The sequence below is a fragment of the Stenella coeruleoalba genome, assembly GCF_951394435.1.
Source record: "Stenella coeruleoalba genome assembly, chromosome: 5".
NCBI lineage: Eukaryota > Metazoa > Chordata > Mammalia > Artiodactyla > Delphinidae > Stenella > Stenella coeruleoalba.
The window spans coordinates 104718002-104862180 of record NC_137150.1 but is presented as its reverse complement, the minus strand read 5'-3'; the positions used below and the strand labels follow the sequence as shown (position 1 = coordinate 104862180).

Here is a 144179-nt window from a genome sequence, read left to right as displayed (position 1 = left end):
ATAATTTAAAAAGTCGTAAAGAAATTCAGAACACTAGGCTGAATCAGCTTGTTTAAGATGCAAAACAACAAATCTGAAAAAAATTGAGAAGTATTACACATGGGAGAGAGAACATTTCCATATTTCTAACTGCCATGTGTGTCTATTCAAATCAAACGATGACCTTTCCATGTGTTCTTGTTTATTAATGATGACCCTCACAATACCAGGCAAAACGTTTGCCCTCAGTATATGGTTTTTAAATAAATGAACAGCTTAAAGAAAAAAAAACAGGGGAAAAACCTTCAAAATTTAGGATTATAATGGAAAGAAGCCTGAAGAAATGTAATCTAGATCTGGGTTCTAGTCCTAACTTTGCAGTTATTTATTTTTAGAAACATGTGCAAATTATTTGACACACAATTATTACATCTCTAAATTTACTTAGTGGATTACTAGGTCTCTAAAACTTCCTCCCAACTCTTCATTCTGTCACTAAAACTGTGATTTAGCTTTAAAAAATCAAGCCAATAAAATATCCCAGAAGTTGAGACAAAGAAGTATGGAAAATGGCCAAAAATTAGTAACGGTAAATGATTTGAAAGATTGTGTTTGTTTTTAAGACTGGAACCATCTGAATAAAATTAGATGAAAATGATCCCTTAGGGTCTTAATACATTTAAATAGAAACAACCAATCTAAAATACAAAGAATACAACCTTGAAGAAAAGAAAAAGGTAAATTTCCAAATAGAAGATACTAATATTTAGAAGTTGTTAATTTATACATCCAGTCAAAAAAATGTATTAAATGTGCTCACCATGCCAGGTACCCTGCTAAGGACAGAGGGTATAAGGATAAAGGAGAGAATCTGTTCTCTAGGAAGTACTAGTCTGACAATGAGTTCACAATATATTCTAGAAATATAATTCTAAGGGTTGAAAAAAATGCCACAAAAAAAGAAGTTCAGACAATATAGTGTAGTCCTCAGATTAAAATTTATGTATTTTTTAATCATACAAAATTAAAATATAATTATTATTTTCATCTTGGATTTGTTGGGAAAGTCAAATTAATTGAATTGAATATTAATTTTTAAAAATGACAAGTTAAATGAGAAAATAGGCTAAAACAGGACGTTCTCTTGCATTTGACTTAGCAAATGCATAAGCATTCTAAAACATCTTTAGAGAGACCTACAAGATGGTGAAGGAATAAGACATGGAGATCACCTTCCTCCCCACAAATACATCAGAAATACATCTATATGTGGGACAACTCCTACAGAACACCTACGGAGCGCTGGCAGAAGACCTCAGACTTCCGAAAAAACAAGAAACTCCCCACGTACCTGGGTAGGGCAAAAGAAAAAATAAAAAGCAGAGACAAAAGAATTGGAACGGGACCTGCACCAGTGGGAGGGAGCTGTGAAGGAGGGAAGGTTTCCATACACTAGGAAGCCCCTTCGCGGGCGGAGACTGCGGGTGGCGGAGGGGGAAAGCTTCGGAGCCGCGGAGGAGAGCGCAGCAACAGGGGTGCAGAGGGCAAAGCAGAGAGATTCCCGCACAGAGGATCGCTGCCGACCAGCACTCACCAGCCCGAGAGGCTTGTCTGCTCACCCGCCGGACCGGGCGGGGTCTGGGAGCTGAGGCTCGGACTTCTGAGGTCAGATACCAGGGAGAGGCCTGGGCTTGGCTGCGTGAACACAGCCTGAAGGGGGCTAGTGCGCCACAGCTAGCCAGGAGGGAGTCTGGGAAAAAAGACTGGACCTGCCTAAGAGGCAAGAGACCATTGTTTCATGGTGCGTGAGGAGAGGGGATTCAGAGCACTGCCTAAACAAGCTCCACAGACAGGCGAGAGCCGTGGCTATCAGTGCGGACCCCAGAGACAGGCATGAAACGCTAAGGCTGCTACTGCAGCCACCAAGAAGCCTGTGTGCGAGCACAAGTCACTATCCACACCTCCCCTCCCAGGAGCCTGTGCAGCCAGCCACTGCCAGGGTCCCGTGATCCAGGGACAACTTCCCCAGGAGAACACACGGTGCACAAATCCAAAGCTGAACCCCAGGAGCTGTGGGAACAAAGAAGAGAAAGGGAAATTTCTCCTAGCAGCCTCAGGAAGAGTGGATTAAATCTCCATGATCAATTTGATATACACTGAATACCTGGAGAGACAAAGAATCATACCAAAATATAGGCGGTGGACTTTGGGAGCAACTGTAGACTTGGGGTTTGCTTTCTGCATCTAATTTGTTTCTAGATTTATGTTTATCTTAGTTTAATATTTAGAGTTTATTATCATTGGGAGATTAGTTTACTGATTTGGTTGCTCTCTTCCTCCTTTTTGTTTTTATGTATAGATACATATGTGGTTTTTTTTCCTTTTTCTCTTTTTGTGAGTGTGTAGGTGTATGCTTCTTTGTGTGATTTGGTCTGTATAGCTTTCCTTTTACCATTTGTCCTAGGGTTCTGTCCGTCTGTTTTTTTGTGTTTTTTTTCTTAGTATAGTTTTTAGAGCTTGCTATCATTGGTGGATTTGTTTTTTTGGTTTGGTTGCTCTCTTCTTTCTTTCTTTTTTCTTTTCTTTTTTTTAATTACTCTTAATTTTTTTAATTTTAATAATTATTTTTTTATTTTAATAACTTTTAAATTTAATTTCTTTCTTTCTTTCTCTTTTTCTCCCTTTTCTTCTGAGCTGTGTGGCTGATATGGTCTTGGTGTGCCTTCCGGGTGTCAGGCCTGTGCCTCTAAGGTGGGAGACCCAAGTTCAGGACACTGATCCACAAGAGACATCCCAGCTCCATGTGATAATAGTGAAAGCTCTCCCAGATATGTCCATCTCAATGCTAAGAGTCAGCTGCACTCAATGTCCAGCAAGCTACAGTGCTGGACACCCTATGCCAAAAAACTAGCAAGACAAGAACACAGCCCCATCCATTAGCAGAGAGGCTGCCTAAAATCATAATAAGGCCACAGACACGCCAGAACACACCACTGGATGTGGTCCTGCCAACCAGAAGGACAATATACACCCACATCTCCAGAACACAGGCACTGGTCCCCTCCATCAGGAAGCCTACACTACCCACTGAACCAAGCTTAGCCACTGGGAGCCAACACCAAAAGCAAAGGGAACTACAAACCTGTAGCCTGTGAAAAGGAGACCCCAAACACAGTAAGTTAAGCAAAATGAGAAGATAGAGAAACACACAGCAGATGGAGGAGCAAGGTAAAAACCCACCAGACTAAACAAATGAAGAGGAAATAGACAGTCTACCTGAAAAAGAATTCAGAGTAATGATAGTAAAGATGATCCAAAATCTTGGAAATAGAATGGAGAAAATACAAGAAACATTTAACAAGGACCTAGAAGAACTAAAGAGCAAACAAACAATGATGAACAACACAATAAAAGAAATTTAAAATTATTTAAATGAATCAATAGCAGAATAACTGAGGCAGAAAAATGGATAAGTCACCTGAACATAAAATAGTGGAAATAACTACTGCAGAGCAGAACAAAGAAAAAATAATGAAAAGAATTGAGGACAGTCTTAGAGACTTCTGGGACAACATTAAACACATCAACATTCAAATTATACAGGTTCCAGAAGAAGAAGAGAAAAAAAAAGGGACTGAGAAAGTATTTGATGAGATTATAGTTGAAAACTTCCCTAATATGGGAAAGGAAATAGTCAATCAATTCCAGGGAGCGCAGAGAGTCCCATTCAGGATAAACCAAAGGAGAAACATGCCAAGACACATATTAATCAAACTATCAAAAATTAAATACAAAGAAAAAATATTAAAAGCAGCAGGGGAAAACAACAAATAATATACAAGGGAATCCCTATAAGGTTAAAAGCTGATCTATCAGCAGAAACTCTCCAAGCCAGAAGGGAGTGGCAGGAAATATTTAAAGTGATGAAAGGGAAAAATCTACAACAAAGATTACTCTACCCAGCAAGAATCTCATGCAGATTTGACGGAGAAATCAAAACCTTCACAGACAAGCAAAAGCTAAGAGAATTCAGCACCACCAAATGAGCTTTACAACAAATGCTAAAGGAACTTCTCTAGGCAGGAAACACAAGAGAAGGAAAAGACCTACAAAAGCAAACCCAAAACATTTAAGAAAATGGTAATAGGAACATACATATCGATAATTACCTTAAATGTAAATGGATTAAATGCTCCAACCAAAAGACATGGACTGGCTGAATGGTTACAAAAACAAGACCCTTATATGCTGTCTACAAGACACCTACTTCAGACCTAGGGACACATACAGACTGAAAGTGAGGGGACGGAAAAAGATATCCCATGCAAATGGAAATCAAAAGAAAGCTGGAGTAGCAATTCTCACATCAGATAAAATAGAGTTTAAAATAAAGACTATTACAAGAGGCAAAGAAGTACACTACCTAATGATCAAGGGATCAATCCAAGAAGAAGATATAACAATTGTAAATATTTATGCACCCAAAATAGGAGCACCTCAATACATAAGGCAAATGCTAACAGCCATAAAAGGGGAAATTGACAGTAACACAGTCAGAGTAGGGGACTTTAACACCACACATTCACCAATGGACAAATCATCCAAAATGAAAATAAATAGGGAAACACAAGCTTTAAATGATACATTAAACAAGAGGGACTTAATAGATATTTATTATTATTATTATTTTTAATAATAATATATATATATAATATATTATTAAGGACCTTTCAACCAAAAACAACAGAATACATTTTATTCTCAAGTGCTTATGGAACATTCTCCAGGATAGATCATATCTTGGGTTAAAACTCAAGCCTTGGTAAATTTAAGAAAATTGAAATTGTATCAAGTATCTTTTCTGACCACAACGCTATGAGACTAGATGTCAACTACAGGAAAAAATCTGTAAAAAATACAAACACATGGAGGCTAAGCAATACACTACTTAATAACCAAGAGATCACTGAAGAATTCAAAGAAGAAATCAAAAAATACCTAGAAAAAAATGACAATGAAAACACAACAACCCAAAACCTTGGGATGCACAAAAGCAATTCGAAGAGAGACATTTATGGCAATAAAATCCTACCTGAAGAAACAAGAAACACCTCAAATAAACAACCTAAACTTACACCTAAAGCAATTAGAGAAAATAGAACAAAAAAAAAACCCTCAAAGTTAGCAGAAGAAATCATAAAAAACAGATCAGAAATAAATGAAAAAGAAATGAAGGAAAAAATAGCAAGGATCAATAAAAGTAAAAGCTGGTTCTTTGAGAAGATAAACAAAATTGATAAATCATTAGTCAGACTCATCAAGAAAAAAAGGGAGAAGACTCAAATCAATAGAATTAGAAATGAAAAAGGAGAAGTAACAATTGACACTGCAGAAATACAAAGGATTATGAGAGATTACTACAAGCAACTATATGCCAATAAAATGGACAACCTGGAAGAACTAGACAAATGCTTAGAAAAGTACAACGTTCCAAGACTGAACCAGGAAGAAATAGAAAGTATAAACAGACCAATCACAAGCACTGAAATTGAGACTGTGATTAAAAATCTTCCAACAAACTAAAGCCCAGGACCAGATGGCTTCACAGGGGAATTCTATCAAACATTTAGAGAAGAGCTAAAACCTATCATTCTCAAAATCTTCCAGAATATAGCAGAGGGAGGAACACTCCCAAACTCATTCTATGAGGCCACCATCACCCTGATACCAAAACCAGACTAAGATGTCACAAAGAAAGAAATCTACAGGCCAATATCACTGATGAACTTAGATGCAAAAATCCTCAACAAAATACTAGCAAACAGAATCCAACAGCACATTAAAATGATCATACATCATGATCAAGCGGGGTTTATCCCAGCAATGCCAGGATCCTTCACATACTCAAATCAATCAATGTGATGAACACATATTAACAAATCAAAGGAGAAAAACCATATGATAATCTCAGTAGATGCAGAAAAAGCTTTAGAGAAAAGTCAACACCCATTTATGAGAAAAACCCTCCAGAAAGTAGGCATAGAGGGAACTTACCTCAACATGATAAAGGCCATATATAACAAACCCACAGCCAACATTGTTCTCAATGGTGAAAAACTGAAACCATTTCCACAAAGATCAGGACCGAGACAAGGTTGTCCACTCTCATCACTATTATTCAACATAGTTTTGGAGGTTTTAGCCACAGCAATCAGAGAAGAAAAAGAAATAAAAGGAATCCAAATCAGAAAAGAAGTAAAACTGTCACTGTTTTCAGATGCCATGATACTATACATAGAGAAAGATTCTACTAGAAAGCTACTAGAGCTAATCAATGAATTTGGTAAAGTAGCAGGATACAAAATTAATGCACAGAAATCTCTTGTATTCTTACACACTAACAATAAAAGATCAGAAAGAGAAATTAAAGAAACACTCCCATTTACCATTGCAACAAAAAGAATAAAATACCTAGGAATAAACATACATAAGGAGACAAAAGACCTGTATGCAGAAAACTATAAGACACTGATGAAAGAAATGAAAGATGATACAAACGGAGAAATATACCAAGTTCTTGGATTGGAAGAATCAACATTATGAAAATGACTATACTACCCAAAGCAATCTACAAATTCAATGCAATCCCTATCAAACTACCAATGGCATTTTTCACAGAACCAGAACAAAAAAATTCATAATTTGAATGGAAACACAAAAGACCCCAAATAGCCAAAGCAATCTTGAGAAAGAAATATGGAGCTGGAGAAATCAGGCTCCCTGACTTCAGACTATACTACAAAGCTACAGTAATCAAGACAATATGGTACTAGCACAAAAACAGAAATACAGATCAATGGAACAGGTTAGAAAGCCCAGAGATAAACCCACGCACATATGGTCACCTTATTTTTGATAAAGGAGGCAAGAATATACAATGGAGAAAAGACAGCATCCTCAGTAAGTGGTGCTGGGAAAACTGGACAGCTACATGCAAAAGAATGAAATTAGAACACTCCCTAATACCATACACAAAAATAAACTCAAAATGGATCAAAGGCCTAAATATAAGGCCAAACACTATAAAACTCTTAGAGGGAAATATAGGGAGAACACTCTATGACATAAATCATAGCAAGATCTTTTCAGACCCACCCCCTAGAGAAATGGAAATAAAAACAAAAATAAACAAATGGGACCTAATGAAACTTAAAAGATTTTGCACAGCAAAGGAAACCATAAACAAGACCAAAAGACAACCCTCAGAATGAGAGAAATTATTTGCAAACGAAGCAACTGACAAAGGATTAATCTCCAAAATTTACAAGCAGCTCATGCAGGTCAATATCAAAAAAAAAACAAACAACCCAATCCAAAAATGGTCAGAAGACCTAAATAGACATTTCTCCAAAGGAGATATACAGATTGCCAACAATCACATGAAAGAATGCTCAGCATCACTAATCATTAGAGAAATGCAAATCAAAACTACAGTGAGGTATCACCTCACACCAGTCAGAACGGCCATCATCAAAATATCTACAAACAATAAATGCTGGAGAGGGTGTGGAGAAAAGGGAACCCTCTTGCACTGTTGGTGGGAACGTAAATTGTTACAGCCACTATGGAGAACAGTATGGAGGTTCCTTAAAAAACTAAAAATAGCACTTACATACGACCCAGCAATCCCACTACTGGTTATATACCCAGAGAAAGTCAAAAAGAGTCATGTACCACAATGTTCATTGCAGCTCTATTTACAGTAACCAGGACATGGAAGCAACCTAAGTGTCCATTGACAGATAAATGGATAAAGAAGATGTGGCACATATCTACAATGGAATATTGCTCAACCATAAAAAGACATGAAAATTAGTTATTTGTAGTGAGGTGGATGGACCTAGAGACTGTCATACAGAGTGAAGTAAGTCAGAAAGAGAAAAACAAATAACATATACTAACACATATATATGGAATCTAAAAAAAAAAAAAGAAGGTTCTGAAGAACATAGGGGCAGGACAGGAATAAAGACGCAGATGTAGAGAATGGATTTGAGGACACGGGGAGGGGGAAGGGTAAGCTGGGATGAAGTGAGAACGTGGCATGGACATATATACACTACCAAATACAAAATAGATAGCTAGTGGGAAGTAGCCGCATAGCACCTGGAGATCAGCTCGGTGATTTGTGACCACCTAGAGGGGTGGGAGGGAAACACAAGAGGGAGGAGATATGGGGATATATGTATATGTACAGCTGATTCACTTTGTTATAAATCAGAAACTAACACACCATTGTAAAGCAACTATACTCCAATAAAGATGTTTAAAAAAATAAATCTATAAGTCATTGTCAGTGCTTGGGGTCTAAGAGAAATTTTTGCTCTCCATCAAAACTGTAGTCCCCTGGAATGTTCATAGGTACTATTTATTTATTTATTTATTTATTTATTTATTTATTTATTTATTTCTGAGTTAAAAGCAGAGTCCCTAGTAAGTGATTTGGAAAAATCCTGAATTAAAACTAAATGTTTCTTTCCTGCGGGAACTTTCAACACTTTTCACAAATGTATAGGCACCATTATTCTCCAAGAAGATAATACAATATTCAGTATTGTCTATGCACATTTCACCACAGAATGTCTTTTTTTTCCTGTGAGCCTAGAGATTCGTGGACTACTTTAAATAATATCAGATTAACCATTTGTATAACAGTTCTTTATGGAAATAGCAATCAGGAGATTGGGTTACAAAAGCCCTTCTCACTAGTACTGCCTATTTAGAAGGAGTTCCCTTGTTAAACCATTAACCTGCAGTCTTAGGGTACTCTGATAGAGGAAACTTCTGCCAAGGGAAAAACTTAGAAGAGAAATGGAGCTCAGAGAAGGGAAGTGTTTATAAAGGCCAGATATTTTATGAGAACTTTCAAGTGTCAGATGATTTTCCAAGTTCTGGGGATAAGGAAGCTTAAAAGAGCCAGAGAGAGATTGCTAAGCAAACAATCACAGTACCAGAGTGCAAAGTTAGGATAGTGGTGTTCTGGGAGCATGGAGAAAGAACACTCAAAGTCCTCTTAGGAGCTGTCAGAGAAGGATAAGGGAGAAAGGCATTTTTACCTGAATCTTGAAAATTGAGCTGCTGTTAATTAAGTTCATAGGTGGTGACACACATTCCAGGAGTGGTAATAAGCAGGACAAAAGCATGGAACTTTGAAACGATGCATTGGTTGCTTGGGAAAGAAAATGATTTGGTAGACTGCAGGTAGGGTAAGTCATGGAGCTGGAACAGTAACAGGGATCAGATTAGAAGAGCCTTGTGATATGAGCAAAATAATTTTTGAAAGATTTTAAGCAGGGGAGTGACATAAGAAGACAGGTCTTTGAGAAAAGGCTCCTGGGAACTCTGTGAAAATGAGAATGGGAGAGTGTGAGAATGTGGCAGCAATCACAGTTAGAGGCAACACAACAAGTTGTGAGAAAACCTGAGGATTTAGATTTATGCTAAACAGAAGAGAAGGTGGAGAGGACAAAGTTGGGAGCTGTTTAAAGATATTTAGAAGGTTACGACAGGACTTGGTGACATGTTGGCTGCAGATGCCTAGAATGAAGGAAGGATTAAAGATAACAGCTTTGTCATGGGAACTGGGACCCTAATAGAGTGTTTTTCTTCCAAAAAGATCTGATGCCATTGCATAGTCCCAATACAAAAGTGAGAAAACTGCACAGTCTTCAGGATAAATAACATATTTGTGGTATTTTCATTCTTATGCCTGTTTGTTCAGATTATAAAAATAAAACAAGCTTACATTAAAATATTTTAAAAATATAATTGCTATAATATTTGAGAATATTTCCTTTCAGGCTTCTTTTCTAAGCATATGGAGAGGGGCAGTGAGTGAGGGTGCATATTTATGACTGTGTGTGGTGGACATCCAGTTTTTATACCATGTGCAGCCTGCATTTCTATTTAATACTCTATCATGAACATCTCCCTATTTGTCTTAGTCTGTTTGGGCTACTATAACAAAAATACCATAGAGTGGGTGGCTTAAATAACAAACATTTATTTCTCCCAGTTTTGGAGGCTGGGAGTCTGAGATCAAGGTGTCTGCATAATCTGTCTAGTAAGAGCTTGCTTCCTGGTTCATAGACAGCCACCTTCTCCTGTCTTCACATGGTGGATGGGATGAGGGAACTCATGGGGGGGGGTTCTTGTATAATGGCACTAATCTCATTGAAGAGGGCTCCACCCTCATAACCTAATCATCTCCTAAAGTCCCCCACCTCTTAATATCATCAATTTGGGGTTTAGGATTTTAGCCTATGAATTTTGGGAGACACAGCATTAAGTCCATAACACCATCATTAGAAATTATTCCTCAGCACCATTAATGTGTTTTTTAATGATATTAAAAAACTATATTAAATTCTGCTTTATAAGTGTCTTACAATTAATTTAATCTTTCCCTCTTTTTTGATATTTAAGTTGTTTCTTTATCTTTTTTTTCATTTAGAAGTTAGTGCCTTGATAAATACTTTTTCACCTAAGTGTTTTTAGATTCTTCTAATAATTTACTTGTCATAGATTCCAAAAGGTGGAATTATTTTGTCAGATGGTATAAACATTTCCAATATTTTATGGATATTGAAAATTGTATTTCAGAAAACTTGAAACATCATGTTACTTATTTAATTAACCATTAACCATATGACTTTTATTTAGTGTATTTAACCTATCCCCAAATTCTATTTTCCAGATATTATACAATTATTTTGATTCTACTGGTTTTAAGTTTTAAAAAGAGTAGCTAGATACTGTATAATTGCTAATCATAGTTCCTTAGAAAATGTATTTTCTTTTTCCTAATATAAACCACATAATTCCTTTATAAATTTAGATTTTTCTAAATTAAAAATGGAAAAATTGATCAAAAACAAAGTTATTTGTCTCTTCTATGTTTAATATATGTTTCTGCTAAAATCAATATTGCCCATGGTAGAAAATTTGGAAAATATGCTAATATCTACAGGAAAAAAATTACTTACAACACTACCATCCAAAAAGAACCATCTCTAATGTGTGTTCCACAATGGTACCTTCGGGATTTTTTTGTTCTCAGATCTGACCCAAGTTTAACAAACGTTTGTTGAATAATGAATAACTTTTAGCTTAACTTTTAATATTTTACATAGATATTTACAATAACTAACATTTATTGATCAATGTACCAACCTTCATTCTAAATGCTACATACAACGCCTCATTTAATACAACAACCCTATTTCGTAGGAACCAGTATAGTGCTCAAATGGTAAATGTAGAGTCTGCGTTTTAAACAGATTAAGTTGCCTGTAAAATGTCACATAATAGCCAACAGTTTAACCTGTGGCAGGGCTTGCTTCTAACCATTACACAAGCCTGCCCCCTTGACAGGCAGATAAACCACAGTCATTTTATTAGGGTTTATTATTTTAACACTGCTATTGTTTGTAAATCATTTCTTAAATCCCTGAATGTTTGATTCCCTGGATTTAGTAGCTTTTTAAAAAAAATTTCCATTTGTTGGGTAATTCCAATATTTTACTACTTTAATATTGTGATTTTTATCATTGCAATTAATATTTAGTCTGCTTTCTGAATACTACTTGAGCTTTGATTGTTATCAGTGGAAGTACTAGATCAAGGAAATGATTATTTTTAAGTACTTTACACTCAGAAAGGTTGTTGATGTGCTCATTACAACAATACATGCAGCCCTCAATCTTTTTAGTCACCATATCCTTTTAGATTCTTAAAACTTATTGAGGACCCCAGAGAGCTTTCATTTATGTGAGTCAGAGCTATCTATATTTACCATATTAAAAATTAAAACTAGAAAAAACTGTAAACAACAAAGCACACATTCCATTAGTTATCAGAGTGATGACTCATCACACACTAAGTAACCTGTAGAAAACTCTCCAGTACACTTGTGAGAGAATGAGCGTGAAAGGGCAAGTGATGTCATGGTGTTATTATGAAAATGCTTTGATCATGTGGTTTTTGTAAGTTCTTGGGGATTCCTAGGGGTCCGTGGATCACTTTTTGATAACCACGGCACTATATCATACTTAGTATTTTAATTTACCATTTTAAAAATCTTTTCATTTTGATGGGCAAAGAACAATATATCATCCTGGTATTAACCTGCATTTACTTGGATCATTGTTATTTGCGCCTCACCTTTTATGATCTTCCCTCCTCATGTTGATTTCTTTCCTTGTTTTTCATTTTCACTTTCACTTTCACTTTGAATCGGAATTGTCCAATTCAAAATCTCTTTACATTTTCCCTTGAAATGTAGACAATAACTCAAATTAGGTTTTCATTTTCTTTCTAGCACGCTGAAGCAAATTTATCTTACTTGTGGTTGACTGTTCTGGCAGACCTTAAGCTCATAAGTCCTCAGAATAAGTCCCCCTGACTTGAATAAGTCCCCCTGACTTCATACAGGCTGCAGCTGATCTGTGTGTGCCCTGCAGACCCTTCCAGAAAAAAGAGACCTCTGTCTTGAAACATCAATAACCTGTTTAACTTCTCCATGTTTGTTATACATAATCTCCCTTAAAATTTACCCAGCAGTAAACTTCTCACTTTTTCCTCCTCATTCTGTTGTCACAGGTGCAAAGACAGGAGAAAAGTCATAGGAAAAGAAACAGAAAAGACACTCACAGCTCCACCCACTGCTATTGTGCCACCAAATTTGCTTCTTACTGCTTCACCCATATGAGTCTTCAAACACTTGTTGACAGAATACCTGATATTCTTTAATACCAACTCTTTTGCTATTTATTTTTATTCTTGACTTTAAAAATAATTAATTTCTAAATGATGCCTATACTAATATTTCTAACTATCATCTGTCTACATATTCTGCTTTAACATATAAAATTTGGATTCATTTTAATAGAATATTGCAGAAATAATATTGTTTCAGCTGAAATTGTATTGTCTTGTCTGAATATTAATCATATGTCCTTCTATTGAACATAACTTCCCATGTTTAAAAAAGCTAATTTAATTTTTCCACAATATGGTTGAGTTTATCTCAAAAAAAATCCCTTGCAGCATTTATGTTTACAGAAATTATGTCCTGTCAAAATATCTTATAATGGCAGCATTAAATATTGCCCTAAGGAAAAATACAGTTAAAAGTTGACTGAGAAATAATATCTTGGTGCTATGCCACATTAGAATAATTTTTTATTTCCTGGAGATAATAGTTTATGGCTATAATTTGAAAGAGAATCTATATTTGCCCACAAAGTAGAATATTTAAATGGGAAAGTTAAGGAATCATGATGCATTGCTAAATTATGAACTCGACTGCCACCTCCATGCATTTCTACTCATAAAAGCCCCCTTTCCACTTTGGACTAAATGAAGTGGTTAATAGTTTGGGCAGAGTACTTAGCTTCTGAAAATAGCCTGCAGATAAAGGATGACATTGGTGATAAATATAATATACAACTGACAATTTACATACAGTGCTTGTGCCTACAGTAGTACATGATAATTAGCAAGCACACCTGGCGACTCTATGTATCCTCCCCTCCATCTGTTGCTTCACTTTGAGTTTTAGGCAACTAGAATACTGAGTATTAGGAGTGTTTTTCAATGCTGTGAAATTTAGTTTTAATGCATATATATTATATAATTCAGTACATAAGTAATATTATTGACTCAAGTACTCAAGAACTTTTCTATATCTGGCATTGGATAGGTTACATGTCAGATATTTGAAAGACATTTCCAGCCTTCATCTGTATATCTAGCATTCCTTTCGATCTTTAAGGATGGCAAAATCAACTCTGGGCATTGTGAAAGCAAGATCATACAAAAGATTACATAGAATAGCTGAAAATAGCCCATACCAGGGAAATGATCTCAATGGCTTAAGAAAAGAAATATTGTCTCTTTTCTGGGATATGAGACCAAACATTTAATCACATCAATGTGATAAACTCAGAAAGCAAAATTATGTTATAGAATAGTCATTAAAATATGGATGATAAGAATCAGACTTCCTGGCTTAAAATCCATATTCTGCTGCTTACTAACCATTTAAACTTGGTCAAGTTTCTTTACCTCTCTTTGTCTTAATTTTTCTCTTTGGCTCAATGTTTAGATTTGTAAAATGAACATAATAATTGTATATGTAGTGTTGTTATGAAGATTAAAGGAGCTAATATTCATAGACACTTATAACAGTAACTGCCATAGAGTAAATCATGTAAGTGGCTGTTAAATGAATAAAAAGAAATAAACACACTATGCTTCTCTTAACTTGCTCATTTTAGCCCTGAAACTGTGAAAGATGCCCAAAGATTTGCTTGTACTAATCAATCACGAAATTCTTATTGCTCTCATATTATTCTCTTAAAAATTATTTTAGTAAATGTTAATAATATCATGCCAGAATGGATTCAGTTGACTTCTATCTGCATTTTATCATGAATAAAATATAATGTTTTCACTCGAAAGATAGGATATCTATTTTCATACTGACCATTGCTCTTTGGCAGTGTTCCAAATGAGACATGTTAATTAGTATAATAACAAACTGTGCTTAATTAGTCAATGTACCCCTACATTTTTTTAAATCTCAGACAGTCTTGTATCGCATGTGAATATTTTTAATTGAACAAGAGACCATAACTAAAACCCTGGAGGTATAGATTAGATAATTAGTCACAGTTTGCTCTTTGCTGATCCCAATAGAAATTAGCTGAATCTAAACCACTAATGATCGACACTATAATATGAGAGTAAATAGTGGTCCTATTACTCTTTATTTGCTGATATAGTCCTTTTAAAAATGTTTAAAAGTAAGTTTTTTTAATATCTTTGTCTGAATATCTTTAATTTTAGGATGGACGATTTTACCACATAGTTGTAATTAGCGGTAAAATAGTAATGCAACATGGACAAAAAATTGCTCAACTCCCTCCTATTTTTGGTATAAGTTCTAAAATATAAGGCAAACAGTGAAGGAAACTATCTTTTGTTTCCTTTCCTGCTTTTAAAAGCTTAATATCATTAATATTCTTTAATATTCAAATAATCTTTCTAATATCATAAAGTTAGAAAATAATACCCTATTTAATCTACGTTATATCTGTATAATTTATAATAAATATAAATAAAACACAAAATTCTACAGTTGTAGACAAAGTCTAGCTGTTTTGTTGGCTCGTATAACTGTCATTTAAATACCTGCAGTCAAACCTTAGTAAATTTCTCAAAAAGTGGGAGATTTGAGCAAATTAAGCTTCTCAATAATTTATTAAGAATAGCTCCTGTCCCAGTTAGCTTTTGCTATGTTACAAAGCACCCATAAAAGACAGTGGTTTAAAACACCCACCATTTATCATTTTTCACGAGTCTACAGGTTGGCTGGGTGGTCCAGCTGATCTGGGTCAGACTTGACTGATCTTAATGACTGGGTACTGGCCGTCTGGACTAGCCTAGCATACATGTCTGGATGTTGATCAGGTGACATCTGGGGACAACAAGGATGACTGGACCATTCTCTCATCACATAGCAGTTTAGCCTAGGCTTGTTCACATGACAGTAAAGAGTGAGAAAGGGAAGAAGTACACAAGGTCTCCTGAAGCTTGGATTCAGAACCAGTACATCACTCTGCCAAATTCTGTTGGCCACAGCAAGTTACAAGGTCAGCCCAGATTCAAGGAATGGAGGAATAACTCCATCTCTTAAAGGGAGTAGCTGCAAAGAACTATGGTCATTTCTGCAATTCACCACAGACACTCGGGGTAATTTAGTAATAAATCATATTTTTTTCTTTAACTGAGCTGAGGCCCGATCTAAGTACAATGTTCACATCATGAGCCCTGTAATTAACAAACTGAAGTTTGTTTCCAATTTTTTTTTTTTTTTTTTTTTTTTTGCCTCTGAGGAGGTCTCTATATAATATTAACAAGGAGATGGGAAGCATGAAAAAAACAGCTAGTCCATTTGGCCTCAGAAAGCCCTGAATATTTTAGCCATGGTTCAACTAAACTATTTGATGGTTGATTCACAAGAAAACATTTCCAGGCTAAAGCTTCTTGATCTCATGTCAACAAGTCAAATTCCTACCCTTTCTTTACTTTAAATTAGCTGAATGGGAGTAGCCAATACAATGGTGAACAAAGTTGTATTCATTTAAAAATACTTATTCTATCAAACCCCAGTTGAATTGGCCTCCCTAACTTCAGCATAATAGTGTAATATAAAGTTAGTATTTCAGCTATGCACCTATGATATTGTTAACTGAAAACGTATCTGTAACAATCTGAAGTTTGTGTTTTTCTGTTCCAAGCACCACAGTCCTGCCTGGGGTTTGCAATGGAGGCCACCTGATTCCTGTTTCTTTGTGAAAAAGTCTTCCAACCTGGATCCTGCTAAAGGCGGCAGAAAGGATTAGTGAAGAAGAATTTACATGATATATGTAACGTTAGCACAGATTACACGCACACGTGCGTAAACATGTATCTGTCTTTGCTGCATAACTGACAGGATCTTTGACACCGTTTTTCACCCATGTTTTTCCCCCTCCCATACGTCCCATCTCAATTAATGGCATCACTTTCTGTTTTGTTACTTAAGGCAGAAATGGAAATCCTTCTTGACGTCTCCTCTCATTTATTCCCTGTCTATAATGAATAATCAAGTCATACAGATTCGAATTCCTTGATACCTCTGCCATCTGACTCCACCTCACCATTCTTCACAGCGACTGTGTAACTTCAAGCCTCACTGAGTCTTACTTAGGTTCCTGCAACTGTGTCCTGACACATCTCCTTAAAATCAGTCTCCTTTCCTCCCACACATTGCCTGCTCTGCTGCTGAAGTGAACTCCCTAAACATAATTCTATTTATGTCATTCACCTACCTAAAGTCATACAGTGACAATTCATGGCCTTAAGGATAAAAGCCAAACCCACATATGCATGGAAAAAGATTTTAAAGCACAACTCCTTCTGTATTTAACTAAGTTCTTACTACAAGGTCTAAAACAACGCAACAGGTACTATGTGCGGCCACATTCCAAAAAGGAGGTGGTGCACTTTCTAGATGGAGTGATTGAGAGAGTGGCAACATCTGATTTGCAACCCTCCACCTATCACCCACTTCTCGGCTGAAGTTGCAGGGAAATTTTAAAGTGGTTTAACAGACACCTCCCTCCACACTCAGATACACACACACATATGCACGTGCACTCCCAAGCACTGGGTGAGGGAAAGGTGGTTCTTTCCTCTTGACCTAAGCTGAGTGGCAGAGTCTTTAAGAGAAACACTTGGCCACTGAAATTTGCTAGGTACAGAAGCCGGTACCGGAACCATATCTGAAAAAGTCCAGAGAGCATGGACTGGACGGCACCATAAAGAGGCTACGATGGGAGCAAACTTAATTAAAGGCAGAAGAAAGGGATCTGTTCCTCCTTGACTTGTGGTCAAGAGGTGCTCTGTGTTCAGGCTGAAGCCCTTTTAAATGTTACATAGATGACTGCCTGGTGGATCAGGGACCCCAACAGAGGGATGGCCCTCTGCGTGTCCAGGGTCCTGAAGGAGCAATCATAAGTAGAATGGACTGTTCGAGGCCAGCATTTCCCACATTAAAGGTACTGTAATCAGAGGCCCCCAGCAAGGCATGTACCCAGGGATAATCAGGGAGTATCAGTATGAGCAAACATTCCCAGGCATCGTCACTAGATGACACCTGTGCCTGTCAGTACGCTCTTTTCTATTTCTTACACCTTCCCAATTCTAGTCATTAACCCTGCAGTGGGCCAGAGTAGCCCAGGGATGAATCAGGAAAACAAGGTGCTCCTTGCCCTAGATAAGCAAGGTGATCCTTATGAGACAGAGCAAGGTGATCCTTACTCTGGACAAACTCTCCTCACCTTTGGCAAAGAAACTGGAGTTGGTATTGTGAAAAGTGGGAATGGGAGATAGAGGCGGATTTGGGGATCAGGTAAAGATAACACAACAATTTTCCCTTATGCAAACTTTCTTTCCCAGGAACTGACTTTAAACTTTTCTACAGAATGTATTTATATACAATATCCAAAGACATACAAAAACTTGATGACATACCTTTGCAGCATTTAGTTTCTTCTTTATAGAACTAACCTCTTCTTAGCCACAGATACACTATGTATTTGAACAGATAATATAAAATGCCTTAATGTGTCTCTCAGAAAGGGAAAGAAAACGTCAAAACCTCAAAAGTTTCCTCAATGGTAAAAAATAAATGTTCATAAAACTTAATGAACTCTCTGGTTAAAGGAATTTAAGAAGCTGGGGAGGGGCTTCCCTGGTGGCGCAGTGGTAGAAAGTCCGCCTGCCGATGCAGGGGACACGGGTTCGTACCCCGGTCCAGGAGTATCCCACATGCCGCGGAAAGGCTGGGCCCGTGAGTCATGGCCGCTGAGCCTGGGCATCCGGAGCCTGTGCTCTGCAACGGAAGAGGCCACAACATTGAGAGGCCCACGTATTGCAAAAAAAAAAAAAAAAGAACCTGGGGAAATATTCTCTGATAACCCGTTGGCAATATTTTAATTATAATGCCGTCCCCCTCCCCAGGCAATGAGTCCAATCTATTATAATATGAGCAACCATCTATTTACTACAACACATTAAGAAATCCAAATATCTGGAACAGGTCATATCTCATTTGCTATTGCTGATTAAAACAAATAATGGAGTAAGATGGCTTTCCATCTCTTTCTTTTTTTTTTTTTAATCACCATTGTGCTTGTGTCCAAGATTGTTTTGAAAATAGACTAATACTTTAGTACTTGAATAAACATAATTTTCTAAATTGTATTAATCATATGATACTTAGTTTGAGAAATGTTCTTTTGAGTATTTTTCTTAGTGGTGATTTAGAAACTCTTACTTATCAGTACTTTATGTATTTTGTTGAGTATTTCAAAGAGAACATTTCCACACAGGTCATTAGAGTGTGTCAAAATATCACTTCTTGAGTCATGGAAAAGTGAAATCCCCTCTATTCACTCTCTTAGATCATTTCGTAATCATTTGCATGAATTACCTCTAGCTCCTTTTTTTTCTCTGTGAATTACAGAAATGGTACTTAAAAGATGGCCTAGAGCATGCCACTGGATTCTCAGCTAAATGATAAACAATGGGTAGATCTGAGCCCATCCTGGACTTGTCACTCCGTGCCCCATGTTAGAAGACAGACCACCTTTCTCCTTCTCACTCACACCACAGTTGTCAGCTCTTTTCTGTGAGTTTAAGGATTTCTCAGACTCCTGTTGGTATATCATTAGTTCCACTTTTCATACAAAACAAAATCTTGAAAAGACAGATTATCTATGCGTATAAGAAATGATTTTCCCTGAAGGGCATTTTCTTTCTCTTTATCCAGTGTATTTTTAAATGTCTCAAGTGATGAGGCTGGCTGTTCAACCAAGTTCAAGAGCACACTTTTATTCAGCACATTATCTATCATTGTGAATTCAAACCTGCTGTTCCTCTCTGCTGATAATCTATCATCTAACAAGAGCAAGGGTGGCTTTAAACCACAGGAGCAAAGAGCAGCCTTGGACTTGCCTTACAAGGAGATTTATACATTGAACTCTACACACAAAACCCAGATTCAATACAATATTTCCTTGCTCAAGTTTTCCACAATGCTCCATGCCTTCTACCCTTTTTGGAAACTTAGAGAGCTACTACAGAGAATTAACCAAATATTAAAAAAAGTAGAAGAATGAACGAATGAATCTAAAATGTATACCTAGTCTCTCAAAATTAATTTTCAGGATATTATTTTTTAATTTAATTTTTATTTTGTATTGGAGCATAGTTGATTTACCATGTTGTGTTTGTTTCAGGTGTACAGCAGAGTGATTCAGTTATACATATATATCCATTCTTTTTCAGATTCTTTTTCCATATATGTTACTACAGAATATTGAGTAGAGTTCCCTGTGCTATATAGTAGGTCCTTGTTGATTATCTATTATATATATATAGTAGTGTGTATATGTTAATCCAAAACTGCTAATATTATTATTTTTAATGGGACATAAATCATTATTTTCTGCACATAAATAAAAAACAGAAGGCATGTCCTACTGAAGGACTCTCTCTCCTGAATGTCCTTATTTTTCCTTCATTATGCTATCTATGTTCCCAGGATAGCAACATTAATTTGACATGGCTGACTTATGCTACCTACTGTTTCCTGTATAGCACTTTGAGTGCCTGAGGCTGGGTTTTCCTGCTTTGGGGATAGGGTGCAGAAAGACATTTCTAACTCTACTCTAGTATGAGAAGCAATTAAGCTACAAGTTGTTTAGCTGTAAGCAGTTAACCTCACAAACCTAATAAATTATTTGATTATATGGAATGTTTAGAACTTTGACCCCTTTTGGTAAACATGCATGAAATTGCAAAACTTGTATTATTTTCTTGGCTTTGGTCACTTAATTAATTTAACATTGCCCCTCTTATTCCATGCTTTGGGATGTACAAATAGCAAACAGGATAGATGCATATGCTCTTTCATTGCCAAATCATTTGGTTTATATTGTCTTTGCCACTGCTATTATCACTGGTTCAGCTGAAGATTGCACCACTTTATTTCTGCATTTAAGAGAAAGCAGCCTTTGTTATTTTGGTCCCCTCTACTCAATTAAAAACACACAAACAGGCATAAAACCCTTCATGGACACTAATAAACCCAAAATAGTCTGTAATTAATTTCAAATTCACTGCTAGTTTCAAAAATTAGCTAACGCTGCAAATTGCACTGACCATGATCAGGCCCTTAATAACAAGGCCTATTGTGTGAAATGTGCAAGTCAGCAGAAACACAAATGAAAGCCTGCCGGCTTCAAACCCATGAGAACAAACAGAGCAAGCTGAAATCTGAATTTTCCAAAAAACTTCAGACCACTATACCTCACACCAGATCAATTAATAAATCACTTCAACGTGTCCTTTCTTTTGTGAATACTCATTTTTGTGAGGTCAACCCAAAAGAAGTATGAGAGCAAAATTCCACCTTTTTTTCTAAAACCTCAAAAATAATATACCGGGAAGTCTTAGGTCATCTAAGGGGCTCATGACAGGTAAGTATATAACTGACCTTTATCTTTATTATGAGAATTAATTTGAAAATATGCAAAATTATAGAAGTTTGAACTGTTATTTAATCTATCACAAAGAAAGATAAAGTGTTGGATTATTATTTACAGCTGAACAATTCTCTAACCCTGTTTTCAATTTAAGCATTCCTGAGATTTTTTCACTTTTAAAGTGCTCTGACAACTAAATCACAAATTTATTTTCATTTTCACTCTCCTGTATATTATACTCACTGTTTACGTATTTAAGGTAATACAGACTTGTAGTAATCATTTCATATTATTTGTATTTGCTGTTCTTATTTGTTTGCTTTTAAAGCAATGCAACTTTGAGCTATGATTTTTAGAAACAGTCCAAATGTTTCAAATAGCCTACTGAATCACAGTACATCCTCAAGCATCATACTGTACGGGTTTAAATTCCAGTCTCATTATTTGTCAACATGGGGAAATCACTAAATCTATTTAATACTTGAATTTGTCAGTCATATAATAGGGATAACTACGTATTACATAGGAACAAAACTTACAGGGGTAATCTATAGGACTGACTCAAAGAATATAAGAAAAATCTTTTTCTTCTTCCACGATTGCTCTGCTGATGACCAGTTTCCACTGAATTCACCCGCTCACCCTGTCTAGGCCTCCTCGGCAGCTCTGTAACTTACGGCCAATCTTTCTGTTCTTCAGTTCTCATCATTTGCTGCTTCCAGTCTTCTCACTATGAAAGTGCAACAATTTTCCCTCACTGAAACTCTCTCTTGAATGCCCTCTCAATGAAAAATTTATGCAACACTTCCTCCTATCCTTTGAAAAATCTCATTCCAAATTCTTAACGACTTTCCCAGCAAAATAAAAGCAGATGCTCCCCACAAAACTCCAGATACCATATATATGACACCACACACAGCTAATCTCTTATAAACTAAAGATTCATTTTTTTCTCTCCCTTAATTTTTTTTTTTTCTATAGCACATGCTCTGCTTATGAATGTTATACCTACAGTCAATTTTCCAAGCTAATGGAGGCAAGCTGTGGGAGAGATAATTAAGAAGAGTAGATAATCTACTCTGCTATTAGTGCAGGTGTCAGCGAAGAGTCTAGCTTGAGACATCATTGTGAGGGGTGTATGGTGGAGAGAAAGGAGGCTAGTAGTCCCAAGACAGTTATAGAGTGGCAGGGAAAAGACAATAAGGAAGGGTGGGTGATCTAAGCCTGGAAAGGGAAAAGCATTAGGACAGGTGATCACTCATTTATATGAAAGTTGTGGATAATCTGGAATTTAATATTATGTTTAAATGCCTACTTGGAATATGATACTAATTGGTCTAAAGACCTATGTTTGGTTTACACCATGAGCAGTTAATTTCCCCTACCCCATTGTTTATATGTTAAGATGACAGACCCTACCATCAGCCCAGAAGTCAATATCACAAATGTGCCCTTGTGATCAATAAAGGAACTGGAATAACCCAACACCAGCACTGGAAAATCACTTAAATTACATATTATATTGATTATGGGTCATTGCCATTAATTTTGTACATATAAGTCAGAATGTATACCCTAAAATCATAACCAATTGGTCTTTAATTATTTTGTTTTTCAACATTGTTTTAATCAAGTGGTCTGTTTAAATGTGCAAGAATATGTGAGCATCTCTTCACTAATTCAGGAACTATTAGCTAAAGGCCTATTGTATGGTTTCCTGACCTAATAATGCTTATGTAATGGTACGAGTCTGTGTGTTCCAGAAGGCAATGAACTCTTTCCATATTGTAAAGACAAAGTAAGCGTTTCAATACTCCACATATACAATAGAATCAAAATCATCAACCAGTGAAAACTAAAGAAATATTAAAATCTGCATGGGAAAGTAGCCAGAGTAGTTCAGAGTGCTTTCTTTAGTGTCTTAAAAAAACTGATAATAATGGAAATTCCTTGGTGATGTAAGAACTTCTGTCATTTTTTACCTTCAAAGGAAGCCAAGAGTAGCAGATGCAGACCTTTCAATTTGCAGCCATCTTCCCCCCAGCTTATGCTGTGGTGTCCTTTGGGCAGAAACACTCCAGGGTCTCAACTAGTGTGTTTTCCCATGACTGATACTATCCTGCCCTGATAGCTAGGAAGCGATAAAACAACAAGTAAGAAATCATTTTTCATAATTCTTCAGAGTCCAATCTGGCCTCACACCTGCTTCTCTTGCAGTCCTTCATGCTGTGGAAGCTGAGTTTTAGTGGATTCTACAACCTCACAGTAGAATCACTTCACATATTTTTCAGTAGATTAGCCTCTGGAGTATTTCTTTCTTACTCTCAAAGTCTAGTAAAACAAAGTATGGCCTATAAGCATCCTCTCTGAGGAGACATAAATATGAAACAAAATATTAAAACAACCTTGCTTTCCAATATTTCAAACAATTTATATTTTCATTGAATAAACATCCCAATTTTTTTCCCAAACAGTTGAAGGAATCTGGAATATTTACAGAGACATTAAGCGTATAAATTTCCAGCTGATTTGTAAACCAGGAATTATGAAAATTATGAAATTTCTTTGTTAAAAAAAAGCTGAATGTCCAAGAAAATTAAACTGCAACTTGCCATAAAATAATTTCCTCTTTCAAAGAAAAGGATCACTAATATATTAAAGTATTAAAAATTAATATAAGGAGTCCATTTTAATTGGCTTCACTTTTGAGGTTAATAGGTATTAACTTTCATTTTTATAAAATATTTCCATGTTAATGACTCCAAGATCTATTGTTTCAAGGATTTTCCTGAGGCACATGAAGCTAAAGCTGAAAGCAGCTAAGGGTGCTTGAATTCCTTTACAAGCCTATTATAAGCCAATATTCAATCAAAACGATTATTGCTAGCCATTAAAAAATCTACTAAGTATCAAGGGTAATAACTCTTGCATGTTATTACTGGGAATTCCTACAAAGCAAAAGGCTTTTGTATTGCTGTTTGCAAAGACTGCTTGATTTATTTGATGTCCTTGACAAAAAAAATCTGCTGTTCAACCAGAAAAGAAAAAAAAAAAAAAAAAAAAAAGAGTAGTTTTGTCCCCATTATCTCTGAACAAGAAGTATCAGGAAGCTTCAGGCTAGAATTAACATGAGATAGGCTATTACAGTTGTAAGAGCATTTAGCAGCCATCCCTACTGACTTCAGGGTGATAATATACACAGCCCCGTGTAATCTGTCTCTTCTGCTGCTCTTTCTTTGCTTCTCTCCTCCTCTCATTCTTTACTACTATACATGCCTTATTGTAAAGCATAATAAGCAGTAAACAGCAGCATTTTTCTACCAAAGTGACACCACTGGTTGGAGTTTTACCTTCAGCAAAGCCATATAAAGAGTCACTGGTTATATGTAACCATTTTTTTTTTTAAAGCCAAATACAACATTCAAGTATAGGAATATTCTACGACTCATGCTCTAAAGAGTAGGCTATATCTGGTAACCTTTCCACTAGAAAAGTTGTTTTCAAATATTGTTAATTTTCACAGACAGAGAATGAAAATATAGTTAAATCGAAGTTCAAGAAAATAATTGTTTAGAATGCAGTATCATAGTTCATGAAATAAAATGCAGTAGTGTAAATAAGAGGTGAACAATGTTTCTTGATGCCTCAGTATATCCATAATTACTATTGTAAATAATATCATCTACCTGGAACTGAGTATGGTCCAAAGCACATTTAAATCAAGGCAGCCCCTTTCTTGAAACTTACAAGATAGAATGTATGAGAACTGATGTTTGCACATTTTTAGCTCCTGAATTTCTTCAGGTATTTCTAGTTTAATTTCCCTGTTTCCCTAAATTTATATTATCCTCCTTTGAAATTAAAAATGGAAAGCAAGGGGCTTCCCTGGTGGCGCAGTGGTTGAGGGTCTGCCTGCAGATGCGGGGGACACGGGTTCGTGCCCCGATCCTGGAGGATCCCACCTGCCGCGGAGCGGCTGGGCCTGTGAGCCATGGCCGCTGAGCCCGCGCGTCTGGAGCCTGTGCTCCACAACGAGAGAGGCCACAAGAGTGACAGGCCCGCTTACCACAAAAAAAAAAAAAAAAAAAAAAAAAAGCTTAGGCATCACAAAAATCCAACAAATAACAAGCTAGCATAAAGTCAAATTATTTCTATGGAAATTTCTTTTAAGGCAGATGTTTTCAGCCTTGGCACCATTGACATTTAGAGATACATAATTCTTCGTCATGGGAGATCAGTCCATGTACCATAGTATGTTTACCAGCATCTCTGGATTCTAGCCATTAGATTTCATTAGCACCCTCCACACTACACCATGAGTTGTGACAACCAAGAGTGTCTCCTGAGGGGCAAAATCACCCTCAGTGAGAACTACTGCTCTAAGTGCAAGACCTAATCTAAATTTGATAATGTTTAATTGCATCATTAACATTGGAAAAAGGAACTATTGCTGAACTCTCAGTTGCAAAATTTGAAAATGATATACATACCAGCTGTGGCAAGACAAAGCTTGGCTTCATGTACAATTCCTGTACACATTCTGGGAAACTGAAATACCATTATGCATACACAAGAAGCTTAAGGTCCAAATACCATGAACATTTGTAAATACCGTTGTCTTAGTTTTCTCTGGCTGCCATAACAAAATACCATAGACTGGGTGGCTTAAACAACAGAGATGTATTTCCCATAGTTCTGGAGGTTGGAAGTCTGAGAGCAGGGTGCCAGCATGATCTGGTTCTTGTGAGAGATCTTCTCCTGGCTTGCAGATGGCTGCATTCTCACTGGCTGCTCACATGACCTCTTCTTTGTGTGTACAAGGTGAGAGAGAGAGAGAGAGAGCAAGCTCTCTGGTGTCTCTTCTTACAAGGGCACTAATCCCATCACAAGGACCCAATACTCAAGTCCTCACTAAACCTAGCTACCTTGCAAAGGCCTCACCTCCAAACACCATCATACTGGGGGGTATCTGTTTCTCTGTTCCTGGAAGATAAATGCTTGTCAGCTACTTTTTAGTATCTCATACAAACTGAGTGTTCAAATTAGATAAGCATTATTAACACTACTTGACACTTTTATTGGCATAGTTAAATTTGAATTATTCTTGGTCTTGATCTTGTCATCAGTTTGTGTTTTATATATATATATATATATATATATATATATATATATATATAAAAGGGAAAAATAAAGAAGGTACAAATTTATTTACCTCAAAATTACATAAGATCACAAAAACTATATAAAATAGTTTCTTACTATTTACTACAAAACTAATCTATAATGTTAAAAGTTTGAATGTGGTTACTACTGGACAAGGGGAAGGTTTTAGACTGAGGGGTCATGAGGGTAGTTCTGCAGGGTCCCCCTGAGTGAGAGGTGACTGAGAAAGATTCTGGGGTGTCATTTCAAGTTGTACACTTGGATTTGTACAATTTTCCTTTATAATTTATACTGTTACTCAAATGTTTAAAGACTTGTTTTGAACTACATAGAATCTGAGTCACACATTTATTGCTTTTCTGGATTCAAAGATAAGTAAGACGGCCTCAATCCTCAACTGGATCAAAGTCTAAAGAAAGATTCAGACCTATAAACAGATTGCACAATACAATGTGATAAATGATAAATGACATACATGAGCAGAGTTGTTTGAGATCAGGAGGTAATTAACTCTGCCTGGGGAAATCAGGAAAGATTTTGTGATAAGTAGTCTTTGAACTGGTCGGGATGCATGATAAGAGCCCATCTTGCTTACATATAAAGTAAGTTAATTTTGAAGAAAATGTATAAATAGAGGTTAGCTAATGGGATAAGGATTTCAGTGTTCAGATAGTAGAAGGTCTGTTTTAGAGAGTGATGAGAGGAAAAAGGATCACTTTTCAGGAAATCAAAAGTTAGGCATAGGAATCTCTGTGTTTTTGTTAGAGCTGTATTCATGAGAATTACTTTTCTCTGTCAAGACAAATACCGTATGCTAACACATATATATGGAATTTAAGAAAAAAAAATGTCATGAAGAACCTAGGGGTAAGACAGGAATAAAGACACAGACCTACTAGAGAATGGACTTGAGGATATGGGGAGGGAGAAGGGTGAGCTGTGACAAAGCGAGAGAGAGGCATGGACATATATACACTACCAAACGTAAGGTAGATAGCTAGTGGGAAGCAGCCGCATAGCACAGGGAGATCAGCTCGGTGCTTTGTGACCACCTAGAGGGGTGGGATAGGGAGTGTGGGAGGGAGGGAGACACAAGCGAGAAGAGATATGGGAACATATGTATATGTATAGCTGATTCACTTTGTTATAAAGCAGAAACTAACACACCATTGTAAAGCAATTATACTCCAATAAAGATGTAAAAAAATAAAAGCTGCTATTGAAAGATATGCTGGAAGAATTACGCAACCAGGAGTAAAATTCAAATTCTTTAAACTCTATTTACTTTACCAGACATGATTTTAACTTGGGGATTTCTCATTCCTCCTACTTCAGCAAAATTCTTTCAAGATGGAACACTAGGACTAGTCAACTCTCAGGGGTGATCCTGAAAGCTTAAACTCTGAAATTCTGGTGTTCTTCTCACAACCACCTATTATTTCATATTTCTCACTGTTTGTCTACACTGCATTTCTGCTTTGACACCAACTAGCAATTCTATAATTAACCACACCCTGCTTAGCAGCTCTGTGCTGATTTCACCCTAGTGGTACTTTCACCGCTTTCCTGAATTCTCTCCCTTTCTCATCTTTCTGCTGCACCCTCAGTAACCAGTCACTATCTATGGATCAATACAAGAACCACCTTCAATTCTCTTCTATTATCAATGCCTTACACACTGGTAATGATGAATCACATGGAAATGTTTATTGGAGTTCACAGAAGTTATAGTTTCTAATTTAAACTGCACCAATAAAGTGCTTACTATTGTAATTCTCTTATTTTCCAGTTCCTTGAGACATTTGTTGTAAATGTTTACTACACTCTTCAAATCCTCAAACATATCCTACGCTGTTAAAAAAAAGATGAGTATCAGTCAATAACTCCATAACTCCACTACGGTACTCAGTTATCTATATATAATGCTACACTTTCTTTTTTCCTTTCCTTCTGTGAGTTCAGATTTGTCCTATTCTCAGAGAGTAAACCTTTGACCCATGAACTAGAAATTTTATTCTTTCCCTCTCTGGGCTCTCATTCCTCTAATTATCCTCTTTCTCTTTTGCATTATTGAAACTCTGTTTTTCTTAACTAATTAAAATAACTCAAGTCGTCTTCAATCTAAAAACAACTCTGCCTCTCACCCCAAACCCCTCAAAAAAAAAAAAAAAAAAACCTTCCTCCTTCATCTTCTTCCTTCCTTTCTTTTGTGGTCAAAAGTCTTGAAACAATACTTTGTACTTACTTTTGTAAACATCCTAAGTTTCTATTTACTCCTTGTCAATGGTATATAAAGTAGTATAAACCTGGCTTTTGCCTTTATAGAAGGCTATAGAAAGCTATATGTCCTTGTGAGTTATGTAACTTTTTTAAGTCTATAAAATTTTAATACCTACTGTGAAAATTTGGTAGGGCAATTACATGTCATAATGTTACATAAGACTTGCACAGTACCCAGCACTTTGTAAGTGCTCCATAAATATTATCTGCCATTACTCTTATTCTTTCATAGTCTTATTATTCCTACTATTGTTCTTCAACTCACTATAATCCACTTTTGCCCATGACCTCATCCCCAGTTATCCTATAGAACTGCTCTTTCTAGACTCACCAATGACCTCCTAATTGTCAAATCCAATGAACTATTTTAAAAGCTTTATCCTGTTTGAGTATTAATATTTGATACCGTTAGATGCTCTTGTCACTTGAAATACTTTCCTTTCTTGATGCTAACATTGTCTGTCTCTCTTTCTTTTTTTTTTTTTTTTTGCGGTGCGCGGGCCTCTCACTGTTGTGGCCTCTCCCGTTGCGGAGCACAGGCTCTGGACGACGCAGGCTCAGCGGCCATGGCTCACGGGTCCAGCCGTTCCACGGCATGTGGGATCTTCCCGGACCGGGGCACGAACCCGTGTCCCCTGCATCGGCAGGCAGACTCTCACCCATTGCGCCACCAGGGAAGCCCCTCAATTCATTCTTTATCTAGTGGCTTTGCACTCCAGTTTACCTGCCACAAAATTACTGTCTCAAAAATCCAATGTTAGCACTACAACGTGAATGTACTTAATACTATGGAACTGTACACTTAAAATGGTAAATTTTATGTCATGTATACTTTACCAAAATAAAAATAAATTTGAAAATAAAATGCATCGGGAATTCCCTGGTGGTCCAGTGGTAAAGAATCCGCCTTCCTATGCAGGGGATGCGGGTTTGATCCCGGGTCGGGGAACTAAGATCCCACATGCTGCGGGGCAACTAAGCCCGCGCCACAACTACTGAGCTCTCGCGCCTCAACTAGAGCCCGCGTGCCAAAAACTACAGAGCCCACGCGCTCCGGACCCCGTCCCATAACTAGAGAGAGAAAACTCGCACTCCACAACCAGAGAGAAATCCGGGCTCCACAACGAAGAGCCCTCGCCTCAACGAAAAGATCCCGTCTGCTGCAACGAAGACCCGACGCAGCCAAAAAAAAACCCAAAAACAAAAAAACCAAATAAATAAATAATAAATACATCTTAAAAAAAATCAAATGCTGGAAAAAAAGTCTTCAGTGATTCCAATTACTACAATCTTCTCACTGCAAACAAAATACTTCAAAATCTGGTTCCAATTTATCCCTCTAAGTTCCTCTGATACTGGTGTTTCTGTCACTCTGACCTTCGCACTATTTGTTGAATATTCTCAGACACTTCACTACCAATGGATCTTTGCATATTTTGTTCCCTCTACTCAAAATGTGTTCCTTTTGTGGTTGAATAAAACTTACCCATGATTTAATCCCTAGTCTCTCTTCTGTTTTCTCAGAATCTCCAAGGCAGAGCCAGTGACTTCTTCATAGTTACTCCAATAATAGCATTTTTTGTAATACTTTAATATAGTGCTTATAGCATTATATTACAGTTATTTACTTCTACTTTTCTCCCCAACTAGACTATGAAGACATTAATCACAAGACTTTTTATCCCTAGTTTTTGTAGAATTCCTAGAACAAAATTGCTACTTATTATGGGTTGCACAAATGGATGAATGAGTGAGAATACGTAGAAAAAGTGACAAATAACATTGTAAAAATCCCTATTATAATCCTTTATTTAATCTAAGATGCCATCAGTTCTCAGGAGTACCATTTTTTTATGTGCAACTGAGAAGGAAAAAATTCTGTCAATTAAAATATGACATGCTTTCCTGAAACTTATGTATTTTTTTTATTTTACACATATTGAAAGAGCTCTTTTAGACTTATTTAGATGTAAAATTTTTTTAAATATAATGTTATGCATGCATTTAAAGAAAAGTATAATAAACTATATCACTTTGGGGAGGACACATAATTTTCTAAGTCTCCATTTCAATTGGTATGGAATTCCTGAAATGTTCACTTTCAGAGCCTACTCTTTTGAATCTCTTTTTTGACTCCTTCATCAATGAGCATTTTTTCATATTAATTATCATCTTCCGTCCTGCTAACTATGTTTTTGATGCATGATTATGTCTTACATCTTCACTATTTTCTTCAAGATTTTCATCTAAGTTCTTGACTGTCATTCGGCAGTTTTTGATATCTGACACTTCAGTAATCTTGCTAGCAGGTGCTAATAGATAGTTTTCTTTCAGAAACAAGGGCTCATGCCCTTTTTAAAATAGTCCTTAAATAGTTAATTGATTGAAAAATCATGAGGTTGCAGTTGTCCACTCATACTGGTAGCAATAACAACTGAGTCATTATAGTTTGGGGCAAGTTTATGTTTAAACTATTTCAGTGCATGTCCACTAAATAAATCAAGAAGTAAAATATTGATACTCATTAGGAAAGGTTCCTAGGTGTCTCTTTCAGAAAACATATGCCCAGTCTAATAGCTGTCATTTTCCAACCATCTGTGTGTGTGTGCAGGTGCATGTGCACATGCATTTATGTATGTGCATGAAAATATAGAGTAGCATTTTTGAGGAGATAGTTTTCAGAAATATTTTGAGGTTAAAATGCAACACGGAGGGAACATTTGGCCGTTGGCAATTATGCAGAGCTTCATGGTGATACATTGCCTTTCTTCATCCAGCCTCATGATCTTCATCTTCTTAGTGCTTTGGTATTTATTGTCTAATTTGGGGACATGTCAAAGAGCTGCAGGATTCACCAGTTTATCCTGTTTGACTCAACTGAATCACATGTTGTAAAAATAATCCTGTGTTACAGTTGCATTGGTCACACTAACTTCTCATTGATTTGAAAGTTCATTCATCTACACTGAGGTACGTGGAAATGTCTCTTTCCTTCAGTTACATTGTCTGGTGTGTAATTGCCAATCTTTTTACAAACATCTCAGTAATAAAAATATGCATGTCTTATGTTCTTGGATTTCATTAAACCTTTTGGTTGTTCTTTGAAAGAAATTATAGAATTGTGTTCATTCCTCCTCTGATGAATATTTGCTTCATTAATATCAAATTCATGTCCCACTGCTCTGTTTCCATGCCTTTCTAAGTACAAAATAACTTATTGTTTCAATGCTGAATCACAGAGTAATCATCTTGATGACATTTTCAGCAATGCACATAACTCAATTTAAGTGACAATATGGATAGCCATGATAGAATTCTCATATGTGCTGGAAATAGGAATTACATTAAGACTTAGCCAGCACTGATTTTAAGTTGCCATCAATCGTTAGAAAAATTATGCCTTATAAACAACAAAATATTGTTGATTCCTAGGGAGTTCAGCAAGGTGACCATTCCAAAACTTCTCTATTTTTTTGTCTACTCACAATTCCACCCATTTACTTCTTTCTCAGTAGAGGACTTTACTTCCTCATCACTTAGAGAATCAAGATGTTATAAGTAAGCTATGTATGTTCTCACTTGTTCACTTTTCCTTAAAGCTCATCCAGCCTCTATTTTTTTTTTCTTAAATCTCAGAGGCAAAGATACTACTTTTCCTTTCTAAAGATAAACCTTCCTTTGATCTTTCCAGCAAATCAGTGGCATAGATAAACACCACAGATGATTTTGATGCAGGTAGTCTTCAGCTCAGTTCGACAAACAATGGTGCTACCATCTTTCATCTCTGTCTCCACAAGGAGCTCTCACGTTGTTATAAATACACTCATTGGGGAATAGAAGTTTCCTGTTCCTTTTGTGCACTTCCTTCCTTTAAGATTGTCAATATTAGTAAAGAAATGTTTACCTCTTAGATGTTACACTGAAAAGAATCCAGATGCTCTAAACTATTCCAAACTCAGAACAGGATGAAACCCCAAAACCAAATTCGTTGCCCTGACTTCAAGGTATATTCTTGACCTTGGTCCTTGGAAGGTGAGGAGATGAGAAGGATGAAAAAGATAAGTTATGAATGATGAAAAAAAAAGTAAAAGTACTCATGGGCACCTATTCAAGGTTGATAGGGCTAGGACTACAGACAGCCATGTACAAAACATGAAGGCATTTCTCACTTTTTCCATAAATATGCTTGGGTCCACCAACTAAAAGAGTTTTCCCGGACCTACACACACACCCCACCAGATGCTGTGAGGTTATATTTCAAGAATCTTGAAAACAATCTACTTCCTTTTATTTAACTCTCAAAATTTTGAAGTGTATTCTTTATTCAATGACTCCACTTTTTTTCTCACAATCATTTGCTCTTTATCTCTAAGCATTTTGACCTTTTGTTCCTAAACTAGTGAAACTGCACTTCTGAAGGTCACCAATGATGATCACAAAATCAAATGGCCTTTTTCTCTGCCCCATACTTTCCATCTACTGTATGTGATTTTCACAGATTTGACTACCCATCCGTGAAATTCTCTTTCCTTCTGACTTTCCTAACACTAAACCACAGATCCTCAACTTATTTATTTGTGTTGTTTATTTTATTTTTCTTGGATGAAGCTCAAATTTCACAAAAGGAAGAAGTTGAGGGAGAAGGGTAAAAAAAAAAAAAAAAAAAAAAAGGTTTGTTGAGAGCAAAATCTTCCCAGAAAGTTATACAAAGAAAGGAACTGGAGACACACAACTTCCACCTCCACATTTCTAAGCTCTGATTTTCTTCCATGGAGGGTAAAGGAGTTAAGACAAAAAAGTGTTTATCAGGCAGCAGAGATAGGAAATGTTCTTTCAAGCATGAAGAGAAGAAAGTCAGCATGTTACCTTTCTCTCATATACCAAAGGATGCTAATTTGCTTTTAATAACATTTAGTAATATACATTTAGTAACATGCTTTTAGAAGTCAGCACCAGGGGTGATTCCTTGGTTCACAATGAATTTTCCTATATTTGCAAATAACCCACTAATAAGCAAAAATCGTGCTTAATGGCCATATGTATACTCTAACCTTTCTATTCTGAGTGTCTCTGAATATCTAGGGGTAAATATCTGCTCTAAATTGGAATATAGATTTGGTATCCTTGGAATTCAAAATTTAGAAGAAAGAAACACAAAGTCTTGCTGGGCATTTTGCCTGTGTCATGTTAATAAGTGCCAATACCTGGAATAAAAAGGCATTTCTTCAACTCCTAACAGTTTCCCTAGTCTCTGTTCTTCAACTAAAGTAGTTCAATCTTTCAATTAAAGATGTAGTTCGATATTAAATACTGCATAGACTTACAGGGAGAATGTACCATTAGCTGATCCCTCATGTAAGAGATGTCAAAACAATGTAGGGTTGGGCTGTGTTTTTCTCTTTTGTTGTTCCTCACAGACTTTGGAATAAAATGCCAAAGTCCAAATCATGCACATTTTGTAGATAAAATTGAGCCATATAAAAATTTTGGTAGGTAAACACTGTTAGAATATATATTTGTTATCGGGTTAAATGTGACTCTCAGAGTTTTATTAGAAAGTTCAACTCACTTGCTTTGTATCTCTTAACCATTTATTTTCCTTATGATCTGGGCTCTGAGAATGGTTATATGTTCAGAGTTACTTTTTATTGTCTATTCTTTACAACACACCTGTGAGTTAGAGAAATATGATTATTCATACCATACAGATGGTGGGACTAAGGTATAATGCCATCTAAAACCTGAATAGCAGAGTCAGAACCAGAATTTATGATTCCCCAAACCTCATGTAGAGCAGGATTTCCTGTGATATCCCTGCCCTCTCTTTATTGTTTGTGAACAAAAGGCTGCATATAATTGTAATCTTTATAAATGCCAGCTACTTTTTCAGAATCGGTTTGGTTCTTTCACTGTGATGGGAACATATTGTTTATTAAAATGTAGATAATGGTTATCAGTAGTACCCAGAGATAAGTTTTAGCTGATTTGGGAAATCATTATCTTCTGTGTTAGGCATAAGTTTAATTCTTTCCTCGTTTGATTTCTGTTTGGAGCATGTTCGTTAAAGCAAGCAGTGATCTCTGGTGGGAGAAATGTGTTGTTGGAAATAACATGGAGCTAAGCATTTAACCCTATGTACCAGGTTTGGAAACCTGTCAGCTTAGTCACCCAAGGCAAATGATGTTTTGTGCCAGAAACATGAAAATTCAGATTAAACTTATTTTACTACTGGTAAAGAAAAGGAGTACATAAGGAGGAAAATAATTTGGACTGATACATTTTTGGCCTTATTTATAAAGCAGCTATACATTAATATTAATAAAAAAGTTTTTTCCCCCTCTAAAAACTAGGTATGGGAAGAAAAGATATTGGCCTAATGTATGTATTTTTCCCATGCCTTTTTTTCTGGGGCCAATTTTGGAGTAACTAAATTAGAACATATAGAATAATATTACAGTTGATTTTCCATAAGGTAGAAATCAAAATACATCTTTGCTGTGCTTATCATCTATATAATACCCAAATTAAGATTTCTTAAAGGGTTTTCAAAGTGTAGTTTACCATCCATGTCATTCAGACTTTTTTTCTGTCAGTTAATGAAGCACAGGGGCTAACCTAATTCATATGATTCCCATCTGTCATCTCTGCAGCAGTGATGAAGCCCAAAATGAAATTCCATTCTTCATTTAATTCCTGTAGCTTGATATTAGTCAGGTAATCAAGCACAACTCCTGGGGTCTTGCTTTTTCAGATGAGGAAACTAAGGTCAAGTGACTTGCCCTGGGTCACACAGCAAGACATCATAAGAACAAGGAAAAGATCCAGCAACCTTGGACTTTCTCAGACGTTAACAAGACCACTGAACCATACTATCTTCTCAGGTAATTGCCTTCTCTGACATCAAGTGGGTCACATTTTATTACCTCTATTTTTTCTTTTGAAACAGAATCGTTTTTTTCTTTCTTCTTTCTCTGCTTATTTGAAACAGGCATTTAGAAATGCTATTCTCTGCTTAGTGTTTCTGGTAATTATCTTCAAGGAAACCAGAATACAAATTTAAAGTACTCATTAGCATGCTGATTAGAAATTTCTCTCAAAGACTCAAAAGGCTGGCAGAGACCCCCAGAGATCATCTGATCCAGCCCCCTGACTTCAGGCATGCTTCCCCTAAACAGTTTCCAGCAGATGGAAAACTATATTTATGACCCTCAAAGGGAGGGTCCCCAACCTCCCTTAGTAACACAACCCTGTGCTTAGATCTGCTTTATTACGTAATGGGTTATGAGCAAAATGCAGAAAAAGAAACTGCCCTCTCTTGTAATGTCAGATATTACTAAAATGACTAAGATTAAGCATAATTTATATTTGTATTCATATAAGTTATCTGACCAACATTTCTGACTTGATTTTGGAAAAGTCTTCCTTGTCATTTGGCATTCTTTTGACATAAAACTTTTTGTTTTATGTCAAACAATATTCTGGAAGAAGCTTCGTAATTTTAAACCATATTCTGGAAGAACCTTCGTAATTTTAATTGAGGTAAAATTTAAAAATTTTAATTTTTATTAAATTAAATAAAATTTAAATAAAATTATTTAATTTAATAAATAAAAGCCTTTTTATTTTTGTGCCTTTTGCTTCTTCTATGAAGAATGTGTCCCACAGAAATACTAGTACTTTCTCCCAATCTCTATTTCACCACCCTAACCTGGATAACCTTACATTGGGTTTGAGGGAACTGTGAGACTTAAGAACTGTTTCTGACGGCTTAGAAATTAAAAGATGAGCTGGGTACCTGTGTACATCCTGACTTGTTCATGGGAATTGCCTACATCACTTTCTAATTTCTTTAGCAGATTGTAGATAGGGCTTCAGAAAATCCCATTTCCATAATCACAATCCCATTTTGGCATCATTCCTTTCAGGGACTGATCGAGCTCAAATTTGACATTTATGCTTCTGATCTAAAATACTTTTGTCTTCATTAAAATCAGAATATACTTATAAAAATATTTACAAGTGCTCTCCTGAATCTCAGTTTTGAATGGCAGAAATAATTTGCTGAAAGAGAAACTTCCTAGCTCAAATGTACCTAAGAGAATGGGGAGCTTATCCAAAGGGCTGGTTTCTCATATTTACACAACCTGTTTCAATGAGCTACATGAATTATATCGTGGGCACTGAAAGTGGTGGGAACATTCTGTTATTTCTTCATAAGCCAAAATGTGTAAATGTATCAACAATGCCTGCAGATTTCTCAGAGACTGCCTTCCAGATTGTCTCTTTATTCTTCTTCTTTTTGCGGTACGCGTGCCTCTCACTGTTGTGGCCTCTCCCGTTGCGGAGCACAGGCTCCGGACGCGCAGGCCCAGCGGCCATGGCTCACGGGTCCAGCCACTCCGCGGCATGTGGGAATTTCCCGGACCGGGGCCCGAACCCGTGTCCCCTGCATCGGCAAGCGGACTCTCGACCACTGCGCCACCAGGGAAGTCCTTACTGCTCCTTTATTAAGACATATCTATAGGACAGGACAAGCATTGTCTTGAGATCTGAGTCATTGGGGTTCCTTGTAGAACTCCCACTGACGAACTGTGAGCTTCAGCAATTCCTTGTTATGGGGTCCTGATATCTATTTGTAAAATGAAGAGCTTGTAATGGATGACTTTTAAGATCCCTCTCACCTCTAAAAGTCTAGCATAAGTGAATGAACAAATGAACAAATAAATGACTGAATAAATTATTGAGCATTCTGATCTAGTTCTACCTAATTTGTCTTTCTTACAATAAAATTGAGTGTCATTACCCCAATATGCATTTTTGAAATGTATTTAAATTATATGCTAAATGTTGATTGAATATTGTTGACTTGATGTAATACATGTTTATTGAAACCTTTTTTGCCAGACATATGTGGAAGATAAAAGGAAAAGGCTGTCAGTCATTTAAATATGTTGATTGTCAACACTATAAATGCAGCTTGAGACCAAAATTAAATATCAATTAAATAAAATTTGATTAAATACACATGCACTATATCCATAAGGAAGAATTTGGAACAAAGTATTAAACCAAGTCCGTTCCAATGAAAAATCCCATGTCAGGATTTGTCCAAATGTCTTTTACTCCCTTTCCTAGAAATCTGCTACAGTTGATGTGAGAAAGCACCAAGAATACTCCCACCAATATATACATATGCTGTGTTGTGCTAGGGGGCACAAATCCTGTCTTGATTTACTCATGTGCAACTCCATTAACACTGTGTGAAATTCAGGGCAAAGTTTAGTTTATTTTTCAAAAAGGATCATGTTTTTACATATTCTAAATAACACACGAACTCCTTTTGACTGTAAAACCAATGATGTGCGGCCATTCACATTTAGGCTACTCATTTAGCTTTTCCTTGACTGAATGTCTGACTTGTTTGACGCATTCTCTATGGCAGATATTTTTAAAAGCAAGATTTGACAAAGAGAAAAATGAGGTGAATTTCTAGAACCCTAAAAGCATGGAGGCAGAAATTATAGGAAAAATTTGAAATTTTAATGCCAAAACATGGTGAACATGCTAAAATATGGGAAAATGTTGCATACATTATTTGGTTTGAAATGGACAAAAAATTATCTATGTGTTTGAGATAATCTCATTTGAATGTTGTCCTTTGTTTAGTCAGATGGAGTAAGTGCTGCCTCTTCTGCACTGAATTTGGAGAAGTTGATAGAGGGGGATCCACGTGTAGATGTTGAGCCCTGACAAGAGATTGGAACCAGGAAGTAAAGGTAAAACAGGAGGTCCTTCTCTAACTTTCCTTGCCCTGAAATCAAACCTTGTATTTCTCTGTGAGCAAATGTGGGAAGTAGCAACCTTAGACAGTCCACACTCTTTGATGTCCTGCCCCCTGAGCACACACAACCTACTCAGTCACAGTCACATGGTAATTGACAAACGGAGTCAGCATCATTGACTATGAACTCACCAAAGGAGTCTGTCCTCACATTTTCTGACTCAACACCTTGTTACCTATATGACTTTGAAAAGCCTTTTTATTTCTCTCAACTTATTAAAAAATAAGAGATTTTTTAACTTTGCCGATGACTCTTTCTGTCCTAAGTTTCTGTCTCTAAAATAATTTTTAATGCTACGTAAGTTGACATGTTATTTTTCCATAGCATTATTAAGTATAAGGCAAGATATAGTGTGTAAGAATATAGTGTGTATATTCTGTACTGTAGCATTATTAAATATAAGGCAGAATGTATTGTGTAAGGTAGTTAGTGAAATAGCAAAACAGCTTATGATCTGCTCAAATTTGAACCTAAGTGAAACAGGAAACAAAAAAGGGGTTATCCACATTAATCCTTGGGTTATTTATTGACTCAGAACCAGGCTGTCTAGATCTATGTTGTTTATGGGGATGGATAATGTTGGCTGCTTTCAGATATATATAAAGCCTCGAAACTGAGTATGTCAAGTTAATACAAATGTACTAAATACACATTATGTGCCTTTGGCATTAAAAATACAGAAACACAGGTAATAGAAGATGCTACTGCATTATTAAGTTTTGACTAAATATTGATATATTTATATTCCAACAGGAAATGATTGAAGCATATGACAAGATAGTCTCTCTGAATCCAAGGAGCTTAGGATGGGATGCTGGTGAGAAGAGACGAACACAAACAAACCTGTAATGGATCCTCCCAATATAATAAATACCAATGTTAGACACATATTCCTATAACAAGTCAACTTCTATAAATATAATAGAATCAAAGACAAGAAAAACAGATTTTTTTTAATTAAGGAGAAGGAAGTTGGCTAATTGGGGGATAAGTAAGGTGTGGTGACTGACAGAGTGAAGGTAACCAGAATCAGAATTATTAAACACAAATCGAAGATTTATATTTTCTCTATTACAGATTAGTGAATTTCAGAGTGAAGTGATTACTCTTGAGGAAACATGGAAAGGTAAGATGTAGGAATATTAACACAGAGACCTAATAACTTATAGTGCTTAATATGTGTTTGGCACTACTCTGAGTATTTACATATATTAGCTCATTTAATTCTTTCAACAGCCATTTGAAGGTAGTACTAATATTATCCCTATTTTACATGTGATGAAATGGACATGGAGAGGTTCAATGACTTGCCCCATGTCTGATAGCTAGAAAGTGTCTGAGCTGGTTATAGACCTGGGCAGTCTATGTCCAAAGTCAGCACTCTCAACCATGATGTTGTATAGCAGCCAAACGAGTAAAAGAGGGTGTCCATTAAAATTATAGGCTATGTCAGCAAAAGACTGGAGAATGGCAAATATTCTGGCTCTCAAAGAGGAAACTATGTTATAAAATACTTCAGAAAACACTCTTAAATAGATTATTAAATTATGTTTTATTAATACTCGAAAAACAAATTGTTGAGCATGTGGAGTGAACGTTGTTTCCTCTGGAATAAATTACGCCAAACTCAACTCATCTTTTTTATCTTTATGGTTGTTATAACTGATAAAATGTGATACAACAGGTATATTGTACCTTGATATCAGCAGAAGTTTTTCTGTCTTAATAAAGATTACAAAAATCTTCAAAATGATCTTAAAAATGAAAATTAAATAAAATCTTGATGATTTTGTATAAATAGATTCATAGATAGCTACAATGCCTCAGAAGTACTTATAAATGAATCAATACACAGATGAATGGATGTCTCTAGTGATGCATGAAAACTTTTGTATTTGGGTTAATATTATCCATAATCCAGAATAGGATGAGTGGACTGAGCAGGAATTTATATTTTTAAAAAATGCTAAAAGTTTTACTTGACTAAAAGTTTGACGCATTTCAAAGAACATGATAGTCAAAAATGGTAATGCAGTCGAAGAGAGTGCTATCAGAAATTCCATGTACAGAACAGGGAGGTAATAGATGGCATAATTTTAGGATCGCATGTAAACAATTATGTTCCATGTGAGTGACTCATGATGAAGGGAAATAATTAGGAGGGCAACATGGATGGTAAAATTTTGAACATATAACGAATGAATAACAGAAGTTCAATCTGTAAAACGTGTGTGTGTGTGTGTGTGTGTGTAGGTACACATTCACATATGTATGTGTGGTCCAGACATAAGTATTGAGATTATGTTGATCTCTTTCTGAGAAACAGATAAGCATCATCAGGATGCTCTGATTCACATTTTAACAGGACCACTCTGTCTCTATATTGTGACAAAAGAAGAGTGAGGTAAGGATGGAAACAGAAAAATAACATAGGTCAGCGGTCGCCAACCTTTTTGGCACCAGGGATCGGTTTTGTGGAAGACAATTTTTCCATGGACGGGGGCGGGTTGGGGGGATGGTTCGGGATCGCGATGGGGGAGCGGCAGATGAAGCTTTGCTTGCTCGCCAGCCGCTCACCTTCTGCTGTATGGCCTGGTTCCTAACAGTCTGTGGACTGGTATCCCAGGGGCTGGGGAACCTTGATATAGATGGTAATGATCTAGAAGAAAGATGAAGGTTACTTGGATTGGGATGATTCAGAATGGTAAAATGCTATCTTTTTTTAAACAACTTTATTGGGGTATAATTGCTTTACAGTGGTGTGTTAGTTTGTGCTCTATAACAAAGTTAATCAGCTATACATTTATCCCCATATCTCCTCTCTCTTGCGTCTCCCTCCCACCCTCCCTATCCCACCCCTCTAGGTGGACACAAAGCACCGAGTTGATGTCCCTGTGCTATGCGGCTGCTTCCCACTAGCTATCTCTTTTACATTTGGTAGTGTATATATGTCCATGCCACTCTCTCACTTCGTCCCAGCTTACCCTTCCCCCTCCGCTTGTCCTCAAGTCCATTCTCTACGTCTTTGTCTTTATTCCTGTCCTGCCCCTAGGTTCTTCAGAACCATTTTTTTTTTCTTTTTAGATTCCATATATATGTGTTAGCATACGGTATTTATTTTTCTCTTTCTGACTTACTTCACTCCGTATGAGTCTCAGGTCCATCCACCTCACTACAAATAACTCAATTTCATTTCTTTTAATGGCTGAGTAGTATTCCATTGTATATATGTGCCACATCTTCTTTATCCATTCATCTGTCAATGGACATGCAGGTTGCTTCCATGTCCTGGCTATTGTAAACAGAGCTGCAGTGAACATTGTGGTACATGACTCTTTTTGAATTATGGTTTTCTCAGGGTATATGTCCAGTAGTGGGATTGCTGGGTCATATGGTAATTCTATTTTTAGTTCTTTTGAGGAACCTCCATAGTGGCTGTATCAATTTACATTCTCACCAACAGTGCAAGAGGGTTCCCTTTTCTTCACACCCTCTCCAGCATAAAATGCTATATTTTTTTGGCTTCCCATATCTTTAAAGGTGAAGCCAATAAGATTTGATGGTATTACCTGTAGGATATGGGACACCATACGCCAAGATATTTGTCCTGAGCTATATTTTATTCATAATAAAATTCCAAAATTTAAAGGAACCTTAGAAACCTTCTAATCAAACCTTTGATTCTTCAAAGGAATTCTTTCTACAATAACCTGCTCCCGCTTGAACACTTCTGTGACAAGGAACTCACTGTCTCACATGGCACCCATCCTATTTTAGAGAAGCTCTGCTTTTAAAAGCTCTTTTTCTTATACCGAGCTAACGTCTGTTCCTCTGTGATGGACAAGTGTGCTATTATGATTTATAAAAAAGAAATATATATTTGGTCTCCCTCCTCATTTCTCACACAAAGCTTCTAATACTCTTGGGAATTCATAAATGATAAGAGCAATAAATGTATGTTGACATTCATAACAAACACCTTTCAAACACACCTGAGTTTATGTTAATAAGGTGATTTTGGAAAGCCTCTAAGGATGGGGGCTGATCATGAAGGGAAATAACCATGTGAATAAAGGGTTGGAACTTCCAGTCTCCTTCCTCCAACCTCTGGAGGGGAGAAAGGGGCTAGAGATTGAGTTCAGTCACCATGGGTCAATGATTTAATCAACCATGCCTATGTAAGGAAGGCTCCATAAAAACCCAAAAGGTCTGGGTTTAGGGAGCTTCCAGGTTGGTGAACCAGAACACATCCACATGCCACTGTGCCTGGGTCCCAAACTCCATGGAGACAAAAGAACCTGCATTCAGGACCTGGCCCTATGTATCTCTTCATCTGGCTGTGGATTCCTTTAATATCCTTTGTAATAAACTGGTAGTCTAGTGAATAAACTGGTTTCCTGAGTTCTGTGAGATAATCTAACAAATTAATTAAACCCAAGGAGGGGGGTCATAGGAACCTCTGATTTACGGATGCTTGGTCAGAAGCACAGGTAACAACCTGGACTTGCGACTGGCACCTGAAGTGAGGATGATCTTTTGGGACTGAGCCCTTATGCTGTGGATCTGATGCTATATCTCTGAGTAGATGGTGTCGGAATTGAGTTGAGTCGTAGGACACCCAGCTGGTGTTGGAGAATGGCTTCGTGTGGGGAAAAAAATCCCACATGTCGGAATTCGTGTCAGAGAGTAACAAGTAAATGATAAAAGATGAAAAACCTGGTAGGAAGGCGGGTAAGAGAAAATGATGGAGGAACTGTATTTGTTTCTTCACACAAAACATGGTATGTGTCATTAGGTATATAACAAATATATTTTTCACTGCCTGAGCAGTTTGGAAGACTATTATTGGGTCATAATGACCATAGGATATTAGTTCATTATTTCTTAATGAGGTTTAAAAAGAATAACATTAAAACATCTTCTCTATCCACTATGCTTATATATATGTCTTGTTGATTCAGTGAGTTTGTATGCGATGATGGTGGTTTTGAACAAATGAAAAACACCATTGTATTCTAATTTATGGTACCTTGGTGTCCTAAGTCTCAGTTATATTTAAGTGTACATGCCCTTCCATAAGGAGTGATCTACAAAATATAAACCAGTAGTTTGGCCAGCAACTAATCAGAATGGATGCCAGTTTGCTTATCAGCTGCATATCAGCCTGCTTCAAACCAGGGGAGAATTAAACTATTTGAGTGCTGAGCTTAAATACTGCATATTTGTATTTTGTCTTTATTGTAATGAGGAAGCCCTGCCTTTAGCTCCTGCTGTGCACTTTTGGAGGGTCTTCCATATGGTTGCTAAGTATTTTGGCATTTTCCCAACTGTTACAATTGGGTCAGTGGGGGGGATTGTGTGGGAGTAATAAAACAAGGGTGACTGCATCAGGGAGGAATACGATCACTAGACACATCACAGTTTATTGCCTCTCAGGCACTCAAGCACAGCTCAATGCTGTTCATTACAACAGGCAACCAGGGCAAACCGCCTTTTTGCTATAGAGCTTACCCCAAGAAAGGCCGGGACTTGGGGGCAGAGGCTGTTTACTGCTTATGGTTTTTTTTTTTTTTTCCTGTTTCCTTACTTCTTCACCTTCCCACAATATCTCAAATAACTTGAGAAGGAGTAAGATAATTATACCTTGCATACAACTATGTTATTCTGAGAAAGTTTTCATGAGCAGACTCTTAGCTAAATTTTAGCAGCAACAGTGGGATGATCAGTGGCTCTGAGGGCTTTGATGTCTCAAGAGGCGGAAAAATGGGGAAGGAAAGTCTGACTACCCCAAATACTTAAAAATCCTTGAGACATGATTCTTAAAGCCAGAGGTGACTAATAATACTGATACTATTATTGAGGTGTCTTCCTATCATAAATCACATCTTTGTAAAAAAAGGTACTATGATTTTCATCCTCTGGAAGGCAGTGCTGCTTAAAGCACTAATAGATTGGGAGAAAAAAGTTCAAAGCAAAATTAAGATTCCAAATAGCAAAATAATATATTAAACAGAGATGTGTAAACACAGAAAGAGAGACACACACACTCACAAAATGAACGATGAACTCAAGGTCTTGATCCAAAGACAGTATTTCCCATATTTACACTTATACACAGGATTCTTGAAATAATTCATTATGCTTTTCCTTTTACATAATATGGAGTTTTTTTCCACAGTGAATACCAATGTACAGGTATGTAGCATTCTAATAGGTTCACAGTGTAGCCATAAATTTTCCTTGAGCAATTACAAGAAATTGAGATATTAAAGAAATAGAGTTGGAGACATTTAAACCGGTATACAACAAATGTGTATGGATTTTTTTCATGTTTCCAGCCAAGAACATTAAATAAAAAATGTTGCCTTAAGGAAGCTGCTCCCCATTCCCTTCCTCCTCCGCCACTCCCAAGCCTAGAAACCTGATCCCCGGAGACCCACACCTGGTGGTCAGAGCCTCGGGCTCAGGGCCGCAGTGAGCGCCTCGGGTCCGGCAGGGGGCTGCGTGGGTGGCGTCGGAGAGACCGCTGAGCAAGTCAGGGCCCAAAAGAGCGTGAACTCCCGAGACAAACACCACCGGGGCTCGGACCTCAGCATTAACACCAGCCCCTGCACTTATGAATGCCTTGATACAGACAGCAAGGGGATGGTCGTAAATCAACTTGTTCCAGGACGACCCACGCTTGTCCTAGGATTCTGGGGACCCCCTTACTTCCAGCTTCTCCGGGGCAAGAAGAGCGCTAAGTAAGGCTCATCTCTGTCAGCATTCAGCACGGAACCCGCACCTAGAAGCTACCTGACACAGCCCGCAGTCTCCTACGCACTGCTACTACCTCTAGCCTCGCATGATTCGCCACACTGGGACGCCGCAAGCAGGAGAGAGGGCAGCAGCTGAACTGAGGGCACCGGCTGCAGCTTCAGGCGCCGCAGTACGCAGGCGCGCGCGCATATCGCGCAGGCGCTTCCTGCAAGTGACTTCTCCAAAAAGTGTCTTAGTTCGCGGTCACCTGAGCTGAGGGCAACTCCGCTGCGGCAGGGTTCGTGGATACCCGCCCTCCGCGGGTCCTGTCTGGAGACCCCGCCCTCTTCTCTTGCCCATCCGCTCCGCCATCCCGAGCCCTCCAAAGGCCTGTCCTTTCCCTCCGGTTCTTTCCCAGTCGCGGGCCGGACCGGGCCGAGCCGGGCTGCCCGGGCGCGGTCCCTGACCATGGCGTCCCTCTTCAAGAAGAAAACCGTGGATGGTGAGTTCCAGGCCGGGCCGAAGGGGCCCAGCTCTGTCTTTCCCCGGTGTATTTTGCGGGCTTCCGGCCGCGATTCTTTTTGCTGTCCCTGGGGGCGGGGCTGGATCAAGTGGCCCCACAGGTAACCACTTGACCTACCTCGTGCGTCACTTTTCTGTTACCCTATCTCTTCTGACTCGCCCCACCTCAACCTCACCTGGGCAGTCTGGCTTCCTCTCTCTGATAACATAGTCCTTAACAGCCCCGCCCCCAGGTTTCTCCTTTAGCGGGATCCTGAGCATACAAGGAGGCAGGATGCGGCTGACCCTTGAGTGTCATTAGATTTGGTGATTTGATGAATTTCTTATTGGTTTCCCCTGCTTGGTTTACTGCTCCTTCAGTTTGGAGCCGTACTACTTCTGGGCATCCAAACCGGAAACCTGTGTTGAGGTGGGGGAGGGTGTAATAGGCTACTCTTACAAAATGAACTTGGGTACGGGCCGGTCTTGCCCTAGGAACACCCCATCAATAGAGACGTGAAAAAAATGCTTCTTGACTGACACCGGTAGAAAAATTAAAGAAATCCAGGGGAAGTGCCTGGATTTAGTTTTCATAGTAGATTTTTCTCCCTTATGATTATCTTTTGCTATCTAAAGAGATATGGTATGCATTATCTGCATAGAAGTTTATATTTTAAGATACTTGCATTGCTTCAGACATTTAGCTCAATGTCATGTTAAGGGGGAAAGAAGTGAATGTACAGTAATATACAAATGGGTATTTATAAGGAATGACTGTAATATGTGTTTATATAACTGTTTAATTAGTCTTGATACTTTCATTGACTCTACTAGGAATCAAATTCATTCAAGTTATTTAAAAATCGTGTTTCTCATTACATGTTGAATCTAGGTTGTTGTTGGTTCAGTCGAAGAATCACTTCTTTGTAAGGGTCTAACTCTGCCACAAAAGGAGCAGTGGTAGCTAGACAGTGATTGGTACAAACAGGGTGCTCAGTCCAGACCTGGGGTAACTCCTTCATTCCTTTGTAGTGACTTTTCCAATGCCAGCACAATTATTTTGTGGAGGATGACAAAAACATCATCTTTACCCTGCCACCCTACCCTTTACTTCAACACATAATGTCATTTTACCCCTAATTTATCACAGAGCATAATAATATTTTTGCTTATTCTGAGTGGGTGAAATTGACCTTTTATTAACTGAGAAATACCACTTACAACACCTGAAATAACTACCAAGTTGGAATAGGAAGTAATACAATTATGTGAAATGAGTTTTATGTGTGTTTTACCTGAGAATCCTATTTAATCTTTAGCATGGCACTTTAGTTTTTCAGTGTTTCAGTACCAGTAATATGATTTTCAGTCATTGTATAGTACTCCAGGGGAAAAAAAGGTTCATTTTTTTTGTTTCAGTTTTATAGAGTGAGAATTTACTAAACAGAGGAAAAGGGTTGCATCTTTCTTACTGTGATGTTACAAATTAAATTTTAAAAATTAACGTTATAAGCCAAACAGCCTAGCTTTAATTGCTTGATATCTGTAAAATATTTACAAAGACATAAATATCAGTTCTATATTTTTAGTGCTGTGCTTCCTGGTGCTTTTGGCAATCTAGGGATTATTGTACTTGAAGTATAGAGCAGAAAAAATAAAGACAATGAGGATGTGCAGTGAGGGTGTTTAACTGTATATTTATTTGAAGTTGGGTTAATTCATCCAAGAAATAATGTTTTTGCTAAATACACTTATTTGCGAGAAAAAGATCCTAAGGACTTTTGGCAGGAACTATACTACTGTCTTAAAGATCTGTGTATGAAATTTCTGAATATAAATTTGGCTACTGTGTACATTTACTATAACTACCAAACTGCATACTTGATGTTTTCTTAAATTATCATGTCAGTTCAGATCACTTAATGACATCTTAACTGTCGACCTGTACTTTCATTATTTTGATCTAGATATTTACTGATGTTTTTATTCTTTGTTTTATCAAAAATCAGGTGTTTTGTTTAAAAGGTGACAGCATTCTTCTTAGCAATAATGAGGCTATATATTATGAAATTAAATGTATTCTTATGCATTTCTCCCAGATCCTTAGACTCGTTGATTATTGATCACAAGATCTTTTACTGTATGCTGTCTTTTTATCTGTTTCAGCAATAATGAATTCTGATATAAAAGAAAATATGTAACTGCTTATAGAGCTGGAGAATAATTGAATCTTTTTGTCTCTTTGGATTGGCTAGAAGAGTTGCATACTATATCATTAAAGAATACTGCACATGTAAATTAAAAAGGGAGACAACATTAGAGCACTTATTACTATCCAGAGTTATGTTTAATTCATTTTTGACATAAAGATGAACAAGTCTCTGCAGTGTATACTTTGTTACAAAAATTAATGAGAATTGTACCTCAGTACTAAAGAAGAGATTCTTTTGAATTTGAAATTACAGTTGAGTACTTTTACTGATTTATAAGTTATACACACATATATATATAAGGTGTATATATGGCAATGTGTTTATCTACAGTGTTTTTTTGTTTTTTGTTTTTCTTTTGTTTTTTTCCTAAGTGGACTAATGGTGACCTATTTATTGAAGCTAATTATGAACCTGTGAATCAGGATGCCATGAGGACTTGTCATGAATGCACAACTAAATATGCCTCTTAAAAAGTGAAGTTCTTTAGGCACTATATACTTTTTGTCTGTTATCCTGACCAAAGACAAATTTGAGGTATTACTCTAAGCCAGCACTTAGCATTTTGTATCAGTATCTTATTTAATTCTTACAAAACCTATAAGTACTATTATTATCCCCACTTTATAGATGAGGAAACTGAGAGGCAAAGGACTAAGTAACTTGCCCAAGATCACACAGCTACTAAATTCACTTGGGTACGGGCCTACAGCAGAGCCAGGACCTCATCTCTTTGGGTATTATCATTGTTATTTCTTCTTATTGGAGGGCCTGTGGCACAGTTTAATTTTGCTGTTCTTGCTAAGTACATGGAATTCTCAGCTTTTGGTAGGTACCATGTACACCTACCTTTTGTCTGTGAGGCAGACTCTTTTCTCTCAGAGTTAGTATTAGAACTTTAATTTCTAATGGTGGTAGAACTGGAAACAACCCTCCTTTTCCTGACTCTCCCTTAACCCAGCATTTTCTTAGGAAGTATTTTCCAGTCTCTTTTTGCTCTTCATCGAAACCTCTCGAAGGAGTGTTGGTGTCTCCTATCTTCACTTCTTTACTTCTCTGATGCCCCCCATTGTACAGCAGTTTGTTTTACATCTCATGTAATGAATGAGATCTTGCTAAGATCATCAATGACTTCTAGATCACCAAATCCAGTGGTCATTTTTTAGTGATCGTCTCTTGGGCTTATGGTTTGCATTTGATTTTGACAATAATTTCTTCCTTGAAATTTTCTTTCGGCTCGCATGACGTAACACTGTCTTAATTTTCCTCAAATTTTTCTGACTACTCTTTTTCTTTTTCTTTTATGTTTTTCTTTCATTTTTCCTTTCTTTCTTCCTTCCTTCTTTCCTCCCTCCTTTCTTCCTTTTCTCTCCTCCTTTCTTCCTTTCTTATTTGAACCTGCCCTTTAAATGTTAGTATTTTTCTTGGTTTCATCTTGAACTACCACTATTCTAATTGTACATTCTCTCCCTACATGATCTTATCTAAACTCTTATTATTTTAGATATAACCCAAGTGCTGATGGATCCCAATTGTGTATCTCTAGATATATTTTTCTGAGTTTCAGACCAATATATCCAATAGTTTGCTAAGTATCTCCACCTTGATGTCCCAAATACCTCAAATTAAAACAGATCCCAAACAGAATTCATCACCATCTCCTTCAAGTCAGTTCCTTTACTGGGTTCTCCTCTTCTAGTGTTTGGCACTTCTTGATTTTGCCCTGTACCTTCAATTAATTACCAAGTCCTGTCCCTTATGCCTCTTAAATGTTTGGCACATATGATCTTCCTTGCTCTTATTCAGATCCCATTTATCTTACACTTTACTACATCACTTTTCTGTGTTTCTTTCCTGTAACTTCATAGCCTTTAAATCATTCATCTGTTGGGTTGGCCAAAAGGTTTGTTTGTCTTTTTCTGTAAGATGGCTCTAGTAGCACTTAGTTGTCTTTAACTTCATTCAAAACAATTTTGTTAGATTGTGTGTAATGGCTGTCATATCAGCGTGCATTTAAAAAAAAGACTTACTTTTTATTTTTACTTACTTTTTACTTACTTACTTTTACTTACTTACAACTCAAAGTTGGTGAATTTTTGTGTAGCCATTTTAATATTGAAGATGGAAGAAAAAACATTTTCGGCATATTATGTTTTATTATTTCAAGAAAGGTAAAAACGCAACTGAAATGCAAAAAATGATTTGTGCAGTGTATAGAGAAGGTGCTGTGACTGATCGAACGTGTCAAAAGTGGTTTGCGAAGTTTCCTGCTGGAGATTTCTTGCTGGACGGTGCTCCACGGTCCGGTAGACCAGTTGAAGTTGATAGGGATCAAATTGAGACATTAATTGAGAACAATCAATGTTATACCACTTGTGAGATAGCCAACATACTCAAAATATCCAAATCAAGCGCTGAAAATCCATTGCCCCAGCTTGGTTATGTGAATCACTTTGATGTTTGGGTTCCACATAAGTTTAATGAAAAAAAACTTCTTGACTGTATTTCTGCATGTGATTGGCTACTGGAACGGAAGAGATCATGGGGCAAGCGAAATGAACCACCACCAACCACACCAAAGGTCGGTCTTCATCGAAGAAGGTGATGTGTATATGGTGGGATTGGAAGGGAGTCCTCTGTTATGAGCTCCTTCCAGAAAACCAAACGATTAATCCCCACAAGTGCTGCTCCCAATTAGACTTAACTGAAAGCAGCACTCCACAAAAAGCATCCAGAATTAGTCAACAGAAAACGCATAATCTTCTATCAAGATAACGCTAGACTGCATGTTACTTTGATGACCAGGCAAAAACTGTTACAGCTTGGCTGGGAAGTTCTGACTCATCCGCTGTATTCATCAGACATTTCACCTTCGGATTTCCATTTATTTCGGTCTTTACAAAATTCTCTTAATGGAAAAAATTTCAACTCCCTGGAAGACTGTAAAAGTCACCTGGAACAGTTCTTTTCTCAAAAAAATAAAAAGTTTTGGGAAGATGGAATTATGAAGTTGCCTGAAAAATGGCAGAAAGTAGTGGAACAAAATGGTGAATACGTTGTTCAATAAAGTTCTCGGTGAAAATGAAAAATGTGTCTTTTATTTTTACGGAAAAACCAAAGACACTTTTTGGCCAACTCAATACAAAGTTGCCTGTGTGATTGATATATATGAAATCCAAATCTTACTATGCTACTCCTAGGTATATATCCATTTATTGAGTCTCTAGCACTAAAAGGATCAAGTGAATGCCCTTTAATAAGGTATGTATGGCCCTGCTTGATCTGGTCCTTGTCTTCCTTTCTAGCCACTTCATTTTACTCTCCAAGAACACTTCTCACATTCATCTGCATATACCATACTCTTTCTCACGCTGACATATTTTAAATTATGATGACTTTTTGCATAGAATTCCCATCTGCTTCCCGATTTGCATTCGCCAGAATCAAAGTAGATCCTCACGCACTTCCAAAGTTGGATTATGCTTTTTCTAAGTTTTTCCTTCATTCCACATTTGCAAGGTTGCAGAGAGTCTTCAGCATAAATGAAAATAGCTGCGGCAGTTTAGAATTTAGAGAGTAAATTCCAAAATAGTAGCATTTACTAACCAAAAGTTGTGTTTCCAGTATCCAGAGCTTACTATAATCTGCATCCATATTATCGCCACTCACCTCGAACCTTAGTACAAGTTTAGAGATAATTTGAGTAATGTTACTGACAGTAGAGGAACAAAGCTTCTTGGGTTTTGCCTCATTGGGGTGGTATCCATGTATGCTAGTTTTCCAGAGTTCAGAACCTGAGAAGTTTTGACTAAGTTGGATAAATCTGTCAAGAGTCAGTTGTGATGCCACATTTTTTATAGCTCAAGAAGGAATAAAATTTACCATCTATATAAATTAGATCCCCTTCAGAAACATTCTGCTTTCTTCCAAGTAAAATACAAAATTCTTATGGTGCTACCTACAGTAAGTACCCAGATCTTTCCTAGCGTGTTGTGTGTTCCCAGAGTGATTATTATTATGAATATTTAAAAACTCAAATTACTTTCTGTTTGGTCCCTAAATTCTTGGCACACCAAAGAAAAATAATTGAATAAGGAATTCAGGAGCACCATTCTCTCTTCTGAGCATTTTTCTGGGCAAAAATTTTTCATACTTTTATTTATTTATGTGTTTATTTTTAGGAATGTAGACTATTCTCTTTTTATTTTGAACAATTTCAAATCTACAGAAAAGTTGAAGTGACAGTATTCAATGAACACCCATTTTCGCATTGCCTAAATGCACCAGTTATTAACATTATGCCACATTTGCTCTCTCTCTCCCTCCTCTATGTTTGTATGTCTTTATATGTACTTACGTACACACATGTGGGTTCTTGTTGAACTATTTAGGGTAAGTTATAGACATAATGAAACTATCTCTGAATAGTCCACCAAATATTTTCCAAAAATAGGATGTTCACCTATATAACCACATGCCATGATGACTCTCAAAAAATTTAATAGTATACAATAACATTATTTAATATGGAATGAAATTCAAAATTTCCTCTATTGCCCCCCCCCCCAAATCCATTATTGCTGTTTTTGTTGTTGTTGTTTGTGTGTGTGGGAGAGTGGTTACCTGAGTGATGAAAAAAGATTTCCCTACTTATGTGGCATTTGAGGGAAAAACAAAATGTTGAGAAGAAATAGTCATGTGATGATCTGGTACGTGAACCTCCTAGGCATAGAGAACAGCAAGGCAGGAGGCCCTTTCAGAAGCCTAGGAACAGATATTTCTGTAGGAAAATATCTTTCCTCTGTATTTCTCCATCCCAAGCATGATACCAAAGACTGGTATTTCTTTTCATGCTACCATTTTTCTACCTTCAAGTCCATCCATATATCTGTGAGACTGTTCTTTCAAAGGGTCATTCCCTCATTCCCTTACTTATCTAAGCTGAAAACTGCCCTTTGACAGTTTTCTGAAGCTGTTATTGATGATGATGCCAAAGGCTGTGTCTTTGAGAGCCACATAAGACCCAAAGATGTGCCAACAGCTGACATCTCAAAACCTTCCTTCAGCTCTTGAAAACACTGATATTTTAATAATAATGAACAAATTCATTTCAATGAATTCCTCAGGGCTTGAGTGACTTTTGAGACTTTACTGGTGGGGGGAAAAACATTCCTTATTGCTTCCTTTTATCCTACCTTAGGGCTAGACTCCTATTCTCTTCTTAGTGTTCTGCCTCTTCCTCCCAAGTGAGTCCTGCTGAGTTTTTCAACTTCAACCTTGTTCTTAAGTGGATCTATGTATAGAGTAAAGCTGTTGGCGTGATTCTGTACTGTCCTTTCTGTTTCCTACAGTTTATTTATTTTTGTTTTTATTTTTTCTTTTTCATGTGTTTAAAACTGGTTAATTAAGCTGATACCTTTTCTCCCTGATTTCTCATATATCATGTCCAAAGCCTGAGAAACAAGTTTGCTTTGCATATCAAATTCTGATTTTTCCTCACCCATTCTCTCATTGTCATTGTCCTTCTGCCTCTGAGTAAATTTGGCTTTTAGAGCTGGTATTTTCTGGTTACTGGCCTTTAGTATTTGTTTCTTACCCCTTAACCTTTGAGTTTGGAGCATTTTTGCAGTTTTTTTCTCCTCATCAACCTAAGAAAATGGTATAGCCCCAAATGGCCAGGACCCCCATCCCCCTTTATTGTTCATTGGTGAGCTCCACCATGACTGCTTTAGCTGAACTCACACTCCCAGCTCTTCTGTTCATAGCCACGATCAGGGTTTATCTAATATCCATTGTCCCACTATACCAGTGCCAGAGTACCCACTATTTCCATTGATACTAGCTTGCAGAGCTTGCACATGAAATCTGAAGAGGAAGCTCACTTTCCTCTTGGATCTTGATTTCCAAAACCCAGTTAATGGAGGTGGTAAAGCAGGATGTGGGAGCATTTTGTTCTCCTTTCTCAACCCATGTGATCATTAGATTCAGGGTAATTGGTAGGCAATAAAGTTGCATAAATCAAAATGATTTTTCTCTGAAGAAATACATTTAAAAGCAGAAAAAATATATTAGATTAAAAAGTCCATCATGACCTTATAGTAAAGTGGCAAACCCAGTACATGGTACGCGGATGCTGTCTAAGAGAGCAGCTTGAATCCAGCTGAGTGGTACGGTCGGTGAGTTGTGCCTTGGCGCTCATGGGGCAGTAATCCTGAGCTATCCGGAAAGCTTGAGACAGGCCCCCTCCCTTTTCTCAAATGATAGGCACTTTAGAGGATATTACTCACAAATTAATGAATGTCTGTATTTGCAGTCGGTAACCACTTTTTGCTTTAAGCCTCAGATATGCAAATAGCATGTAAATGAGCAGGGTCTAGAAGGACAGCCATAGTTCAAGTTGGGCCTTGGCCTCAAATCCCAGTAGAGAATTCTAGTGAGCTAGACCACATGAGAGGCTCTTTTAGATTTTATTTTTTGGCTTTTTTCTTTCTTTTTTCTGTAAGCAGATAGGCCTTATTGGCTCAGAACCAAAGAGTACAGAATGAGCTTTTCTGTCTGTATCTTCTTAAGTCCAAAATTTGCATCAGTGATCTTATCACTCTATGTATACATGCCTTCTTTTGTTCAGTTAAAAAGAGCCTGAAAGGCTTGAGACAGGCTTTAGCTCCCAGAGTGGAGCGGGCCTGAGTGGCTTTTTCTCAGTGTTGTGCTGGGTGTGGGTGAGGAGAGGGTGGTGGGTGGGGGAGTTCCCAGACCCTCTGGACCTCACCAAATGGTAACAGAGAGAGCACGCCAAAGGCACTCCCATGTATTTTCACATTGTGCAAGTTCCCTATAGCCACCTGTTACGAAACGCTTCACAGTGCCCCACGAGGTAGAAGAAGTGCTGGCATATGAGAGTTCAGGGAGTGATCTTTACTAGAGGAGGAAACGGGATGGACAGGGAAGCACAGGTTAGGCAAAGCCAAGTGCTCCGTCTCTCCTAGGTCAGCAGTACCTGCACATATTTCTGTCATGGTCATAACTCAGAAGGAGAAAAGGGGACAGCAAAAAATTAGAAACATCTGATTATTTCAGTGTTACATTTTTCCATCGTAGAAAGGTACCTATCATAGTTCAGATCTTACTATGATAATTTGTTAAATTATCAGCCATCTTTCTTGATAACCAATAGATTTTATTATACATTTTTAAAGAAATGTGTTAAATTATGACTATAAGGCAAATCCTTTTACATTTTGATATATATGTTTGTGCTGCCTTAGATTACCGTTAACTAATATATTGGTATAGTTGTTGACACGAAGTAAAATGGGAATACAGATAGTTAAATAAAATAAAATGTGTTCCTTGCTCTTAAAGAGCTTGTAATCTTAGGAATCAATCAGACCTACTAAGAAATAAATATGATTGGAAATAAACTTGGCCTTAAAAACATTAAAATTGTCTCAGAATCTTTCTCATGTTATTCCTTCTGAATTATCTAGAAGACCAACTGGGGGTTTAGTGTAGGGATTGTTTTTAAAGAAAATTAAAGAGTAATTTGTTTTATAAGATATACCTGTCATCTCCTATGAAAAAATATTTTACTGTCTTTTCCTACTTACCTTAATATGGTTTAAAGTGTTATGACTCTGTTTTAGTATAACATTAGATGCTCTTGGTTTATAGCCTAGAACTGTTTAAATATTAATAGGTCTATTAACAATAGGCTGTGGAATATGCAGTAGTTAATTTTCTTTATTTTCCTTCTCTTATATACAGTGACAGTTATGGTACACATAGTTCCATAAAATTAAGAAAAGTGAAGTCAAACTATTTAAATTATGTTTTGTTAAAATTTCATGTCCTACTTGTTTTTCAAGAAAGATGGCTATATCTGTTCTTTACTCTGATTCTCTGACACCAACTGGGTGTCTCCAGCAGTTCAGTTCAATATTAACACTAACTGTCTAGAGTTAGCACAGACCCCACACCACAGGTTAAGGGCTCTGTCCACAAGACTGTCCTCACTTAAGAGGCCAGTCACAGTCCTAGATTACCACCAGTACTTCTGACCGACCAGCTATAAATTCTAGTGTCACCACAACTCCCTCTTCAGGTTTGGTAATTCACTAGAACAACTCATAACTCAGGAAAGTGCTTTACTTAGTATTACCATTTTATTATAAGGATGCAACTCAGGAACAGCCAAACGGAAGCAAGTTATTATGCAGGGGGGGTGGGGTGAGGGGTGCAGCTCAGAGCTTCTCTGCCCTCTCTGGACATGTTACCTTCCCAGAACATCAATATGTTCACGAACCCAGAAGCTCTTCCAATCTCTTTGTTTAAGAGTTATTATAACCCAACCTCTGGCCCCACTCCCCTCCCCTGAGGGATGGGGCTGAAATTGCCCACCTTCTAATCAAATATTTGGACTTTCTGGTAACCAGCCCCATCCTGAAGCTATCTAGGTGTACCCCTCTCTGAGTCAAAAGATGTTTCTATCACTCAGGAAATTCTAAGGGTTTTAGGACCTTTGTGCCAGGAACTCAAGCCAAAGACCAAATAATGTATTTTTCATTATGCCACCCAACTAATGAAGTAAATGTATGTGGATAACATTCTAGATCTTAGCAGTCAAGGCTTTCAGTAGTGTTTCACAGTGCTTTGCACTGTGCCAATTACCTGGTCACAATTCAACTTATCAATACAGTGACTTCTCTTTCAGCCCAGTACTTTTGTAACTTTAGGAGACCGTCATCGTTATTTTAATATTTCATCTTATCCTAGTTGAGTTCAGGGAGTTTTTAGTATACAAAGGGGCTGTACTCTAAAAGTTCATTTGTAATTCCATAGTTTTAAATTTAGGGCATATTTTCTATTAAAATAGTAGGATAAGTGGTGAATGTTTTCATACCAATCCATTGCCTTGGGCAAAATAGGGAACTAAGACCAAAAGATAAAAATTTGGAGGGTTTAAATGTTGAGGATGAAAAGGCTAATGACTGTTTTGAAAGGGGAAATGAGCGCTTTCTTTGTTATTTTGTTTAGTATGAATCTGTAGATGTCAGAGGAAAAATATCATGTGTTGTGGACCTAATTATGTCCCCTTAAAATTGGTATGTTGAAGCCCCAACTCCTAATGTGACTGTATTTGGAGATAGGGTCTTTAGGGAGATTATTAAGGTTAAATGAGATCATGAGGGTGGAGCCCTAATCCAATAGGACTGATGTCCCTATAAGAAGAGGAAGAGATACCAGGGATGGGCACACACAGATAAAAGGCCATGTGAGGACACAGCAAGAAGGTGGACATCTGCATGCCAAGGAGAGAGGGCTCAGGAAAAACCAACCCAGCCAGCACCTTAATCTTGGATTTACAGCCTCCAGAACTAGGAGAAAACAAATTTCTGTTGTTTAAGCACTCAGTCTGTGGTGTTTGTTATGATAGCCCTAGCAAACTAATAAGGCATGTTATTTTAGAATAAGATCCCAACCAATGCTCCATGAAACATTTGTATCTGAGAAATTTTAATAGAGATTTCTCAAAAGGGATCCTTGGCTTAATAAATTTGGGAAACAATCTATCACATATTCTCCCCTTAAAGATTGACAGTGTATATTCTTATGTTAAATGTTCTTAGAAGCCTTGAAGCAAAGAAATCGGTTTATTTTTTTTTCCAACTTGAACATTTCCCAGATATATTTGTCTGTAGAATATCTCCTTCCCTCTTTTTTAAATGAAACATGTTTCCCATCCAGAAGAAAGTTGGTGGAGGGAGAGAGCTCCCTCTCTTTTCTCCTCCCATATAGATATTTTATGGTTTCATATTCTTATATTTAAGGAACATATAGAATGTGTTCTTAGTAAATCCTGAGCATGAGATGTCCACCAATATAACTTCATTGAGAGACAGAGTAAGAAAAGGAGGAGAAATAGATGTCTTGTATGTAGGATATAGGAGCTCTGGCATCTTATTTTAACTTTTATTCAGAAAGTCATTGTAGTTGATTAGTTATATTCTATATAATAACATGAAATGTTTTTCATTCTGTTTTAACAGTATTTTTATTGATATGGATCTATATTTATAAGGATTATGTCTCTGATAACTTTACTTTTTGTTTTCCTAAAAGCTTCACAGTGTAATAGCATATTTAAAATCAGAGGCCTTGGAATCAGAATGGCTGTATGTGAATCCTACCACTTTTTCTCCCTGGGGCAGATTACCTCACCAAATATCAATTACCCCCTCTGAAACAAGTGAGATAATAGTACCTACCTTTGGGGGTTGTTGTGAAGCACTTAGTATGGTGCCTATTACTCAGTGTAATTCGTTATTTGTATTCTGAGTAAAGTATCATTAAAACAGAAATGTATAGAATATAAGTTGTGATGCTCCATCACTAGAAAGGATAACGGTTGCTGGCTTTGCTGCTGTTTTAATTGAGATGAAAGTCCCATGACATTAATCATTTTAGAGTGAACAGGTCTGTAGCATTTAGTACATTCACAATGGTGTATAACCATGATCTCTAGTTCCAAACCATTTTCATCACTTTAGAATAAAACCTTATATCCATTAAGTAGTGACTCATCCATCCCCCCTCTCTCCAACTCCTGGCAACTATCAATCTGCTTTCTGTCTTTGTGGACCTATTCTGGATATTGCATATGAGTGTAATCATAAAAGACCATTTGTAACTGGCTTCTTTCACTTAGCACGCTTTTGAGGTTTATCCATGTTGCACTATGTATCAGTACTTCATTTTTTTAAATAACTGAACAATATTCCATTATATTATATGTATATACCACAGTTTGTTTATCAATTCATCAGTTCACGGACATTTGGGTTGTTTCCACCTTTTGACTATTGTAAATAGTGCTGCATTTGTGTAGAGAGTATTTGTTTAGGTACTTGTTTCAGTTCTTTTGGGTGAATACCTACGAGGGGAATTGTGAGGTGATTTGGTAATTTTATGTTTAACTTTTTGAGGAACCACCCAACTGTTATCCACAGTGGCTGAAATAATTTACATTCCTACTGGCAGATCAATACTTATTTTCCTTTTTTTGATTATAGCGATTTTGGCAGATGTGAAGTGGTATCTGGTTTTCCTAATGACTAATGATATTTTGCATCTTTTCCAAGTGTTTATTGGCCATTTGTGTATCTTTGGAGAAATGTCTATTCAAGGCCTTCACTCATTTATTGAGTTGTTTGTCTTTTGTTTTTGAGCTATCAGAGTTTTTTATATATTCTGGATACTAGACTCATATATAATTTCATATATAATTTCCTCCCATTTTCTTTCTTTCTTTTTTCTTTTTCTTTTTTTTTTTTTTTTTGTGGTACGCGGGCCTCTAACTGCTGTGGCCTCTCCCGTTGTGGAGCACAGGCTCCGGATGCACAGGCTCAGTGGCCATGGCTCACGGGCCCAGCCGCTCCGCAGCATGTGAGATCTTCCCGGACAAAGGCCCGAACCCGTGTCCCCTGCATTGGCAGGCAGACTCTCAACCACTGCGCCACCAGGGAAGCCCATATTTCCTCCCATTTTCTACACTGTCTTTTCATTTGGTAATGTCCTTTAATCACAGTTTTTAATTTTCATGAAGTCCAGTTTATCTATTTTTTCTTTTGCTGCTTGTGCTTTTAGTGTCATATCTAAGAATCAGTTGCCAAATCGCAAATCATGTAGATTTTCTCCTGAGTGTTTTCTTCTGAGTTTTATGATTTTAGCTCTTATATTTGGGTCATTAATCTTTTATGAGTTAATTTTTAAATATGGCGTGAGGTAGGGGTCCAATTTCTTTGTGTGTGTGTGTGTCATGTGGATATCTAGTTTTCCCAGTGCCATTTGATGAAGAGACTATTCTTTCTATTGTGGTGGTGGTGGTTTTAAATCTACCTCTTTACTAAAAAGGTACTCTAGTGAAATGATTAAGATAACTGATTCAGGAGACAACACTTGGATTCCTTGGGCACATTATTTAAACTTACTAACACTTAGTTTTCTCATATATATAAAATAATAGAAAAAAACAACTCCATGGCATTATTGTGAACATTATACTGTATACTGTATGTAAGCACTTAGCAAGATTCCTGACAATGAGGGAACAGTTTTGGCAAGCTTTACTATCCATATCTGTGATCCTTTGAAGAAATCACTATTTAGTAACAGTTAACCCAAATGATTGTCAGTCTCAGACTAATATTTTAATTCTTCAAAAGGTAAAGCTAGGACTTCCCTGGCAGTCCAGTGGTTAAGACTTCGCCTTCCAATGCAGGGGGTGTGGGTTCGACCCCTGCTTGGGGAGCTAAGATCCCATGTGCCTCACAGCCAAAAAACCAAAACATAAAACAGAAGCAATATTGTAACAAATTCAATAAAGACTTTAAAAATGGTCCACATCAAAAAACAATCTTTTAAACAAAAAGGTGAGACCGGTGGATCCAGATGAATTGAGATAAATGAGAAAGACATTAACAATGACTGGACACTTCCAATATATCAGGGCATTGTGTATGTTATTTACTCCTTAACAACAATCCTAATTTTGTAAGAAACCTGAGGTTTAGAGTGTTAACTAACTTTGCAAGGTATCATCATATAATTATCAAGTGGCAGAGGTGCGATTCAAATCCAGGTCTGCTTCATTGGAAGGTCGGCTGCTTCACTCTGTTATGATGACTTAGTGTAGAAAAAAAAGATTTAATAAACACATTGCTTGTCTTCCTTCTTGGAATTTCATGTAATACTGGAGTAAGGAGAGATAAGAAGGGTGTGTGTGTGTGTGTGCATGTGTGTATGCATATAACATATATATATATGCCATATAAAACATTGTATAATAATCAGTTCTCTAAGGGAGTATTTTACTGTGATTTATATATACTTTTGGCTAAACTATAGCATATTTGCACTTCTGTACTTTTTTATGTAATCGATATTTATAATTTGTTTTAACATTTGATTAATTTTTAGTATATTGAATTGAAACAAAAAAAATTAACATCTTGTAATTTAAGGTTGTTTTTTTTTTTTTAATTGAGGTTTCTGAGTCCAGTATTTTAAATGGTATTGAAGAAGATTTTACAGCTCATACATTTAGGTTTCTTTTGTGGTTCTCTTAGATGTAATAAAGGAACAGAATCGAGAGTTACGAGGAACACAGAGGGCTATAATCAGAGATCGAGCAGCTTTAGAGAAACAAGAAAAACAGCTGGTAAGTAAAACATTAAATTTCAGTTTAACTTTTCAAACAAATTTAGAAATCAGTGTTGGAATAATTAGCTAACTAGGAAAAAGACACGACAGGTGGTAAGTGATTTACTTTACTAAGAAATGACGTTTAACGTCTTCCTGCAATTTCTGCTTACCTTTGTTTACTGTGTCATTCTGCTGACTTTTATCAGGATTCTGTGTATTCTGCTGATTATATTCTTCAGTTTGTGAAAGACATGAATGCCTAGGAAGAAATACTGCTTAAAGCAGCCACCTTCTTGTCAGTTAACAGCAAAGATAAAATAGTCCTAGAAAACAAGAGAGTGTTACAAGAAAATAATTATGTTAACTCATAGGTGTCTTACTTGATATTTTAACTGTTATTGGGTCTGTGATAATAAATGTACTTTTTTAATAGATTGGCTATCTTTCTGTATTTTTATGTTATGCTTTTAAATGTATATTGCTTAAAATTTTTTTTAAAACCAGCATGTTTGAGGTATACTTGACATGCAGTTGACTGTACATTTTTAAAGCATACAATTTGATACATTTTAACATATGTATTAACTCATGAAACCATTACTACAGTCAAGATAATGAACATATCCATCATCACCAAAAGTTTCCTTTTTCCCTTTGTAGTCCCTTCTACCCATCCCTCCCTGTTTCCCTTCATAGTTAGGCAACACTGATCTGTCATTGTAGATTAGTTTACATTTCCTAGAATTTTATATAGATGGAATCATAAAGTGAATTCATTTTTATATGGCTTCTTTCATTCATAATTATTTTGAGATTAATCAGTGTTGTTACATGTATGAATACTAACTCCTTTTTATTGATGAATATTATTTCATTGTGTGGACATTTCACAGTTTGTCTATCCCATTCACCAACCAGTGGACATTTGGGTTATTTCCAGGTTTCAGCTATTTTGATAAAGGTTGTTATAAACATTCAGTTGAAGTCTTTGTTTGAACATATGTTTCCTAGGGGTGGGATTGCTTGGTAGATCACAGGTTAAATGTATGTTTGACTGTATACGAATGCTAAATAATTTTTTAAAGTTGTTGTTCCCACCAGTTATATATGAGAGTATATATATAACTATAATATTTTCTGTTCCCACCAGTTATATATGAGAATAAAATTGTTTCACATCCCAGCCAATAGTTGGAGTTTACAGTCTTCATATTTTAGCCATTCTAGTGGTGTTTAGTAGATTGTCATTTTAAATTGCATTTCCCTAATCACTAATGATGTTCAGCATCTTTTCATGTGCCTGTTCACCATTTAAATATTTTCTTTGCCAAAGTGTCTATTGAAATATTTTACCTATTTTTTTCATCAAGTTTTCTAATTATTTAGTTGTGAGAGTTCTTTATATATTCTGAGTGCAAGTGCTTTATTGAATATATGTTTTGCAGTTATTTTTTCCAGTTCTTGGCTTGGTCCTTTATTTCCCTAAGAGTGTCTTTTGAGGAACAGAAGATTTTTATTTTGATCAAGTGAAATTTATTTATTTTTTTTCTTCTGTGATTTAGTACTTTTAGTGTCCTATCTAAGAAATCTTTGCTTAACCCTAAGTCACTAATATTTTCTCTGAGATTTTCTTCTAGAAGTATTATAATTTCAGTTCTTACATTTAGGACTGTGAATCTTACTGAATTAAATTTTACTGTGTTGTCAGGTAAGGGTAGAGGTTCATGTTTTGCATTTGGATATTCAGTTGCTCCATCATCATTTGTTGGTGACATCTTTCCCTATTCAAATACCTTGTCATCTTTGCGGAAAATCATTTGTTCAAATACACGTGGGCCTCATTCTTGACTCTATGCTCTTCCATTGACCTATATGACTATTCTTTTTTTTTTTAACATCTTTATTAGAGTATAATTGCTTTACTATATAACTATTTTTAAGCCAATACCACACTGTTTTTACTAACACTTAATAATTAAGTCTTAAAGTTGTATAGCATTAACCCTTAAGTTTTGTGCTTCTTTTTAAAATTGTTTTGGCTATTTTAGGTGCTTTGTATTTCCCTATGAACTTTAAAGTAAATTTGTCAATTTCTACAAAAAAGGATCAGATTTTGATTGGGATTACATTGAACCAATTTGGCATCTTAACAATGTTAATCTTTCAACCCATGAGCATGCTATATCTCTCTATTTATTTAGATTAAAATTTTTCTCAGCAGTATTTGTACTTGTAATTATACTAATCCTGTGCTTCTTTCATCAGATTTCTGATTTTGTGTTGCTGGTATTTAGAAATACATTCATTTTTTTGTATATTGATCTTTTATCCTGTAACCTTCCTAAACTCACTTATTCTAGTAACCTGTTTGTGGATTCTGTCTATTTTATTATCTCTTCCTACATAGACAGTCATGTCATCTGTGTAAATAAAATTTTTCATCTTCCTTTTCAATCTTAATGCTTTTTTTTTTTTTATACCTTATTACACTGGCCAGGACTTCCAATGTTAAAAGTGGTTTATAACCTCTTTTTACTGATTTTAGGGGAAGACATTCAGTCTTTCATCATTAAGTATGATATTAACTGTAGGCTTTTTGTAGAGGCCCTTTCTCAGGTTGAGGAAGTTCCTTTTGTATCTAGTTTGTTGAGAGTTTTTATCAGGAATTAATTTTGTCAAGTGCTGCTTTTTTTTTTTTTTTTTTGCATCTGTTGAGATGATGATTATGTAGTTCTTCTTCTTTAGTCTGTTAGTATAGTGAATTATGTCATTGATGAATTCCAAAGTTGAATTCCAAAGCTGAATCAAGCTTTTGCTACTGGGATAAACTTCATTGGTAATGATGAATTTTTTAAAAATACTTTTATTTCTATTTGCTGAAATTTTCATAAGAATATTAGCATCTCTGTTCATAAAAGCTGTTAATTTGTAGTTATCTTTTTGTATAGTGTCTTTATGTGGTTTTGACGTCAGAGTACTGCTGACCTTAAAGCATGAATTGGCAAGTGCGCCTTACTGTTTCATTTACTGGAAGGGTTTGTGTATTTCTTTCTTAAATGTTTGATAGGTTTCATCAGTAAAGCCATTGGGAGTGAAGTTTTCTTTGTGGATAGATTTTAAGCTACACAAAAATCTATCTTTGTGGATAGATTTTTAAGTTCTAAAATTTTCAATTTTTAGAAAATAGATATAGAATGGATCACGCTATCTACCTTTCTGAATGAGATTTGGTAGTGTGTATCTGTCAAGTAATTTGTCCATTTCTACTAAATTTTAAAAGGTAATGACATCGTGTTTATAATATTTTTTATTATTCTTTAACATCTTTAGGATATAAAGTGATGCCTCCCTTTACATTCCCAATATTTATCGTTTGTGTGTTCTCTCTGTCTGTCTCAGTTTTTTTCCCTCTTCTGACTGGCTAGTGGTTTATCAATTTGATCAATTTCCTGTAAAAAAACAGCCTTTGATCTCATTAATTTTCTGTATTTTTTTCTTTCCTAGTTCATACATTTCTTGTTTATATTATTTCCTTCCTTTTGTTTACTTTATGTTTTATTTGCTCTTCTTTCTACTTTCTCTATTTTGAAGCCGACGAGATATTCATTTTTTTAATGTAAGCTCTAATGCTATACGTTTCTAAGAATTTTTTTTAAACTGCAGCTCACACGTTTTGATATGGGGCATTTTCATTTTATTAATTTAAAATATTATCTCATTTCCCCTCTGATTTTTTTCTTTAACCCATGACTTATTTCAAACCACATTGTTTGATATCTGCTTCTGTTTTTCCTTTCATATTTTTCTTACTGCTTTCTAGTTTAATTTTACTGTAGTTAGAGATCATACCTCATATGATTTCAATCCTTTTATATTTGTTGAGCCTTGTTTTCTGTTACAGAATATGGTATATTTTGGTGATTTTTATTTTTAGTGTACACTTGCAAAGAGTGAATATTCTGCTGTTGGCGATGGAGCTTTTAGTAAATGTTGCTTAGGTCAAGTTGGTGATAGTGTTTTTGTAAATCTTCTGTATCATTACAGATTTTCTGTCCACTTGTCCTAACAAGTACAGCAATATACTTAAGAAAGGAGCTGTTGATACCCCTCATCCTAGTTATGTATTTGTCTGTTATGCCTTTCAGTTCTATCAGTTTTTGCTTCATAAATTTGGAAGTTCTGCTTTAGGTGCGTACACATTTAGGATTGTTTTGACACCTTTATGTATTAATTCCTTTATTATTATTGAAATGCCCCTTTTTATTCTGGTAAGTTAAGTTTTTTTGATCTGGTTAATGTAACCACTCCAAATTTCCAGATTTTAGTAAGTATTTATATAGAATATATTCTTCTATCCTTTTACTTAGCTCTATTTAGCTTTGTTTTGGTAATTAAATTTGGTTTCTTGAGATAGCATATAATTGCCTTTATGTTCTTATCTAATATAACAGTCTGCCTTTTATTTGAGATGGAGACGGATCTTTTCACCTAACATAATTGTCTATATTACTAGCTTTAAATATACCACTGTGGTCTTCTATTTTGCTATCTCCTACCAACTCTTTGTTTGATTTTTTTTTTTTATCCTTTTTTTCCTACCTGCTTTTGGGTTGAGTTTTTAAATTCTCTTCTGGGCTTTATGTGAGTACTGTTTTGTAGACTTGTTTTGTATTTCTGGATGAAGGTACTAGTTCTCTCTTTTCCATGTAGACATGTAGGATAAATTTCCCTCTCATATTACTATTTCTGTGACTTTATACTAGCCTCTTTCTTTTTTCATAATCAGGGTGAAATGGTATATTGTATATGTTCAGTCTATTCTTCTTAAATCATTGAGGACTTCCTCTTAATGATTTTGTTCCCCTCTTTTTATTTCCTCTCTTAGGAATTAGAAATTAAGAAAATGGCCAAGATTGGTAATAAAGAAGCTTGCAGAGTTTTAGCCAAACAGCTTGTACATCTAAGGAAACAGAAAACAAGAACTTTTGCTGTAAGTTCAAAAGTCACGTCTATGTCCACACAAACAAAAGTGATGAACTCCCAGATGAAGATGGCAGGAGCAATGTCTACTACAGCAAAAGTAAGTGGGAACCTTTATATCCATAGCTTTATGATTTTATCTGAGATATTTAAATGTCAGTATTCAGATTAGATTCAAATTAAATTTAAAGCACCCTCTGATATATATGTGTTACAGAATCTTTCTAATTTTTAATAAAATGAGTTATAATACTACATAATCCAGATAAATATTTCTAGATTTTTTTATTGATTTGTTTTAATATAAAAATTTTTGTTCCAGGGCAGTTCCACTGTTGCAAGATTATATGTAGCTTCTAAATTTTTAAAATTGACTTAAAACATCATTTTAAGATTTTTGGCCTTATTTCATTATGCCGTAAGTTTTGGTATAATAATTTTCTCTTGATTCATTTTCATGAATGTGTCAGAAGGACACATGAGTATCGTGAGAAGAAGTTATCAGTTAATTTTTATCAGGAACTTAAGTTTAACTTACAGTCTTTACATTAAAAAAATTAGTGTTTTTACTATAGACCTTAGAGGACTGTGAGCCTTTCAGACATTTAATAAGTAATGAGCTCTTTGATGTATATTAAGAATTGTGAGGAATCAGAAATTCCAGACAAAGGCTCTGCCCTCACAGATCTTATGTAGTTCAGTCGGGGATGGGAGGAGGTTAAGATGTGTCTGACAAGGAAACTCACTATACATCAGTCTATGCTAGGTTTCAGTAAACTGCACAGATCCCTGAATAGTATTTACTGTACATAAGATGGACACATTCTATTTCCATGTGTTCTGCAGTTTAAAAGGCAATCATACTTGATCTGAAAGACTTTGCAGAAGACCTACGTCTTAAATATCAATAGGCTTTAAATAAAGGGAAGAAAGAATATGAATGTGAAGAGCAAAAGGAAGAAAAGTTACAGAGGAGAGAAAGTACAGGTTTATATTAGGAAAATAGTACATAACAGTTGATTCTCATTATTTGCAGTAGTTATGTTCTATAAAGTCAGGAATACTGAATTAGGGAATATCAAACCATTGCTCCTAGGGGAAATGCAGGCTTAGGTTCCTGTGAGCCTTTGATCACAATTTTTGTCAACCAGTCTATACCTAACCCTGTTTTATATGTTTCTGTTGAAAGACACCTTACTTATCATAGTTGATCATTAACATTGAACTCATGGTCAGTAGCACTGTAACTCATGCCTGAAAAAAGCTTATCTAACAAATGTATTTTTTCCACATTTGTATTTTTTCCAATTTTTCCACATTTGATCCAAGGCACGTCACAGGCTTCTTGCACTTAGAAACGCTAGACCACACTTCAGTACATTTTAACCCTCAACCAACCAAAGGCACAAAATAAACTGCAAAGAAAACACTAATTTACAGTATTAGTGCTGAGTCAAGATGGCAGAGTGTCACCTTGCTTGAACAAAGCTGGAAACGTGTGTTGGGTGACTCAGATGTTTTGCAGCTCTGCTCATGTCCACAAGTGAGCACAAAAGTCCTGCAAGTGTTGACTTGTTACAAATATATTTTAGTGAGTAGGCAAATTCAAAACTAAGGAATCCAGAAATAATGAGGATCAAGTATAATTGCCTTTTAGACTGCAGAACACATGAAAATAGAATGTGCCCATCTTATGTACAGTGGCACATTTGTTCCTTAAAAAAACAATATTTCAATATACCTTCGTTCTGTTAGTTTTTACTCTCTAGGAATCTTAGTCATCTTACAGTGAAAAACACAGTTAAAGGCAAAAACTTTTTTTTCCTTTTTTGGTTTTACCAAATTGACAGAACTAAATGTCTGTCTAATTTGAGGAAAAGGTCATATCTGAAGATCACACACCTGGACTGGATAACGTTTCAATAATGTTGAGGAGGAAGACTACTCATTTTGCAATTTTCTGCATGTGACAGGGGAGGAAAAGGTACCTAATGTGGTCCTGCCATATAGCAATGTATGAATTAGTTTTCACTTAAATTTCTCAGAAATTTATTAATTCAGGAAATATTTGTTTAGGTCCCCTAAGTAGGAATTACAATAAGTGATGGAGATGAAATGGAAAGTAAAACCAGGCAAGGGCTTAACCTGTAATAGGTTAAAGTCTATTTAAAAGGCAGCCCATTTGAGATGTAGTTTAGTGCAGTGATTAAAACATAAGTTTTGGAGTCAGATTACTTGGGTTCAGATCTCACTTGGTAGCTATGTGACCTTAGCAAGCTATTTCACCTTCCTATACCTTCATTCTCCATTTGTAATGGAGGGGAAATGGTAATACCTAGCACATAAAGACTTGTTAGGTTTAAATGTCAATTAACTTTAAATATTGTATGTAAAGTGCTTAGAACAGTGCCTGGCACACAGAAAGCTAATATATATAGGCATTAGCTGCTCTATTATCACTGTCAGCATCCTTGTTGTTTTTAGTATATTTTTGTAACAGTAATGTAATTTGCGAGTAAAGTAATGTAATTTACACCAATAAATAAAATTTTATCTATAGTGAGTAGGATTTAACAGGGGTATCTGTTCTAACCTAGGGTGTCAGGGACTACTTCCCTAAGGAAGTTGTATGTAAACTGAAATCTGAAGTATTGATAGTGAAAGCAAATAAAGAAGAGCATTCCAGGTGAGGGACAGTATATGCAAAGGTCCTGTGGCAGGAGGAAACATAGCACATTTAAGGAAATATTAGATCAGTGTGTCTAGAGGACAGTGGTGTAGAATGAGACTGGCTTGTTAATCAGAGTTCAGATGGTGCTTGGTATCACAGGTCAATTATGGAATTTGGCTTTTAATACTAAAAGCAATGCAAAGCCACTGGAGAGTTAGGTATGTGTAGGCTGGTGGGGGTTGGGGGGTACAGTGTCATACTTGCAAAGATTACTTTGGCTGCAGCATGCATAAAAGACCGTGTTTGCTTTGTATCTTTGAAACTGACATATTTCATATAATACACACATATAATATATACACAGACACATATATAATAATAAAATATTTTGGCCTTACTAGGTGGCATTAATTTCTTTTAACAAAAGTAGTTGTGAATATAAAATGTAAGAGAATTCTTTTCACGTATTTTTGCAAAACTCAATGTTTTGAACATTTCTTGAAATCATGGTTTAAAATGAATTAATAGGTTAAATATCTATGCTAGTATATCCTTTAATTTAGACATTAAAACTTTTGAAATTTTTTGAAAAAATTAAACAATTCTTTTTAATTTAGACATTACCTGCTTGCCACATTATAGGCAAATGTAGTTTTCCCATTTGAGTAGCAGTGGATTTTATGTTGTCAGTGTTTTGTTTTGTTTTTTTTGCGGTACGCGGGCCTGTCCTGTTGCGGAGCACAGCCTCCGGACGCGCAGGCTCAGCGGCCATGGCTCACGGGCCTAGCCACTCCGCAGCATGTGGGATCTTCCCGGACCGGGGCACGAACCCGTGTCCCCTGCATCAGCAAGCGGACTTTCAACCACTGCGCCACCAGGGAAGCCCCAGTGTTTTTTATTATATAATTTTTTGCCTACTGTTCAGATGAGGTTTTTCGCAGTTGTCTTTATTATATAGATGTTAAGCAGATGGTTTCCAAATGAGCATTTCATTTTTTTTCTAGAATACTAACGCTATTATGTTTGATTATGGTAGAATATCTTTAAGAAACCTGCCTTTTATTGATGTGCTCCCTTTGGACTTACTCCATAGTAAAATTTTCATAATTATGTAGCTAACGTGAATCTTTTCATATATTTAGACAATGCAGGCAGTTAACAAGAAGATGGATCCACAAAAGACATTACAAACAATGCAGAATTTCCAGAAGGAAAACATGAAAATGGAAATGACTGAAGAAATGAGTAAGTTTAATAACTTGTAATGAAATTTACAGGTTTTTCTCTTTGAATTAGCAAGTTTATTTACTAGCAACCTCATATTCTCATCCACGAAGGCACAAATGATGAGAAAAGAAATGATACAGCTCCCTTCTAGATAGATGACTATATTGTAATTTCATTGTATTTTTATATAAGGCTCAAAATTCTATTAACATTTAACTGAAGGAAAAATATAAAATATGTGATGCCATACTTCTATGCCATATTGGCCTCAGCAGTCTTACTTTGTTGATTAGAGGACCGAAACCAACTTGTGAATAAAATAACTCTTCCTGGTATAAGTTAGATAGTTTAAGAGTTGTGTTGATTCTTTCATACTATAGAAGATCTATAAATATATATAGAAGATATATTTTTATTTTTTCATACTATAGAATATCTAATGTATATCTATCTATATATAAATTTAATGTATATATTTCATGCTATAGAAAATCTATTTATATTGGAGGTAGAGATAACGGAGTTCTTTCTTTTTTCTTTTTCCCTTTCCAGAGTCTAAATTTAATATTTAATTTTCTTCTTTTTGAGTATAAACTACAGGCTGTGGTGGAAATATGAGGAATAAAATGAACAAAGCTATAAAAAAAATTTATCATCACACCACCCAGATATAGTTAGGGTTAACATTGTATATGTCTTTCCTATATTTCTCCATATCTTATAAAATGAGATAATATAACATGGACAATTTTGAATCTTACCTTGCCTTTAAAAAACAGTAGTATAACATAAACATGTACTCATTACCTTGAATTTTCTCTGAAGTCTATTTTTTTAATGGCTTTAATATTATGTAACATCAATATACCCTAATTTATTGAACCATTCTTACATTGGTCAATAAGATTGTTTTAAAATGTTCAATGTATTTGATAATCCTTTGATAAATATGTTTCTTTGTCTGAATTTCTTCAATGTTCTTAGAGTATTAACTTTTATAAAGCTTTTGATTCATACTGCCAGACTTTTTCCAGAAGGACTATACCCATCTTTATTTCACCGATAATAAATGAGTGACCCTTCACAACACCCTGGTCAACATTGAATCATTATTTGTATGATATGTCAAAGCTGGCATCATTATTTCGCAAAGATATTTTCTAATTGTTTTACAACTATGTCGGGATATGCCAGTTTAGTTCTGCTTATCTGCTAGCATTTTAATTTAATGGCATTTATTGCATAAAATAGTATCTAATTAAATTACTAGGATTACTAAATTTACCTTTGTTCTAGTATTCTATTTCAGAGTATCTATTTTCCTTCTAAGGTTTAATGATACTGTACATGTATCTTTGATAGTTCCAAAAATTGTTTACTTTAGTTTTTACTTTGAACCTTTACTTTTAAAAATATAATTTTTCGAAGACATCATTAGTGAATTTTTAATGACTGAGGGAATTGTCATTTATATAATGATCACGGTATCTAATATGTTTATGTGGACTCCAGTGGTGACACAGGTGTGAGCAGATCTTAACAGAGGGATTAACTATTCCATTAAGCTATAATGAAGAGAATCATAAGCTTGTACTTAAAACTTGTATCTGTCACAATTCTTGTTTGTGTTTTAGTAATTTGAAAGTGAGTCTGAAAGAATAGTAGTTATTGGTGGTTACTTGTTTTTTCAGTAAGGTCTTTTAACATTAGTATTTTCACCCAAAGATAAATTCAAGGTTTAAATGGACATGTCTTTGTCCAATTAGAATTTATATTGTACAGTGTTGCTCCAACGCTTGTTCACATTTAGATTTTGGAAACAAGATCTTTGGGAAATTTTTATTACATCCTGATTACACCATTCTGGTGTTTCTCCTCCATCCTTTTCTTTCATTTTTTCTGCAAGTCGTTTTGCATTCAGGCCCTTATAAACTCTGACCTGGACTCCCCACCTCCCTTGTTACTTCACTATAATCTGAGTATCACTGCTAAATTATTTTTCTAGAAGCTTACCTCTGAGTGTGCTGATCATATTCCCACAGTGGCTTCTTTCTGACTACAAAATAAAATCCTACATTATAAATCAGAAACAATTTTCAGGTCAAGCCCCTTTATTTTGTCAGTGCGAATACTGAGGCTCAGAGAGGTAAAATGACTTCCCCCAAAGTTGCACAGGTACTAAGTGGAAGAATTGAGATTGTAATTAAAGTCTTAACATTCATTTTACTTCTTCGGAGATGATATTCCACTTTTCTGGCCTTTAGCTGTTTAGCTTTTTCCAATTGACTTTATACTATTAAACTAACACAAAAAATTAAATTATCAAACCGTGCTCATACAAATCAGAGATCTTAACCAATATCAAGCTTTAGTAGCAATGTCAAGGATACAAGCTATTAAGATGTACATGCAAAACAAGGAGAGTGGTGGACGTCCCAAATGACTCTCCAAATCTTTTCTTTCCATATCAGACATAAGCTCTTTGACCTAGCATAAGAGATGATGTGTCCAATAGGTTTGCTTATCATCTCATGTTGAAAAGAGCATTTTAGGAAATATATTAAATTTATACCTCAGATGGTCACCTACCTTTTATGTTATTTTCTAGGGAGTCATGGATATAAACCCATAGATAGTAGCTATAGCAATACCAAAGCAAAAACAGCCTGCTAGGAGCATTCCATAAACAAGGACTCTCTTGCTAGCAAATATTAGTCTGTTTACCAGGAGCCCAATTCGCAGTGTGCTTACAGAGAGATCAGACTAGGTTACTTGTCTTCCTTTCTCTGGGGGCATTCCCCGGTGATCATGTTAGTAATGATCACAGGCCAGTTGCTTTAATTCTTTCCTTCTCAACCATTTTCCATTTATACATCTTAAATAAACAGAGGAACTTACTCTTTCTTATATACATCTTAAATAAACAGAGGAACTTACTCTTTCTTATATATATTCCCTATTGTCTTTGCTCACACTACGCTATCTCTGTTTGGTTAAATCCTATGTGTTCTTCAAGGACCATCTCACATTTTACCTCCCCCCAGGTGGATATACTCTCTTCCCTTTGAAGCTTTATAATCATTTACCTTTCCATTTATCACAAACTGTTTATTTTTTTTTCTGTTCTACTTAAGTGTAAACTACCTAAGATCTTTACTTTTCTCCATCTATTCATAAATTTTATTTGTACTGTGTAAATTACATAGTTGGGCCTTTTTCTAAAAATATAAACCTAACCTGAAATCTGTTTGAAAGTAACTGCTTTGTTTCCTCCCCTCCTCTCAAGTCAATGACACACTTGATGACATCTTTGATGGCTCTGATGATGAAGAAGAAAGCCAAGATATTGTGAATCAAGTTCTTGATGAAATTGGAATTGAAATCTCTGGAAAGGTATGAATGTCTTATTCTCTCAGTTGGAAGTATTTTCTCTATCATTTGTGTCACTTAATTGTTTTAAGTTTTCCTTTATGTTGGGTTGCATATTTTTAATATTTGTTTGAAAAGTAAATTACACCGGTTTGCAGCACATCCTTTATGTCCTATCCCAAAAGTTTGATAATACACATTTTTTCTCTTTTTCTCTCTTTAATATAGATGGCCAAAGCTCCATCAGCAGCCCGAAGCTTACCATCTGCCTCTACTTCAAAGGCTACAATCTCCGATGAAGAGATTGAACGGCAACTCAAAGCTTTAGGAGTAGATTAATCAAAAAAGCCATTATATTTTGCCTATTATAATTATTTAGTATAAACCAGGCACAGTGCAGATTCCTTTTACAAAACACATTTATTTTGCAAAAATGAAGACCATGAGTAAACAGTTGTTTCCTAACCCATGGCTGTTTTGAATCTTTTGCCAAAGAATGACAATGATGCAAAAATGGGAACAGTTTGGATTTTAATTAAAACTGTTTAGGAGTGATGATGTGTAAATGTTGACTTCTGCATGGCATAGAGAAATTATATTCATTACTTAGCGTAGTTTATGTTCTAAATCTTTTTCACTGAATACAAATCTTGTTAAAGCCACTAGGCACCAGCTTAAAGAGACCTGTAAAAATATTAAAAGTATATCATTAATTCTGTATCTGTTAACTTGTCCTTTGTAAGCGATATGTGTTATGACCATAGGTGGTTCACCTGCCAAATTATTTTTAAATTACCTAAAAGAAGAGTGCTATTTAAACATCTGTCTTAAACAAAAACTGTTATGAGCTTTTCTTTTCTTTTTTTTTCCTTTGGGAGAACATTCTAGTTGGTAAGTTTCTTACCTTTCAAAATGTGCTTGGCACCTGCCTTAAATAGCACAAACATATTGTGCACATCTTTAAATCATTTTAACTGACAGAAAAGAATTACATTTTAAACTCAAATTGAAGCCTTTTACAAAAATTATCCAGGCTCTTTTTTGTAAAGCTTATAAAAGTGAATTAAATATAATTAGCAAAAAGAGACACTGAATTAATAACATTTTTTAGTAATAAAACAATATATTTTGATCTTTCTTCCAAGAACTTAGATTTTCTCCATATGAGTTATAATTTAATCTCCTTAGTTTTGAACTGTATTAATGTGTACACTGAACCCTCTAAATTGAAGCCATCATTCTCAGTTAAATAACACTACTATGACAGTACTCAACCTAAATTTTAAAAATTAGCATTTTTTCTTGGTAAATAAACTATAACTTTGTCAGAAATTACTGCCTGAATGTGTATTCATGTATTAGCTGCATTTTTTAAGGTAAAGTTGCTATGGTATTTAATGTATGGATAGAAAGTGAGAATAAGTGAAGAAGTGGCAGATTAGTTAGAATTTAGAATTAGGTTAGCTTTGAAAAATGATGTTGTCATATATGGGTTCTAGCACATCCCACCATAAAAACTCTTCTGGAGGAGATCAGATAGCTGTAACCTGGTTAATTTCGGATAATGGATATTTTGGACTAATATGGAGAACATCAATACATTTTAGGACTAGTAGACATGTGGCATATGGATTGGTGGGAAAAACAAAAACCTAAACTTTACAGTTTATAATCCATAAACCATTTTATAATGTTCAAAGATAAGATTCCGTTATTGATAATATTAAATGCAGTTACCCTGAACATTGATGGGTCAAAACATTTTACTGGATTATGGAATGTTAACCCAGAACTTGTTTTGATTCTTGGATGTACATAATAATGCTAACTAACTTTCTTGTTTACTTTCTTGTTTACATGTGGGGGGTTTTGTTTTTAAAATTATTTTGTTAAAAAAAAAATCCCAATAAAGGTTTATTGCTGTTATGCTTTTTTTTTCCTTTAACTCTATTTTTGGTTTCTGCTAAAGTTAAAAGTTTTATGCATATCTGGTAATTTTTCAAAAGACTGATTTTTATTACTTTCTTGGAAGGAAAAATTAGATAACTCTGCTACTTACATTTTAGCAATAATTATCTTTTTAAGAATTAGCAGCTGATACAAGACTGATGTTTGTGAATGGAGTAAGTCTAAGAATTGATGGTTTTACATGACATTTATCTGACAGTTTCTTTCCTAGAACTTCCAGGGGATAACCATTTTTAAACAGATAGATAGGTCTTAGAGCTTATTTTTTAAATTTCAATCAAAAATGGATGCCACAGAAGACTTTGGGATCCAAAGGAAAAAGTAGAGTCATTCTGATTTGGCTACATTTATAAAATGCTCTAGTGGCAGTTTTCACGAACAGTCACTATAAATTTGTAATGTTACACTATCCTTTGCTAAAAATAAAATTTCCTTTTAGACCCTTAAGATTAGGAAACAAGGATTCTTACACACTGAGTTTAATGAAAATACTGATTTTTTTTTTTAAACTTGATTTCCCTGATTTCCTACTTTTGGCAAAAGGATTTCTTTAACAGCTGTAGTCAAACAAAAGTTTGCCAGTAGAAAGAGCAGAGGAGTATAGCAATTTCTCTGTTACTGAAAGGGATGCAGCCCTATGTCCTAATCTATTACTGGATGTAAAAGTCATGGATGGAGGCGATTGCTGAGTCTCAGAGAAGTAGAATATGGTACAAAAATGTCAATACGCAACTTAGAAAACATAAAATGACCATCTGTCACATGACTGTGTTGCACAGACTGTACTCTGTGCTCTGAGAGGAGCACCTGGTCATGGCAGGGATAGTGGAAATGGGCTCAGGAAATTAACACAATATTGAAAATCAACTATACTTCAATAAAATAAATTTAAATTTTTTTTTTTAAAAGATAAGTGACCTTGTAGACCAGAGTGGGGAATCTAGTAGCCTGTGAGCTTTATGTTATTTGACCTGCACAGTGATGTGTATTTTATTCTTTGTAATGAATGCCTTTAGGAGAAGCCTGCCCTTGCCCCTTGGCCACATGTGCATTCCTTACTAGCCCAGTAGCGACACTTCTAGCCTGATCCCAGTGGGCCCAATTTAAACATGTACCCCTATTTCAGACACTCCCATGTTAAAATAGTGTATGTGCAGATCTGAAAAGAGACCTGTGATGACTTTCTCCTTTGATGCCATTACTCTACATGAATAGGGTTTTGCAGCTACAAAAAAATAGATCTTTTCCAGTTTCCTTTCTGTAGAAGCTGAGTCCCATAAAGGTATTTAAGACTATTCCTGTAACTTAGTTCCTTCAAGAGTCAATTGGACTGAAGCCTGAGGATCCTGAAATCTGATTTGAGGTACCCTGCAATTGGAACAGCACACACACTTCCTCCTCCCCCACAAGCCATCCTCCTAAGAGCCTGAAAACGCACTACACGCACACACACGTGCGCATACACACACACACACACACACGTGCGCGCGCACACACACACACACACACACACACACACACACACACACACACACACACACACACACACACACACACACACACACACACACACACACACACACTCTGTCCCCAAACACTGAAAATGTTTCCTTTAACAAATAAATACTTCCACCATTAGATATGGAAAGGTAAATTACATGAATGAGTTTCTCGACCACCTCTACAGGGTAAAATTGAGTATACCAATAGCTAAGTGACAGATCTTCCCATTTTAGTGGAACTCTACTGAATTCCTGAAGATTTACCACAGAAGAGCTCACAAAAACATGAGATGGAAAGCCTGTGTGGCTAAAGTCAGCTTTTGACGTTTATTCCCAAATGTATGAACATGTAGATACTGCACAGCAAATCACATTTGTCATTTGTTTAATTGCAGTTTAGGATTCTAAATAACATTAACCATTTTCTATTTTTTAAAAAGGCCAGTATCTGTTAAAATTCTATCAATATAGTTAGAAAATATAGTCTCAAAACTCATTTATACAAATGAGTTAATAGCAAATACCAGTGCATTTACAACCAATGAATAGCTAAATAACTAAGGAATTGCTATTTCAATATTAAGTATTGATTCAAAATATTTTTAGGGAGGAAAATTGGTTTCCAATGCTAATTGTATCTAAAGTTGCAAAGAATGACCTTCAAAATGAATGTCTGACAATATGATCTAAACATACATCTGTAATGATTACTAAGCATGTATACATGCTTTTTGCTATATAATGTCAGATAAAACATTCCCAGCAGCTTCATATTTTAAGTGCAAAATGTCTGGATTTTAAGTGCAAAAACTATTCTAGATTTATATTGCATTACATTTGCTTCTATTTGAAAGTTTCAAAGGCATGCATATATGTATTTTTAGGTGTGTATATATGTATGTACATTTTGCCCTGCCTTTTGCAAACTAAAGAATCACTCCCCCCAGCTAATGTATGCTTTAAGCAGGTGAATTATCAAGAGAAAGTACTTGTAAATCCACATAGCTGAATAATTTGGAATTTACTCTCAAATAAGAAAAACCTTTATATGTATAGTAAATATATATATATAATATATTAAATATACAGTTATATATATTATTTAACACCTCCTGGGTGCTAGGTGTGTGCTTAAGCATGGATGATCAGGCCACTGAAAACTGTTTCTTTTTAATTATTGGGGTATGGTGGTTTTACAATGTTGTGTTAGTGTCTACCATACAGCGACATGAAGTAGAGTTCCCTGTGCTATACAGCAGGTTCTCATTAGTTATCTATACATATCTGTATATATGTCAATCCCATGAAAACTAATTTTTTTTGTTGTTCATGATATATCAAAGTTTCTAGCCATCCAGTTAATGCTGATTATATGTGCACAAACATAATCTACATAGATTATGACCTGTATAATGCTTGGTCTTTATTAATATTATAAAAAGCAAGAGACAGGACAGTATAGTTTATTTAGTAAGCATTCTAAATAAAAAAATTTAGTCTAATTGTTCCATAAAATAAGTTAGATAAACATTGCCAGCAGATTGACATTCAAAATGCAAATCAAAGTCATTATTTGATAGTGCTATCACATTACAGTCTACTTCTGCCTACAAGTTTTAAAGAAATGCATTCTATTTTTAAATTGAAGTATAGTTGATTTACAATATTATGTTAATTTCAGGTGTACAACATAGCGATTCAATATTTTTACAGATTATACTCCATTTAAAATTATTATAAAATAGTGGCTATATTCCCTGTGCCGTACAGTGCACATTCTTATAAATTAAATAAATATGTCCCTCAAGGTACAACTCTCTGAATTGAAAAGCTCAATATAGTAAACTTTTTTATTAATAATAAATCATATTCTAACCAATTACATAAAAAATGATCATCTTTTCTGATAGGACCCCAGATGATTTTCTAGGTTGTGAGATTTCAAAAATAAGTTATGTTATTAAATTAGACTCCATTCAAGTTTGTAGCCATTGTTAAGAGCACACCCCTTTGTTCATTTAACAAAGACTGCATGCCCCTTGTGAGCACAGGCTTTCCCAGACACTGGAGAAACAACAGCAAACAAGCCAGACATCTTCCTTGCACTTTTACAGCTTACAGAAATAGCAGTGTGGGGCTCAAGAATCAATAAAGCATGTTTTCTAAAGCTAAACGTCAAAAAAGCTAATGTCTGGGAAGAATAAAAAGAACATAACAATATTTCTACAAATTTCTTTTGAAACACTTCTTTGGGCTCTATGCCCTAAATGTTAACTTCAATGGTGTCACTTCTAAGATTTATTCCTAAATGCAAGAATAAAATGTGGTTCTTAAGTGCAAAACTTTTAGTTCAGGACTTCCCTAGTGGCGCAGTGGTTAATCCGCCTGCCAACGCAGGGGACACGGGTTCGAGCCCTGGTCCGGGAAGATCCCACATGCCGCGGAGCAACTAAACCCGTGCGCCACAACTACTGAGCCGGCGCTCTACAGTCCGCGAGCCACAACTACTGAGCCCACGTGCCACAACTACTGAAGTCTGTGCACCTAGAGCCCGTGCTCTGCAACAAGTGAAACCACTGCAACGAGAAGCCCGTGCATCACAACAAGAATAGCCCCCACTCACCGTAACTGGAGAAAGCCTGCACACAGCAACAAAGACCCAATGCAGCCAAAAATAAATAAATAATAAAATAAATTTAAAAAAAAATTTAGTTCAAACAAACTATTAGAGCTGATGGTAAGCAGGACATCAGTTAAGGAATTTTCTAATTGGATCTTCTCTGGTGATACTCTTTATGTGACATTACTGACTAAAATATTAAAAAGCAAATACACAGCCTTTGGAAAAGGAAACTTTAAAAGACCACTCCCGTGTGTGTGTGTGTGTATAAAGAGAGAGGGAGAGATATATTGAGAGAGAGAATCACTGTTTTATTCCTATTAGTCTCTGGCTTAAAAAGTACAACGTGGCTTCTGAGAATAATTCATCAATATAATTTAAATTGTATTTATTTTTAAAGTAGAAAAGAAAAGCTTCTGCAAAAGTTACTGATAGGATTTTTTTGAAGCTAACCAAAAAAGGAATTTGTATTTTGGCTGGAGAAGAGAAAGGAATGAAAAATAGAAAAACTGGCTATTACACAATAGGAAATCTTATCTGCATTCAAGATGCTCCTTAGAAATAGTAAATAAACTCTGATTCAGACTTGTTTTCACCCGTTTTTCTCTCTGCCTTCGGTTGCAAAACCAAACCCTCACTACTTCTTTCTCCAGGTTCAGTTCTTCAGCCATCCGCAAGATCTCTTGAGAGGAAGGTTTATTCTGTTCTCCAAAATGTCTCTCCAGAGCGTCTTTAGCAGCAATACTGGGAGGTGGGGAGTTGACAGGAGAGAAAGGGAGATAGGATATTTTTAGGGATGTTTTTGGCAGATCAAAATTGTTAGGTTGGATTTCCTAAATATTAACATAAAAAGGAAATTTAAAGACTCCGAAAACACCTTCAAAGCTCTTCAACAAAGATAAATGTGCAGTTTGTTGAACATTTGGATGCTTGCTAGTCTTACGTAGGCTACCTATACCAGAGTCACAGGAAGAAATAAGTAGGGGAACCCAGACATTGTGTTTATCCCACTTTGTGCCACAAGAGGGCACTGACTTACTGAGAAGGAAATAATTCTGTAGGCATTTCTAAATGTCCCCAGAAATCATTTATTTACAATAAATGAAATGTTTTGTGTACAACTAACCCACTAAAACAAAAACTGTATTTTAGCAATTCCTCTGTGAGCCTCATGGAAATAACAAAAAGATCAATGAACAATCTTTCTGGCTTGAATGCAAGGAGTTACCTTGAACTTTAAGCAGCTAAAATACTGATGACTAGTTTTGTTATTTGTAATAACATAGATACCATACTGCCAGAGCAAGAATTATGTCTAAAAGGACAATAGAGGGCTTCCCTGGTGGTGCAGTGGTTGAGAGTCTGCCTGCCAATGCAGGGGACACGGGTTCGTGCCCCGGTCCGGGAAGATCCCACAAGCCGTGGAGCGGCTGGGCCCGTGAGCCATGGCCGCTAAGCCTGCGCGTCCAGAGCCTGTGCTCCACAACGGGAGAGGCCACAGCAGTGAGAGGCCCGCGTACCGCAAAAAATAAAATAAAAAGGACAATAGAAACGGTCACTCTATTTAGAAGTGATTGTCCAGTTTCTGTTTTATCCAAAACTTGCAGAGTAAAACTGTTCTTGAATCAAACAATACATACTTTTCCATCATATTTTAAATTTCCAGCTATATCTCACCAGTAATTTATTAAATGTTATGCTTTTTCACCTATCTTATTTTCTCAATTGACTCTATTCATTTTTATGTTATATTGAATCTATATTATGCTTAAATGCTCATTCCATTTGTAAAATATCTTTTTCTTCTCCAGTAACTCTTAATATCTCAAAAGTATACCTGATAGTTGTTCTCCGTTTCCTTTTTCTTTCATTTGCACCCACTTTCTCATTGTATAAAGCTGTGATGGGGAAAAGATGAATAATTACAAAAACAAAGTAAGTCTTTTTATTTTAACTATCAGATTTGGATTCAAAATTTTCTTTATAAAACAATGCAAAATAAAATTACCACACATTTTTGTTTTAAAATTTTGCAGTCTACATCATTTTAGATTACAAGCCCTAGATTAAAATGTTAACACAGAAATAAATATTAACTTAGCAAAAACAATTGTCTTTTAAATCATATCCCTACTTTTGGTTGGAACACTTGCTCTGAATGCTCTCAAACCTTGCTCTTTATCCAGCCTTGACATTAATATAAGTAGATAATTTTATCACAATAAATTGCTCATCTAGCAATTGCTTGTGTGTGCAAATGCTCTGGCTACACTTATATTAGGTTATGAAAATGATTCATGTATAATTACTACCGTATATAGCCCAGAGGCAAAACAATCTGGATGTGTTAAAAAGAATCATTTTACCACTTCACACCTATGCCATATTGTCTAGAAGTTCTCCTTATACCGTTTATTCTCTCACAATTTACATTCCCAGTAAGCTTATTTCTACACTCGCTCTGGCCTTGCTTTTTTTCGTGTGATGAAACAAGATATTTATTTTTCACATCAAAGAGAAAAAGTAAACCCAAACCAAACTTCAAGCCTCTCACTTTAGCATTAATCCAACCAAGGGAAGGCATTGTGTTCAGGTTAGAACATCACTGAGTCTCCAGAAACAACTTTAGTACCTCCTACTTGCTCGGCTTCCTCCAGCCATTTGGATAATATTGCTTTTAGTTTGCATGCATTTTTGAAGCTGAGCTGCAGGTTTTCAAATCGGCAGATAGTCGTTTGACTGAATTCAGAGCCATGCACAGCTGCCAGGGCTTCCCCAACATTTGTTTGGGTGTATCCTGTGAAAAAACAACAAAGGCCATTAACTTGTTTTTCAAGAAGCATTCATTTTGGTCCATTATTGTACAATTTTGTGTATCTTTGTCAATTACCACTTTTAACCATATATTTGTTTGCAACTTAGAATAACAGTAGGGTTCAGTGTAGAACTGTTCAGTATTTCAAAAAAAAATTCCTTCTAGTTAATAAATTACTTTTTTGGAAGTCAAAAGAATTCAGGTAGGAACATCTGCCACTCATAATATTTAGCCAGATTGGTTAGATGTGTCATAAACACTTTAGAAGACATTTAAAAATTCTCTCTTAATCATTTTTATTAAACATCTGATGATATATACTCAAAATCTCTAGTATATTAAATATAATGCATAAAATACATGGTGGTATATCATAAATATTTTTATCTCAACTTTAAGAGTGAAAGATTCAACATGTTGAAGATAAAACTAAGAATTGTGTTTACTTTCCCTAAAACTAAGAATTGTGTTTACTTTCCCTAAAAACATGTTTATTATGAGACTTTGATCACACAATATTTTATGTATACCTCCAAGCATATTTATGATATCATTCAGTAATGCTTCTATCTCCAGGCAAAAAGTTCTCATAGATTGTCTCAAACATTTTTAGACTACAAGTTGATATAAGCCATCAATATAGAATTTGAAACATTCACAGCAATATAAATAGCAAATTGAAAATGAATGTTATAAAGATGCCTACTGCGTGTTTATGACAAATAGTTACTACATATTAATTCAGGGCCTAAGGCTATATACCTGTATGCACAAAATGATTACATATGATGCCCATCAATAAATATCATTAAAAATTACCAGTGGCTCATTTCACAAATGCAAAAGTTTGCACCATCATTTCAATCCATTAAAAAATACATTTCATGCATTAAAATCAAGGTTAATTATTATGGTTATTTACATTAAAAACACTTTTCAATAGAAAGTGAGCAAAGGCTGAGAACAGACAGTTCACAGAAAAGGAATTACACATGACTGTCAAACACATGAAAGAACATCTTTCACTCTTCACTCATAATAAGAGAAATTTAAAATGGAACTACCATGAGGCACCACTTTGACCTATCTGATTTGCAAAGATCCAAAAGATTTAAGCATCTTTTTCCTTCAACAACTATTTTTTTATTCTATGTGCCAGTCACTGTTCTAAGTGCTGAGGATATGCCCCTAAGGAGAAAACAAAAAAGAAATAAATAAACAAAGTACAAAAAACTCCTGCTTTCATGGAGCTCATATTCTGAAAGGTGGCAAAAGAGACACCTATGGTGGTAGTAAAATTTGGTACAACTTCTACAGAGACCAATTTGACATCTATCGAGATTCCAAACACACATACTCTTTGATCAGGCAATTTTGCTTTTAACACTTTCCCTTCACATGTATTTATATAGGTGCAAAATGACATTTATGAAGTTAATTATTGTGGTATTGTTTTCAGTAGCATAAGATTAAAGGCCATACAAATTCCATCAGCAGGAGACTGGTAGTATATTCATAAAATGGAAATTGGCAGATGCATTACAGAAAGCTCTCTAAAAAACTAATATTGAAAGCTCTCCAAAACAAATAGTTAAATGAAAAAAAATCTGTATGAAGAAATATATGTATCTGCTTGTATGTATATGCATAAAATACCTCTGGAAGGCCACACAACACTGATAAACAGGAAAAACAAGCACAAGGGATATATTTCACTTATACCTTTTTAGCCTTTGAATCATACAAAGGTATCTCTTCAAATAAAATATAGGTAAAAAAGGCACTTCAAAACTTATCTCTGAAAAAGAGTACCATTAATTTAGAAATCTATGTATTTTGGCTACTAAGAATTTACAGGGAAATGAAGGTTTTTGTAGGTGTGTCATCATTCGAGTAACTTACATCCACAGTAGATATGTAGAATGAGAACTGTCTTGGACTTTTGAGCAGAGTGTAAGAGACTGAACAGTAACCGAGTAAGAATTTGCAGAGCAGGTTGTGTGCCCCACTGCTCATAACAAGCACATACCTAGCTTAATTCTTCTCACTTTAAATTCATTGGCAAACTTTTCAAGTTCTCGGATTTCCGGAGAATCCATGTCTATTGGCTCTTCAGCCAACTTGCTTTTCCGCCTGAGCTCCTGCTTGAAATCAGCGGCTGTGAGGTCCTCTGCCAGGAGAGGCTGGTGCATGGGAGGAAAGCCATGACTCAAGGTGTGGTCGGGAAACTTATAAAGACAAGGGGCTAAGCTCCCTGTAACAGCAAGAAAAGGAAAGGACCGTTTGTAATTATCCCCCATTTCTATACATGCAAGAGTTTGGCCCATAAGATTATTGTGACAGCCAGTCTCAATTCTGAAAGGTTACCTGACATTCAGTCTTCTGAAATAGAAGAGTAACTTAGTATAAATGCGATGATTTATTTTCCACCTTCCTGGGAGCAGCAAAAACAAAGATACTGCAAAGCCAAAGGGAAGAAGCAGGGACTTGCAAATAATTAAAATAGAAATAAGCAAATTTCACAGAAGTGTGAGTTTTCCATCATTTTTTTCTCTTAAAAGACATCTATTCCTGGGAATCTGAGGTTCAACTTTAACCAGAATGTACATATTCATCTCTGTTTTCTTAATTCATTGAACAAATAATCTATGATGTTTGTTATAATCAGGCACGTGGTTAAAGGCTATGCTGGGAAGTTTTCGTAGGATTGAAAAATTGATTTTACATTATTAAGAAACCCCACTGTTTTTTCAGTAAATGCTTAATTTAGTACAGGCAGGTAAAAATAAAATTATGAGAACACAAAATGCATTAATATGTTTAAATAGATTCGACGTTAACAAGCGTCAGACATTAACAAAAAGTAATTTTTAAAGTTCTATTAAAAAGTCAGCAACAAGAGTTCTTGAAAAGTATAAAATATAATGGAATCACTTCTTGACAATTATTTAGGAAGCAAAAATAAGTGGCAAGGAAGGGTGCAGTTCTAGATATGATAGGTAATCACCCATAAATGATGAAGCATTGAATCCATTTAGTGAGGTAAATAAATCCCAAAAAACTAAAAGATTTAATTTTTAAATTGCTTCTAGATTTCATTCTTCATTTGGAAAGAAGAGTCTGCCTCAGTTGTGGAGCGTGGGTGAGAGGATGGTATAAGCCAAACTCCCACACATTTTATTTTTGTTTTCTTCATCAGTACTTTACATTTTTATTCACAGAGATTTAACTTTAATTTATATTAAATGACACCTGTATAACCAAGACATTTTGATGTAAATAAAATATGCAATAATTAATAATCTTTCTTATGAGTACAAATAAGTATTTAAACTAAAAATAAATGACTACAGAATACCTGCAGTAATCATTCTTAGAAACTTACTGAAAAAATACATCAAGTTTATGCTACCTATAATTTCTCTATAAATACATTCACAAGTCAGACATGAGTAATAGTGTATTTTGCCAGGATATATAAAGCTTACATTAATATATCAACACGTAATGAGCAAAGAATAGTGTAAGTCAGCAAATTGTTGGCTTATATTATTTACATGAGAATATGTAATTATATAGTGTACTCCAGTAGACTATATTACTTTTCTGAAGCAAAATACACACGCAATTGAGAAATTAAACAAAATAGCATAAAATAAATTTAGCCATTTCACAGATGTAAAAAATATACAAAAGAAACTATTCCTGTCTAGAGCAATTAATGTTACTTCTAAAAATCAAAATTATCCAGTTTTATTCTTTTTTTAATATCAATTTTTAATTTATTACATAACTCAATTTGTTAATGTTTATTACCTTTAGGGTTCATTTTTAGCTTTCTATTAGTTTTAGATTTCTGCTAGTTGAACTAAAAGAAAGGACTAATATATAAAAAAGAAAACTGATCACTTTTATTTTTACATTTACTTAATATTTATCTCAAGACTTTTCTTTTGTTTTGCTTTCAGAGTTGAATCTTACACATATGAAAAAATCTTCACTTCTTTCGTCATTCAGAAAGAGCAATGCTACTTAATACACTTAATGATGAAATACTCTGAGAAACAGTAAAAACAGAGACAAATCAGGCTGCTGTTTTATTTTGCATATTTAATGTATTTTAAGGCACTTTGGATAACTCATGTAATCTGTGTCAAATTATTTTTATTTCACATAAGTAATTTGTTGCGTATCGTTTACATGAGATGCAGAAAGGTCTGAATTTGTTAGCAATCTTGATCACTCTTTTCAATTTTTCTTGCTGATAATAGTTGCACTGCTACAAATCTCCATGCTGTGTTCATTTTACATTTGTCATCTTCTTATCCTTATATAAACAAATGAAGTAGAAAAGATATGTATTTTTTACCCACAATTTAAAATTTGAATGAAAACAAGTTAAATAACTCTCTCTTGGGTGCTATGATGAATTCACTACACAGTTGAAACTAGAAGTGAATTCCAATGAACATTGCAGTAAACCACATCAAAATAATCAGTCCATTTTTCAGGTAGTCTGTACTCAGGGAAATCAAATGACTTTAAGGATTTCTGCATCTTAAACATATTTGGTTACATTAAACAAACGCTTTCACACAAAAGTATTATATTTATTTAATAAAATATTGGAAGTGTGCCATCTCTATTTCTGGAAAATTTTAAAGCTAGTTTATACATTATAAATACTCTGGAGAAATGCACATTTAACAAATAAATTTGAACATGAGTCCATAAGAAGTACACAGAAAATACCATGTTCAAAAGTCTGGCATCCAGAGGAAAAAGGAAAGCACAATGTGTGACATGTTTTTATTTTCCGTTAATTGAAAAGTATCCACAATTATCTACAAGGACACGGTTTTCCTGGAGCTAACCTTAAACAGAAATTCATGACAGTCACAAGCACAGCCAAACAACCTGTGGTTTCTATCATATGATCCTATATTTGGCAGAAAATGGGGAGTGATTGGTATGGTATACATGACAAGATATTTAAAATTTTTTTCTAAAGCCTGGATTATTGAAAAGTCAGATTGGGGAGGAGGAGAATAAGATACATTGAGTCCTGTGCCGCAGAAGTTTCATGAACAATTTCCAAAGCATTGCTAAAACAAAATTGTCTATAAGCCTAGAACAAGTGCACACCTAAATATCTTGGAAGTGTTTGTACATTCTTTACAGCCCAAGATGTATTTTCACACTGCAGATTAATCCACCACAGCCTTTCTGAACTGCTCTGCATGTACATCTGGGTGGCGGAGGAGGGAGAGGAACAGAGGTGAGTCTTTTAAAGCAGGTGATGGGGAGGCGATGGTCTTGCCTTGCGGGGACCTGACTCAAGGTTCTGTGATACAGGGCAGGGGGCTCTTCTGCATCACGTGGCTCAGCCAGATGCTAACTGACAACATCTCTGAGGTTATGAAGCTTTAAAAGAACAAACAGGGGAAGCAGAGGGACACAGTAAAATGCACCCACCTTGCTGTAGACTGGAACAGCAAAGTACATTTGAATATCTCCATTTCTGTTTGTTTTTTTTTTTTGTCCTCATGCATGACAACATGAAACAAATCATAAATTTGAATTGTGATTTTTTTTTCTCTTTTGTGCATTTGTACATCCTATTCATGTACAACAGGGTCCTTTTCCTGGTTTTATAAATTAGGTTGATTTGGAGCATAGCCATGCCTGTTTGTTTAAATATTGCCTGTGGCTGCTTTACAATCACCGAGTTGTGTAGTTGAGACAGAGGATACAAAATTTAGGGAAAATACATAGAGTCAGTGCTACTGAAAGTCCTTTCATGATCCAGAGGCAAAAGATGGTCAGAATTACTCCTTCCCTTATTGTCAACACAACCAGAATAAGTTAGGGAAAAGTAAGACTAAATAAAAGAAAAAAATGAAACAGAAAAAAAAAAAAGACAACTTAAGAATGAAGAGATGGGCTCCAACGTAGACTATTTCTCTATGTCACTGTCAAACAGATTTCTGTTACCCTTTGCCTTAGCCCAGGTGTAAAGGGCACTTGCAGCCATACTAGTCTTTTCTCTCATTATCCACTTCTCATAAGAAAAGAACATCCATCTTCTTGATTAATTCTCCAATATCAGCTATTTTGCTTTCCTGATAAAATTCATTTTTAAGCAAGGACTCTTACAGCACATCTTGGGTGGCCATTATGTCATAACCTTGCTGGATTTAGCAATCATTACCATGTAGCTGATTTGCCCAGTTTCCACAGGACGGTGGACAAAGTACACAGCTCATTAAGCTTGTTTTCTAACTTGGACCCAGCTTTAGAAACTGGAGAAGAGACACAATGTCAGATACCCAGGAATCAGAGTTTTGAAGGGTTTTTGTTGTTATTTTGCTTTATTTTGTGTTTTTCCAGAAGAGATTTTTGAATACCATTTATAATTCCCTGTTTCCTATTATCTATACTGTAGGCTGTTGAATTATTTAAGTTCTCAGGAGGAAAGAGACAGAAGAAGAAATGTAACTGGGAATGTATCTGAAGAGAAGATCAAGGAGAAAGCCAGGTTGAGTTGGTACAAAGTTGCCACAACTCAACTCTGATAGACCTGTGGTACCCACTGCAACTTGGATATGAAGAGACTGACACTTGGAGATGCTGACTTGAACAAGGTTTGTAATTAGTTCCTGGTGTGGCTAATTCATTTCATCCAATCAGTCATTCTCTTTGGTATGCCCACACCTGGTCTATGAAGCACAGTGAATTCATCTGATGATTAGAATCCTCCCTACCAACCTTAACAAAATATTAGCTATAGCTCTTGTCTTCCGATGGGTTATTAATTGAATGAAATGCTCAAACTAAATGTAAGCATCAGAGTATAGTGACAAAATAACCGTATTCAAATAAAGCAATTTCACACCCTTTGAAATATGGTTCTTTCTGCAGCTTCGCTTTTATATGGAGTATGTGACAATGCATCTGTCTTTTTTGTTGATGATTAAACGCTTCTGTGGATTGTGTGGAAGCAGCTGATTTGATGAACGCCTTGAGACTTCTCAGAAAATTCAAATGACATTGCCAGGTTTCTCTTGTGTTTTTTATACCTTTTCTGAATTCCTGAATACTTCTGAATTCTTGTGTTTTACAACTCAATTTGTGTAGCTTCTCTGGGGATGATGGCAGAAAGGTTCAGATTCTCTGAGATCTAATCGGCCATGATGCAAAGGCTAATTACCAAATATATGTCAAAATAGTGTCATTGTAACAAATTATAAAGCACACCATATTTTAATGATATCCCTCTCAAAAAATATTCAAATATAATCTCTATGCTTGCTATGGTGAATATTTCTTTCAGTGACAAAATATATTTAACTTTGTTTTAAGACTACAACAATACCTCCAAATCTTAGGGCAAGTTTTCTCGTGATTATCACCAACCCAGGCTTTGAATCATTTTAAAGGGCTTTTCCAGGGGCCTCTCCTTTTTAACTTTTAATGAGGAAGAGAGTTTGCTGAGCCTGCCAGGGAAACTTGTACCAGCAAAATCTGAGCTGCCTGTGAACTCTCAGTGTGAACCTGGGCCTGTTGTCTCCAATCCTGGAAATTGGAAGGGTGTTAGATTTCTCAGGCCTGCTGTGAACTCCACAGACACTGGCCTAGATCTGGTGAGAGGGAGGTGGTAGCAAAGTCCGTCTAAAAGTATTTGGTCTGTGGCTGGTTTTATCTTTGTGCCAACCTCAATCCATTCCTGCCACTTGCTGGGTATAGAGGGAGCCTATAGTTGTACCGGCGTTCCTGGAACTTACTGTGAAGGAAGAGCAAGGCCTTTTTCCTCCAAGAAAGGGCAGCACGTGGCCATGAGCTTGTTATTTCCAGTCTCCATAATCAAAATGTGGTGGAGGCCACAGAAAGAATTCTGCGTGCACCTCTAGTGGCTAAATGCATATTATTCTATTTTATAATGAAAATAGTTCATCATCAAGGGCTGTTCTCATTAACCATGAATACTGATTAACTACTACGTATATGAATCATAAATGATCTGTTTTCAAAGAGGAAGAAAAAATATGGCTTTCTTTATTTCTTACTTATTAAAGAGAGACATTAGGATTTACAGGTAACCATTAAGAACATCAATTTTCATTTTATATAAAGGTGAGGATACTAGTTTATTCAGAATGCTGCCTAATAGAAGGTAAAAGAAGCTAATTTGTTCTGAAATATTTTATTTTAAAGTTTTAATGTTTTATTGAGTCTTAAACTGAGAAATTCTGAGAAATGAAAGGTTGGTGAACTAAATTCTTTGTTCAATTTTATTTCAAATGTATAAGCATAAATCCATATTTGATGTTTTATTACCTACTCTGGATAACAAAACACAAGAAAAGATTTCCCTAATATGTGATTTCTCTATCCAGAGTTTCTCAATATCACACAAGCGTGCACACACACACAAACACACACACTCACATTCTCCCATAGATCCTTGGTAGTTTATTGTTACCCACAGTATTTCTCTCCCTGCTGCAGAAATAAATATAAAAGATTAAGGGATACCCCCAAAAAACTTCTGTGCCCAGCAAAATTGTTTCTATGGCCATATCCTAAAATTAAGTCATGAATTTTGTAATGAGTGGATCTCTTAGGTCATATTTTCTTTTCCTTAAGAAATGTGCTATCAATATCTTCATGCAAGTGTCAATAAACAAGTAGTTTATCTTGATCTAGTGATGTTTTACTCATTCAAAGGGAAAAAAGATACGTAACTTCAACTATTTCAATCTCATCTGAGACTCAGAAGCATCTCAGACAGGGCTGCCAAAGACTCAACTATTGCTAAAGCAGCTGCAAATCACTCTTAGCCTTCAATGTCTTATTTATCTTTATGGACCAAATGGCCAGGAGAAATATTGTGGTGAGGAGAATGCTCTAGAAGTTGGTCTATCTGCTTTGGTAGCCACGTAAGATTACTGAGCACTTGAAATATGAAATACTAGTGCAACTGAGGAACTGAATTTTAAATTTGACCTTATTTTAGTTAATTTACAACTAAATTTAAATAGACACATAAGGCTAGCAGCTACCTTATTATTACTGTAGGCAAGCCCACTAATGGCATAAACAAGTGACAATGAGCAGTTTGGCAGTAGAGAATTAAAATAAAAATCACACAAAGCAAACACAAGAGTTAAGAGGCATAGCAGCTCAGAGCTGGGTAGAATAGGGGCAATCAGGTATAACTATTATGGTCTCTGAAGACATCACAGATCAGAGAACATTTCAATAAGCGGTGGTTTTACCAGCATTTCCAAGGTTAAGAGATCTGAAATTCATGATATACTCTGGTCAAGATTCCCTCAGACCCAGGAAATCCATCCAAGTGTCCCCAAACTCAATCTTATATGTAAGGACAATTTTTCTTACCTGCCATCACTCCATAGGTCGATGACTGGTTTCCATAATGACAGGAAGGAACAGAATAATGAAGTCCTGTTGCTGTGTTTCCCAATGTTGTCACCAAGAAATATGTGCACAAACATTTAGGAGTTTGGATCAAAGACAAAATAGACGGGACTGGTAAGAAAATGTACGAGGATTCAAGACACATTCATTTCATTTCAAAAGTACACGTTTAAGCTATTCTTAAAGTTATATGCCAATAATTTATTCTCATTTGGGGGCGGTTCTCTGATGAGTAGGTTAAAACTAGAGGTTGAAATTTGTCTCAAATAATGAGATCATGAATCATCAAAGTGGACTAGAGCCTTCATTAATTATATCCTGTGCTCTGTGTTGGGGTGATTGACCAGTTTGAAACTTGGCTAATCGGAAGTAGCCGAATTCTCGCAGGTTCCACTCAATATAGACATTGCAAAGAACTGACGAGAGGATACTTTCTTAAAATTCTTGTATAACATAGTATAATACTGGTCTTTTTCTGGAACAATGAATACAGAAATCAACTCCTGATCAGTCTTTACTTCTGCTTATTCACCTAACAAATTTTTTCTATCAAAGAGGAAATGGCAGAGCCTCTAGCCTTTTACTGGATATAATAATAAAAAACCCCACTAAGTTCAGAGGCTTATGAAAAGCCTGTGACAATGTACGATGTATTTAGGCTGGTGTTGAAACCTTGAGGTTGTAGGTTTTCTTCATGCACACAATTAATTCAACGAGTCTAATGATGAAGCTGGTCAAAAAATAAGTTCGTTGATTGTTGAGTAACTTGAGGTTTATAAAGGTTGAACCTAGCATATAAACTTAACCTCATTTATAAATAGTTATAGGTTTCATTGAATTAATGTATATGTTGAAAGTATACATTTGAATTACTAAACTTTTATCAAGCTTTAAAGATGAATAACAATGGACTACTGACAATAAAATCACTAGCCAACGTTTTCTTATGTATTTTATTTTCGCTTTTTTTTCATGATATCCTGAATGTAGTGGTGGATTTTCATAAATAAAGTTTTATCTTCTTGAATAATATGAGATATTATAAAGAATAGATTTAGAATCCTTTGAAAATATATGGTCTACCGATTAAAGACAAAATTTCTTCAGAACATAAAACATATTTTCTCTAACTATAACTCAATTTTTAATATTTTAAAATATCTGCATAAATTTTCATTTTACAACTGACACAGAGAGAGAACTGAAATCATTTTACTTTATAATGATTACTATGCATTCCAAAATTAAACAAATAAACATGAAACGCATTCAATATCTAAGTGCTCTTCTCATTATAATCACTATTTTTAATTCCTTACTTAGAAAATTAGATGTATATGATTACACTTTGATGGAAAAATTATAAAAATCAATGTTATTGTTATTTAAAACACGTTAGATCACTTTTATTGATTATGAATGTTTTTACTTCCAAGGTTTAAATACCTTTTGTCTTTCTGATGTGGGGAAGTAGTGTAAAAGGGTAGGCTAACTTACTAAATACACTATTTATTTATTTTTAAATTATTTATTTATACATAATTATTTATAATTATGTATAAATTAGTTATAAATATTTATAACTTAGTTATAAATTATTTATTTATACATTATTTACTTATTTTTAAATAAATAAATAGGGTTTTGACCTAAACTTGCTTAATTTTAACCTCAATTCCAAATTTTACTTTTATTCTAGCCAAATACTATCCACACACAGTAGATTAAGCAAACAATGCATTTTCCTTCTCATCACCAACCTATATAAATGCCTATTATGTAAAATATACAATTAGCTATGTGATGGTTGTTTAAATTTATTTATACCACACCTCCTTGATAAAAATACCTTATTACATTTTCCAAAAAGTATGTTTGAGGATATTTTCATTAGTACATTTTAAATTAAATTCTGAGAATGTTTAGTATATAAAAAATCACTACATTAATAATTTTCCCAGAGTCTAAATATATGATCTCTAGATACTTTAAAATTCAGCTGAAGATTAATGCTAAACTTACGTATAAGTTTGAAAGCTGCTTAATTATAACAAAAGATAAGGCTAAAATACTTTAAATCAGCATATAAATGTATCAACTCAAATTTTGATTTTTAAATGTATAAAATTTAGTTCATATTTAGATTGCTTTTAAAACAAGTGGAAAGTGCTGTTAAACAGAAGACATTTACTCAACTCAAGACTGTTTATAAATCAACTTCAAAACACTTTGTTACTGCATAAAAAATGGACACATTAAAAAAATATACTTATTTGCTTGGTTGTGTTTGAGACAATATATTTGAATTCTCAAGTTTAATTTTCATTTAAGAAAGTTATATAAGAAAATATAAAAACTTTGAAGTCTCTTCAGAACTCAATTTTGAGAAAATTCAACTCGGTCCATGGGCTCTAAATATTATATTGCCTCTAGATTTGATTTCTGAGTTTTTAATTATGCTAAAAATTAAAGTATTTAAAGTAATACTTTAAATTAAAGTATTTAAGTAATTAAAGTATTTAAGTAATTAAAGTAATTAAGTATTTAAACACTTCATTATTTTATTCTTTGAAACCCATTGTTGTTGGTATTTGGAATCATTCAGTTGTGTTTACTGTGAGGTGTATGACTGTTTTTAGACATGGTAGTAAATGTAATCTAAAAACCAAATAAATCTCAGACTCACTGTTTACTTATATAGAAAACAGATCTCTTTTTATAATAAAACCAACAATAATAGAAATTACTACACTTACTAATATTTCTTGAAAATTTTCTTAGGCATTTTGACCTCTTCAATATCCTGAATATTTAACTTAACACCAATGAAAATAAAAGAAGCAATGAGATTCTAAACTAACAAGATTCAAAGCGTCCACCCTGACATGTTAGGCCCAGCCACACGTAGACGGTTATTGGAGTCAGTACCTGTGGACATCACGTTGGTGGCGTGGTTGGAGACTGGTAGGCACTCGGCAGCGCTGTGATGCATTATCAGAGGCAGAGTTGCAGAAGACTCAGAATTCAGAGGTATAAAGGTATCAGCCGAAGTAAAAGGTTGGCAACTCATTCCCACAAAAGAGTAGAAAAATGAGGAGAAGTCTGCTCCTCAAGTCAGAGTTTTATTATATCACCATCTCAAAGGGCCGTTTCAAATCTCACTACCTGCATATATACATCAGGGAGGCTCTGAGCACCAGGAGGACGCGTGCTGGTATTTATACTGCAGGGAAATCCCTTTATACATGTTAATCGTCTTTTCCCAGGGGTATTGCTTCATCAATCTGGACAGTCTTCCTTCTTACCCAAACATAATCCATGCCCAAGTGGGGAAGCTGGTTCTTGGGTACAGACTGAAGGCCAAGGAGAAATATGAAACTTTATTTAACAACTTCAGTAATTCAGACCTTTTAGAAAGGAATCAAGAGCTTAAAAAAAAAAAGTGCCCTCAAAGAAATAACACTACAATGAATTGAAAAACACTAGGTGTGTTTTTGCTACTAACAAAATGATAAATTTATACATATGAGATATTTTTTTTCATAACCTCATTAAATCTGAAAAATAACAAAACAAGAGAAGTACACGCTACATAATTTTAAGAAGCAGAATTTTAAAGTTTAAATTGAAAGAAGCATAAAAGACTAAATGTGAGAATGAATATATTGCCAACTAGTGATTCACACTCAATATAATTCTGAAAAACAATTGAATTTTTACTATATCACAAATAGAAAATGTTAAAATATTAAATAAAATTCTAGTAATTTGTAGAGAAGATGAACATTAGTGATAGTATCTTTCCCTTGGTTTCAATTTATTCAACAAGAACATACACTTAGTGAGCTCTTACTAGATGTCAACACTATTCTAGTCACTTTCTACAGTTATGTCAGCAAATGTCACATCTTTGTGAGATCTGTACCATTCTCACTAACCTTGATTGTGCCAGAGCCTCTGATCTTTGCCATTCCACTCCAGAACCTGCACTGGGTGCAAACTTTCCACACAAAATATATTGACATTATAAGACTATGAAAAAAATAATATACTATAAACAATTGATTCAAAGATAATTATCAGTATAATGATTTCACAATGATCATGATTTCTACATATAAATGAATGAATGCAATACTGCCTTTATTATGTATACTAGGGATAATATAGGAACCAGAAGTAACCTGACAGGCAGAGATATTACTGACATAAGCAAGGACTTATGCTCCATTAGATATTTTTGAAATTTTATATTATGGAATATTTACCTTGGAATTGGTTGCTTTGTGCTAAATTTAATGTTGATATTGATGAGAATACACTTTCAAAAACTTGAAATTTGAACGCTTGTCATTAACCAGTAAATATTTTGTAGGAAAAAGATGTTATAAGGTTGCCCAAATCATGAGATATTGCCTGAAAATATTTATTGTAAAAATGACATATTTTCCATTCTGAATTCTCTTTGAAGCTCCATTTGTCTTCTCTAATGAGAGAAGAAGGTTACAGATAATCAAACGTATTTATTTTACTTTTGCAGAATTCTTGTAATTTTCAGACTTCACCTATACAAAAAAGTATTTTTTTGATGTGTTTATAAAGAGAATTTTTTTATAAAGAGATTTGCTAAGAAAATTAAAAGTTTATAGGGCATCAATAATTGTAAAAATAAACTAAATGATATTTAGAGAGAATAGTACTTGAAAATTGCCCCTAATAATTTTGCTATAGTTTGAGTCATTGGAATATGTCGGTAAAGTATATGAACCAAATGATAAAGAGGAGCACTGTAAAACTTGCCTGGAAGAGCAACAAAGAACTTCACCAGTATTTGCCATCTAAAATTCTAAAATTGCAATTTTAGACATAATTTCCTTAATAATGGTTTAAAAATTTTTAACTATTTATGCTATGAAGTGGAAACCAGACTGTTACAGTTAAAACTGTGTAAAGCCAGGAAGTAGATGTTCCCATTATAATCTTTACTTAGCACTGTAAATTATTAATTTATCAGATTTTTAAATGAGTTTTTGTACACAGTTTTGCTTTTGCATAGTATTGAACTATATAGCTCTATTACAATTTAGCCATTTATTGTTGGGTGTTTGTATTGCTTTTTGCTTTTCACTTTTATAAATAACAGTGCAATTAACTCTTTGTCCAAAATGGTTTTTTTACACGATGCATTTTTACAATTTATCTATATGATTTTTTGAATATCCCTCCTTATGATGGGTTCTTAGAAGTGGGATTATGAGTTTGTCTTATGATATTTTTAAAGTTCTTGAAAACATTCTTTAATTGCTTTTCGAAGGACTTTTTTTTTTTTTTTTAGAGCAGTTTTAGGTTCACAGCAAAACGGAGCAGAAAGTACTAAGAGTTCCTATATGTACTCTGCTCCCACACATGCACGGTCCACCTCACATCTGCACCAGAGCGATACATTTGTTACAATTTGTTGCAATGGTACATCATTATCATCCAAAGTCCACGGTTTACATTAGAGTTCACTCCTGTGTATTCAACTAGTTTGAACAAATATTTAATAACCTGTATCAACTATTGTAGCATCAAACAGGATAGTTTCACTGCTCTAAAAATCCTCCTTACTCTGCCTATTCATTCTCCCCTTCCTCCTAACCCCTGGCACCATTGATCTTTTGACTGTCTCCATAGTTTTGCCTTTTCCAAAATGCCATGTGGTTGGAATCATACAGTATATAGCTTTTTCACATTGGCTTCTTTCACTTGGTAATATGCATGTAAGTTTCCCCCGGATCTTTTTAGGGTTTGGTAGCTCCTTTCTTTTTTGCTCTGAATAATATTGCATTGTTTGGATATACCACAGTTCATCCATTCACCTACTGAAGGACATTTTGTTACTTCTAAGTTTTGGCAATTTTGAATAAGGCTGGGGTATACACCTGTGTGCAAGATTTTGTGTGGACATAAATTTTCAGCTTCTTAGGATAAATACCAAAGAGCAAGATTGCTGGATTGTATAGTAAGAATATGTTTAGTTTTGTAAGAAACTGACAAACTGTCTTCCAAAGTGGCTGTACCATTTTGTATTCTCACCAGCAGTGAATGAGAGTTCATGTTGCTCTACATCCTCCTCAGCATTTAGTGTTGTCAGTATTTTGGATTGTGATCATTCTAGTAGGTATGCAGTAGTATTTTATTGTTTTCTTAATTTACTATTCCCTGATGGCATATGATGTTGAGCATCTTTTCATATTTATTTGCCATCTGTATATCTTCTTCAGTAAAGTGTTCAGATCGTTTGTCCATTTTTAAATTGGGTTGCTGTTTGTTCTTATTGTTGAATTTTAAGGGTTCTTTGTATATTTTGGATAACAATCCATTATCAGATATGTCTTTTGCAAATATTTCTTCCCAGTTTGTGGCTTGTCTTCCAAGTTTCTTTTTCAAACAATTTGTTCTATTATGATTTGGTTTCAAATACCAGGAACAAGTTGAGCAAAAAATAATTGTTTATTATTAGGTGATACAGAGGATTCTTGGAACTCACAGAGGTCAGGCCATAGGGAGGGACTGAATAGGAAATGAAAGCCATCTGCCACATCTCTCTGACTCTCCTATCTCCTTTACTCTGTGTCTCTCACCTTTTAACTCTCTACAACACAACCTACGTTGAGTCCATCTATGGCCACTTCACAGATCTCCAGATCACACCTTAAGCTCTTAACCAAAGAGACTATTTTGCCATTTCTCAGTCTACATTTATGAGAGAAACATTCTGATTGGCCATGGCTTTTGTTGTGTTCCAGAAGCACAACGTGGTTCCCTGTGTCCACATTTGTGAATGGATTGGGTTGCATTGGAAGCGTTCAGGCATTTGTAGACAATGAAGGATGGATTGCTACCTGGGAAGACACCCTTAAAATGTGACTGATGCTGTTCTGCAATTTCATAATAGCCTCAGTAGAGTAAAACTTAAACATTTTTCTTGCTTTCTCAATGGTATTAATAAACTAAATTTTAAACACTTAACTCTATTAGTCACTTAAGACAATAGCATTTTATTAATTTAATTTGCATTTTTATTGTTAATATGTTATATTTTCATATTTATATTAGCTATATGTATTTGTTTCGTTAATAAAAGATGTTATGTTTTACCTTTTTACTTAATATTTATTTTTATTATCAATTTGTACGTGTTTTTTAAATATATTAAAACATTAATTTAATTATCATTGTTTACATCATTTCATGATTAAATTTTTTAAAATTTCTTGTTTGTCTTTTAAATTTATATTGGATATTGACATATATAATGTTTTGTCCATGAACTAAATATGTTGATCTTTTCCTTTGTGCATTTCTTAGTGATTTTAAGTTTTAAAATTCTCTTTTGTCTAGAAGTTTTGTTTTCGTTTTTGTTGTTTTTTATTTTGGAGCCTTAAAAAATTCCTCTTAACATTTTAAGCTGATGTATGCATTATGTTTCTAGAGTTGATTTATTTAAAACTTTTTTCTACTGAGATATAATTGATATACAGCACTGTATAAGTTTAAGGTGTACAACATAATGATTTGACTTATATACATAATGAAGTGATTACCACAACACGTTTACTTAACATCCATCATCCCATATAGATGCAATATTAAAAAAAAATGTTTTTCCTTATGATGAGAACTCTTCGGACTTACACTCTTAACAACTTCATATATAACATACAGCAGAGTGAATTATCTTTATCATGTTGTACATTTCATCCCTAGTATTTACTTTTCTTATAACTGGAAGTTTGTACCTTTTGACTACCTTCAACCAATTTCTCTTTCCCCTAACCCCCACCTGTAGGAGCCACAAATTTGATCTCTTTTTCTATGAGTTTTATTTGTTTTTGAAGTATAACTGACCTACAACACTATGTTAATTTCTGGTATAGAACATAGTGATTTGATATTTCTATACATTTCAAAATGATCACATTGATAAGTCTAGTTGTTATCTGTCACCATACAAAGATACTACATAATTATTGACTATATTCCCTATACTATATATATCACAACTGTGACATTTATTTTGTAACTGAAACTCTGTACTTCTTAATCTCCCTCACCTATTTCTCTCCCTCCACTCACCTCCCCTCTGGCAACCACCTGTTTTTCCTCTGTATTATGACTCTGTTTCTGTTTAGTTATGTTTGTTCATTTGTTTTGTTTTTTAGATTTCACATCTCAATGAAATCATACAGTATTTGTCTCTCTCTGCCTGACTTATTTCACTTAGAATAATACACTCTTGATCCATCCATGTTGTCACAAATGGCACAATTTCATTCTTTTTCATGGCCGAGTAATATTCCACTGTTTACATACACCGTATCTTATTCATTCATCTATTGATGGACACTTAAGTTGCTTCCATATCTTGCCTGTTGTAAATAATGCTGCAATAGAGTTCATTTATAATTTCTTAGATACTAATGAAAATTATAGCATAATTTGAAAACTATCAGATAAATAAGAAGAAAAATCCACTTCAAGTTAAGGTAATAATAGAAAATATAGCAGACATCTTGGTGAGGCACATTTGTTAGTTTGGTTCATTCACTGTAGCTTCTGTTCAATTAAGTAAACAATTATTTTTTAAAAAATAAACTGAGTTTTGACAGAATAATCACATTTTGACAAAAATATATAAACCCAGAAAAACTGCTGTTACGTTATTAGGAAATAATACTCAAATCTATTTGTCTCCAGATAATAGAAGTGAAATCTTTTTTCCTTTTTCACATCTTTTTTCTTAATTTTTCTACATTTTTGCATGAGTTAAGAAATAAAGTAATAGTTCAGCATGTAGATAGATTTTGGAGCCAAAATCTTTGGGCTTGAGCTCAAGCTTGACACCTTAATAGCTATGAAGTGACAGGAAAGTAACTTCACCTTACAGTGTCTCAGTTTACTTTTTCTATAAAATGGAGATAATACTAATAAGTTCTCTATAAATGTTAAGAATTATTAATATGTGAATTTTAAAATAAACATTTATGCTTATTAAGCCTATGTGCTTTATGGTAATTATTTTCTTTGATCCTCACATTAATCCAGCAACCTAGGCACTGTTTTACAGACTGGGAAACTGAGGAATAGAGAGATTAAAGACTTACCAAAAGTCATACGGTAAGTAACGGAGATGGTATAGGAATCCAAGCCAACCATTTAAAGCCTAAACAAGTTACATAGTACTGCCTTTTATTGTATAAGGAAAAGGTGTATTGATTTTGAGATTTATTAACTATAGTTCCCTGACTCTTTCTACGTATGTTTATATTTAGACTTTTTGCTTGTCACATGACTTCAGGGAGAAAACATGGAAAAAGAGCTAATTCTCTACAAGATGTAGTATTCTCACCTTCTCAGCATATGGGTCTCTGTATAAACCTATATTAGTTCCCAGGTGTATTACATGAATAATATAGATATTATTTCTTGTGGGGTAATGGACTGGCACTACTAAATAATTTAACCCTATTCAATATGTTCAATTAATGTTAATATTCTTTCTTTACCAATTTGTAATTCAAATCACTTTGAACTAATTAGAATTTATATATATATATATATATACACATATGTTCTCTCTCTATATAAACAGAGAGAGAGAGAGAGGAGAAGGAATTAAGATGGGGGATTCCCATCAGGATATGAAAATGAATCTCAATTAATTTATTCAGTTAGTGTAAGTGACAATAAAATGTAGTATTCCCACAACTCAACATTTGAGAAGATGATAGATTTTACTCAAAGCAGTTTTTAAAGAAAAGATTATACAGACATATGGCTTGAAAAGAAACTCTGTTACATTGGAAGCTGACATTATTCAAAACATGCAGCAGTCATGCATGTCATATTTAGCTCTTTGTTGATTGTGAAAGCAGCAACGAATGTGTGCATTATGCAGTTTATTCTTGCTTAAATTCTTTCGTATCCAGAAATCAAGGTTCTTTATTGCCCAAGGAAGAGATAATGTCAATGACTTGCAGCCTTGCTGAAGATGAATGCTTTCTTAATGCTGTCTAAAGGGTAAACTTGGTACTTATGGAAAATAAATGTCAAGGTGAGACATTGACTTAGGAATGATGCTCTTCCACAAGGGCCATATCCCTGTTGTACTACAGTTCATGGGTAGATTTATTATTTGTCTCACTCACTTAATAGAGTAAGTCTTGTCTAAACAATGGACTGCTGCACTTGAATTAACTTAGTTGGAAAACATCTTTGCTCCAAGTTTCGTTAGACAGCGCTAATACATGATGCATAGAGGTACGTTCTGGAGTGAGTAAATCTTTCACAAGAGGTGTTTGCTATTTGAACCTAAATTAGAAATTATATTGTTATTCGCTATACTCATGGTGTAAAAAAAAGATTAGCTCCTTAGTAGTCTTATTGGGTGACACAAGGATATCATGTGGTGTAACAAGAAATGTATACAGAACACAGCAAATTAATTGATACTGTGCCGAGTGAGTCTGACTCCTTTTTTCATTTAGGTATCTCTGAAGATGAAAGAAGCAAATGCTTTCCTTAGTTACTGCAGTGAGATTATTTAATTATAATCATCTGGCTGTGGCTTAGTTCAGGACACAAGATAATCTAATGTAGGGGTTGTAGAAGGGGGACAAGGTAAACAGGGGTGCAAAGTAGGAGAAAGAAAGGTGTTTCATTTCCTCTGATAGAGATCAAAGGCTAAGTTTGATTATTTGGGATTGCCTCAGTATTTTGTGTTCTTTTTGAGGCGGGCTGGAATATGTCAACTAAAAAATTCAGTTATTTATGTGTGATTCCCAACATTTGCTAAAAAATATTTCACTCAAGTTAATGTGGTAATCATTTCATGATGCATATAGTCAAATCATTATACTGTACACCTTAACCTTATACAGTACTATATGTCAATTATACCTCAATAAAACTGGAAGAAAAACATGTTCTTAAAGTGACGGTAAGCAAGGCATTATAGATCATAATGAAGAATTAGAAGGCTTTCAGAAGACAAATTAATACTATGTACTGCTTTAAGACTACCTCTCCTGAAATGTTATCTATACCATTTACTCCTCTTCTGCTTATCCTATGCTTTGTTTTTTTTTTTTTTTACTACAATGTTTATGCTGCTTTTATATTTCCTACTTATCAGGCAGCAATGTCATGAGCAGATAAAGTGTTTTTAAATTTGTGTGATCATTTGAGAAACAGATCTAATAACCTAAACTTTCATAAATCTATATTATTCTGAGTCAGATGTGGCTATATCTATTTTCAGTCACTGATTAAAATGGGGGAAAAATGAATGGCTTGATGAATGTGGGAGAACTAAGTAGCAGCGTATCTAAATTTATTGAAAACCCCCAGTGCCTGGGGGTCATTATTTAAGAATAGTTCTGAGGGCTGCTCTTGGCTCACAGGCACACATTTCTGGTTAGTGCCCAATTATTAGGAAAGAACATTCTTTTATTGTAAACAATGTTTTCTAATTTGAATACAGATTCAATTATTGTTTATTGAACATCTACTCTGTGACCCATTTGTGCTAAGTGTTTTGAAATATATCATGTTACCCCAGCATATGTTACTTAATTGAGTGTAATTTTAACAATATCCAAGTGATTTTATGCTGATCTCTGTTCTATATTTTCCCGACATTGTTAGATATATAAATTTTAAATGTAAATTTGTTATTTATGTTTCTTTAGTTGAAAATACTTCCTTTATGTTTCTTGTAATGTTACTATCACAGAAATATCTAAATATTCTGACTTGTACTTACTTTAAAAATCTTAATCTCTCCACATATATTTTCATCCAGTACAAGAACTCTTTCAGTGTAGTAAGTGAACAAGTCTGTGGAGGTAATTTCAATTCTTTCTTGGGTGTCTTATTAAGCAAGTAAAGTGCATTTGTTTCTGCAGAGGAAAATGGAGAGAACAGATTAAAACAATTTAGCAATTAACCATATACGTTTGTGTCCTGTGTATGTGTATGTATGTGTATACATATATATTTTTTATGAATAATTAGCTGCCTAGATCTTAGGTCTCTGAATAAAAATGAAGGTAATTACATTACTCCTGACAGGAGCCTAGAAGTTTAATTAAGAAAAAATGAAAGGTTCAATAAAGGGTAAATAAAATTAGAATTTCTTTCACTGAGACACCTGCCTTGAACCAGATTGATTCTGCAAATGAAAACCACTCTGTTGTACATTAAAGAAAGGAACTATCTCTGAGGATAAAGCTGTTCTTCCCACGGTTCTCAGAGAACATGTAGAGTGTAAACAAGGTGTTTTGACAGAATTTTTTAAAGCTAGATTAGCTAAATTTTGAATTTTAAATAATGATAAATAATGAATCTTAGTAAAACAATAACTGACTTGGAAATGTTTATGACAATAAAGTTGAACACATAAAATAAATAAAACCAATAAATGTCATAAAACCAAAGACATTGATATTCTTAGGATCATGGAAGAATGAAAATTAAAAAGTGAGTTTTAATGGAGTCATCTATGAAACTGAATATGGTCAGAATCACCTAATTACTTCACTGTATGAAATAAGATCATTTAAAAATACATTATATATTAAAGTGAATATAATAATTCTATTTCTAATGAAAAATTGAGTCAATGAATCAGACATCATGAATGATGAGTGATTAAAATATTGATAATATTTACAAAATATAAAAAACACATGACAATTATTTTGCAAAATACATTTCCCTTTAATAAACAGAGGTATTGACTAGTTGATACATAGTGAAATAAACATGTTTCTTACTTGCCTTACTTTAACTCTACATATTTTCCAAGGGGTCAAATAGGTTGGAGAGGGTGAGGGGAAAAGTGAAGGGGAAAAGCAAGAGGGAGTTGTGGGAAGGGAGATGAAGGGACCAGAGAGAGTTAATGATATGTCATGTGTTTAAAAGATCCACTGAGAATCTTGTGTAATGGTAGGTAGGAACAGACACATGAGACATATATAGCAGGAAACTCTGGTCATGCTTCACATGTGATAGATATAAAAGATAAATATAAATATACCACATCATCTGATTCAAGTAATTTTGATATAGTAAGCACCATGTAAAATATTACAAAGAATTTTGTCTTTTTAAATTATTCTTCTTAGTACATCCTTTACTTGTATTTGATATCCATAATCTGGAGAGATAACTTAGGGAAATAAGAAGGATGAAAATAGGAACAGAACAAGTTCCTAGAATTAGCCAATTACGTAAGTTTGTAAAGCTAACTACAGAATTCCAGTTTAAAAATGATTAGTAATGAGAACAAAAGTTCTTCAGAGTTCAGGGAAGCTCTGTAATATTTTAATTGCTCTTTTTATATTGAAGAACAAAGTACAAATCATAAAGATATTGAGAAACGATGACCTAATGGAGATTAACATGTAAGCACCAAGAAAATCCATTTCATTTTTATTCATACCTGAACTTTGGACACATACTTCTGTTTAATGAATATTGGTGCATTAAGCAGAAAAACATCATCTGTTCAAACACAGTTGGTAGTTTAAGGTTTCATTTTTTTATCAAACATCTTGCAAACCGAGCGATTTCATCAGCATATTCAAATCAATACCCATCACCTGTAAAAGGTCACTTGTAACACTTTGAAACATAAAACGGAGAAGGTAGGATTGTTAACTTAAAAACATTAAAACGAAATTCTTTTCTGACAAGACAGTTTTTAATCTTTTATATTTACAATAATTTGTCAAATTCTACTAATAATTTCAAAATAATTTATACAAGTATCAATGTGAGAATTTTGTTTTTGATGTAGGTGCCTTTACGAATCAGTAGGAAAAGAAAGAGTTATTTAATAAATGGTCCTGTGACATTTGGCTCACTTTTGAAAAATACGTTGGAAAAAGAGCTTCACTTTGGAGCATATATCAAATAAATACACGTGGATTAAAGTGTCTATTATTTTTTAAAATGTTGTCTTACAAGTAGAATTTATAGGTGACTTTTTAATCTCATGATGGAAATCTTAAAGAAAAAATAAAAGGATTTTTTTAAAGAAAAGACTTTCAGATTTAGCTTTACATACATATATAAAGGTCTGTATATCAAAATCACCATAAATACACTAATTTTAATACTTTCAGTTCTGAAAGAATGGCACTCATATAACCCAGAAAACTTTCTGCAACAAATGGAAATGCTGCATAAAATAAAGAGTTTTCTAAACATATATAACTAAGAAAGAGAGAAGAAAGATGAAATAAAGAAAAGAAAGAAAGAAAGAAAGAAAGAAAGAAAGAGGAAGGAAGGAAGAAAGGAAGGAAGGAAGGAAGGAAGGAAGGAAGAAAAAAAAGAAAGAAGGAAAAAGAAATCTTTAGATAATAGAAACAAATAAGGATAAATACGTTGGTGAATCTATACCAGACCTGTGTTGCTGGTATGGTAAAGTGAATGCTTGCTTAGTAATAGTCGGGACCTTGGGTTTAGTGACCACACTAAACTATATATATTCACACAATTAACAAAAGGTGTAGCTATCCAAAAGAAAATTGAAGCTTAATTGAAGAAGAAAATAAAGACATTGGGCAGGAAAAATCAACAGTTATCCAATATAAAGCTGGATCACTTAGTAACAGAGTAAAAGAGAGACTGGAAATTGGAAGCTGAAATTCAGACTTTTTAAAAGAAATTTGGAGTAGAGGAAAGCAAAGAAATTGAGTGGTAATTGGTGTAGGTAGGGATATTCATAAAAAGCAAACCTTACAGAGACTGCTCTGGATGGGAGCCTACAAATCTTTGGGCGGTCCCTGTTCCATGTTTCCCTTCCTCTCTACTCTCAGCACAAGGACCCATCTCCACCTTGTGCATTTGAAGGTATCATGCTCCAGGAGACACTTGCCTGCTACATAGAAAAACAGTACCTATGACATTGGGAATAGAGCATCTACAAGGCAAAGCAAGTTCTCTCAAAAACAACAATCACATGCCAGAGCATAACTTCAATGACTATTTCTTCTAAAAGACTTCTTTCTCCATCCAACCACCTACCAAAAGTGAAGTTGGAAAACACAATTCTGGGGAAGGGATCTGAGATTTCTGCCTTATCTATGTTGTAGAGAACAAGAGATCAAATCCAACAGGTCCAGAGAGGTTAGACAGCTTCTTCGAGTTCTCACAATGAGGAAATGGCAGACCTGGAATTACCACCGAGGTGTCTGAACGCTAAAGCTGATGTACGAGGATGAGACTTAAAGCATCAAGAAATTTGTAAGAAACTGCTTCCCACCAGCTCTACTTTAATATGAAGAATCATGATAGGACATAACTTCTTCCCACGAGGCTCTATAAAACAATTTCAAAGCATCTATACATTTCCATTCAGAAATTCAGCTGTACAAGAAAGACTATATTTGTTAATTTCTATAAGTAGTGTCTTTTTACACTCAAAGACCCCCATCTCATAAGGCTTGTGGGAAATGTAATATAAGACATTCTTGAAAATCTACATCCCCGCTCTTTTTTCAGGGGTCCTTAGTCCCTGAAGATGTGATCACACTGGTTACTGTTTAGATACTTTTTGTTCCAATCTACATGGTCACTTCAGGCCTTCATCGTTACACTTCTGCCATTATTGAGAAACAGAAATCTTTGGTGCAGAAGCGCTGGGTGTGAATTAAACCTCTTCAAGCACTTGTGTCCATCCTTCCTGAGGTCCTTGGCTCCTGCCAAGGAGTTGTCTGCTAGTCTCCTCTTCAATACCGACACCACTGTATTCTCTTAGCCCAAAGAGTTTGAAGGCTCCCATCTCCCTTCCCCCACAAGTACTTAGATTTTTGGAAACATAACCTAGAAAGCCTTGCCATAAAATTCATGGAAGCACTTGAAGAGATGGGAAGAGAAGACGGAGAAAGAAAATATGGAAAAAGTAAGAAGAAAAATATAAATGAACTTCTTCAAAAAGTATTTTAGCCTAAATTCTAAGACTTACTTAAAGGGGACTGTGAATATTGTTCAAGTTGAAGTCATTATGAAAATTATTTATGGAAAATTTGAGGCTGGAATCCAGCTTTGAAGAATAAGCAGTAATTGAATTGGAGGAAAGGCAATTAGGCTGGCAGAACTCTATGACCAAATGAGAAAAGCAGCAGAGGATGTTGGAGGGAAAGCAGGGAACAATCGGGACAGCTTTCCCTCCTCTCTGCATGGCCACTCGAGCAATATCCTAATTACACTACTGTTTTCAAATATTGCTTCTTTTAAAAATCCCAAATGTAACTTTATCCAAGTAAATAAGCAAAGAAATCATCTGAGATGTGGAGAGGAGCTGGAGCATGTTGAATAATTCTTTTAAGAAAACTAAAAAGAATATTACTATTATATAATCCTTTTAAAATGTCTTCATGTGTATTTTTCTTTAGAATAATGGTTTTTCTACATTTTCTAAATTACACCTTTGAGATTTGCAAGAATCATGTCTGTTTCCACCTACTCCCTGACCCCTCATCCGTTGCATTTGGAGGAGTTAGATGCTGGCATAAGGACATCTGTTGGTTTTAACTGTTCATTTGTGATGCTGTATTATCCCATTTACTGAATGCATAGCTTATAGAAAGAACATCTACACCTTCTTCAATTAATATTTAGTATTAAAATCTAAAAGATTATATTTGAAAATGAAATGAATAATTTCATGGGAAGTTTTTAAAAAAATCAAACTTAACCCCTTTGGTTAGAAGGAAATCAGCCTTCTTAGGAAGATACAGAATAAATCATAATGCTTCATGAAAGTACAAAGAATGAGATGCATTAATTAAAAATAGAAGTAACCAGAGTAGATGTGACCAAAAGAGGCAAATTTTTGTAAAATAATGTTGCATATTTTCTCTTCCAATGAACTTAAGGTAAATAATTTACTAAATTACACAATCCATTCTGGGTAATTAGTATGGGAGATATTAGTCTTGGTTACAGATGAGGAAATCAAGGTTCAAAAAGTTACTTTTATCAGTGACAAAAATAGGATGAGTAAGTCATCATGATGCACCGAGCAATTCAATTTCTGACACTAAGTCATAAGTCATAAGTCATGTATGACATAAGTCATACATGAAGGCTAATTAATATAGCTGCTTACATTATGTTACTGACCACACCTTTCTTACTCCCTGATAATTATCTCTACTGACAGGTCTTTGATAATAAGCACTGGTGATCTCTTTATTCAAATAGTCCTTTTCTTTTATGATTAAGGTGACCATATAATTTATCATCCAAATATGGGCAGCCTTTAGAAGCAAACAGATTCTATTCAAAATTATCCTGGGTAACAGGTGTGAACTGGGTAAACTGGGATATAGGGCTCTATGTGATGCATCTCGGGCATGGTTGAGGAAACATAATTATGGCCCATGATAACCATAACTTGTCAGATTTATATAGAACAGAACCCCAAGTGGACATACAACAGATATACATTGACTTGGACTTTAGGATTGGATGGTGGGAATACTTAATTTGGGCATCCTGGTGGGACAGCTTGTGACTGAGAGGCTAAGAACACAGGCAAAGCATTGAAGAGGGCAATGACATTCACCTTCTAAAGCTTAACGGGAACAAAATAAAAACAACCTAACCATTATCAAGAATTGCCTGTGTTACCTTAGGGATTGAAGGATTTTTAATATTGTTTTGTAAAATATTGATCAAAATGAACAGGTATGTTTCTTCCTTTTATTAACTAGATTGTGATAGTTATGTAAATTTTTATTAAATTTAGTATTTGAGATCTAATTTTAAGTCTACATAAATTTTTAATTATAACCTATTTTATTTGCCCAGTAATTTCAGGGTTTCACACATCCTCAACAAAGACCACCTCTACAGCACAAGCCTGCTATCTCTTAGACAGGTATACTTTCTATCCCTGGAGAGAAGGGTAGTATAGATTTTATATACATGTATATATATATATATACACACACACATGTACATAGTTTATTAAAAGTAAAAATTATTATTATTAGCAAACAAAAATGTTAAGGATAAAGGAAAATAACGATCAAAGAAACTAAAACCCCTTAGTTATTTTTTACAACCTTAGATATACATGTATAGCTGCAATATACATATGTGTATTTATTATATATACTATATATCTTATACTGTATATTACATATCTTATATCTGTATATATAATTGATGCAAAACCACTTAACATAATGCTTTTGCATTGGTTTCTTTCTTCTCTGTGCAGGATTAGAAAGTCAGGTGCTTGGTTAAAGCACAAGGTCTGGCATGTTGGGAATAATAGCAACTGTTTTAACCATGGGCCCCTTCTCTGGCGATCAGAAAGGCTATTTTTAACTTCTTTCATTCCAGTCCCCTGTCTCATAGCCTTTTCTTTTCCAAATGACATTTGCCCATATAACAAAGGAAAGACTAAGACAGAAGAGACATGAAAAACATTAGGAAATATGTTTAGTTTGTCAAATATAATTTGGTTAATAATTTCTGTCAATATAGATTTATATCATCTTTTTTATATAATAGTATGACCATTTCTCCATATTTTTAAAAAGTTTAAAAAGATATTTTTGATGTCTACATAATGTTTCATCATATATCATTGTATTTTTTATAGTAATTTGTAAAATATTTTTATTGGAGTACAGTCGATTTACAACGTTGTGTTAGTTTCAGGTGTACAGCAAAGTGAATCAGTTATACATATACATATATACACTCTTTCTTTTAGATTCTTTCACCATATAGGCCATTTCAGAGTATTGAGTAGAGTTCCCTGCTCTATACAGCAGGTTCTTATTAGTTAGCTATTTTATATATAGTAGTGTGTATATGGCAATCCCAGTCTCCCAATTTATCCCTCCTCTCCCCCCGCCCCCATCCCCTAGTAACCATAAGTTTGTTTTCTACATCTGTGGCTCTAATTCTCTTTTGTAAATAAGTTCACTTGTACCATTTTTTAAATTCCACATATAAACGATATCATATGATATTTGTCTTTCTGTGTCTGACTAACTTCACTCAATATGACAATCTCTAAGTCCATCCATGTTGCTGCAAATGGCATTGTTTTGTTCTTTTTTATGACTGAGTAATATTCCAGTGTATATATGTACCATATCTTCTTTATCCATTCCTCTGTTGATGGACACTTAGGTTGCTTCCATGTCCTGGCTATTGTAAATAGGCTGCAGTGAACATTGGGGTGCATGTATCTTTTCGAATTATGGTTTTCTTCAAGTATATGCTCCGGAGTGCAATTGCTGGGTCATATGGTAGCTCTATTTTTAGTTTTTTTAAGGAACCTCCATACTGTTCTCTATAGTAGCTGTATCAATTTATATTCCCACCAACAGTGTAAGAGGGTTCCCTTTATATTATTGTATTTGTTAATGTTAACTTATTATTGAACATTTAGGACAATTTCAATATTTGACAAATTACACATAATACTGCAATGAAAATCTTTGTATATATTTGTTAACATCTATGATTGCTCCCTTAGACTAGACTACTAAAAATGAATTGTTATGAAAATGAGTTCTTCAAAAGATAGGAATATTTTAAGGATTGTAATTTGGTAATTGAGATTACCAAATTACAGTCTGTAAAGGATTTTAAAATTTACACTCTGACTAGCTATTTATGAGTGTGAAGGTCTCAACATACCCTTGAAGTATTGAACAATATGTATAGAGAGATAGAAAGAATATAGTATCTGATTATTGCTCTTTGATTTGATTCTTTTTCATTACTAATGAGAATGTTTATTATTTTTTTGTTTATTGGTCATTTTTTTTGACCTTTCAACTATTTAATTATTTTTTGACCTCTCTTAATTTGTGATCTGAAGAGACCAACATGGAAGAATATCAAACTCAATGTGGATATTATTATATATGCAATTTCATCAATCCTCCCTCTCCATTGATACAAATATAACTTATTTTGAAGGCTACCATTCAGGAAGGAAATATTAAAAATGTCTGATGGGCACAATCATGCTGACATTGCTTAGGAACATTAGAGCAATAAGGGACTTTTGAAGTTATATAGACTGCTGAGAATTCAGCAGATTCCTTACATGATAAACTCTTGGTTCTAGAAGGTTTTTCAGGAGTCGTCTAACCTAGGCCTACAGTTCTTTTTCTAAAAAGGGTCTATAGATGTTATCTGTCATGCCTGTTAATAGCCAACTATGTGGTTGCAGCATAGGAGTTATGAAAGGAAGAAGAGGAAGAGGAAAGAAAGTTGGGCAGAATGGGGTTGCAATGCGGGTGAAAGGAGAATTGGTAGTTTGCTGTCTGTTTTTTGTTGTTGGTTGTGATAGTATCAGAAATATTCTCTTACCTGTGCTCTAACAGTAAATCAATCTACTGTCTGGGAGATGCTGACGAAAGCTCACAATATCTGTCTCAGAGACATTGCACTGGTGAATCCTGCAACATGCACATATGCAGAGTGCTAGTTGAATTAAACCATCATAATAATGCAGAGCAGGTGTAAGGAATTCCATCTGTGCAGTGTAGGAATTAGAAATCCTTATTTAGAAAGTGAAACAAACTCATATATTTCTCAAGAATTTGTTTGGTTTAACTAAATGTTCCCAAATCTCTACTGCCCCAATAAGAAAAAACTATACATTAGGAAAAAAACAGGGTATATGTCCTATAATTCACATCACTAACCAGTTCAGGTCCTTCATTTGAATAATTGCTCTTTTAAAACTTCTGTTTTTTGAACTTGTTAAAAACATACTCTTCTTTCTTTCAAAAACATACTCTTCTTTCTTTCTGCAATGTTGTCTCTTACATTAGTCATTCCATTTTCAGAGCATTTACTCCTCCCTATTTTTCACTTCTGCCCAAACCAGTTTGTTAAACAAAAAGCGAGTAAAAATTCATTCTTTAAGGGAAGTAATTTCATTTTAACAACCATTTAAGTGTAGCAGCTTTTCAAAAGTAGCAACCTCCCCTTATGACGATGCCATTTTGTCTTTTCATTCAAAGGTTTTGGAAAAGTAATAGAGAAAAAATGGTAATAAGGAGAAATTAATTCCATTAGCTTCTGTGGTGGTTCTTTTTCTATGGCAGTTTGGCTAGGTTGTAGTACCCAGTGATTTAATCAAGTGCCAATCTAGGGGCTGCTGTGAAGGTATTTTATAGACGTGGTTAACACCTACAGTCAGTTAACTTTAAGAAAGGGAGACGACCCTTTAATAATGTGATCAATCTAATCCAATCAGTTGAAGGCTTTAAGAGTAAAAACTGAGATTTCAGAGAAGAAATTCTGCCTCATGACTCAATCCCAACTCCTGCCTGAGTTTCCAATAGGCCAGATGTTTACAGATTTCAGACTTGTTGGTCCCCATAATCACAGGAGCCAATTCCTTTAAATACACACACCCACACACACTATAATTCTATGGGTTTGGTTTCTCTACAGAACCCTAACTAATACAGCTATTAATCATCAGTGTTCAAGATTATTGGCTAGCTGAATTATTCTTACTATTTGTAAAAACAATACCTTCGTTCATGTAATATCCCTATCCAGAACTGGAAGATGTAAAATGCATAGAAAGTATACAACTTATGAGATTATATCAGAATGTTTTGATTTTAGGATTTCAAAGAGTTTAAAGTAGACTTTAAAGTAAAATTATAACTAAGATTACTTGAGTATAAATGTAAAACTGAATGTACTAGCTGCACATATTAAATATATCACAAATTGTATTGTATTATATTGAAGATAAAGAATTCTCCATAATCTGCCCATAAATGGTTTCCAAGTTTATACACTAACACGGGTAGTGACATATTCCAGATGATCAGATATGTGATTACTTCTGCTGCTTGTCAATATCTTAAGTCATATCACATCTGGAGAACTGCAAATCTTATAGTAGAACTAGGCAATAGATGCTTTCATGATAACACAAGCTTAAGGCAAAACATTGTAGTGAAAAAGGATTTGAAATAAAAAAAGAAACAGACCACCAATGTTATCATAATATCCTACAATCTGATCTTACAAATGTGTGCCTAGAACGAAACATTGTCTAAAGCTGGTTTTTCATCCTCTTCCCTAAGGTATGACTCAAGTCATCTGTGTGGTTACTTGAAACATTTTGGCAGTTTCCTCTCAAATTGCAAATATTGCCAAAGCATTGCCTATGTCAAATGTAACTCAGGAAATGTCCTGACACAGATGTCAGAAAGAGGATAGGCATATTTATAGAATGCACAGTTATTGTTCGAGGGAAGAATTAATTAACATTGTCACATTTCTCCATCTTGTAAATATTCCATCAAAATATTTTTTAAAGTAACTATTAATAAGAAACTTGCTTAAATACTGACTTTCATGGTAAACATAATAATTTTTACTATTTTAATGTGCGTGTCTACCTAGGTGAGTTGGCGGTTTTAAACTGCAAACAAGTTTATTTAAACGCTTGAGAAAACACGTAAGTCATTTCAAAATCAAGGGTTGTTTACCGCAATGTCATAAATTGCTTTTAAGTTTGGTGGATTCTATATTTACCTATAATCTCCATAGTAAGTAATATAACTAGGTGTTAAAACTTTACATACCAAGTCAGTATCCAGCATGGTAAATTATACCAGCACTGATCACAGCTTAGGTAGGCAAATGGGTCAATGCTTGAGTCCTTGTATTTCCTAGTGCAGGAACTTTATGACTTGGGAAAAACTTAGTGTGCTTTCCAAGGTCCCAAGTTTTAGTGTTTGACCATCAGGACATTTACTGGACATTCGCTACTATAGGCACTCTTGCACTTAACCTTCCTATCTTTGAATTAATCTACAACCACTAGTTAGTCACAATAAGCATTAATAACACACAAACAGAAAATTTGTCATCATCTCCTTATAGCAAATAACCTTCTGTCATATAAGCAGACATTTCTCGCTAAATTAGTATTAATTTATACTAAATCTCATTCTGCTAGTTTGGGTAATCCATGCATCTTCAAAATGTATCCACTTTACTCCTACAGAGTGGTTTTTCACGAAGAGATTCTACATTGTGAGGTGTTGAGGATGGGCTAGTCAGTCTCCAAGGACAGGCTTAGAATTTTAAGTGTAATGGGATAAGCTGAAGTTTTTAATTCAGACTAAAACTATCTCTTAAAATAGTTCTTTAGAGACAGAAAAAGTACTTTTAGCAAACTTACATAAAGAGATAAGTTTTTAAGGAAAGGAAAGAAGGCTTCCTCAATGACGTGCCAACTCAAATCCTCAACAAATTAGTGTCAAATAGAATTAGTCACTTTTCCTGTTGCTCGTCAAACAGATGGCCAGCACTGACCACTGTTTAATAATAAAGCAACACAGGACAAGAGCGTGAACTTTCTCCTTAAAAGGAGATTAATGCTTTGAATCAATACACAGCATTCTCTATTCAGGTCAAGTAATGTGTCTCCACAGTGATAGGTGATAATGCATGGCTTTGCTGCATTTTGGTAGATTTAATGCTTCATACAAGCATTACAAAGCATTAAATATTTTTTGTTATAGAAATCACATTAGATTTGGTTTACATTGGCAAGCCTACAGAAGTTTGGAAAATTCTGCTTGATTCTTTTTTGTCAAAATGGGTTGTGATGCTAATAGAAACCAAGATGAGATGCGTCCTGGCACCTTTACTGTTAACTTCCCATAGGGTCAGCTCTGATTTGGGGTTCTAAAAGCAGTAAACAAATTGTGGACTTCCAGGGGTCCACAAGACCTTGTTTCTTCCCCATAACCTGCCACTAACATATCAGGTAGATAAAAAGCTCACATTCATATGACTTCTTTTGGTTTAAGCAAAGTTTTGAAAAGGGTCAACCATGCAAAGCCTTAACCAGGAATGTATTAAGTCACTAGTTCTATGGATAATTTTTTTAGAAAAAGGTCTTCAAGGGAAAAAAAGCCCACAACAGGTATTTATTTATTGAATATGTTTAATCTTTATACCTAGACTATTTATAGTCTAGGTATAAAGACTATTTATAGTCTAGGTATATAGACTATATATACCTAGACTATTCCTAAAGGAATTTAAAGTAGCTTATGGCAAAAGCACTTAAAATTTGACTATTAAAAATGGAGCAAAAAAATATTGAGAGCCACATAGCAAAAGGAAGGCAGAGAGTGATACCATAGTCTTTGGTCCAAGGAAGCTGATGACATATTGATGACTGCATTAATGGAGACCGTAAATGTCCCAAGTATCAATACTTTAGTGGTGGTCACTGTGTAACTGGACAGCAGCATAAAGGCATAGATATTTACTAAATGGGGGATGATTGCCAGAGGGGATTCTAGAAATGCTCAGAAAGTTGACTTGAGGAAACTACTACATTTATATAAACTTGTCTGCTACGCTATTCACCTTCAGGGTGAATCTGCTCTGCCATTTTCCTCTACTTATCTTTCTGCTCCAGGAAAAGAGCAGTTAACGGTTGTTCAAAAGATGTTGAAGGAGTGGGGTGAGTGAAAGAGTCAGTTGCTGAGAGTTCATACATGGTGCTAAAACTTTTGGTTCCTTCCTCTATTACAGAAAATTAAATTAAAACTTTCTAAGGTAGAGATCTGTCTTCTCTCCTCCCTCTACAAATACTCTAGTATTAAATTGCAAGCTTTTTTGCAAGCTGACACTAATACTTCCATTCTGATTGTTTAACATTTTTATTTTAAAAGCAGTTTTAAAAGTTGTTTATTGTTTAGGTAATTTCCATGCATACAAGAGGTTATAAAAAGAAAATTGGAGGGAAACAGAGTGGCTAGTATTATGAAATACTCTGTCAGGCAGTGATAACTCATCAGTTGACTTGGGAAATAGAGTGGAAAGTTGATTGAGGGCATGCTTGCCATTGATGAGTAAGCATCAGATTAATTGTGTTTTGAATATTCTGTTTGAGAAAGCTGAGAAGTATAGAGAAATTTTATAAAAATTTCAAACAAAAAACAATAAAAACAATTTTAGTAGCTAAAGCTGTAAACTCCTCATTAGAAAGTTTTACAATTATAAAAAACACTTTGCTAAAGGTCTGAGATGAAAAATTTTACTGTATTTAAAAATGAATCTTTAAAAAATAAAATACATACAAATTAGGTGAAGTAACTTTATGCACCTCAAATAGTATTCAAGGTTATTTAATTTTCTAGCTCTTCCTAATGCTTTTTATTTTTTTTTAATTTTTTTTGCGGTACATGGGCCTCTCACTGCTGTGGCCTCTCCCGCTGCGGAGCACAGGCTCCGGAAGCGCAGGCTCAGCGGCCATGGCTCACGGGCCCAGCCGCTCCGCGGCATGTGGCATCTTCCCGGACCGGGGCACGAACCTGTGTCCTCTGCATCGGCCTAATGCATTTTTATACTATGTCCAACATGTAGATTATTTTTTTTTTGGTTCATGATATTGACATTTGCTTCAAGTACACCAGCAGGTGGCACTACCACACATCTAGAGCCAGGAAAACAAAAGGGATTGTTAAAATTTATCTGGGACTATTGACTATTGTCAGGAAAATAAACTTTTTACAAAAACAAGTCTAATAATATTTTTAAAGTAATAACTGTAAGTAAAAAGTCAAAGCTTAACTTTGACTTCCAAGTCTTTTTATGAATTATACAGATGATTGTCTATCCCCTTTTCTGCAGAAAATCTGGAGTCACACAAAAGAGAAGCACAAAGAATGCACATTGAATGTGTTTCTAGAACAAATAGGATGAAGGAAGATAGTTGTGCAGTTTTCCTGGTGCCAGGAATAAACCTTAGAGTGGTATTTATTTAAGAGATTCCCAAATGTATTTATTAATTAATAAAAAATTATACTCTGTGATTAAACTGTTTAAAATGAACTCTGAATCATGAGTAAATGTTAATTGTTTCTTTCAATTTTTGAGAAAAATGTAACAACATTTATGTTATCTAAATAATCTTACCACTGAAACCATAGATACATGAGGGAATATACTTTTAAAACAAAGAAAATTATGCTGTACTACAAAGTATTTTCAAATTTTGCAATACCAAAACTTGCATTAAACTTGTTTGCTAGCATAAAATTTGCTGAATATCAGGGAGTATGTGAGAAAAATAAACTCTTCTGAGTGAACATTGGTTAATTTATTCCATAGCCCTAAGTACAAGTGAAATAAGATATATGCTTTTTGGTTTAATATATCCTGGTCAACCCTCTAGAACAACACACTAGAAAATCCTTCCAGATTTGGGCAGAGGAATCTAGCTTACTACCTGCTTTGGTAAATATAGTTTTATTGGAAAATAGCTCTGTTCATTTCTCTGTGTAGTGTCTGTGGGCGTTCTCACACTGTAACAGCTGAGTTGAGCAGTTGCAACAGAGATAATATAGCCTGTAAAATCTAAAATATTTATTATCTGGCCCTTTACAAAACCAATCTACCAACCTAGCTCTAAAATACACATTTTATGTATATGTTTTCCCTCAAATTACATGAAGAGATTGTATAAACAAAAGTACAATTATAATGTATGTGCATGTGTATTTGTGATTTCTCCCTATTGATCATCATACAATTTAAAGAAGCCTCAAAATTCATTAATCAGTAATGAATTCCTCGGATTTCCAATAATCAAAATGGATACCACGTGAGGCTCAGAGGATACAAACAGTTCTAAGACTCAGTTCCTAATATCCAAGAGCGTATAGTATTTGGGGAGAGACATTGCACTTACAAAGATGACTAAAATACAAACCAATATCAGCTAAATTTCAAAGAGAAGCCACAGTCAATAAATGCTCTAGGAATTCAGAGAAATGAAAGAACATTGTTTAAGATAACTAAATTTAGAGGCTTTATTATTAGTAACAATTTGTTTTTCTTTTTTGTTTTTCTTTTTTTTTTTTTTTTGCGGTATGCGGGCCTCTCACTGTTGTGGCCTCTCCCGTTGCGGAGAACAGGCTCCGGACGCGCAGGCTCAGCGGCCATGGCTCACGGGCCCAGCCGCTCCACGGCATGTGGGATCTTCCCAGACCAGGGCACGAACGCGTGTCCCCTGCATCGGCAGGCGGACTCTCAACCACTGCACCACCAGGGAAGCCCTAGTAACAATTTTAAAGGTGAGGAATCCACTTGTTCATAACTAGTAAGATTCACAATTTGGGCAAGATAAGGAAAGAAAATTCCAGACAAAGGAAATAGCTTGCATGACTTGATGCGTGTATGTGTATTCAGAGTTTGTTATAGTTTTACTATGAATATGTTAATATATACTTTAGTTTGGGGGCGTTTGTTGGTATTTCAACTTACAGTGTAAATTTGTGTCTAATTTATAAGGAATTATTCATGCAATAAATATTATATTTTATAGAAATGTAATGACTGCATTATGACTATAAAAACCTATAGCTTGTAACTAAATTCCTCCTTTCCCCCTTCCAAAAGAAATAACTTTTCAATTCAATGAAATATCATTTAAATAATATTAGTAGAGCTTGTCATACAATTTCCCCTAGTTTTTAAATACAGCCATACCTCAGAAATATTGCTGGTTCAGTTCCAGACCACTGCAATAAAGTGAATATTGCAATAAAGTGAGTCACATTTTTTTGATTTTCCAGTGCATATAAAAGTTATGTTTACACTATGCTGTAGTCTGTTAACTGTGCAATAGCATTATGTCTAATAAAACAATGTACATACCTTAATTTAAAGATATTGCTTAAAAATGCTAACCATCATCTAAGTGTTCAGCGAATCATAATCTTTTTGCTGGTGGAGGGTCTTGCCTTGATGATGATGGCTGCTGACTGATCAGGACGGTGGTTGCTGAAGGTTGGAGTTGCTGCGGCATCAACTAAGTTTATGTCATAATCTAAATCCTTTGTTGCCATTTCCACAGTCTCCACAGCCTCTTCACCAGGAGTAGATTTCACCTCAAGAAACCACTTTCTTTGCTCATCCATAAGAAGCAACTCCTCATCCATTCAAGTTTTATCATGAGATTGCAGCAATTCAGTCACATCTGCAGACTCACTTCTAATTCTAGTTCTCTTGCTATTTTCACCACATCTGCAGTTACTTCCTCCACTGAAGTCTTGAACCCCTCAAAGTAATCCATGAGGGTTGGAATCAACTTCTTTCAAACTCCTATTAATGTTGATATTTTGGCCTCTTCCCATGAATCACAAATGTTATTAATGACATATAGAATGGTAAATCCTTTCCAGAAGGTTTTCAATTTACTTTGGCCCAGATTTATCGGATAAATCACCATCTTTGGCAGCTATAGCCTTACAAAATGTATCTCTTAAATAATAAGACTTAAAAGTCGAAATTACTCCTCAACCCCTGGCTGCAGAATGGATGTTGTGTTAGCATGCATGAAAATGACATTAATCTTGTCGTACTTCTCCATCAGCGCTCTTGGGTGCACTGTCAATATGCAGTGATATTTGGAAAGGAATCTTCTTTTCTAAGCAGTAGTTCTCAACAGTGGGCTTAAAATATTCAGTACCACATTATAAAAAGATGTGTTGTCATTCAGGCTTTGTGGTTCCATTTATACAGCCCAGGTGGAGTAGCACAATTCTTAAGGGTCCTAGGATTTTCAGAATGGTAAATGACTGTTAGCTTCAACTTCTTCGCCAGCTGCATTAGCCCAAAACAGGAGAGTTAACCTGTGCTTTGACGTCTTGAAGCCAGGCGCTGACTTCTCTTGAGAGAGAGAACTAGATGGCATCTTCTTCCAATATAAGATTGTTTGGTCTACATTGAAAATCTGCTGTTCGGCATAGCCATCATCATTAATTATCTCAGCTAGGTCTTCTGGATAACTTGCTGTAGCTTCCACATCAGCACTTGCTGCTTAACCTTGCATTTTTATGTTATGAAGACGGCTTCTTTCCTTAAAGTTCATGAACTAACCTCTGCGTGTTTCAAACTTCTTCTCTTCAGATTCCTCACCCCTCTAAGCCTTCACAGAACTGAAGAGAATTAAAGTCTTCTCTGGATTAGGCTTTGGTTTAAGGAGATGTTAAGGCTGGTTTGATTTCCTAACCAGACTACTAAAACTTTCTCCATATCAGCAATAAGGCTGTTTTGCTTTCTTATTATTCATGGGATCACTGGAGTAGGACGTTTAATGTCCTTCAAGAACTTTATTTTTTGCATTTACAACTTGGCTAACTGTTTGGCACGAGAGGCCTAGCTATTGGCCTATCTTGGCTTTGGACATGACTTTATCACTAAGCTTAATCATTTCTAGCTTTTGACTGAACACATAGAGGCCGTTGTAGGGTTATTAATTGGCCTAATTTTAATATTATTGTGTGTTAGGGAATAGGGAGGCCCAAGGAGAGAGAGAGAGATGCGGGAAGGACCGTTCAGTGGAGCAGTCAGAACACACACTACATTTATTGATTAACAGTCTTATATGGGTAGCGTGATTCGTTGTGCCCCAAAACAATAGTAACATCAAAGGTCACTGATCACAGACCACTATAACAAATATAATAATAATGAAAAAGTTGGAACTATTGGGAGGATTATGAAAATATGGCACAGAAACATGAAGTGAGCAAATGCTGTTGGAAAAATGGCACTGAGGTGCTTGCTTGAAAGAGGGTTGCTGCAAATGTTCAATTTGCAAAAAACTCAGTATCTACAAAGCACGATAAAGTGAAGTGCAAAACAAGGTATGATTGTACCTAGGCATAACCGTATTTTATCTGAGCATATCAAAAGAGACAAGTCAAGGGAAGAGAGGGAACAGTAGTATGTATTTTATTTTCAACTTAATTCATGTGCTTTAATTTCAAGGGCCACAATTGTTAAGAACATTCAAGAGGTTGGTAAAATGTATAATGAATTATTATTGGAATGAAATTTATGGCATTTCAATTTTTTAAACACTGAGTTACATTGCTCTTGGTTTGCAACCTTGGGAATTTCCCAGGTGGGAACTGGCCCCTGTACACAGAGGGTAAGGAGAGACAGAAGAAAGAGGCAGATCACTCCAGATTTGTCGGTGGCAGGTTTAATAAGCAAGGGAATTTACATACAAAAGAGGTTTGTCTTGGGCAGGTGCAAGATGAGTAGATCTTGGCACCCGCCTTCCAGAATCTATGTATAAAAGTTTATATTGAGGCCTTAATACTGGATTCAGTCACATAAACCATCCAGATGGTCTTAACAGCACATTACTGTTTCACGGCTATGTCCTTGAAGCAACTCCTAGTGGCAGAACTTACATTCCAAGGACAGGGGATGGGGGAGGAGCCTCCAAGTGCCCAGGTCAAGTTCGAGTGTCAAACGGCACTCAGGTCTTCTTGATGACCTTCTCTAACAGTTACAAATTCAAAGGGAAAGAAATATGTTAAAAGCATTTTAAATGCTGCTTCAGTATGATAGAGTGGAAGTGCCAGGCAGCTTTGATTGCTTATGCTTTGCTTATTTTAGAATACATTTCTAGGATTTCCTTAGATTAAATTGAAGTCAGGAAAAGAAAATACCTCTTTCTTAAAGTTCATCTCTACTACAGTTTTAGAGTGTGAATATAGAGAAAAAATGAACAATATGATTTTGGAGTACAGGAATTAGAGACTTAAATAGGATATAGAAGAAGAAAATTTTAATTAAGTACAATGATGTCAACTATATGGCACTATAATAGGATGTGTTCAACAAAAATGAATTTTTTGTGAAATTAGAGACAATCATTTTTGGTGTTAAAAATGTTTTAGAAACATTTTGATTGTTAAAGAACTAAAATTCTTGAACATTATGCAATATTTTCTAGAGGATTCAAGATCACTGTTACGAACATCGGTTATCTTCACCTTGTTAAGCATCAGTAGTCATATATGTCACTCTAATTTTGTCCTTAGATTTGGTCAGTCACGGGATTTGTCCTGCTGTGGGTAGATGGGAATATTGTTTGCTGTTCTTTACTTCTCTCCTCTGCGTGTGACTTGCAGTGACCTTGAGTCTGTGAAATACAGTGCCCTGTCCCATGCATGTTAGCTTTGGTGAAGCGACTTGTTTCATCAAGTGCAGTATGGGTAGGTCTTACAAGGTCTTAACAAATTTTGTGCATTTCTACTTGCTTTGTTATGCTCTTACTAGCTCTCAAAAGAAGCATATGCCCTGGATAGCTGCTGGTCCCAGAATGAGACCTGTGGAGAACACCGGAACCCAGTCCACAGACCGGAGCCCAGTCCAGCTGACCCACAGCCTGAAGCAGAGCTTCCCTGGCTGCCACATAGATCTTTAGACAAGAAGAATAAATATTCTTGTAATATCTATTACATATATTATAATGTATAATCTTGTTGCTGTTCCTGTAAGCCACTGAATTTCAGCAACAGCTCTCAAATACATGATGATATTCTGCATAAGCCAGAGACTTTATCTTTGGTGATTTCAGCTTATATTAATCTATAAGTCATGAAAAAATCATGAAGCTTGTTACTGAAATTTGATGGTGGTAAAAGTCACTTAGATTTTATACATGAATATTGAAGAATGGAGTTGTTATTGCAGAAATTCCTGAGTGTTTTTCTAGATGAAGGATTAGCCCTACTTATTGTGTTAGCTCAGGCTGCTATAAGAAAATATCATAGACTGGGTGACTTAAACAACAGATATTTACTTCTCACAGTTCTGGGGGCTGGGAAGTTCAAGATCAAAGTACCAACAGATTTGGTTTTGACGGCCCTCTTCCTGGCTTGAAGACAAATGCCCTTTCTCTGGTCCTTCCATGGAAGAGAGAACAAACTCTGGTCTTGTTTTTCCTTCTTATAAAGACACTAATCCATCATCAGCCCCACCCTCATTACTTCATCTAAACCTGATTACCTCCCAAAGACCCCATCTCCAAATACCACCATATTGGGAGTTAGGACTTCAACATGTGAATTCTGGGGGAACACAGATAATCCGTCTGTAACACCTATATCTTGATTAGATGGTTCCAGGAAGCATCCACGACTGCTAACAAATTCTGCTACTAATTTGATAAGGTTTGGAATTTCTTTAACAGAGCACAGTAATGCCTTTTATTTCATAATTAGAAATAAAGTTGAAATTTAATATACTTATAGAAAAGAATTCTTTTTGGGTAGATTGTATGCAAAAATGGGCGACAGAAATAACTTCTCCTGTGCATGTATGCTGTCCCTCTCTTCAAGAGATGGAGTTCATATTCCCTTCCTTTAATATATGTTGCCATGTGACTTGCTTTGACCCAAAGCATGTGGCAAAAGTGACCCTATAGCAGTATGGGACAAGAGCATAAGAGACCTGACAGCTTCCACTTTTGCTGTTTGGAAAGCTGGGCCCCATGTTAGAAGCTGAATCTTGTTGGGAAGAGAAGACCAGTCAATCTCAAGAAGTTTCATCTGCCCCAGCTGAGGTACCAGACATGTAACTGAGGCCATCTTAAATACCCAGCTATAGTCCAGCTCTCAGTGGAAGGCAGATGCACAAATTACCTCTACTGAAACTACCTAGATCTGTCCAGTTGAACCCAGCCAATCCAAAAAAATCATGAAACCAATAAATCATTTTTCTTCTATTCCACTAAGTTTTGCAAAACAATTGAAACATTATTTAATTAAACTATAGTGTCAGAACATTGCTGAGAAAGTGAATTGGAAAGACTGCAGTGGAGGCAGGGAAAGGGCCCAAAATTCTGAGCCGAGGGTATTTGAAGTAGAAGTTCACTTTCCTCATAGTTTGTTTTGGTATTCTGTGGAAGTTTCCTAAGAAGAAACACTAGTCTGACCCACATCAGCCTTTGAGTTTCTGAGCCCTGCATTATACACCTCAAATGTTTCCAACCCTTGTGTTCTGTTAGAATATAGTTAGTGTCCTATATTCAAATTGCCAAGTCATAGGAAAACCACAAAAGAAAAAGAACCCGACTTTCTTTGACTTGACCAGTATCCCACATGAAATGGCTGTGGATTAACATCTGAGTGGACATGAATAGGGACTACCTTGGACTTGAAGGGTCTCAGTATTCCAGAGCTCTCATCTTTGTACATGCTTTTCATGCAGAAAAACTTGTCCTATATGTGAGGAGATAAAGCATCTATGGATTGATTTTAAGATTCTGAGAATGTATGCATCATCAATTCTCTTTTTGGCTACTAGGGCTGTAACTCCATGAGTTAATCATAGATAGAAGCACATGAACACAAGTAAATGAAACAATAATTTCAAAAGGAGAAATCAGATATCTATAGTTGATATTCCTTTAAATTTTAATATTTGAGAAAAACGTATGCTTCTAGCTTACTAACAACCAGGTCAAATATTTTCTCATAGCAAATAGGGATCTTGGGAATTTGCACATGTTTAAACAAGTTCTAAAGTTATTGCCCTCATTTCTTGGAGAAATTAAAATTTGAAATATAAAAGGATGATTTTGTCACACATATACATATATCCATTCTCTTTTAGATTCTTTCTCCCTATTTTGCTATACACCTGAACCTAACACAACATTGTAAATCAACTATACTCCAATAGAAAAGGACAGTTTTGCATGCTTTTGTTGCAAATATTCAGAGTTGAAATAGTCTCCATTTTCTCTGTAAAAACAGAAATTGATGAAGGGAAAAATGTCTTTTACTTAGTTAGCATTTCAACAATGCATGAAAAGACTCGGTTAGGATCTACAAAATGGCAATGACACAGCAAGCGGTCATTAAAGGAATGTGTTGTACATTAAGAATACTCAGCCAGGGAATTCCCTGGTGGTCCAGTCATTAGGACTTGGTGCTTTATCTGTGGAGGCCCGGGTTCGATCCTAGCATTGGAAAAGAGGAGGCTAATGCAATGTGGTTAACAGTGTTTAATCATATTTTATAGTGCGCGCAATGAAAGCCAATAGGAGTTTTAGAAGATGACATAATTAAAGTTATGCTTTAGAAAGATCATTCTGGAAACGGTGTAGAGAATGGGTCAGAGACAAGTACAAGTGGAAGGACATCTTCTGCAGTGGTCCAAGCTAGAAATGAAGGGGACTTCAACTCAGGCTGTAGGGATGGAGAGAAGGAGACAGACAACTTCTGTCTGGGATCCTTTTTTCTGCCTTTACTTCTTATGCGAAGTTTCAAATGTCAAGTTAGCAGAAAGGTTCACCCTGACCACCCTATTAAATAGCTTAACTAGCACTCTCTTCCCTCTTTATACTGTACCATTTACTCTTTATTCTTTTCATAATGCTTATTTTCCTCAGATATATCTGTTCATTTTCCATCTCCCTTCATTACAATGTAAGCTACTTGAGGCCAGGAACTTTGGGTCACAGTAGCATCTGGGCTCTTAGAAGATTTCCTAGGATCTTGCTACTCCAAGTATGGTCTGTGGACCCCCAGCACTGGAATCTTTTTGGAACTTATTAAAAACGCAGAATTCGGGGCTTCCCTGGTGGTGCAGTGGTTGGGAGTCCGCCTGCCGATGTAGGGGACACAGGTTCGTGCCCTGGTCTGGGAGGATCCCACATGCCGCGGAGCGGCTGGACCCGTGAGCCATGGCCGCTGGGTCTGCACGTCCTGAGCCTGTGCTCCACAACGGGAGAGGCCACAACAGTGAGAGGCCCAAGTAACACACACAAAAAAACCCCGCAGGATTCCAGAACTACTGAATTAGTAGCCAAACAAGATCTCAGGTGATTTGTATACACATTAAAGTCTGTGAAGCACTGGCCCAGCACACTTTAGATCCTCAATAAATGTTGGATGACAGCATGAAGTTAGAATAGATAGAAGGTGGTAAGCAGCTGAACATATAGGCTGAATCTGAGGGAGAAGGATGGTAATCGAGTTTCTGGGTTTCTGGATTAAGCAATTAGGAGGGTGGTGAAGCCACTCAGTGAGATAGGGAACAGTAGGCATAAGCAAAGGTATAGGTGGAAAGATGAAAATTTAACTTTGAATATTTGGAATTTGATTCTCTTAAGAACAGCCAGTAGGTAACTGAATATAGAAACCTAAATTCGAAAAGGAGATCAAGGTTACATATACAGATTTTCTATAGGCATAGAGTGGAACAATTCAGAGACACACTTTGCATGTCTTTCAACATATACATACATCTTGGCCAGATGGAGATAAACAGGAACACTCACAAAAAAGTACTGTTTAAATGTGGAACTAACAGGAAAGTGGTTTCAGCTGTAATTCCCATGGACTTAACTTTGCACTTCATGATTTGGAAAGAGAAAACTTCCTGCTACTCATTACCCAACATGTTGAATCATTTGAATCTACTGTTTATACTATTAGTCAATATTGACTGATACTAATTAAATTTTGTGGTCATCATTAACTGCTTGATGCTAAGATTTAGAAAGACCGGTCTGCTTAGGGTTTTCATGCTGAAACTGGCTCCTTAGCTATGTATATATTATACTCTTGGCAAGTAATCAAAATAAATATTTAGGGGGCAATTCTTTCAGCTTCACTGAAACATTTAACTTAATTGATTACACTTGGTTTTTACAGATAATGAGGACTCCCTGGTTTTGAATTGCTCAGATGGCTATACTCAATGGATGATGATATAATTGAAAAATAATTTTTGTTTCTAACGAGAACTGTGCACAAACAATGGGATGCTTCCACTTTTTGACAACATAATTTAGGAAAATTACAGAATATCATTATCCAAAAGCAGTGGGTGTAAGAGAGGATGCTAGTGGTTGTGTGGTCAGTTTTTACTTTCACTATTAAACCAGCAAACTCTTTAAAAAACAGTGCCGGCTAGAATGAAGACAAACTGGTGTCTTTATCGGTCTCTGTGAGTACCTTAAGAAGTTCAGTTTGCTAGCGTGTCTCAAACAGTGCACTTGTTTTCTAACTTTGCTTCAGTATTCCACGTCTGGGAGTTTCTCCTGAAGAAATACTCCAAAATAGGAAAAAATATTCATTACTTAGTAACGTGTTGTCTAATTGATTAATGAGCATCCCCCACACACACACCTTTTGGGGTTTTTTGCCATTATGAATGAATAAGCCCTCAAAAGAAAATTTTTAACTGTCTCTTCTCTCTCAGAAGAAGTATAACCAGGTTTTGGGTTTTTTTTTTTTTTGACCTAGGATTGTTTTTGTTGCAGATGCTATTGATTAATGACATTTATTATTCTTTCGATAATTGAAAATATTTAATGATTCCAATAATAATCATTAGACATGTGCTTTTATAAAACAGAATACTTAACAAAATTTACAATTTTCTTGATAATCCAGAGTTATTATTATAAACATATAAATTATACCATGTCATTACTTCTCACATCCTTTCTCTACCTTCACTGAAACGCAAAAAGAGAAATAACATATATTCCACTTTATCTTTTCAAGCAAGAAAAAGCTTTTTTTTTGTAATCAGAAGGAAATATATTTTCATATTATGGCCTAAATTGATTTAGCAGAATTTAAGCTAAATATTAAGTGACTTGGTATTTTTAAATATATAATCAGCTTTCAGAATCTTTGTTCTGCGCTTCCTTGCATAAGGAAAAATAAGTTGAATAAAAAGAAATATCGAGGCTTTGGGGGAAATTATACAACATGATGCTATTGAAGTTGGAGATTCATCAATAAGCTCCAAGGAAGCAGAAAATTTAGACTTTCAAAACACTACGAAAGGGACAGGATCAGTGAGGTGTGCATATGTTAGAAGGGACCCTAGACCCAATTTAACATAGAATGGCTGGGAGCCCCGGGAGCAGCACATCCACCCCTCAGGATCCTTTAAGGGCTTGGGCTATGTTGCTCTGATGCTCTGAGGCAGAGGCCCAGGACCCATCACTTCAGCTTCCTGGATTGCTAATCTCCAGGGTTCTTATAAATTCCCAAGAAAGGTTAGAATTTCCCTGGGCCCCTTAAAAAATGATTAGAATTGTTGCAATATCTTCAATATCTGAGGGGTCTTCTACACAAAGAGAGACTGTCATTACCTGGCTTAGTGTTTAATATTTTGAGTTTATAAATCTATTAAACATTTAATCAAAGTTCCTAAATATGCAGTTGAAACTGTATGACTAATATTTCAGGTTCTCTTAAGTGTTTGAAACTTATAAAGGCACACAAATCACACAGAAATGATCACAATAAGACCTGTTTAAGAACTATATCTATACACTCACACACACATACACATTCATGTATGTATATTAACTGGCCACAAAATATTGCAATCACATGCTTAGCATGGCTTTCTCTGAAGTAGAACCTGATACAAAGGCTTGCAGGCAGGTGGTTTATTTGGAGGTGATGCCAGGGAGCAAGAGGGAGGGACAAGCAGAGTGAAATAAAAGGGGAAAGCCAAGCAAGGATGCTTTGTAAGGTTGGTCGCCAGTCTTGACACCTAATGCAAGGTTCCAGAGGATGTCCTGAGTTATCTGTGCTGCATCTCACAACAGTTTGCCCAGGAAACAAAAGCACTTCCATCCTCACTGGTCAAGAGTGGCCACACCAGTGTTAATTCTTTCACACTTCCAGGATGTGCAGTGGTGGGTACCAGGTAGAATCTCTGGAGACAAGAAATGAGAGTTATGTGACTTGGGCCCTAGTTTCAAATCCTGTGTGGAAATATCATCATGGCAACGTCTAGAGGCATAGATGGAGTTGAAAAGTTTTAAAATCATCCCTGGCATTGTTTATTTGCCTTAGTTTGGGCTTAATTAATATAGCATCACAGTTTGTTTTCTTTAATTTTTCTCTATCATATAATTTTACTTCCTTTATTGTGGCGTTCATGCTCTACTGATGTCCCATGGGACCAGTACTTCCTCTGCAGCATACAAGTTCTCTTTTCCAAACCTCAGGTGTCATTGGGCCAGGGATAGGGATTTTCCCCTTGTTCTTCACTCCGGTTTAGTTATTCACCACCTCCCCAAACCTCCTCAGCTTCAAATGTCTCACCATCTAAGTACATCATCTACTCTCCCTCCTTATTGCTGTCATAAATAGAGTCCTGAACTCATTGCCACTCTCTCCAACATTATTCCTGACATAAATCGTATTGGTTTCAATATCAACTTGACAGTTGATTCTAGGATACCGGCCACTCAGCTCCTCGATTTCTTCTCTACCCTACCTCCCCCACTAGTGGGCATTTATGAGACTATGTTATTAGCAGTGATGGTAATATCTCCATTTATCTCTATCAAAATATCCAACTTTCCATATATCACCTACTATACTTCCGGTAACTCCAACATTGTTTAAGCCCCACGAAGAGCTATAATCCATCAATACCCCTATTTCTTACTGTCCCTCACTTTCCTATGTCCTCATTCCCCTCCTTACCCAAAGGAACTTTCTTATCAAGCATTCTGATACTCTCTGGCATACTTCTTCAACTATCTTGCCCTTCTCTCTCATTTGACGAAAGCACACAGATGAAGCCACTTTGCCTGTTCCGTTCATCCTCCCAGGAGAGGGAGACCCAAAGACCAGGCTGAGTGGTTTCACTTGACACTCAGAATCACCAGCCTCAAGTGAGCTCTCAGTGCTGCTCAGGAACCATGCATTTCCCCAGTCCATTCACTCTCCCACTCTGTTTGACATTGATTTCATGCCATTTCCTCACTCAAACTTCTAATGCATTCTTTCTCATCTTCATTCTCTGATAAACCAACTTGCTTTCTCTTTCATTGGGAAACAGAAAACTTCCAAAAGCTTCCACCACCTCTTCTACTACTTCCTTCCCTGCATATCCATTCATGTACTCTACCTTCTCTTCAATTGCCGTGAACGAAGCACTTTTCTCACATTCTCAATTCTATTTCTTTGAACTGCTCCAAGTCATCTTGCCAACAGGGCAGATACAGGTTTTGTAGGGCCTGAGTTTATAAATTTTGGAGGCCCTCTTTAGGAAAAGCAGTACAAAATAGCAAATACTAAATTAGGTATAAATGTGAATATTAAAATTATAAAATTGGTCTTCCTTGGTGGCGCAGTGGTTGAGAGTCCACCTGCCGATGCAGGGGACACGGGTTCGTGCCCCGGTCTGGGAAGATCCCACATGCCGTGGAGCGGCTGGGCCCGTAAGCCATGGCTGCTGAGCCTGCGCGTCCGGAGGCTGTGCTCCGCAACGGGAGAGGCCACAACAGTGAGAGGACGCATACAGCAAAAAAAATAAATAAATAAAAAATAAATAAAATAAATTAATTAATTAATCACAGATTTCAATCAAATATAAAAAATGTGGAAATACTACAAGAATCTTTAATTCAGAAAAAATGATATATTTTATTAATTAACAGCCTGATGTGTTACTGTAATTCTTTTTCCCCCATATTTTTGTTGCATATTCATTGATTGTCTCTTCATATGATAAGATCTGTATAATTTTATTCTATAGAGTGAATAGTATGGTACTCCAATTATTCTGTTAATATTGTTGATTAAAATTTGAATTTATTATTGAGAGTTTAGCAAATTTTATTTCAACTTAAATATTGGTTATGTTGTAAATTTTTAGGATTATTGTCAAATTGGGAAAATCTATTTTTTTTTTAACTTATGAGCTATAAGATTTCACTCTTGTGAGTGACAAAGCTTAAACACTCTTTGAGTAGATAACAGTAACCTGTTTGTTACTGATGTCATGCTAGAGTGTGCATGTTATTTTTTTTAATCAATATGATTATTTTGTGGTAAATCTTCAAGAAATTTAAATATTTTCATTATGTTCATATGATTCATTCCTTTTTATCAATTGGATTCTGAAATAATACAAAAATATATTCATTACTTCTATTAGAAAATCTTTTCTAATGAATTATCTTTTCTTAATGAATTATTGTTTTGATATGATTGGAAAAATTTTGAAATAGTTTGGCTCTTCAGAAATAGTTTATATTGCTTTAATATATAAACATAAGAAAAATAATTTTATTAGATAGTACAATTATAGATTTATATTCTGACTTATTGAGTGTATCCCAGACAAGAAATCACTTGTGTTGTGATTATTTATCAGTGAGAAGCAAATCCTCCACCTCCAATTTTAGACACCTGATGATTTGAAGAATTTTCCAAGAATTTCTGAGAATTTTCTTGTATATTCCAAGGCTAACTTCTGGTTCCACCCACTGTAAACTTTTTACTCACCCACTACTAACACAACTCTGGTGCTGCATCATAATTGAAATGTGACCTCTGGTTCTGTATCTTTTTGTCAGAATGCCAGGTGAATCAGTACTATGGTTGACTAGGAGATGGAACATCTGGAAGCCATTTCTACAACAAATCATATAGAAGTGACAGGGAACTACAAAAATATACCTTGCTAAACTCAAAGCAAATGTATCCTCCAGTTTTATTTTCCTTTAGCCTGGTCCCTAAAACGCTTGTGGCCACTCCAATACCATCTAATGAGAGGGGAGTGTGGATGGATGGGAAGTCAATGTGGGTAGCAATACTGGTTTTTATCTTTTGTGTTTAAAATATTTTGCATTTGAAAATTTTACATAAAACATATGACAATGTCAATCCATTGCTAAGGCACCTCCCAGGGCCCTGGAAAAAGTGAGAATGAGGGCCCCTGAACTTTAAACTTCAGTTGCCTTACAGATCTGTCTGTACTTATCAGCAAGTGCGTCCTCTCTCCTTTGTCAACAACAAGGTTTGCCTCATCATCAAACAAACATGCTCTTGTATATTCCGTGAATAAAAATTCTTGACACTACTTTACCCTCCAACTGCCCCATTCATTTTCTTTTCTTTACAGTAAAACTATTGAAAGTGTTGCATAAACTGTCTTTAATTCCTCCTCTCTCATCCTTTTCAACTTTGCTATATGCAACCTTAATCTCCATTGAAACTGTTCTTATAAAATTCACAGTGAATTGAACTCAAATCTTACCTTCTCCCTTTCTGATCTGCAACTCCTAAAAGCTTTCTTATCTCAGTTAATGGCAGCTTCATACTTCCAGTTCCTCAGGTCATAAGTAACAGAGCCATCTCTGATTCCTCTTTGTTCTCATACAGTTGTCAGAAAATCCTGTAGGTTCTACCTTCTAGCACATCCATTGCTACCATCCTGGCCTAGTTACCATCCTTTCTCACATCAACCAATGCAACAACCTCCTAACTGGTGGGTCCTTCCTCATTCTATTCGTAACATTGCTCTTAGAGGGTTTCTTTTAAACTATAAGCCAGTTTCATCCTCTGCTCATAACACACCAGTGGCTTTTAATTTCATTCAGAATAAAAGTCAAAATCCTTTTAATGACTCAAAAAGCTCTGCACTATGGTCATACCTCTGTGACCTCAACTCTGTCAACTGAAAAAAAAAAAAAAAAAGCACAACCTGAAAGTTGAGAGTTCTGTTTTATTGGGTGGACTTACTGAGGACTTAAGCCTGGGAGACAGGACTCTCAGATCACTCTGAGGAACTGCTCTGAAGAGGCAAAGGGGGAGCCAGGATATATAGGAGTTTTTGCAATAAAGACCAGGTAGTCGGAACATCAAAAGATTACTGTTAATTAAAGAAAACAAGATATTTCAAGTTAAGGAATTTAGTGCTTTTCTATGTATGGGAAGATGCAAGAGTCTGGGCTCACTGAAATCACTCCTTTGATATGCACCTCAGCTATCTGTAGCCAGTAGTCCGTGTTTTCTCAAACTGAGTTTCCTCAGGTGCACCCTCGGGGGTGGTTGCAGCAGCTGACTGCTAGATGACGGGGCATCCTGCCTCCATCCTGAGTTCCCTCAGGGTTCACCGTTGGGGAGGCTATAGTGATGGCTTGATGGCTGCAACATCCTTTGTTTACTGATACAGCAGGCAGTAGTTTTCATTCACATCTGTAGGCCTCCTTTGCCCGCTCAGGCTTCCTTGTTAGTCTTGAACATCCAGGCAGGCTCCCAGGCAGGCCAATTCTTTGCAAGGGTCTTGCTCCCAGTAACATACTGTAAACCATTGTTATTTTATTGATAGTCTCTCATCTTTTGACCTCGCCTCCACTCTACAAGAACAAAAGCTCCAAGAGGGCAGTTAATCTATGGCTGCACTGCTAGAACATAGAATATTGCCCAGCACACAGCAGGCCCTCAGTAAAAATTTTTTGAAATAATGAAAAAACAAGCAAATGGCTAATATTTCTCTATATCTCTCATAATTAACATATAATTGAGATATTCCTTAATAAAGTCTGTCTTCTTCATCTGTTAATGGTCATGCTTAGTTCATTTATATTTACGGTCCTTTATATTGTATTTGGAATTATCTCCATGATCTTGGTGTTTCTGAAAACACTGCTATTTCTATGTATCATTTGTTTTTCTCCTTTTGTGGTTTCTGCTGGATTGCTGAATTTTCCTTATTCCTAGTTTTCCCCTCTACTGATCTGGAAATTACATATACCAGCCTTAGAATCAGAGCCACTTTGTTCATAGCTTTCTTTGCTAGTCTAAGGAGCAGATTGGATTTTTTATAGCCAAAGGACATAGCTTTAAGCTCCTTCATTTACTACGTTCTCCCTTGTCAATCTGTAAATATCCTAGGTACTATAACTGGAATTTTTAAGTGCAACTTTTAAAACTAAACAAAAATTTAGACTCAAACACATCTCAGCATAAATGGGAATTTTGAAGGCAAATTTCCTTAATTATGTAGAGGACAGTGGTGATTACCTTAGGGCAATCTGACTGCACAGTATAATCACTTCAGGAACTTTTAAACAAACACTGATGCCTGGGCCGCATTCCAAAACAATTAAATCACAAGCTTTGGGGGACTGAGGTCCCAGCAAGGGTCTCATATGATTCTAATGTGTAGTCAGAGCTGAGTGTCACTACCCTAGATTATTCACATGCCTAAAATGGCAACACCTAGTATCTTATATCTTATATCTTATATCCTAAATATCGATTTCTAATTTCATGTTTATACCAAATGTTTGATATTATAACACAGATATCATTTACACAGGTATAAGTTGTGGTGTGTAGATAAGTGTTTAAACACCGTTTTTTCTAGGGGAAAAACCCTCTAATTTGTAGCATTTGCCAATTTTCTTGGAATAAATATTCTCACCACGATCAACTTACTGTCATTAAAAATGGAATTGGGGGGCTTCCCTGGTGGTGCATGGGTTGAGAGTCCGCCTGCCGATGCAGGGGACACGGGTTCGTGCCCCAGTCCGGGAAGATCCCACATGCCGCGGAGCGGCTGGGCCTGTGAGCCATGGCCGCTGAGCCTGTGAGTCCGGAGCCTGTGCTCCACAACGGGAGAGGCCACAACAGCGAGAGGCCCGCATATAGCATACCACATACCGCAAAAAAAAAAAAAAAAAAAAAATTCTAAAATATATGTGTGAACACGCACACACATCAATAAATAAGAGTGCCAATTAACCTAACACTATTTACTGATTTTCTTCCTTTCAGCTAAGTTACTATGTCTCTTCATTACTTATTAAGTGCTTGTATATGGTAAGGTGTGTTCCTGGTTTATCTATTATGCTCCATTTTTTTCTGTCTATGCTACTGTGGACTAAAATTTGTGTTAATGTTTGCTATGAAATTTTATATTCCTCTTTTGAAAACATGACTTGGCTATTTCATATATATTTTTCCAGATTTCTTTAAAACATTTAAAAAATTTTTCCTAAAGAAATTATTAGTAATTTTGTCTGAAGTTAACCAATTAAATTTATAATGATAAAAAATAATATTAATTTTAAAAATAAAATTTCCAACAGTAGAATTTTAATCCATTTTTCTTAACATCTTTATTGGAGTATGATTGCTTTATAATGGTGGGTTAGTTTATGCTTCATAACAAAGTGAATCAGCTATACATATATCCCCATATCTCCTCCCTCTTGCGTCTCCCTCCCACCCTCCCTATCCCACCCCTCTAGGTGATCACAAAGCACCGAGCTGATCTCCCTGTGCTATGTGGCTGCTTCCCACTAGCTATCTATTTTACATTTGGTAGTGTATATATGTCCATGCCACTCTCTCACTTCATCCCAGATTACGTTTCCCACTCCCCGTGTCCTCAAGTCCATTCTCTACATCTGCGTCTTTATTCCTGTCCTGCCCCTAGGTTCTTCAGAACCATTTTTTTAAAAAAAATTTTTATTCCATATGTGTGTGTTAGTGTACGGTATTTGTTTTTCTGTTTCTGACTTACTTCACTCTGTATGACAGACTCTAGGTTCATCCACCTCACTACAAATAATTCAATTTCATTTCTTTTTATGGCTGAGTAATATTCCATTGTATATATGTGCCACATATTCTTTATCCATTCATCTGTCAATGAACACTTAGGTTGCTTCCATGTCCTGACTATTGTAAATAGAGCTGCAATGGACATTGTGGTACATGTCTCTTTTTGAATTATGGTTTTCTCAGGGTATATGCCCACTAGTGGGATTGCTGGGTCATATGGTAGTTCTATTTTTAGTTTTTTAAGGAACCTCCATACTGTTCTCCATAATGGCTGTATCAATTTACATTCCTGGCAACAGTGCAAGAGGGTTCCCTTTTCTCCACACCCTCTCCAGCATTTATTGTTTGTACATTTTTTGATGATGGCCATTCTGACTGGTGTGAGGTGATACCTCATTGTAGTTTTGATTTGCATTTCTCTAATGATTAGTGATGTTGCGCATCCTTTAATGTGTTTGTTGGCAATCTGTATATCTTCTTTGCAGAAATGTCTATCTAGGTCTTCTGCCCATTTTTGGATTGGGTTGTTTGTTTTTTTGATATTGAGCTGCATGAGCTGCCTGTAAATTTCGGAGATTAATCCTTTGTCAGTTGCTTCATTTGCAAATATTTTCTCCATTCTGAGGGTTGTCTTTTGGTCTTGTTTATGGTTTCCTTTGCTGTGCAAAAGCTTTTACATTTCATTAGGTCCCATTTGTTTATTTTTGTTTTTATTTCCATTTCTCTAGGAGGAGGGTCAAAAAGGATCTTGCTGTGATTTATGTCTATTATTTTATTGACATCAAGAATGGGACTTCTTTCTTCATATACAAGAAAACTGATGATTTTTATAGACAAATTATTTTATTACTTCTATTTCTTAGCCAGCTGTATTTTCTAGATATAAAAACATATGACTACAAAAAACTAAGCCATGTATGTGCCCCCCCACACACACAAACACACATATTTGATCCTCATTATTCCCAGATTCTATGTTTGTGAGTTTTTTACTTGCTAACTTTTTTGGTAACCCTCAAATCAATATTCCTGGTGCTTTCACAGTCATTGGAGATCATTTGTGGACATGTGCAGAATGGGAGAAATTTGATTCACCCCACTAGACACAGGTGAGTCAAGTTAGGTAACACTCTACCTTCTTGTTCCAGCTCTCATTCTGTAAACAAGTGCCCTTTTCACAATTCATTTAGTGCCATGTTTTTTGCATTTTTGTGCTTTTTGTTGGTGATTTGTTGTTTAAAATGGGCCCCAAGCATAGGGCTGAAGTGCTGTCTAATGTTCATAAGAACAGGAAGACTGACCTGTCTTACGGGGGAGAAAATTCATGCGTTGGATAAGCTTCCTTCAGGCATGAGTCATAGTGCTAACGGCCTTGAGTCCAATGTTAATGAATCAACAGTATGACATATCCGGGGAAAAGAAGAAAAAATGCATTTATTTGTATGCAAGGCTGCTCCACAAAGTACTAAATTAACACCTATTGTACTTGATTATGCTGTGGAAAAATAGAAAATTTCTATTTGTGAATTCATGACAACTGATTAAAAAAAATGTATCCTGCAAGGTATCACTTACATTTGGAATCTAAAAAAGCCAAACTCATAGAAATGGAAAGTAAAATGGTGTTTACCAGGGAATGGGCGTTGGGGGAACAGGCCAGAATTTGTTTAAAGGGTGGAAACTTGAAGTGAGGAGTAAATAAGCCCCAGAGATCTAATGTACAGTATAGTGAATACAGACAACAACATTGCATTATAATAATCAAACTTGCTAAGAGAATGATACTTAATGATCAAAAGCACTAAAAGAAAAGATCATTATGGAACTTGAGAGAGGTGCTAATTATCACTACAATGGCAGTCATATTATAATATATAAATGCATCAAATTGACATGTCATACACCGTAAGTTTGTACAATATGTCAAATATATTTTAATTTAAAAAAGGTTTTAGAAAAAGGTGTCCTGGACATCAATACTGTGAAGCTGAAAGCCAAAGAAATTTACAGTCATGTACCCAGAATCAGGGAAATGTTAAACCTTTCATAATTGCTGTTTTATTACAAAGAAATACTACATATAATTATTTGTAAGAAATATATATATCAAATAATATGCCTTTAAATAGAAACACATAAAGCAACGTTATGTACTGTTTGGTTGATGAAAATATTGTGACCAGAGGCTTATAGGACCTAACTTTGTATATTCCCCAGGAATAGCCCAGTAGTCATTAATTTAGCATTCACAATGACTTTATAGAACATAATGATTATTGTGTGTGTTTGTGTGTGTTTGTATATGTGTGTGTTAAAGAAAGGAAACACAGCCTAGAGTTCCATAGCCATTACACAAACAGGAGAGATTTTTTTTGTATTTATTTCAACATACATTTTACAGAGTTTAGGTAGCTGATTTTTTAGTGTATGTGATGTGTTGTGTGTGTGTGTGTGTGGGTGCATGCACCTATATATTACATATACATAAATTTTTCTTCCAAAATTTTAAACATTCCCTATATTATTTTGAATTACTTCTCACCATCACTTTTAATGGCTACTTATTAAATTATATTATGGATAAATATATTTATGTAACCATTTCCCTAGTGTTAAAGAGTTTGTTTCTAAGTTTCTGCTGGTGAAAATAATATAGTTCTGAATATCTTTATGCACTTTCTTTTCTGTATATGGGATTATTTCTTTTTTTTTTTTTTCGGTACGCGGGCCTCTCACTGTTGTGGCCTCTCCCGCTGCGGAGCACAGGCTCCGGACGCGCAGGCTCAGCGGCCATGGCTCACGGGCCCAGCCGCTCTGCGGCATGTGGGATCTTCCCGGACCGGGGCACGAACCCGTGTCCCCTGCATCGGCAGGCAGACTCTCAACCACTGCACCACCAGGGAAGCCCTGGGTTTATTTCTTAATGATAAATTCTAGGAGCCCTTTTCTGCTGTCAAAATGTCTCAATATTTCTTTATGAAAAAGCTTTAAACATTTTATGTTCCAATTTTTCTTATAAGTATAAAATTTGCATTTCTTATTTTATGTTCCAATTTTTCTTATAAGTGTAAAAGCATAACAATCATTTTGAAACTCCTATAAGAAAGATTCTGAATATAGCAGTTTTGTTTCATCTTTTGGAATAATAGTGCCCTCTCTATTCCTATCCCTTTACATAATTTCATTAATTTAACTCAGGATTTAATCATTATCCAATTTCCTCTTTTTTTTTCAGTTTTTATTTCACTTGGCATGAGAATTTACAATCAATTAGTTTAGGTCTATATATTTGCTTGATTTAATGTTCAAAGCCAAATCCTTTCAGTCATAATAACCTGGATAATAGGTTTCTAATTTTTACTCACTTTTCACTGTTTGTAGCAGGCCTTATTCCAATTAATCATTAAAATGATCTCTATATTTGCATCTTTATCACATCTAGGTGATGTATGACTGAACATTCATTTTTTACTTTTATAGATATTGTTTCATTTTCTTCTATTGTTTGATATTTCACAGATACATTTTGAGGTCAACTTGATTTTTGCCCCATTGTACATACCCTGCTTATGTTGTTTTTGTTGTTTTTCAAGTTATTGGATCAAATTAATGGAGTTGGTAGAACGGCATTCCATATATTCCCATTGTTTTCTTCAAATTCTAAGACAACTATTTAACACTTAAAAATCATACATATATTCACTTAAAAAACATATTATTATTACAATTAAAAACACTTTAGTTGATGAAACATTGCAGGACAGTTATTTCTGCATGAGTTTCCTCTCTACGGTCTAAGCTTTATAATTCATTTTTGCTTAGAAACGTGGACAGAACATGATAATAAGTTACTATAATATATTTAACTATTACCGTAAGCTGCTTATGTGATTGGAGTATTTTTATATTTATATTAATGCCGTGAGTTCGATTACTTCTTTGCACAATGGCTCTTTCTCCACCAAAATAAAAATTTTCATTTTAACCAAAATATGTTAAATAAAGTCTAATACAATGTCTCATAGAATATCTTAAGCTTCCTTTAAGAAGCTGTTATTCAGTTGCTTGATACTGTTGTTATTTAACCTTTTGGACACTTTTGGGTTCCTTGTAAAGCATAGTCAGTTTACTTCATCTATATTTGAAGTCAAACTTCTTAATAACTGAAATGCAGTCCTATGGTTCTGCTTATCCATATGTACAGGTGACTGTTTCAGTGAAGTACAATGCCAAGTTATAGTGTGGGCAAACCAGGACAACTAACAACATTAAGTAACACTTAACTGACCTCAATTTTTTTCCTTTCCTAAGGAGAAAAATAACACTCAAAGCAACTTATGTTTTTTCTTACGCAAACTGTATCAAAGTCGCCTTGTCCACATAACAATGTTAAAACTATAAACAGATGATACTCATCATAGGTGGGTGTGATCTTCATAATGGTCCACATGATATCTTTAGAGTGTAGACCTTATAGAGATTTGCTCAGAACAGTTGGTGTTTCCTTCTCATAGACTTCTCAGGGTTTGAGATTTTGGCCATAGTTCTTTTCAGCTTCCACTCATGCGTTATTTACTTCTGCCCAAATTGTAGTATTTTTTATGATGCCCTTACAATATAAGGCAACGTGTAGTGATCCCTAATAAGCTATTGCTGCCATCTGTTTTCTCCACCAATTCCTGAAACATTCACCTGCCCTGGCCATTCATAAAATTTGCATTTTAACACCCAGCATGACTTTTTCTTGAGGAATTCTTGATATCCCTCTAGTGTCATTTCTTGCACCTGCTTCACCAGCCATTTCAGTTCATACATTCCTCCAGAACGCAACATAAAGGCAGAGACTAAATTAGAGTAAGGATGCATTTATAAAAAGTCATAAATTGGCAAAAATCCACAATGGCATACCTTCACTTGACTGAGAAAATAAGCCATTACTCAATCTTCTTTGCTAACAGGAAATGAGAAAAAATATTTATTGACTGTAATCTTTGGTACAATCTATAAAATTTTGGAAATTAACTAAACTCTAATGAATTAGTGTTGTTTAAACAAGATATAAGCAATATTAAAACCCTATACAGAAAGACTCCAATCGGTCTTTGCAGGTTTTTCCTTTTCTTTATGTAGGAGGTAATATATTGCCTTCAATGGTATGGTGGTAAATGTTTAACAACCAACTTTCTGGGGAAAAAAGTCCTGATGTTTGCCAATTTCTGTAGTGTAAATACTCCAACTATGGCTGATTTCAAGTATACTCCTTTGGGAAGAGATATATATAATCAGTTCTCAAGGTCTAGGTCAAGCCAGCTTCAGAACTCACCTGGGTGTACTGGGATCAGTTTGAAGTTTTGTTCTATTTATAAATAATGTCACTGGGATCAAGCTGGTAAATCTTCCTGTTTCTTTATTTTCTACCTACATATCTTCCCTGACTTACAGTGGGGTTACATCCCAACGATCCCACTGTAAGTTAAAAACATCTTAAGTCAAAAATGCATTTAACGCACCTAACCTCCCAAATATCACAGCTTAGCCTAGCCTACCTTACACGTGCTCCAAACACTTACATTAGCCTACAGTTCGGAAAAACCTCTAACACAAAGTCTATTTAAAAATAAAGTGTGGGGGGGCTTCCCTGGTGGCGCAGTGGTTGAGAGTCCGCCTGCCGATGCAGGGGACACCGGTTCGTGCCCCGGTCCAGGAAGATCCCACATGCTGCAGAGCGGCTGGGCCCGTGAGCCATGGCCGCTGAGCCTGCGTGTCCGGAGCCTGGGCTCCGCAACGCAGAGGCCACAACAGTGAGAGGCCCGCATACCGCAAAAAATAATAATAATAAATAAATAAAAATAAAGTGTGGAATATCTCATGTAATTTGTTGAATACTGTACTGAAAGTAAAACAGAATGGTTGTATGGGGACAGAACGATTGTAAGTGTATGGGTTTTTTACCCTTGTGATGGCGTGGCTGACTGGGAGCTGTCGCTGCCCACCATCACTAGAGAGTATCATACCACATGTCGCTAGCCCAGGAAAAGATCAACTTCAAAATCTGAAGTATGGTTTCTACTGAATACATATTTCTTTTGCACCATCGTAAAGTTGAAAAATCGTAAACTGAACCATCATAAGTCAGGGACCGTCTGTATAAAATAACCCTCACCATGTAGGGGTTTTGAAAAATAGAGGTGCTATGTGCAAAGAAATGTGATTATTAGCAAATAAGAGACATTCGTGAAAAACCCCAAAGATTTATTGATTTATATGTAACTGGTTAATGTCTTTCAGAGCAATAAATCTTTGGGGTTTTTCATTTCCCAGAAAGAAATGTTTTCATTTGTATTGGATAAAAATGCATAAGTTAATCTCTCTACTTATATAGTGGTAAAATAGGCCATAAATAGAGTGTCATGATCAAAAGTGCACTTTCAGGAATCTCTTTTGCCTGTTTCTAAGTTTTGAATAATTTTTCTGACACTTTGGCTCCATGAAGAATTTGAGTTTGTCATCACTGGTCCAGAGGCTGTGAGTGGTTGCTAAAAATTAGAGAGAAATGGTTGTAAATGATGTTAAAAGAATACACTCCTTTTTCTTTTCTTTTTAAAAGATCTTTCTAGATGTTATCAGTAGAAGATTATAAAAACTTTTTTAGGGCTTCCCTGGTGGCGCAGTGGTTGAGAATCTGCCTGCCAATGCAGGGGACATGGGTTTGAGCCCTGATCTGGGAAGATCCCACATGCTGCGGAGCAACTGGGCCCGTGAGCCGCAACTACTGAGCCTGCGAGTCTGGAGCCTGTGCTCCGCAACAACAGAGGTCGCGATAGTGAGAGGCCAACGCACCGCGATGAAGAGTGGCCCCCGCTTGCCACAACTAGAGAAAGCCTTCACACAGAAATGAAGACCCAACACAGCCATAAATAAATAAATTAAAAAAAAAAAAGTTTAGAGACTTTCTTGGGGATAATCATTTAATCATTTCTCCAGGGACAATGTGTTGTAGAGACTTACTCTCCATAGTGTAGAAATCAGCAGAATGGGACAGTGTCCCAGCTAGAGGACAAAGAAGAAATCAAAGGCAGTCTTCACTTCAAAATTTAACTGAGAACTTTTTTTTCCATGAAAAATTCAAATATAGTGACTGGAGAATAATAAGTCCTCTAGAGCAGAATTTTCAAATTATCTGGGGGTGAGGAACCAGTTTTATTTACTGACTTTTTTTTCCGGAGTGTGTGTCCTACTACTCAATACCTGTCCTACTGTGCATGACTAGTTACACTGCTGGTGCCGAATGCAACTCACCAGGCAAGTTTGACCCAAACTACTCTATGCCCTATTCAGCTCTATTAGCGCAATGATAACGTACTCTGATATCACTGCAGTGACAAATTGCTACAAGAGTTTCCGAATGTTTATTCTCAATTGTCATAACACCGTGATAAGCAGTCAGCGGACCTGGCATGGCCTGTGGACCACCCTGTAATTAGCACTGCTCTCCCTTGGGAAAATAACATGAAGCAGGTCTGAAATTTCTGCATCTTTTTTTCTCCTTATGCTTAACTGTTTAGCATGACAATTTTTTAATGTTGGCTGTCACCTTGGAAATGTTGCTGCTTCTGTTTTTAAAATATAGTGACCAATGTCACCAATGTATGAAGCTTATCCAAGGACACAAAATCATTGGAACGAGTTTTCTCAAAGAAAGAGTGACAATCTTTATATTGGGTTTTCTGTTTAGCAGGTTAATAAAAATGAGGAATTTCTAAATTAGTTAAACAAAGTTTCAAACAAAATTCATGATACTACTTCCTTACCACTGCTGGTTAGCTATTATTAGACTATGCAGTCACCTTTTTAACCTTAAGTATTCATCAAGTGACCTATGGTTTATTATAAGGAGAAAACAATTTAAATTACAAGAGATTTGCACTTGGTGCCATTAGAATTTTCATAAAGGTGCAAATTGCTTTAAATTTAAGCACTAGCATTTTCTAATCTTGAACACTTTGATTACCTCCTCTAAGAGCATTGATGTTTAATAGTTAATGCAAAAAGGTGGGCCCTTTGGTCCCTTGATTTCCATTTTTTTTTTTTTTTTTTTTTTTGCAGTACGCGGGCCTCTTACTGTTGTGGCCTCTCTCCTGTTGCAGAGCACAGGCTCCGGACGCGCAGGCTCAGCGGCCATGGCTCATGGGCCCAGCCGCTCCGCAGCATGTGGGATCTTCCTGGACCGGGGCACGAACCCGTGTCCCCTGCATCGGCA

At 35.5% G+C, this 144179-nt stretch overlaps 2 protein-coding genes across 2 annotated transcripts; one reads left to right on the top strand and one right to left on the bottom strand.

Moving 5' to 3' along the window:
* Nucleotides 1–45289: 45289 nt before the first annotated feature.
* On the top strand, nt 45290–75235 carry CHMP2B (charged multivesicular body protein 2B). Its single transcript, XM_079923422.1, has 6 exons — nt 45290–45662; nt 60996–61087; nt 65957–66151; nt 69865–69967; nt 73236–73342; nt 73547–75235. Exons 1-6 carry the CDS (start codon nt 45629–45631, stop codon nt 73655–73657), a joined length of 642 nt encoding a protein of 213 aa, XP_079779548.1. The 5' UTR covers nt 45290–45628; the 3' UTR covers nt 73658–75235.
* A 4706-nt stretch (nt 75236–79941) lies between these two features.
* Nucleotides 79942–103576, bottom strand: POU1F1 (POU class 1 homeobox 1; the record flags this gene model as incomplete). The annotated part of the gene is made up of 7 exons (XM_079922841.1): nt 103474–103576; nt 94593–95017; nt 91626–91775; nt 84253–84477; nt 82041–82205; nt 81246–81306; nt 79942–80152 (listed from the first exon to the last, which is right to left on the bottom strand). The coding sequence occupies exons 2-7, from the start codon at nt 94732–94734 to the stop codon at nt 79942–79944; spliced, it is 954 nt and encodes a 317-aa protein (XP_079778967.1). The 5' UTR covers nt 94735–95017; nt 103474–103576.
* Between the last annotated feature and the right edge of the window lie 40603 nt (nt 103577–144179).

What these genes read in the sequence shown, in the direction of transcription:
- CHMP2B (XM_079923422.1), top strand. Translation starts at nt 45,629, where the DNA reads ATGGCGTCCCTCTTCAAGAAGAAAACCGTGGATG. An exon ending in CAAGAAGAAAACCGTGGATG is followed by an intron (nt 45,663 to 60,995) that starts GTGAGTTCCAGG and finishes TGGTTCTCTTAG; the next exon opens with ATGTAATAAAGGAACAGAAT. An exon ending in GGAAATGACTGAAGAAATGA is followed by an intron (nt 69,968 to 73,235) that starts GTAAGTTTAATA and finishes CCTCCTCTCAAG; the next exon opens with TCAATGACACACTTGATGAC.